Source organism: Delphinapterus leucas, chromosome 5, assembly GCF_059928025.1.
Source record: "Delphinapterus leucas isolate spDelLeu-1000000601 "Yukka" chromosome 5, BTC_Dleu_Yukka2, whole genome shotgun sequence".
Lineage (NCBI taxonomy): Eukaryota > Metazoa > Chordata > Mammalia > Artiodactyla > Monodontidae > Delphinapterus > Delphinapterus leucas.
In genome coordinates this window covers 25,069,496-25,213,674 of record NC_143133.1, presented here as the reverse complement: position 1 = coordinate 25,213,674, position 144,179 = coordinate 25,069,496, and positions in this window count along the sequence as shown.

The following is a 144,179-nucleotide window of genomic DNA, read 5'->3' as shown; positions in this document are numbered from 1 at the left end:
TGCTTTCTTAAACTGTAGTTCTCTAGCTATTATTTTACAGAGATCTTCTTGCCTTATAAATTTTCCAACCTAAATCTTCCTGAGTGATATAGAAATTATCATTGCTCCTGACTGGGTTCTACTTTTCTTATTCTAGTGAAAATTTAGTGAACTAAAATTCATCTAGCACAAAATGAATGTCACTTCCTACCCTGTTGATTATATATATATATATATATATAATTTTTTTTTTTTGCGGTACGCGGGCCTCTCACGGATGTGGCCTCTCCCGCTGCGGAGCACAGGCTCCGGACGCGCAGGCTCAGCGGCCATGGCTCACGGGCCCAGCCGCTCCGCGGCATGTGGGATCCCCCCGGACCGGGGCACGAACCCGTGTCCCCTGCAGAGGCAGGCAGACTCTCAACCACTGCGCCACCAGGGAAGCCCTTGATGATATATTTTTAAATGCAGTCGAAGCGTCTGTATTCTTGGCAACTACATCATGTTGTATCTTCTTTTAGCTCACTTTTGACCGGTCCACGTTAGTCCAGCCTTTTCTTAAAGCACCGAATCCCATTATACATCTCGACTTCTTTAGTATTTTTCATTTTTTAAGGGGTTTGTGAAAGTTAGGTACAATAGTGAAAGGCCTTACTTATATTGTTAAAGGTGTATTTTTAAAAGAATATTTATACCAAGCATTTTTTTTAGAGTTCACTTGAATAAACCTTATGACATCCAAAAATTAAGTAACAGAAATTACAGGAAAATACATAAATCAAAATTTAGAGTAGTGTGCATACCTCTGAGATGGAGACAGGCCATCATTTAGAAGCATATGAGAGATTTTCATGCTATTTGTAATGTTCTTATTTTTAAACTGAGTAATGGCTTAATAGGTGTTCATTATTTCTTTCAAAATTAACATAAATATTATATATATATTCTTTAATATCTACCTAATTTTGTTGCAGTATAATTTTCAAAAAAAGGTAAAATTGTGACCTTTATGCTAATATAAAATTTGAAAATGTGTCAAAAATTTTACTCAGCTCATTAATGAAGGAGAGACTCAGAAATATGTTCAGATCAATTCAAAGTATTTGAGAAGCTGTGTATTTAATAAAGGAATGTTATAATAAGATTTGCAGGGTAAGATGCATATTTAGTTAATGACATACAGGGGATTTACATATTATAAAGCATAATCCTTAGGTGGGCTTTTGTCCCATATGATATTGTAAAGATGTACCGCTCAAATTTTTGGCTTGTTTTCAAGTGTAGGGGTAGTTTTCCGTAACAGTTTTAAAAGTTTTTAAAAATAAGCTTAAAACTAATAAGTAGAAGCAACATAAAGTTTTATATTTATACAAAAAGATTTCGCTCCACTTAAAATTATCATTGAAATAACCTGAATAACTCACATTTGATTAGAGATTAAGCAAGATCTTTTCTTACAATATTGCCCTTTAAGTTGTTTTTATCTGTTTAAAACTGAAACAAAAATAAGGATATTAAAAGAAAAATTAGTTAAAACTATCCTTAGGATTTGTTTTCTTTTGCATGACGTTCATCTATTATACAGCTATTTATTGTGTTTTATAGTTGTGTGCCCTTGTACACACCACATGCCACTCTGAGATCTGAGGATACCAACAGAAATGTGACAAGCTAGTTCCTTTCTCTTGTTGCATTTACATTTTAGTGGCAGACAGTAAGTGACACTTAAGTAAAATATGTAACAGTACTTCAAACAGTGATAAGTGTTATGTAAAAATTACAATTAAATTAAAAATAAAATTAGGATAATGGGAAAGAAAATATCTGGGGATGGATAGGGGAGACCATTTTTTAAATTAATTAATTAATTAATTAATTTTCCTTTTAAAGGCTTTAATTTTGTTTTGCTTATGTAGTAGACAAAATTTCCTCCAAAGGAAAAATAGGTCAGTTGGAGAACATAGATTTTTATTGAAGCAATAATACATCATAGGAAAAAAACACTTCAGGGTTATGGGATCATTTTTCATTCTCAATTTTTTTTTAAACGTTTTTATTGGAGTAAAATTGCTTTACAATGGTGTGTTAGTTTCTGCTTTATAACAAAGTGAATTAGTTATACATATACATATATCCCCATATCTCTTCCCTCTTGCATCTCCCTCCCTCCCACCCTCCCTTTCCCACCCCTCTAGGTGGTCACAAAGCGCAAGCTGATCTCCCTGTGCTATGCAGCTGCTTCCCACTAGCTCTCTATTTTACATTTGGTAGTGTTTATATGTCCATGCCACTCTCTCACTTTGTCCCAGCTTACCCTTCCCCCTCCCCATGCCCTCAAGTCCATTCTCTAGTAGGTCTGCGTCTTTATTCCCGTCTTGCCCCTAGGTTCTTCACGACCATTTTTTTTTTTTTTTTTTTAGATTCCATATACATGTGCTAGCATACGGTATTTGTTTTTCTCTTTCTGACTTACTTCATTCACTCTGTATGACAGACTCTAGGTCCATCTACCTCACTACAAATAACTCAATTTCATTTCGTTTTATGGCTGAGTAATATTCCATTGTATATATGGGCCACATCTTCTTTATCCATTCATCTGTCAGTGGACACTTAGGTTGCTTCCATGTCCTGGCTATTGTAAATAGAGCTGTAATGAACACTGTGCCACATGACTCTTTTTGAATTATGGTTTTCTCAGGGTATATGCCCAGTAGTGGGATTACTGGGTCGTATGGTAGTTCTACTTTTAGTTTTTTAAGGGACCTCCATACTGTTCTCCACAGTGGCTGTATCAATTTACATTCCCACCAACAGTGCAAGAGGGTTCCCTTTTCTCCACACCCTCTCCAGCATTTATTGTTTGTAGATTTTTTGTTGATGGCCATTCTGACTGGTGTGAGATGATATCTCATTGTAGTTTTGATTTGCATTTCTCTAATGATTAATGATGTTGAGCATTCTTTCATGTGTTTGTTGGCAGTCTGTATATCTTCTTTGGAGAAATGTCTATTTAGGTCTTCTGCCCATTTTTGGATTGGGTTGTTTGTTTTTTTGATATTGAGCTGCATGAGCTGCTTGTGAATTTTGGAGATTAATCCTTTGTCAGTTGCTTCATTTGCAAATATTTGGGGAGACCATTTTAGATTAAGGAGACAGTTTAGGTCAGGAAAGCCTGTGTGATGATGAGAAAAGCCAACTGTGCTAAGATCATTTGAAAACTGTAAGTTGCCTTTGAACACATAATTCTGACTGGCATAAGTGATAAAAGTACCATGTTGCAACTTAAAAATTATGTTACAAATATATATCATGTCTGACAGATAAATTGAACTTATCTAATAACTGTTCAGTCAAATTTCCAAGTAGAAAAGGCTGATGCTTCTATCCTGGTGCTTCTGTTTCAAAGCCATTTGTCAAAATTTAAAACAAAATATAAACTATGACTTCAAAATATGAGTTGTGGGGATGCCACAGATTGTAATGTAAGATTTAGTTTAACAAGATTTTCGGATCAAGTTGCAAAGCAAACCACTTCAATGAGTAAAAAAATGCTGTTAAAATCTTAAGATTGTGTTTATCTTCAGATTATGTTATAATTACCACTAATCTTTAGTTGGTTAAATAGAATAATTTTTCATATTCTTTTTATAGTTATTGAAGAGATACATGTACATTTTAAATGTTTAAATTTTAAACCATCTAAGTGGGCATAATATGAAAAGTAAAATCTCCTTTTTTTTTTTTTTCCGGTACGCGGGCCTCTCACTGTTGTGGCCTCTCCCGTTGCGGAGCACATGCTCCGGACGCGCAGGCTCAGCGGCCATGGCTCACGGGCCCAGCCGCTCTGCGGCATGTGGGATCTTCCCGGACCAGGACATGAACCCGTGTACCCTGCATTGGCAGGCGGACTCTCAACCACTGCGCCACCAGGGAAGCTCTAAAATCTCCTTTTTTGCCATTGCCATAACTCCAGCTCACTTTTGTCCTTTTCTGTTTCTAGTTTGTCTGACAGTTCAATCCATAATTCTAAATAATATATTATGTGACTCTTTCAAAATGATTTATTAGGAATTGAATTGTGTCCCCTGCCCCAAATGCATATGTTGAAGTCCTAATCTGCAGTATTTTAGAATGTGACCTTACTTGGAAATAGAGTTGTTATTGATGTAATTAAAATGAGGTCATAGTGAAGGAAAATGGGCGCTTAATCCAACTGTGACTGGTGTTCTTATGCAAAGGAGAAATGTGGACACAGACACTTCTGAGGGAGAACATCATGTCAAGATCAGAGTTATGCTTCCACCAGCGAAACACTAGCAGAAGTAAGGAGAGGGGCCTGGAACAGATCCTTCTCTAGTTACTTCAGAGAAAGCATAGCCCTACCAACATCTTGATCTTGGACTTTTAGCTTCCAGAATTAATAAGACAACAATTTTCTGATGTTGTTACTTAGTCTGTGGTACTTTGTTACAACAGCCCTAGCAAGCTAATTCATGATTTGTCATATTTATTGATTTCTTATTATGTCCTGGGCACATCTAAATTCTTTAAATGTGTTATATCATTTAATACTCGCCACAGCCCTAATAGGTACCTATGACTATTAGCCCCATTGTGTAAAGAACAAAATACAAGGAGGAGAGAAGTACTCTTCCATAGATTACAGTCAGTATGCTGCCAGGGTTACTTGCTTAACCATGCCAACAGGACACTGATTTCTTGATTCTTAAGACTCAGCTAACTGTAATTAACTTTCCACTAAAAAGCTTGTAGAATTTGTTTGGTTAAAATAATCTCTCTTACCATAACCTGCAATATTTATTACTTAATTTTCAGTTTATATTTTTTATTGGTTAGCTTTTTAAAAAAATACTACATTTAGACCTCTATTTTGCAATCATTCAACTTTAGACATTGTTTCTTATTTACCCACTATATAAAATTAAGAAAATAGCATTTCTACACTTCCTTCTAACTTTCCTTTCTGTCCATCAATAGAGGAGTGGGTAAAGAAGATGTGGTACATTTATACAATGGAATGTTGCTCAGCCATAAAAAAGAATGAAATAATGCCATTTGCAGCAACATGGATGGACCTGGAGATTGTCATAGTGACTGAAGTAAGTCAGACACAGAAAGACAAATATCATATGATATTGCTTATATTTGGAATCTAAAAAAAGGCTACAAATGAACTTATCCACAAAACAGGAATAAAGTTACAGATATAGAAAATAAACTTATGGTTACCAGGGGGTAAAGGTTGGGGAGGGATAAATTGGAAGATTGGGGCTGACATATACCCACAACTGTATATAAAACAAATAACTAATAAGGACCTACTGTATAGCACAGGGAACTCTACTCAATGCTCTGTAGAGTTTGAGCTCCCAATGACCTATATGGGAAAAGACTCTAAAAAAGAGTGGGTATATGTATATGCATAATAGATTCACTTTGCTCTACACCTGAAACTAACACAACATTGTAAATCAACTATACCCCAATAAAATTTTTTTAAAAATTTAAATAATAAAATATAAGTTAAAAAATTAAAAAACAAACAAAAACCCAAGAAACTTTCCTTTCTCTTTTTATCCCTCAACTGTCTGCTCTCCTGTTACGCTTACATTGTCAAGGCAGTTAAATGTAGTAAACTGGTAAATCTGATTAAATCTTCCCAGTTTCAAATATTATTCCCTATTATATAAACATTTTCTCTAAATCCAGTAATATGATTTAATCATAGAGAAGGAAATATTATTGTATGTCACGAAGCATACTGTTTCAAATTTCAAAATCAGATGCAGTATATTTTCTTATACTTTTCCAACCAATCAAAATGTTTAATTTACCTTATTTAAAAATTTTCACTTTCTTGTATGTATTCTCTTCCAAGTCCCTCTTTCACCAGTTTCCTATGTATTTCCTATTATTTTGTTATTAAAAGAAAAAAATAATAAATCTCAAACATCTTTACTTGATAAAACAGATAAGTCTCTACTGACTTCCTTTTAAGTGGGTTATTTGGTTCTTTTCCTGGGATCTCTTTTTAATTCATATCTGGACTATTTTTAATTTCAATATTTTTTACTCCTTTTAGCTCTGCTTTTTTTTTCAATTATATTTCAGCACTTAAGAAATGTATCTGGGTCCTTGCATAGTGTTAGTTTTTTAAATTTTATCCTTATACCAATTGATGGGGCATAGCATTTTAGGTGGAAAACTATTTTTCCTGAGAACTCTGCTGGCCTTGTTTTTTTTTTTCTAAAATTACTAATGAAAAGCCTGATAAAAGTCTATAAGCTTTTTTTCTTAGTTTGGGTTTCCTCAATGCAGCCTTTCAGGCAATAATTTGATTCCAAATAGTCGATTTTAGAGGTGAACCTAAAAAACACTTGAAGGGTAGGGAGTAAGCTGTACAGAGAAGGAAAGGCAGCCAATAGAGGCTTTGTTATCAAGTGAGGTATCACTGTGGGTAACTGAAGCGTAATCCCACAGAGGATCCTTTGGATTCAGTGTAGACGATGTTGCTCAAAGTGATTCCATCTGAGGAGTGAAGGACTAGGGAGCTTATACCCCAGTTTTTGACAGGCATCAGATGTGGAATTCACTGGGTGTGGAATTGAATTTCCTGGAAGCTGGGCACGAGGCAATGTATGGCAGTGGTATGAGTGAGAACATAGTACATGGTCTCCAGCTATGTATGCTACACCTTACATGTGTACATACACTGTCAGCTTGTATCTGTTTCCCCACTCACTCTGGAAGATTTTATGATTTTATTTTTATTCTCTAAATACCCAAATTTCAAGAGAATGTGTCTATATATTTATTTAAAAGGCCCTAACATTTGACAGGGCCATTTAAATAAAGTACAAAGCTTTTCTTTAGCTTTGTGAAAATGTATTCTATTATTATTTTGATTATTTCCCTTATTTCACTATCATTCTTTTCTTTTTCAGAAACTTCTATTAGACAGATGTGGGTAGATTCCCTAGGCTTTATTTTCTCATAACATATTGATTTCTTTCTAGACAATTGTGTTTTTATTTTCCATGACCTCTTTCTTTCTTCCTGCTTCTTTTTCATAGCAACCTGTTAGGTTTTATGGATTCATTTTATTTTTTTTAATAGAAGGAATATATTCTGAGGATATTTTAGAGGTGTTTTCTTGCTCCCATCTTTGCCCATGTTCTCAAATTAGTCAAAGTATCACTGAAGAGACTCATTATTGTGACACTTCCTTCTAGAGAAATCTCTTTCTTACTCAAGATCTAGGGAGTAGTTTTCTAGCTCTCAGCAGCCACTCTGGTATTTAGTATAGATTTCAAGTACTTGTCAGGTATGCTTTATTGCATGGACTTTACAATTGTAAGTTTTTCTTTGCTTTGATGTAAATACTCATCCTCCCTTTTTCATGATTTGAGCATTGTGGTTGGATTCTAGGGAAGCATGTGGAGTAGTTCATAAATTTTTGCCCAGATTAATTCACTTTAAAGTTAATCCATAAAAAAATATAGACACATAAATAGACATTTTTTCTGTTAGTAGATTTCTAATATAACTGCTTCTTAGCAGTTATTAAAATTAGTACTTAGTTTCAAAAATATGTTTTCTAATTATAAAAGTGCTTTGTGTTCATCTTCAAAATATTTCAGAATACAGAAATATATAAAGAAAAGTGCAAGAATGTTAATTCCAACACCTTGGACATAACTGCTTTAATTTGATGTACTTTATATATATTTAGAATTTTATTAGCATATTCCTCTTAAAATATTTTAATGTATATTCTTTTTATTATTATAAACTGTGATGAATGATAAAGAGATTAACACATGCTAATTCCTAAATTTTTTCTGTACATCACCAACTATTTGTCTTGTTAATAAAAATCTCTGTTTTTAGTGCTAGAGTTTAAAATTAAAATATTGTTTCTAGCTTTATTTATTTACCCTTTGAAGTGCAATTTCTGATATTTGCATTGACTCTGGTCTCCATCTTTTCAATGATTTAGGAAATTCTAAATTTAACTGGTGTACTGATCACCACCAATATATTTAGCCAAGCAGTTCTTCATTTTGTAATTATGTATTTTGATTATTTCATTCTGTCGGTTGGATTACACCTTTAAGTAATTTTTTTTGAAGAACAATATATGAGTTGTATATTTTCAAATTATTTAAAACTCCCCTTTAGGTTTACAGGTAAAAGATGGCAGTGAAAATGATACACTAGGTCTAAACATTTTCAAAAATTTTTTTTCTAGCTTTTTCAATATCTGTACTGCAAAAAGGTGTGGTTCTACTTTTGTTCTCTTATTTTTCTTTAATTGGGTAACTTTCTTTGCTTCCTATATGTTTATAGATATCTTCTCTTTTTTTTTCTGGCAGCTCCAATTATTTGATAAATGTGTCTACACAGCCATCATTTTTAGTCATTTTTAGCTGGAATATTGTGTTTGTTGTAGAATTAATTCTGTCACTGTGACAAAACAATTAAAGACCATGGTTCCAAGCCTTGGGAATGTTTGTAGAAATATTGCAGAGAGACCAAATAACAGAGCAACTGATTGTAAAAAATCCAGGATTTAAGCTAAATGTGCAGATCATTTCTTCTGACTTTAAAAATCTGTACCAAAACTACTTATTTTCTGGAAAAAAATCAATGGCATTATATATAATTTGAAGTTTTCATTTATATTTTAATAAAGATCAATCAAATAGATTCAGCTGGAATGATGTAAAGGCCACTGCAATCTGTAAAGTATATATTAAGGGGTTATCATTTAGCTTAATTTATAATTTTAATATTTTCTACCAATGATTTCCCAAGACCTTAACATCCTTTCTAGTTTCTACTTTATTCTACTTCAAATTAAAATTCAGTCTGATATTTGGCACTAATATCATTATTCCTAATTCCTTAATAACTATTTCACAAATTATACTATTGTAGTGATGGTTATTATAAGAAGGAAAAGACAATGAAATAATCAAAGATATTTGAGGTTTGAATATTAATGTTAAACAGAAATAAAAGATTTTAAGATACCTCTAAGATAACAAATATGAAGAATGGAAATTATATTTCTTTTAAAAGAAATAGCTTATTAGGAAAGAACTGTTATCATTTTCACAGGCAGTTCAAGTGTAAAGAGAGAAAAAATGTTATTATTTATAAATATGTTCAATTTGAGATATTCTTCTTCTTTGTTTCTTTGTGATGGTGTGGGATTGTAGTTTAGATAAGGAGTTTGGATTGAATTTGTAGACACTGTGGCTTTTTTATATAAAGACTATGCAGTAGGGAATAATTAGAGTCTACAGAGGAAACAACGAAAAATTGTTCACACATGGGGACTGAGTGGAGATACAAAAGAGCATAGATCAGAATGTTAGAATGAGTTTGGGAAATATAAATGATATTCTTCAAAGAACTACCTTAAGGAGGCTGATAAGGAGTTTTCAGAGATGTAACAGAGAGCCAAGAGATTGTTTTGGTATGGAAACCAAAGAGGGGAAAATTTTAAAAGACATGCTAAAATATCAAATGTGACTGAGAGGAGAAAAAGGAGAATTGAATTTTAATAAATAATGATTTGAAGGTGTATTACAATCGCCTTAATTTTTAATGAAGTAACACAAGAGAAGCTACACTGCACATAGTCTAGAGAAAACTGTAGTAAGAAAATGCAGAAGCAATGGACACAATTTTCAGTGGAAAATGTGGGAAAACTAGAATAATATATGTATAAGAAGGAATCATAAAAAGGTTGGTGATCCTAGGCTTATCTCAATTCAAACCTGGAAAAAGTATTACATTAGCAGGAAAAAATAAATGACAAAATAATAATTCTTGATAGCTAATTTTTACACAAAATATTTCATAAATATTTTCACAGAAACTATGGCAATTTCATCATACTGTAGAATTTTTCAGATCACAATGTATGTAGGCTACGACTAATATACCAGTTGAATGCACACATGTAAGGATTAATAAGGTTTTATTATCATTCCAAAAGGATCTTGAAAATGGAAATGACTAATAAAGTTACATCACAGAGGGGCTTCCCTGGTGGTGCAATGGTTGAGAATCTGCCTGCCAATGCAGGGGACACGGGTTCGAGCCCTGGTCTGGGAAGATCCCACATGCCGCGGAGCAACTAGGCCCGTGAGCCACAATTACTGAGCCTGCGCATCTGGAGCCTGTGCTCCGCAACAAGAGAGGCCGCGACAGTGAGAGGCCCGCGCACCGTGATGAAGAGTGGCCCCCACTTGCCGCAACTAGAGAAAGCTCTCGCACAGAAACGAAGACCCAACATAGCCATAAATAAATAAATAAATAATTAAAAAAAAAAAGTTACATCACAGAAAAAAATTGTTTGAGTCATCTTAAATAGGATTAAAAACGAAATCCACAAGACTATAGCTAGCACAATTTATATATATTGGAAAATGATTTTCTGTCAACTTTTCTTAAATCTAACCTAAAGTTGTGGGTGCTATGTATAAAATCATCATTAATACTGCCTCAGTTTTAATAGCATCTTAGTTTTCTTGGAACCCAAGTTTGGAAGAGTTGATCAAACAGTATACAATTCTCATGAGATAGTAAACTAGACTTCTTCAAATATGCAATTTTTTCTTATATTTTATTTCATGTGCCATATACACTAACAAAATTGTGAAAGTAAAGAATTTGGGTCACAGTATATTTGCTTAGATGACCAACTGTCACTCTGAAAAATCTGACTAATTAGTCAGTGATTTCCAACTTCAGACAGCAGTAGACAGCAGTTCTCTGGCAGGCCTTTCAAATACATAAAGACAGCAGAATAAATTCCCAATTGTCCTATGAGGTCCAATATGGATTCTTACTTACCAGAGATTGAATGACAGGAAAACCACAAGGCTGTACTCCTGGCACATAGTGGGTGATAAGCTATTCTAACTCCTCATTATAACAATTTGGGTTTCTTTAAAAAACTATGAATTGAGCCTGCAAATTTCTCCCTCATCTGTAAGAGCAGAGCTGCTATGAGGTTACATAATAAAATAGGCAGCTGTTAGCTTGGCTGCAAGAGGAAATGTCTGAATCAGAATTACATTTAAGCAACTTACTATCAATGGAGCTACTACCAGCAAATATTTTTGAAGAACCTATATTTTATCCACTAAAAGTAGTTTCAACAAATCTTTTGACTCTCAAACATATTAGTAGGCCAGATAAGTGTTTTTCAACTTATTTTGAGTTAGTCTTTTCCATATGTATCTATAGGAAATGAGAAAGGAAAATTTTGTTAGCATGACTGAAATTCGTATACTATTCATTGTGAAGGGATAAAATGATTTCAGTAGATTCTTTCAGTAGCTGTTTTTGTGGATCATTCAAATTTTTAAAACACATGAAATGGGTCAGACTTTTAAAGTCCTTTTTATGAGAAACTTGTGAAAAATCATTGAATTATTCACATTTTTAACACATATACAAGGAACATGCTAGAGTAACATTAAGAAAGGATAAAATTATGTAGTTCACTGCATGCATAGTCATTTTTGAATTTGTGTGCTCTTGTATCCTATGTTTTGGAAGAATACATTTTATGGGTATGAAATATTATAACTAATTGCATTATGTTTGTCAAAAATTCCAAATGCAAAAAGTATACAATTTACCCACATGTCACTTTGTCAGTTGTGTTAGGTACTGATGGTTTAATATTACCATATATCAAAAATCAGAAGTCCATTCCAAAATCTGTCATTGCTAAATAAATGTAATGAATGAACTTAGAATATAAGACTTTTTCTGGCAATGTTTCCCAAAGCATGAACCAAACTTCTATATAGATAATTATCTGAATAGAAATTTAAAGGAGGAAAAGCATAATTCCATTGCATATATACATACAATATATATTTATACATATACATATATTTACACTGCACAATCAAATATATGCCCACTTAATATAAAGGAAGACAAAAATACAGTTTTAGAAGGAATTCAATTTTAGGACTACAAGAATAGATAGAAATTCTGAAAAAAAGGCAATTTTAGAAGAAGTAATTTATCTAGATTTACATCTTAATAATAAGACTGATGGGGCAGCCTGTGCTCCTCAATGGGAGAGGCCACAACAGTGAGAGGCCCGCATATCACAAAACAAAACAAACAAAAAAAAACAAACAAACAAAATAAGACTGATGGCTAATTATTCTATTCATTGGAACTGAATGAGGAGGAAAGGTCATTACTCTTTTTCACTCTTGGCACCTTAAAATGTTAATGCACACACACACACAGAGGCAGGATTCTTTGCTTCTAAAGGCTGGTTTGGATGTTTATTATCATTTTCTTCATCTGGTTTCTTCCAAAAGTGCTAACACCTACAGCTTGAAAATTACGGATTAAGTAAGGAATGGTTCTTTTTGTGACACTTTTAAATTAAAATTGGAAATCACAATTTTAATCTCCTTTTTTTTCTCTGATTCTTAAATGCAATAACTATTACTCATAAATGTCAGTTTCACATGGAACCAAATCTGCTTAAAAATATAGTACATTCAAAAGTGAATGTGTCTTCTTTGTTCTTTCCCACAACCTGAACAATGTTAGAACCTAAGGCATTTTGTTGTTCCTTTTAACAATATTAAACTTTAGTCTTCTTACATGTGTCATTGAATAAGCCTGCATTCAGTCTAAAATTCTCTTTAAAACATGCCTTTTCCTTCCTACTGTTCTTTTAATTTTGCACATTAAAAGCCTCATTCTCTAATCCACAGGTTTACACAGGGGGTGGGGAAAATTGCAATTTTCACCCCTGTGGGAGTAGTGACTTTTTCTGCAAGCTTGTTCTACCCGTCAAAACCCAGGGGATATTGCAAAAGTGGTGTGACAGAGTGATCAGCTCCAAGTCTGGGCTACATCACATCTCAGTGCGATATACAGATTGTGTATGTATGTGATTGTGTGCACATGTGATGTTGTGCCAGCAGACAATGGCTCAATAACTGATACCTCAACACAGGTGGAATTTATGGCTTGTAAGAGGGAACTAGAAATGGTTTTGATGTGGAAATAGGGTTTTTGCCCCCTGCAGTTAGTTGTGATGGCGCCCCATGGAGATGATAAGGGAAACAGGACAGTATATGGAGTATGAGCTATTTTGTGCAGTCTTATTAAGTTACATGGTCTTTCATTTAAGTCAATATAACATTAGGGCAAAATTAACTTGTCTTAAGCATTTCATTATATTGAAAACTTACCAAGAACACGGCTTAAAATATGAAAGAGCAGTGAAACCAAGTGCTCCAAATATATGTAAATTAAGAATGTATCTATAAAGTTTCTATACTGTAACTATAAATTATTTTAGTACACCATGTCTGCGATAAAGTTTTTTCCTAAAGTTAATTCTAGTGACTGGGCATTTATTAGACATATTGCACAAGAAAATGTGATAATAGTTAGTGCAGAAAGTCTTGAATTAGGACCTGAAGATTTTGAGAGAGACAAAATATAGGTGCTTCAATGATTAATCAAAAGAGAAGAAATAAAGGGAAAACAAAGATGTAAAATTATCAACTTTCTGTATGTTCTTTCACCAGGTAATGGGGATATGGAGAATAGTTAGATATTTTCCCTAAAATATTCTTATCTTTAGTTCAAACCTCCAAAAAATGGAGAGGGAAATAATTAGCTTCATTAATAAGAAAATACAAACACTTGATTAGTGTTTTTTAAATCATTTCCCTACAAATTGCACTCATTTGTGCTAGTGTGGTGCACACATTTGTGAAGTGTACAGACATCTGTGAAGTGCTATAATTGTTTTCAGTAATAGATTCTTCAGAGCTAACATCTGGTGCTCTGAAATCCCAGAATATCTGATGCTTCCGTCTGGATAAAGAACTCATATTCTAGTCCCATACCCCATTTTCCCCCATAACTATCATACTGAATCTTTTCGTTAGATCAGATAGATTTTCCATCTCTAAATTCCTTCAACTTTCTACCTACATCCAGTAACGTTGGTGGACGTGGATTCTCAAATTTCTAAGTACCTATACAATTCTTAGGCAAAGAATAGTTTCAAATCATAGGTCTATTATAATAAATTGATATGGAACACTTATGAAAATTGTGACATCATCTTCAGGCATAGTGGGCCACATATGTGGATGTCTAATATCAGAGAAGCAAAGGAGGGATTAGAAAGAAACTGGGTAAGTGCTTGACATTGCTGCTTTAAGCACTTTTCTCATTTTGTACTATCGTTGAAAAAGCACAGGTCCTGGGATGGGAAACACTTGATTCAGAATGCTTACCATTTTCTTAAAATGTGATTTTGATTCAGTTATTTAATTTCCACGAGCACCACTTTCTTGTAATGGGAATATTTTTTTATAAATGTAAAATCTGTGCCAATATTCACTAAGTGTCAGTTCCTTTACCTCCCTTCCTTCCCAGTTCCAGATGTAAGTACCAAAATATGAGAACAAAAATGCTGTATCTGTATAATTTTGACATCATCAATATATTAAAAAAATTGTAATACGACTTTATTGTCAGGAACATGTTAATATCTAGTATATAGAAAGATGTTAGTTTTTAATTTCGTTATTAAGAACTATAATATATAAGACATTGACGAAGGATGGACAAATGAACCACTACTGTATTTCCTTATGGAATTGCAGATTTTCTCACCTTGCAAAAAATATTTATATTTATGGCATTTTGTTTCTAATTACAGAATATTTTAATCATTGCAATTGTCACTAGCCAGATTTGTTAAAGGTAAAATAACATTAGGAAAACACTTTAAGCTCTTCTGAGATAAATTTGTATGGAAACAGCAACTACAATAATTATTAGAATTGTGCCAACTGCAGACATAAAAATACCAAAGAATTAATAGTTATTACTATTTGCTTCTCTACCACAAATTTGGTCATTTTGCATTCTTTCTTAAGCATGGGGTAGTTCTTAGGTGGAAAGGCAACATGTTTACTGTATTGAGAGCAGTGTGGCTTCATCACAACTTGTTTGAGAAAAATGGTGATTTAATCAACCTGAATTTGAACCCATTCTTCCATTCTGGTCAATTTAGTTTCAGTTCATTTTTACACTAGCTTGCATTCTTGACTAACTCCTCCTTATAAGAATTATGGGTATTTCAGATTCAAAATGTGGTTTTATAGGTTTACATTTTGATATTACAAACTCAACTTCTATCAATGATAGACATTAGAAATGCTCATTTGAAGAAGCTTTCTGTAGATTTCATAAAACTATTCTTGAGGACACTAAATTTTGTTTAATATATTTTACATAAAAATATGTAAATTCTACCATATGTGGGCTGTAAATCATCTAAAATATGTATTGAAGAATCCAAATTATAGATTAAAAATAAAATAAATTATATTTGCAAACAGGACCCTGTTAATAGTATTTCTGTTGCTTTCTGAATAAAAAAGGAAGGTTACTAAGTATAGCAATAGCTTCTAATTACTGCATGGGTGATCAAGGTGAAACATGGACAAAAAAGTGGAGTTTTTGAGACTTCACAACAAATTACTGAGGAGAGTTGGGAACTCTTTTTAGAGATTGTAGATGAAGTAGCAACACTCTGAAAGCCCTGCCTATTCACTGCAACAATTTTGGAAAATGTGGTTTAATAATGACACACACACTTTGGTCATTCTCTTGCAGAAAATGAAATGAGCACTGCCTTTCAGAGCAATATGACTATTGTAGTATTGCTAAAGCTTTACAGGTTTGACCATCTGTGTCTCTAAACTTGTCCTAACAATGTAAACAGCCTCTCTTGAAAAGTTCCAATACTTTTTTCCTTTACAAGTGCCTTGACGATGAATAAGGACTTTCATCCTTAGTGGATAGTGTTTGAAAGACTACATCTGAAACATAAATGATCTAAAACCAGAGGTTTCATAGAAGTGGTTTCTAGAAAATTTAAGAAATAGGACAAAATCTTTACTGTACTTTACATATGAAGAAATATCTAGAAGAAATTATTTAATAAAACATGTGTGAATGCATCATACTCTTAATGTAGAAATAGGATGAAGCTCTTCATTCTTTGAAAATTAACAGGAGACACTTTCTCCCTTTTTAACAACTTGATTTCTGTCAGGAGAGCATGACATTATTTTTCTCATCCTCCTTCAGGTAGCTATTTCATACCTTTCTTCAAAGATGCATGTCAGTGTGGCTTTTCCTAAAGCAGTTGGCTTATCCAACTGCTGGAGAAGCCACACATTTCTCAGAAATTATCTCATAAAATTACTGTTCTATCCTTTCACTATTTAATTTAGGCATTGAAATTAGATTGGTCTTTTACAAATACTCATTAGTGGGTCTAATTCTTTCTCTAGTAGTAGCCTTCACAGGAGACAGAACTGGCACAGTGCACACGTTCAAATTCTAAAAGGAACTGTTCATATTCTTTTGAGGAAATAAAAAATCATCTCCTCTTCTTCCTTAGCTTTAATTCATTTTCTCTTTTGGTTCATGAAGGGGGCACAATTAGGTAAGTTGTCATGAGGGAGAGGCCATGGAGACAAAGGGAAAGACAGTCTCATTAATTGAAATTGTTATTTCTTGCTTGTTAATTATCTGGATGCTGTGCTACCTGATTTGAGAAAAGTAGCTTTGGAAAATGTTGGGATTTCTTTGTAACATATTATTAACAAAGTTTAAATTTTAATTGAATTTTTGGTAAGTGACCTCTACTACTCCTGGCAGACACACCACATACAATAACTATAATAGATAATCCCACTGGAATCAAAGGGATTCCAAATGTCAAGATGGCAATGAAAATGGTACTCAGGCTTCTGATTTTCAGAATCAGAATAGCAAAACAAACCAGGCACAGTATACTCAGCAGGACAATGAAAATGAGTCTCCTACCCAACAACCCACCACTCATGCATATTTGAAGAAGTAATATAAGAATAAAATATCATCTTTTGTGCTTAAGTGCTGTAGTATAATGAAGAATCATAGGACCTACTGCTATACCTTTGAATTAAACTCTGATTAGATGTTCTTGGAGGTAAGGAAAAGTATTATATCTAATATAATTTATATAAAAATATATCATGTCCCAATTCTGCATGGCAACTAGGTTTGATATGATCCCTGACATCTGAATGTACTCTGAGACAATATTTGGCTATTGCAACTACCCCAAACTTGCAATAAGGAGGCACTGAATGAGAGTGTGATATCATGCAGAAAGACATACCTTTTTTACCTTCTCAGGAAAGAGGAAATACGACTGTGACAGAATGAATACTGTTTGGGGACTTTACTTTTTTCTTAAAAATGTCAATTTTCTCTTATCTTATTTAAGAAGTTGTCCATCTATATTTTAATTTGTATTTCTATTTTATGATTAGAGTACTGGAAAATTAATCATATGTTTTATAACTCATGGAAACAAATATTGTCAATATAATTGGTGGAGCCAGATGTATTGATCTATAGCATGGTAAAATGTTAGTGTGCAACCATAAGCATTGGCAAGAGAAAGGAAGTTGTCTATATTTAATTTCCTCAGGATAAATGTAGGGCAGATCAAAAAGTAAAAGTAGCAAGTCTTCCTAGTTTTTGCTTTCCAAATGTTTAAGCTCTTGGGGAGACTTAGTATATTTGAAAAATAAGTAAAAACAAAGAGCATGTATGCAGGCATCAAAATAGTCAGCTTCCAGCCTTGCCTTTAACCAAGATCTAATCCTTGATTGAAGAGAGACAAGCTGATAAGGAAGACAAATTTTTCTCAATTTCACTGCCAGTGGTGTGGAAACCAACATCAGGGCAGAGTATTCAACCTCATTATTTGGCCCAAGGATTAAAAACTCTAGGCTATATAGTAATATGTTTACAATATATTTTAACAAGAATGTTGTAGAGGAATAAGTCTGTTGTTCTGTTGATAAATATATTCAGTAGAGCCTTCCATTTTATGAGAGTAAATTCTACCCCAGAGGGGTCTTGGCTCTGAAGGCATTCTCTGATTAAGCTATGTGATCCATTGCTTTCTTCCTTTCACAATTAGAAACCCAAATCTGCATGCCATAAACTATTTTCCACTGCAATGACCATATTCTAGCAAATTATACCTATTTAGCTTGTAACCACTCCTTTGTATACAAACCCATCTCCATCAAAATATTTACTTTGCTTCAGCATTTCTCAAATAAAAGCTATGATTGGATTATATATTATTATAGCAAATGTGTTTATACCTATTGGGCTATGTATAAATCTATATTTAGAATATAATTATGCATACTTAAACATGAATACACATGTATTTCACATATGTACATTATGTATGACTAGGTAAACAAGCCACTAAAAAATCTTTAGAATGCACTCTATTTCCATTTTAAAATAGGAGACACTTACCAATTTCACTGATTATTGACTCAGATTTGAGGGACATTATTTTTAACTTACAGTAATTAAAGTTTCACCAGACATTTGTAAACTGCAAAAAGAATAAGCAATATCTTATTATCTATAAATTTTCTCTTTCATTCCATAATATACATATTCAAAGGGTTCTATCCTTGCTAAAATGACTAAATAATACACATTTTAGTCTTATTTCTTTTTCATTATGGTCTATAAAATATGCCAATTAGATACCATGCCTTTGATTCTTTTTAATTTTCTTGATTTTTTTTCCTCCTTAGTTTTAACTCAGAAGCCACTTGCGAACCTTCATTTGTGCTTCCTTTCTCTTGCCAGTGCTTATGGTTGCACACTAACATTTTACCATGCTATAGATCAATACATCTGGCTCCACCAATTATACTGACAATATTTGTTTCCATGAGTTATAAAACACATGATTAATTTTCCAGTACTCTAATCATAAAATAGAAATACAAATTAAAAATACACCAGATGAAAAGATCAAAACTGCAAGACATAAATAGGTGTTTACATTATATATTGATAGTTAAGGGCATAAGCATCTGATGAGTCAGAATGAAGATATACACTCCACATATTTACTCTTTTAGAATTAAGCCATGGGACATACACTTGCCAAGGATTTTTATCACTTAATTTTGATAATATCTAGTATGTCATTAAATCAATATTTAAAGTACTTGTACCTAATTTGAATTCCCAAACATTGTTGAGAATTGAGCTTATTGCAGCTGTTCCAGTTGTTAAGTATCTCAGTGACAAAGCTTGTGATTCATGTGATGGGAAGGAAAGGTGAGAAGTAATGCTAGTCCACTAAGCCATAAAGGGAATTATAAATTGGTCAGAAAATTCAAGGGTTCAGAGCCTATAAAAATCATTTCCAAGATCCAAAATTTGTAAATTCAGTGAGATAAAAAGATAAGAAACTTGGGCTTTAGTGAGAAACATCTGATTAAGATTTGTTAAGGTAAGGCCAGAGGAGTTCTTTGACGCAGGTTATGATATTCTTTCAAAAATTTTTGTTGGTTGTCATATTTTGTGTATAAGTGTTTTGAGTTTATAGAAACAGAGTTTGGGCAGATGTGTATAAGGTAGCTCAATATTTTTCAAATCCATTTATCATGAAGTCAGTGTTTCTACATGTGCTTTTATTTTCTTGGAACTAAATTTCAAGCATTTAAATTAATCTAGAGCATATGCATTCTACAAAAGAAGATGCAATTAACTTTGAAATAAGTATAAAAACTTTGCTTTGTCCAGTTATTAAAATACAAATACCTCTGTGTGTACGTATGTATGTATACATGTTTATATACATATGCACACACTTAGTATAGTATTTACATAGTGATTCCAGGGCCATGAATAGCAAGGCTTTCTTGAAGTAAAGGTGAGACTTTGTCTCATTTCCAATCCTAGAAGGAAGGTTTCAGCACTATACTATTAAGTGTGCTACTTGCTATTGTTTTTTTGTAGGTATCCTTTATCAGACTGGACACATTACAAGATAACAAGAATTATTATAAATTATAAAAATAAATAGTATGATAGTGGCAAAAGAATATGCAAATGCAATCTGTGCATATATAGACAATTAATTTATCAATACAGGTGAGTGGAGAAAATATGATCTTTTCAATAAGGAGTGCTGGGTCAATTGAATAGTCTTATGAAGGAGTAAATAAATCTTCACCTAATAACTCATACTGTATAAAAATATTAATTAGGTGGATTGTAGGTTTAAACGTAAATTGTAAAACAAAGCTTCAAGAAGTTAACATAAGATAATGTCCTCATAACCACTATATAAGCAAGGATTTGTTTATATGACATAAAAAGACCTAACAATAATAAAAAGATTTATAAATTCAATACATTAAGAATTACAAAGTTTTGTTCATCAAAAACCACCATTAAAAAAGTGAGAAAGCAAATATCAAGTGAGAGAATTTGTTTCAATATTTACACTAATTTACTGGTTCCCATAATATTCAAGAACTCAAACATGTTATTAAGTAAAAGAGAACTTAGAAAAAAGAGGCGTGAGAAAACATATAAGAGTACACCAATGACCACTAACTATATGAAAAATTGTTCAACCTCATTAGTAATCAGGGACATGCATATTAAAAGCACAGAGATAACAATACGAACCCCCAAGAATGGCAAAATGAAAACAAAACAAAATAAACCAACTGATATTATCAAGTGTTGCCAAAGATGTAGCAATGTTAACTCTCTTGCACAGATAAAGGAAATGTAAATGTGCAATTTATTCAACTATTACTGAAAACTTCTGAACTCAATTTACTTCATTTGAAAATATAAAAGCATTATGACTTAGCAATTCTGCCCCTGGGTAGACAACACATTTGTGTATATAGACGCCTACAAACAGGTACAAGAATGTTCATAGCAACATTATAAGGAAATCAATAAGGAACTATTGGTGAAAACCCAATTATTCATTATTACTGAAATTGATAGATAAAATTCGATAAATTTGTTCACTATAATATTAAAACACAATTAAAATGAAAAAATTACCTCAACACTTAACAACAGAGATGAATTTCATAAACATGATGTTGCATAAAAGCTAGATATTAGCTATATCTATATCTATGTATATGTATATTCTGTAGTTTATGTATAATTACACAAAAGTACTACACCAAATGTGTGTTTATATGTATGTATACATATAATAAATGCACTGTGTATATTTTATAGTCTGTATTATATAACATATAAATACGTATGTATATTATGTGTAAAGTAATGTTAAAATCAAGATAGTAATTACCTTTGGGAGAAGGAAAGAAATATTAATTTGTAGTTGAGAAGGGGCAAGATGGCAACTTTCTGGGTTTCTGGAGTTACTTTATTTCTAGAACTGAGTGGTGCTCAGTTTGTGATAATTTATTGTGCTGTGCATTTATACTTTTATCCTTTTCATCTCAAGTGAGACATCTTAAGTGAGTTTGTTCCCCGTGAATTTAAGGTTCTTTCTTCGTCACAAAAGAATTCGGAGATGAAGTGATAGGTAAGAATCAGATTTATGTAGAGAGAAACACACTCCACAGAGAGAGTGTGGGCGACATCAGAAGATGAGAGAGAGCCTGGGAGAAACACACTCCACAGACAGTGTGGGCCATCTTGGAAGGCAAGAGGCAAGAGTGTTCAAAATATGACATGGTTAATTTTTATGTGCTGGGTAATTTCATAGGCTAATGAGTGGGAGGATTATTCCAATTATTTTGGGGAAGGGGCATGGATTTCCAAGAATTGGGCCACTGCCCACCTTTTGGCCTTTTATGGTTAGCCTCAGAACTGTCCTGGCGCCTGTGGGTGTGTCATTTAGCATATGCAAATGTATTACTATGAGCATATAATGAGGCTCAAGGTCCATTGGAAGTCGAATCTTCTGCCATCTTTGACCTAGTTGCTTCTCACTAGTTTTCATCATGTACTATAGCTATGTCATTCTTTTAAAGGTTGTGCCCTGCCCCATTCCCTCCTGTTTCAAGTTTACAAAAAGCATTAATATTAAAGGGAAAGTTAGATTCATATAAACAAGGCCTGGAATGAGGGAATAAGGGAAGGGAGCAGGAAAGGAGTGAGCAAAAGGCCCCAACAACAGAAGAGGAGACTGGATCCCAGACTGGCAGACATGGTGGAGGGAATTGCTAGCAATGGCAAATGACCTTTAAACCTTCAGCTAGTGTGAACAATTGAAAGTATCCTTCTGATTCCTCTCTAAAATAATAAAAGTTGCTCATTGGTTCAATCAATAGCAACTGCAGTTCCTTAATTTGACTTTAAAAAAAGCTATACAAATTGAATCAGAAAAGTTCTTGCTCTCAAGGGGTCTTACAGGAGAGAGAGGTATAAACATGATTTTTAGCTAGAAGAGTCTCAGTGTTCTCTAGTCCTGGAGGTGGCCTGGGGTGCAGAAAGTTAGCCTTTCAGTGTCATTTAAATTATTGCAGGAAGGGTGTGGTTTCACATCTGAATGACATTTCAGAGCTAATGTATACCTATTGTAGTAGATTCAATAATATTTATAAATTTCATTATAACTACAATTAGTTATTATGGCTGCCATTTAAACATAACTTTGAATTAACCACTGCTGCTACTATAACCATCATTATTACAAAAATAACTCTAACTATAGCTAGCTGATATTTATTATTGAGAATTAATTCTTTCCCTCCTGAATCACACTATAAATAATAACAAGCTTTTACAGAACACTTACTGTGCACCCTGAACTGTTTTACGTGCTTTATGTGTATAAACTATTTTAAATTTTACTTTAATCTTCTAATTGTGGTAAAAGGTTAATGAAGCAGCTACATTTCGTTTTCTATTTTAGAGATTAAGGAGCTAAAAAACAGAGAAATACCTAAAACTAATATATTCCACAAATGTATCATTATAAATAATTTGCATTGAAAGTGGATTTCTAAAAATATATACTGCTCTTCAGAGCCTAGAATATTAAGTAGCAAATCATTTGAATAAAGAAACAAGCAATGCTTGCTATATATCTGTTGGGCAAAAGTTTATGTACTCTTGTATATATTGTGATACACAAGCATTCTAAACCTCAGCAGAAAGAAAGGTGAACTCTTAGGTACTGAATTTCCCAGTGGTGTGCTAGGAGTCCAACATTATGCTACCAGAAGGACTCAGTGAGGGGCACCTTACTTGAGTATGACATGAATATACCTTGGAATCTGTTTTCTGTTTCGATTGCCGATAATCTTATGACTACACACTAAATTAATTTTTCATCTTAAATATGTAACTTTTGGCAGGAAGGCACCTATATTGAAAAAGATTCTCCTATAAGGTAGTAATCTGCCTCCTATTATTTTACCTTCTGGAACTAGTCCATTGTCTATTCTTGCTTTTTGTTATTTTAATTATAAAAAATGATTTAACATTCTTGGAAGAAACCTACTGTATTCATCATGAAAATGTCTGGAAGAAAAGCTGCAGCCATCATATCATATTTCACCTCACAGTTCTAGAAGACAGAAACCATAATTGTGCTATCATCGTGCTCTGCTGTAGCATAGTTCCTAAATGATTCACTTTTTTTTTTTTTTTTTTTTTTTTTGCGGTACGCGGGCCTCTCACTGCTGTGGCCTCTCCCTTTGCGGAGCACAGGCTCCGGACGCGCAGGCTCAGCGGCCATGGCTCACGGGCCCATCCGCTCCGCGGCATGTGGGGTGTTCTCGGACCGGGGCACAAACCCGCGTCCCCTGCATCGGCAGGCGGACTCTCAACCACTGCGCCACCAGGGAAGCCCTAAATGATTCACTTTTATGAAAATATATTTTTTCAAGACTAGTAAGAAAATTTTAATAAGCATGACCTCATCTTCTTCCATTAAGCCTATAAGCCAATACAGAGAAGGGAAGTGTTCTTAAATAATGCTATTTCATTCCAAACTTGAATAGCACAGGGAAGATTAAAGAATAGAAAGCCAAAAGGCATAAGGTTAAAGCTCATTACTCACTACATAGTCCAAGATACAAATATGAGGGCTAGACATATTCCAAATAAAAATGCCATATAAAGTCAGTAATTCCATCTAACATGAACATAGAATCTAATAAATAAATACAAATACTGAAGGAAAATACTTTTTATAATCTCTTGCAATTTGTGATATTTGGATCTGAATTAAGTCATTCTATTTAACTTTCTACAGGCAAGGAAGAGTATTCTGCAAATCTATAAGATAAACAGAAACTTGCAAGAAAACCATCACTCGTAACCTACAGCCACAGCACAGGCATATTAAAGCCTGTTTCCAATACACTGGTGCAGATCTTGACTTGGGAACATTTTTCATTATCTAGACAGATGATACTACAAGTCAATTTAACACCTTGGCCATGAAAAATCTCACTCCTTGATCACACTGTGATAAAAATAAGAAGTACGGAGTTAACACTTCTGAAAACAGTGAAACTGTTCTGAAAAGAGAAGCTGCTTCATACAGAGATTTGTTTCCTGTTTTTGAATGTTTTCTATTTCCTTCACATCAACTTTCATGCTTTCTAAACAGAAAGAAACCAGATAACTATTATTTAAAAGAAAGAGCTCTGTGTATTTACTAACACAAATACATGAAAGTGACTTATCCAACTGGGTGATTATTTATGAATCTCTAACATAAATGTAATATTTATGTATTTTAGTTTTTATCACAAGTAAATGGAATATTCAATGCTCGCCCATCTTGGATTTTGTGAATAGTTATGGCACTTGAAAAAGTCATCCAATTGCTGTATAAATAGTTTATTCCAAAGTTTCTAAATATCTTTCCTAGTCATGAAGCTCAAGCCACGTCAAAAGTTATGTGAACTTTTTTATTTTTCCCTTTTATCTGTCAGCATAAATTAGTATTTGCCAAAATAATAATTGGGGCAGCTAATTTAAAAATTAAGGATAATAGTCAAAGTTTATAATAAAAGAATTCATATATTTAAATAACATTATACAAATACATTATCATTACTGTAAACCTTTTAATAACTCTTTAAGTAAAAGAAAGTCATTTCCTTTCCATTATCCATTAGATTGTTTCTCAGAACAACCCTCTGATGTAAATAGTGCTGGGATTTTCAAGCTTATGATAAATGAGTAACTAATGTGCACTGAAAGCAAAAATGATTTGCCCACTGTTGGAAACCAGTTCTCCACGGGTCTCTTGCATTACTGCTCATCTTCCGAGCAAAGCATTGGTGGGCTTTATTATAGACTCTTTTCAAGGATTTTGTATAGTAAGCAGCCTAGGATGAGATTTCACTACATTCTCACTGGAATGAATAAAATTGAAAACACTGAGAGTACCAAGTTTTGGATAAGATAGAGAGAAACTACAACCTGATTTTAGCATGGAAGACATACTGAGGCTGGGCATTTAGTCTGTTTCATGGTTCTATAATCCTTATAATCATAAATGATTTTTAGCATAATCTGACCTTTAACTGTGGATGATGTACGTCTCTATATATATATGTTGTCATAAAGACTTTCTGGCTTCCGAGATATGCCTTGAACTGATAGCTGATTGACCTGAATCTGTCACTCTTTTTTTTTTGAAGTAAACGAAGTGTAAGCAACTGCAAATATCTGTATAAACACCACTGCTCCATTAAATTGCAAGTGTTACAGTTATTGCTATGAGTCATAAACTCTTCCTTGTCTCCACCCGAACATTACTGTATCTTCTGCCAGTGCCCATAAAACTGTGGCAAGCTAACTTTTTAGCTAGCAAATAGGGTAAATCTCAGACCCTTTCCGGTCCTTGACAGCTTTGGTGATGAAGATTAGCTGCTGAAAGAGAAATGGCTTTCTCAAACGAAAATTATAATGGCCATTTGGGATAGGAGATATGAGAAAACTCCCTGGGATGTGGCGTGAAGGATCTTGCCCAAGTTGTTGACAAAAAGATTGGTATAGGGGCTCTCCAGTGTCCTACCTGCTAGTGAGTATTGAAACAAGAGGTGCTTTGGATATTACACATTCTCTTGGTAGGAGGAGGAAGGGTCAAGGAGTCCCTAAAGATGAAATAAATCCTATCAGCAATGAGGATGTGGATTGAAAAGTTTGCTTAGATAAGTCAAGGCAGACAATGCGCTGCTCAAAACAGAAAATAAATGTAAAATCTTGCTTGTGGAACAATCCCTCCTTCTGTACACCCTACTCTCTCTTTCCCTCCATTCCAACATCAGCTTCTTTATGAAAAAAGATGATTAAAAATGGGACATATATGCCTGTCCAAGTATGTGGAAGGACCTAAACTTGGATAGCCTTGCTGAATACAAGTACCCAACAGATCATCTTACTCAGCTTCATGGTGTGTAGGGCTTACTGGTTTCAACACAGTGAGTTTGTGCAGGGTTCACAGTATGGGAAGAACCAAACATGACATTGAGGGTTGAGCCCTTTAAGCTACTTCTATGTTCTCTTTTTGTTGCTTCTAGGTCTGAATATACAGTAGGAATTGATGTGTTATATGCTTTTACTTACTCATCCCATAAGTGAAAGAGGAAAGTATTCCTCCCAGGGAAGAGCTACAAGTATAGAGGTGTTAGTAAGACAAACTGCCCTTCCTATTGCCACCAGTGAGCGATGGGTCAGGATTCAGTGCAAACATTTCTACCTTGTGATTTCCAGAGTTTTCACTACATAGATGATATCCTATTGGTTGGTAAGTTAGAAGCCTCTGTCTCAAAGTTACTGACTGTGGTGTTATCACAGCTTTAGCAGAAAGGGTGCCTAAGTAACCCTGGAAAAGTTTAGGGGCCTTATTGCCATGTAGTTTCTTAGGAATATGTAGGTTGATTCACCACACTCTATCCTTCTAGCAGTGGTAGAAGTACTGCTGTCTCTTCAGCTCCAGCAACCACAAAGGAGACCCAACAGTGCATTGTACTACTTATACAAATCTCTGTGATGTTTTTGCAAACTGGAGACTCCATCGAAGTGGCCTCCCCATTTCAGCCCCATCCCTTGGTGTTTAGGACTTGTAGCCTCACTGACATGGCTATTCTTTTGAAAAGTAGCTATTAGCTTTCTACCGAGCTCTTGTTAAATCAAACACCAAAACCGTAGAGACCTCATGACTCTCTGGCCTGATATTTCCATATTGGGGTGAGTCAGCTTGTACTTAATGACTAAAAGAGGAGGAAGTGTCTCAAAAGTCTTGTTATATGTGGCAGTTATCAATTTATTGCCTCTCAGCTCTAAATCCATCCTTCAGTATATTTTTCTTTACAGAGTGTATCATGCTAAGTTTTCTGGCTAAATGGCACTGGAGGCACACTGAAGCTGTTTCCAGCTGCTGCTCAGTGGGCCAGGGTGGGAATGTGAGGACATCTGGTGGAGATCTCCCCCAGCGCCACATCCAGAATGTTCAGTCACTAGGCGACCTTGCCGTTATGGGCTAACCTAGCAACAACTTTCCTGTGACCCTCTCAAAATGGAAACCAGTATACCGAGAGCCTCTTGGATACAGTAGCACCACGATTCCCAATGCAGACCAAGGCCCAGAGGGTCATCACCAGGCCCCTACTGTTACCACTTTGCTACCACTCGCTGGCTTGCATCCTGAGGAGTTCCCAGTGAGCAGCCAATCCCTCTGCAGAATTGTGTGCATAACTTATTACACGAACCACCCTAATCTCTGCAGATCAGTATACATTCATGTGTGCCCCTATTCTCTCTGCACACCTACACTAACAGTTCCTCATCCCCTGACACCTTGTATGTACTCTGGAGGATTGCGTCCTGTTTGCCTAGCAACTGCTGACCAATTCTGATCTGAGAAATACAGTGAATTTCTCTGCTATCCAGTGGGTTGGACCAGGCCTTGGTCAAAATCCTAGCCTTAAAATCTTGTCCCAAGTTTGTCCTTCCTTGGTTTCTGACCCTCATTCCTAGGGTACCTGATAGAATTTCCTTATATCTTATCATCATTTGTTTGTCAGTATTTAATAATTCTTTATATTAAACATTGCATATTTAACCCACTGTGTGGAGTCTATTTCCTAATTGAACCCAGACTGAGACAGTATATTTAAGAATGCAGTTAGTCTGGTCCTGATGACACCGGTGCTTTACATGAAAAACTGCAACTCTCCTTCTGAGGAAAATGTATCCCCACCCTACCGTCTACAACAAAGCTACACAGAGTTTTAGTGAAACTGAATAGTCAGTTGGGCTGTTGCCAAAAGTCTAGGTGTTTGGTCTCCCACTGGGAAAACCACAGACTAATAGATTAAAGAACCCCTTCAGGGAGCCATAAACTGTGTAAAAAATTATGGCTAGTGATTGAACTGTCCGCATCACTCAGTAAAGGCCTGTTCTCTGATGAGATTGGAATCAAGTTACTGATGAAGCCTGACTCTATGTCTCTAATGCAGAGATTTCCACTGTATGCTTAACTTGTGGCTCTTTCCAAAAGTTGTCCTCCTTGTCTCCCAGTGTTGGGGGTGGGGTGCGGAAAGCCACACATCACATGAGCACTGCCCATTCACCTCCTAGCAGGCTGACCAATCGTACCTTGGACGTCCTCTGGGGTAATCAGTGGTGCAGCACCACTCTTGACTCTGTTCAGATAATTGACCAACTAACCCAAGTCACATCACTGTGATCCCTGAATCTAGTCTGTGTCATGTGTTTGACTTTCTGGATCACTTGCAATATGACAATGATGGCTCTTTTATCCCTAAAATGCCAAAGATCTGATAGTCTGACTCTACCACCCTAACCTTCTTCTGTCCACATACTCCTTAGAAAGGAATTTAGTCAATGAGTGTGTCTGCTCCCATAACAGGATTCTTTCCTCTTGGCTGCTTCATAAATAGTGATCACAACAAACAAGGGGGGGATTAGAGGGACTTTATAAAGCTATTTTGAACATTCAGGAGACTATCCTGACCATTTCTGGGCATAATGCATCTTTTCATCCACTATTGGCAAACTTGACGCATCAAGTAGGCACATGTCCCAGATGGTAGCCTTATCAAAAGTAGAACAGATAATTCAAACAGGTTTCTGGTTATGTTTTATAAAAGTTCCTGTGTCCCTCTTGAAGGTGACCCTTCCAGACAAAAGGTCTGGGCTCACATAAAGGATAATTGGAAAAATTATGAATTTACACCTGCTAGAATGGAATAGCAGATTTTGTGGAGGTGGAGGTAGAGCAAGAACCCTAAACCTACAGAGGGAACATCTTAGACCCTGGGAAATATGGGACAGGGAAGGCCATTAGTGTTATTTTGTCTTTGAGAACTGTCCCTGAGGAAGACAATCAACGCTTGTAAGAATGCAGTATCTAGCAGTTCTTGAGTTCCCAGGTTTATTTGCACTGTCATTACCATGTATGGCTGTGTGGATCCAATTACAGTGTAGCAGTTAGATTCTTTTTGTGTCTGAGGCTTGTGCACAGACTCTTCCCAGCTCCTGGACTTCATCAGAATGGTAATGGGATCTGTGATGAAAGGACCTTCTGAGCTGTTACACATCCTCTTAGGGACCTGTCATCTTGCTCACTTATCAACAGGGTTACAGAGTTGTGGAACAGGCACTGGGCTCTAGAGGATGAAAACATTGCCACCTACTATTTTGTGGATGGATGTGCTCCCAGAACCTCTCCTGGATGGGCCAGTCACACTGTATGGGGGACATTTTATTGCCTGAGAACTGTTGTGATAATTTATTAATAAATTCTATGGATGGAGAAAGAAATTCTGTGGATGGTGCAGCTTTTTCAAACTGGTACAAGTGCAGTAAATTTAATTGACTGCTATGTCTGCCATCCTGCCATACAATTCTGACCATAATTTGATTGCTATTCCCATTAATCTTAGCAGAAAAGACAAGAAACTGCAGAGATAGTCCAGCTTAAAGTACCTATGGAGGTCTTCTCCAACCATACCTTCCATCATTCCTTTGGGTGCACAAATGCCACCTGGCTGGTGGCATAGACAAACAGAACAGGTGGGCCTGAGTGACAGGTGGGTCTGACTGTCTAATTCTTCTTCCCCAACGGAAGAATTAGACTCACTATTCTAAAAGGAACTGAAGCTTTTAATGCATTTTAGCCAGTGGGTGACCACGTGACAAGTACTCTCAACCTATGCCCCCCCTTTGCAAGTCCTACCTGGGGAGCCCCAATAAGTGTGAACAGCACTTTCATTTCAAGGGTACTCTTTGCCTCCTTAGCACTCTCAGTGTGAAAATCAGGCATTAAATTGCCTCTCTTGATTTTCATCTTATGTGGATTAGAGATCTTTAAGTGTTCAAGGAAATATCACCTCAACCTTGGAAGGCACTTTTGCAGCCTCAACTCACTGGCCAAAGTTCTAATGGATGGTGGAATTGCCCTAGACTTCCTCCTTGAAGGTCAAGGTGCAATCTGTACAATCCTCAGAACAAGTGGAAATTTTCAGTACATTCATGTGGGTTTATATGGTGGATATTAAGGGTTTCACAAATTTGCTCAGCCAGGACTGAAGGGCATGGCTGAAGTCAATGCTGATGATCAGCCTCATCCTGCTGCTTGGAGCCCTACTGATTGCAACCTTAGTTCAATGTTGCCTGAGGCAAATTGATCAGATTTGATTTCAGCTCCTGTTTGACAGATGAATTAAAGTAGCTGAGAGAGTAGTGTGCTCATGGCAAAATTTACCTAAAGCCAAGATGGCGTAGAAACATGGGGTGGTTAATCTTGGAAGATAATTCTCCTTGAGTCTCTATCTTTGTGTTCTTCTTCTAAGCACAGGCTTCTTTCTGGACTATCTTTTCAAGGATCTTTGTATAGCAGACATTTTAGTAGGAGAGTGAATAGTGTTTCTCTCCAGACAGAGGACAGATTTGTTTCCTGATGAAACTAATAAAAACAATGTCTCCCTCCTGGGCACTGATTGGCATGTTTGCTAGCAGCCTGTCTATACAACTGGGTGGTTTTCTTAGCTGGAAGTCACTCAGCCGTGATGTAAACTCACTGCACGTACAGCCTCCACCTGGACAATTCCACATCATCCCCATGGAGCTTGGAAGTTAGGGCGACCAATGCCAACATGAAGCTCATGCTGTCTGGTGTTCTGAGCAAAAGTCTTTGTGAGACCAAAACATTTCATATTTTCTGCCAACATACATGAGACTGGGCAGCTATACTGTTAGTTTGCAAGTAGGCAAACCTCATACCCTTCACAGATCTTGATATCCACATTTACTCCTCTACCATCCAAAGGAAATAGGACTAGAACTCGGGTCTCCTATTTTCCAATAATGTGTTCTTTATGCACAGCCATGACTGTTACCCCTAAAGTGTCCAAGAAGAATATATACTCTACATGTATTTTCTGACAGAATAAAAAATATTTCATGCATCCTCATTTCTAACATGTATCTAAGAATAAATTTTTTTCAATGAAGAGCAACCTCCGGAGTTTCACTGAAATTGTGTTTTCCTGTAAGAAGAGTTCACCACACCAGTGTTGATCTTAAAATTGGGAAGCTTATTTTTCTATTCCAAATTTGAACTGAGAGATTAATCAGCAACAATAGGGCTGTAGGGGAAAACAGCATGCTGAAGTGAAAGTAGTTTTGGTTCTTTGAATTATAGGGATTTTACTTTGTTACAAGATTTATACACAACCTAAAGCAAATTAAAAATATATTTCCCAGGTGATTAATCTGCAGTCTTTGGAAAAAGCAATGCAGACTTGAAAGTTTTTGATAGAAACTTTGAAACACTGTGTTCTGCATTTATATGTTAGAATTCTAACAGAATTCAAGGTATAAACTTCTCATAAAATCTATAATAGGATTATCAATTCTTATAATTAGCAATACTATATATATAAGTATATTTAATGGTTAAAACATTATTGATTTTATGACATAAGATTATGGTATTATTACATGTTAATAATCATCATGTAAACAAAATAAATATCTACAGAGACTTTTTGGTGTATATTTATCACAATTCATGTATAAACTTGTTTCTTTAAAAAGTGTAAGTTAATTCTGAGGAAAATTGACTGAGGACAACTTTAATAAAACTAACCTGATAAAATACATTTTATTTATTTTGATGCAAAGCCAGTCTAAATCAGCTAAGTCTAAATTATAAAATAAGCTTAACAGAGCTACCAAACAACATATATATATGCATTAGCCAATCTAAATTAACCCAGCCAAGTATTGCTTTGAAGAGGCCCTTAGATACCTGGAGTTAATTTGAAAATGAAGAAGAAATTGCTTAAGAACATCACATAGCAGTTGCTGTTCAAGACAGAGATGTATTGGATTGGCCAAAAAGTTCATTCAGGTTTTCCATAAAATGTTCGCGAAAACCCAAACGAACTTTTTTGGCCAACCCAGTATGATGCCTGTGAACTCACCTCCTCCTAAGAGTCTATAGCTACACATGGAACAACTTCCTCTTATAAAAACCTAAAGGCTGACTGAGTAATAACTACACATTAGGCAAATGAGAAGAAAATCACATCAAAGTGGGTAGAAAGGCTAGGAAACCATCTCACCATATACCCTACCCCCGGCGCGGCGTCCCACAAGCAGGAGGGAACTCAAACCCTGGAGCCTCTCCCTGAGGACTGAAGGGTTCAAACTCACTCCTCAGGCATTCCAACTTTCAAGACATACACTGGAGAGATAAGCTCCCCAAATATCTAACTCTGAAAACCAACAGGGCTCATGTTCCTAGACCCACCAGACTCTTGTGATCTTAGAAGCTGCTCCTAAAGGGCTTCTGCTCTCAGGCTCACCAGGCCCAGGGCCCAGCTCGGAGGTAGCTGATTGCGCCCAGACTTTAAAGCGATGGATGTCCACCTGATTATATTACAGTGTCGGCCTGAGGAGCATGGAATCTAATTTAACACACACATCTAGGAACCTGCTGGAACCCTCTCAGGGACACAGACTGACAGGTAACTCTTCCAGGTGAATAAGCTTCTCTGTAAGAATTTTTACCTGTTCTCCCAGGTACCAAGCTGATCCTCTCACAATCAATTTACACTGAATCAGGCTTTTTCAAATGCCAATCTGATCATCTCATTCTTCAGCTGCAAATATTTCAATGACATCTTATTGTTCCCTGAAAAAAACAAAAAACAAAGTATGACTTGAAAAATATCATGATCAAACTCTACTTATTTTGCCACATCTTTTACCACTCACCCATGTTCAGAGACACCTGTGTCTTTCACAAGTTCCTCACGCTACCTGGAATAGCCTTCCAAACTTCAGACTTGGGCGTGGCTAATTTCGCTTTACTCACTTTGGATGTCCTCTCCTCTGTGAAGCTTTCATCTATCAAACAACTTAGTTAGGTACCCTTTTGATATGTTTTCATGGAATGTTGTAATTACTTCCATCATGCCACAGAATCTATTTCATAGATTATGAGCTCCTTAGGCTGCCACATAACAGGTGCTCAAAAAAATTTGATACATGAAAAAAATGTAACTGATAAAAAATCATAGGTACCTAATTCTTACCAGATTTATCCATCTATGCAGATATATTGAAACTTTAACTAAGTGTGGAAGAACCTTCTGATCTCCAAATCAATAGATATTTACTTTCCTTTATGATCTTACAGTTCTTACTAGTCATCAGTAAGGCCTGGTGTTTCACATCAAAATCACACCATCTCAGCCGATAGTGTCAATAATACCCACATTTTGCCAGGTGAATGGCTAGCACTTGGGTAGTGTTTCTTACTAAAATAAGAAAGTACCATATTTTTCACTAACACTTGTGGTTTTATTTTTTAAAAATTCCAAAATGCAACAAACTCTTGGCAGATATTTCTCTAACATAACAAAGAAAAATATCCTTAAAACAAATGCTTCAATGGTCATGAGAAATTTTTAATATAAGCTGAACAGCTGGGCATAAGGAAATTGTGGTGAATTATAAAAATATTTGGCATATTGTTGCAATGTTTTATTTGGTTAATGTGAATGTTTTATTTCTAAGGTGGTAATTAAACCAATACAAACATTGAGTTTATGTACCTGGCTCTTTGTAACATCATAAATGTATTTTCTAAAGTCTTAATCTTTTTTTTCAATCTCTCTATTGTAGAGCACATCAAGAAACCTTTAAAATCATTGTTTTAATTTTCTGATTGCCAATTATTGAAGAGTGGGTAGAAATTTATTATGATTTTCAAAATAGAGACTTTTTGTTGAAAGAATGCTTATAGTCTAAGGTTTCACCAAATCACTTTGATATTTACCTTTAAGACAAGACACACAGAACATCAAGACTGTAAAGAATATGAGCTAAGTAGGTATCTTATTGCTCTCATTCAGCTTTCAGTGAGGTAGAAGTGTCTGCATATACCCTTCCCTTCCAAATGCTTCTCTTCTTTCCCAGTTCTGGTTCAGTTTCATGTTAGTCATGTGTGACAGGGACTAAAAATATTAGCACAGGTGAGTTTAACACAGGACCATAATTTAGCATTTAAGGGCATGGCTTCTAGAGTTAGGCCTGAGGTAAGACTTGCTGCTTACTGTGGGTCCTCTACAAGTTATTTAACCTCTGTGAACTTGAGTTTCCTCACCTGCAAAATAGGAGTAATAATTAAACATACCTCACTGGATTGTTGTGAGATTAATGAGTTGATGAATGCAAAACATAAAGGCGAACACTGCTAGTGGTGAGTATATTTGATCACAACTTCTGTTTACCACCCCCCCATACTCAGGAGGATGGTATTGCTTTTCTACCTTTCAATTCTCCACAAACATCCCACCTCAAAATTTCAAATATAGATGGCATGTTTTACTTTTTCAGGGCCTCATCAGGTAGGTTGAAGTCATGAGTGAGAGGAGATCTAGATCAACTGAAAGCCTAGAGGAATTACATTGGAAAATGTAAAGGAAGGGAAAGGCAGAGGAAGAGTCCAGAGATTAGTCAGAGAAATTTCGACTATGGGTAAGGAAGAATTTTTGGAAGCAGCCACATTGTGTGCGAGAATTATTACCAGCATAGGAGACATGGAGAAAGGACAGGGAATAATTAAATAAATTTTACTGAATTGTGGAGACGTCCTCTTATTTAGATATTTCTTTTGAATTTCAAAAAATAAATTATTTTTTGTTGACCATACATTCTTGAATGAAATAGCCAACCAACATAAGAAGAAGTTATTCCAACTCTATGAAGGTTACATATACATATATGTAAGCTGTACATCAGTATTGCTGCTTGGAAATTTCCTAGTTCAAAGATAAACTAGAGGAAGTCTACAATTACAATGTAAGATTGTTTGAAGCAACCACAGTCTTTATCTGCTCCTCTAAATCTTAGCAATGCTGTAACATTGAGAACCCCCCCCTTTCTATCATAAATATCTGATAAAACCATTCTATTTTGCTGGACTAAGGGTGCTTTTACTCTGCATCTTCTTCTGTAGTGGGGCCAGCGCTTTAGGGACCACCTTGGATTTTTCATGGAAGAGAACACATGAATTCAACCTACTGAAAAATATTTTCCTACTGAACCAGACATCTTTATTATGCTTCTTCTCGGTGACATAAGCAAATATCTCCACTGGCTCCAGCACAAGTTTGATTATGCTTAAAAGCATTGTAGGGTTGTACCTACAATGACATGATTTGGAGTCTAAATGACCTAGTACTTATTCCTTTCCTTGTCATAGTTGCATGGTCTTATACAGAATTTTCTGTCTTCAACAGTGAAAACAGTACAAGATTCAGTAAGAAATGTTTTTGGATGTTACAGTTGCCATTCCAAAAGAGAGGGGTTAAAGAAACACATTGCTTAAGGAAGCAAATTTCTTGATTGTCTTCTCAATATATAGCACTGCAAGGCATTATTCGCAGGAAAAAGGAACAAAAGGGAACAAATTACATTTTGAAATTTATAGAATTCATACTTTGGCTCATTAGAAGCATACTGGCTTTTCAATTTTGACAGTGTTTTCAAATATAAGTATAAACAACATAAATAAACATCATTCCATCATTAAAAAGTCAGATTATTAAGTCTAAAGATGTGTATTCTTTCCTAGAGCTTTAAGACTAGAGGGAAACATTGCACACAATAAAATGGCTATTTAAAAATATATAATAGTAATTTCATGTAGATCAAGTAACACTAGGTTTGAAAATAGAGTTACGGAACTATCTCAGAATTCTTAGCATATTTTATGCTATATGCTAACAAATCAGATTCCTTTGTTATTGGAGATGGTACAGCCTTCATCTGTATAAGAATCTCTGCAAGTCTTACTGCTAATATTGCTAGGGGCTTAGGACGCAGAATACTAGCAATGGATATAGAAACCTGTATAAAATCCTCTAGTTGTAATGCTATGGTCAGTATATACGGTCTAGCTACTTTAAACACAGACACACGTGCACACACACACAAGGTTTAATTTGTCGTTTCTATTATGTTCTATTACCGGAATGATGGTCCTCAGCACTTAAATTAAGTATAGACATTTTATCACTGCAACTGAAGAGTAAGAAAATGGAGGCAATAACAATGAAATGTAGTTCAATTATAAAAATTCAATAGATTATAAAATATATGTGACAAAAAAAATTACTGAGGAGAATAATTTGAAAATTATAACTGAATGTTATACATATTATTTGGCATACTGCAATAAATATTACAATTATATAAATTCTCATATTAGCAAGAAATTAGCCAAATACTGCATATGTTATATATCATATATTAATTTATATTACAATATTTATCTTTACAATTGTTAGAAATCAAATTATTAAAAACATTTCTTTGAATAAACAGAGCCAGAGAAGTCTGACTTAGATAAAGCACATCTGAGTTTTTCTAGACAAGTTGAGATTGTAATTCACTTGGTATTGTTCATCATATTAAAAAAACGAAAAGCAGAAACAGACTATATTTGTGGTGGATTCCAAACATGACCACATGCTTTTCCTGCCATGTAATCTCCTTGCCTTATGATCTGCCCTGCCACTCTGAATCAGGGCCTGGCCTTGTGACTTGCTTGGAACAATGCTACGTTTGCAAACGTGATGGAAGCAGAGGGCTTACTAGTACTTGTACAGAGGGTTAGTCCTCTCTAACAGCTCCTGCTACAATGAAAATAAGCCCAGTTAGGCTACCAGATGATGAGAGACACATGACTGGTAACCCCATCAACCTGGCTGACAATCTGCAAACCATTCACATGAGTGAGGCCAAGCTGGAACATCCAACCACCAAACTATCAACCTGTCATGCAAGAGACAGCCCAGCAAAAATGAATTGAGCTAGCCCAATTCAGAATAATTGCTGAAGTAACCCATAAAATTTTGATCTAACCGAGTGGTTGCAGTTTTAAGCCACCTTGTTTTGAAGTGGTTTGTTACACAGCAAAAGCTACTCACAGAAAGAAGTACAAACTAATACTTTAGGGATTGTTTAACTGTACTATGCAACATGCTTAAAATGGAAGGTTATACAGCAACTTTAACAATCGCAGAGGCAGATTTATATATGGCAGGATGGATCATAGTAACAAAACTTAAGGACCATTATTTACTTTTTTCACTTACAGTGTATTTAATGCTGTTTCAGTTACTTTACACATATGAACACATAACATTCACATGTCAACCTCATAAAGTAGTATTATTTTTATCTCTCTCATTTTATTTTATTTAGAAATTTAATATCTGGGCTTTGTCACAGGTTAGGCTCTTTTTTTAAAAAAAATATTTATTTATTTATTTGGTTGCACCAGGTCTTAGTTGCAGCAGGCGGGCTCCTTAATTGCAGCTGGCAGGCTCCTTAGTCATGGCTTGCTGTCTCCTTAGTTGCAGCATGTGGGCTCCTTAGTTGCAGCAGGCAGGCTCCCTAGTTGTGGTTCACCAGCTCCTTAGTTGCAGCACGTGGGTTCCTTAGTTGTGGAATGCAAACTCTTAGTTGCGGCATGCATATGGGATCTAGTTCCCCGACCAGGGATCAAAGCTGGGTCCCCAGTATTGGGAGCACGGAGTCTTATCCACTGAGCCACCAGGGAAGTCTCTCTCTCATTTTATATAGGAAGAAATAGAGAACAAATCAGTTAAGTAAGACAGATGACTGATTTGAACTGAGGCAGTCTGGCTACAGAAGCTGTACTCTCATCCGTTATACTGCTTCTCACGACAGATATTCACAATATATTGTAGGGTGAATAAAACAGGAAACAAAATGTTATGTAAATTACAACCCAAATTTTTGTTTAAAAAAATTAATAGTCTGTACAGGCTAGACAAAGATAAGAAATGACATGTGTTTTAGTTTCCTGTTGCTACTGTTACAAATTATTATAAATCTAATGGCTTAAACAACACAAAGTTCTTCTCTTACAGTTCTCTAGGTCAGGAGTCCAGTATATGTCTCTTTTAGCAGACTAAAATCAAAGTACTGGTAGGCTGTGCTTCTTTGGGAGAATGTGGCTCCTGCCAGTTCATCATATTGGCAGAATTCAGTTCGTTGAGGTTGTTGGACTGATGTCCTTGTTTTCTTGCTGGCTGTAAACTGAAGATGGTTCCCAGCTCCGAGATGCAACTGCATTCTTTGTTTCCTAGTCTCTTTCCTCCATTTTCAAAACCTATGATGATGGGTTGACAGCTTCTCCTGCTACATCTCTCTGACCTGCTCTTCTTATGTTGTTTCCCGCTTTTAAGTATTCATGTGAGTAGATTGGGTCCACCTAGATAATCTAGGATAACTTCTTTATATCAAGGTACTTAACCTTAATCACATCTGCAAAATCCCTATTACTATGTAAGGTAACATAGTCACAGTTTCCAGGGCAGGACATGGGCTTCTTTGGGGGCTATGATTCTGTCAAACACATGTCATAAAGATATATGACCCAAAGCTAGCAATTGTTATTTCTGAATGACTTCAGTTTATAGGTAAGTTTTGTTTGCTTCTTTTGGTTTAACAGAATTCTCTGATATTTCCATAGGGAAACTTATTACAATACTTGTTTTAAAATATTTGTACTCATAGTGTATTTCCTGAAAAATATTTAGGGTATATTTTTCAGATACCCTGATTTCTGTATCCTTTAAATATAAATAATATTATTTAATTAACATTGCTTGTATCTCAGATTATTTTATTGCTATAGTCAAAATCATTGTGCCATATAGCATAAAATTGGACTTGTTTTCAAGCCTACAGTATTTACAGGTTATATTGCTTTTCCAGTAGTCATATCAAGAATTAATAGGTATTAAAGAATTAGGATTTAAGTTATTCTGACTTCTTTTATTAACCTATTATGGTATTACCATTTATAAACTTCTCATGAATAAAGTTAATAATCCTTCTTGAATATCTTTTTATTTCCTTCCACAAACAAATTCTGAGTTCAGTTAATTATCTATTCTGAAGTATTATAGAAGTTCTCAGAAAACTAGCATTTTCAAAAGTATTATTAAAATTTTGGTGTCCATTTATTAAAGTGGGATTGTGACACTGTTGACTTTTTAAGTTCTTATTAACTCGTATTCTCTATGTCTCTCCCCTCTTGCCTTCTCCTTGCTCTTTTCACCCCCATCTCCTGTCCTTAAAATGTATCTTTCCTTAATACCTCATCACTTGTAGATTCATATTTCTGACTCCATTTCCTTTTCTTGGTTTCTGTTATCTTTTGCGGCCTTAAATGACGCATTGTGAGTCTTAATGAACTCTCACAAAGTTGGCATTCTGTACACATGACAAATAATATATGCAATGGGATGACAAGGAACATTGGATATGCACATTGCACATATTTCTTTTGCTCACATGCATACTTCATTGTTCCATCATACATCGCTTACAAAACTCAAATTCAAAAATAAAATTATTAAGAGCTTCATGACGGTGACAGCAGTGCATGAAATTACAGGTGGCGTCCTTCTTATCATAGGCTCTATGTGAAAGCACAGCTTGTATACTCATAAAACCAGCCCTGTCTCTCCTCTCTCATATCATTTTTCCCATTTTCTCACTTGTGTTTCCTGTGATTACCTTCTGGGACAAATAAATTGCATCCCAAACCTTTACTTATTTTATTTTAAGGAAATCGTACCAAAATGGCAATAGTATTGGTGATCATAATGAAATGCTGGAATTAGAGAGCACCAAGAGCCCCACTGCTGGTGACAAATGGGGTCAAATTGCTAAATTGATCATGTATGCTAAACTGAAGCATCACAGTTACTTAGACTCTCATTTGCAAAGAATGAAATCAGGTGCAATTAGAAAGGAAGGTGTTTCATGCAATAGTTCAAGCACTTGAAACATATTGGAGCAATAGTAGTTATAAAGATATTAAACTTGGCTACATATTATTTACTGACCTGGAAAAAATAGAAAATGACAGATTCAGGCCAGTGGACTATCAACTTAAGGCACACTGAAAGTCAGAAATGCTTCATGGCAAAATTTAGAGACCCACATCTTTAGTAGCCAAAAGTCAGATTTTGCTAAAAATTAAACCCATGTTTTGATTTTAAGAGATGTAGAACCACCAAAAATATTAAATTCGCAACTCCAGAATGTATTCACTGAAAACCTTAAGCCCTTAATAGAGAAGGACTGAGACCTGGAGACTCAGGAAAAGACACTGGATAGGTTCACTTAACTTTGAACTTCGGATTTTTCTGAACCCTCTGAGCTGGTGGAAATGTGCCTTATCTCGTGCTCTAGAAGGGAAAAGTTCCACTGACTGAAGATCAAGGATGGTGTTACCTAAGATAGGTAGTACATTAATGATACTTTCCCTCATGATCTTTTACCTCCTGCTTTCATTGACTCTAAATTAATAACTAAGCTAAAATCTCAGCATGTATCAAATGGGAAGTATGGGCTATATTATGGGAACAAAAGGATTATCCATGCAAGGACATCATAAACTGGCCAACATCTAACAGCAGAAGAATAAATTCTGAAGATGTAATGTATAACATGGTGACTATGGTTAATAGACTATGGTTAAGTTTTATATTTTATATAAATTTATATTTATAATAATATGGTATTGTATATTTGAATGTAAGTGGCTGATAATAGATCTTAAGAGTTCTCACCACATAAAAAAGTATTATCTATGGGAGATGATGGGTGTGTTAGTTATTTTCATCTTGGTAATCATTCCACAATATATATGTGTATCATATCATCACATTATATACTTTAAATATATATAATTATGTTTGTCTATCATTCCTTAAAAAGTTGAAAAAAACAGCAGAAGCCCGGAGAATATATGTGGAAGTGAACTTTGAGTAAACTGCACAGAGGAAAGAAGGAAAGATATAAAGCAGGTTAGCAAGAGAGTATATTGTTATGGGAGTGATATCTGATTAATCAGGATTAAAAGACTGGCAGATTTGATGAAAATCCTGCAGCCATTCCTAATACACTGCGGAAGTAGTTCTGTATCAGTCTTCTATTGTCATAATAATACTGTAAAACAGATAACCACAAAATCCAATGACTTAAAAGAGTAACCATTTATTCAGGGTCTTTTGCTGTTGCTGTTCTAGATCAGGCTCAATTTATGGCAAGTGGATTATCTCAGGCATATAATTTTAGCAGACAGGTGGTCTGAATGTAGCTGTTCTAGTACCACCTTGAATCAGGCATCTCTTGGAGATTAACTTATACTTGTTTATACTTCATGAGGCAGAGATTCAAGAGTAAGAATTGAAGTATGTAAGGCTCTAGGCTAGATACATGTACATTGTTCCTTCCACTTCATTCTATTGGTCAGTGCAGGTTAAAGACCCAGTTGAGATTCAGAGAATAAGGAAACCGATTCTACCTCTTGAGCTGCAAAGTCATATTACAAAGAAATGGGTACTAGAAGGAGTAGATAATTGAGCCATTTTTCAAATATCTGATCTCTCTTAAAGCTTAGGAAAAGATATAATCATCACTGCCTTGACAGAAAATTGAAAAAAAGGAGTCAGAAGAGTCAGAGAGATAGGCGTTAGGATGGATTTATTATGTGAGAATGGGAAGCCTATCTGCATCTATTTGCCTCTTAGCATTTGATGTGCCGCTATTGATCTGGCAAATGTGCTTTTTCTGGTTCCACTCTTGTTCTGAGAACCACTCATATTTGGGAAGGAGGGATCAAAGGGCTACCTATTCTAAGTGAAGGCCAGAGCAAGAGATGAATCTGCAGCAGGTTCAGGTATCCATATGAGGAGTGTAGGCCAACTCCAAAAGGTGGGTTACAGTGCAGACCACTAGGATGCTGGAGCAAGATCATGCCTTCTGCAGTAAAGAATTATTAGTAACTAGTAAACAATAATTATGATTGCTCTCTGAAAGGTAGCCTCTAGCATTCTACTAGGCCCTAGAAGAGACTCAGTTACTGAAAATATTGCATCCAGAGACTGTGAAATTGACTCTGGTCTTCATAAGCTGGGTTGTCAGATATACCACTTAATAAGTTTAGATGGGCACAGCAGCAATCCATCACATGATGGAAATCATTCATGTGTGATGGAGTCACAATCATTGAGTAGGTAGAGATGGTACAAATGAGTTATATGAACAGAACCCAACATCAGCTACATTTATTGCACCAATATGGCTTCCTCAGCTAGGAACTGGTTTCATACAATAGCTGATGGAGGAGAAAACTACTGAAGACTAGTTCAAGGATGGGTCAGTGGAATATATATGTGAGCTGAAAAATAGACTGCTACCACATAACAAGTAGCAGTAAATATAATGTTGAAGGGAAATACCCTAGCAGAAAGAATTTCAAGCAGTATACGTGGTCATCAATTTTGCATGGAGGGAGAAATGTTGCAGATAAAGATATACATTAACTTGTAGGCAGTGGAAAATACATTTGACTAACTGGTCAGGAACACAGGAGGAGCATTTCTCAATTCCTTGGTGCAACTTCTTAAGCACAGTCCATGTACTTTCTCAGAATTACAGGCAGGATTAGTCCCTGTTGCCCATAGCAGTCACCTGTTCATCACCGTATAGTTAATCTCTCTCATTCACAGCTTACTCTCCTTACTCCCTCATTTGTAGTGTATTTCATGTGATCACCTCCCACAACTACCTGCAACAAGGCCTTGTCCTATGAGCTGATATTAAGAGAACTGAAATATTGACAATTAGTCATCATAATGTTCTTTCATCTTTCATTTTACTGTTTCTTATAAATCTGAGCTTCTCTCCATATATGTTAGTGTTAAGCATTTCCTTTTTTATGAATTTTTCTTCATTTAAAAAATTTTTTTTTTCTTGGTTTGTAAGGATTCCTTGCATATTCTAGGCATCGTTTTCTTGTCCCTTTTGGACATTGCAAATGTATTCTTCCAAGATATAATCAGTCTATTAGCTTCTTCAGTGGTGCCCTTCATTGTAATGAATCCTTATTTTGATGTAATCACATTCATCTTTTTTTTCATTTTTTATTTTATAACTATAGCTGAGCAATACCTCTTTATGTTTTTACTTATTTTTCCAGTTAGCAGCTTGGCTCACCTATTCATGGGGCTTTATTCCTTTATGTAAATTTTGGAGTAAACCTATCAAGTTTCTTAAAAAGTACCCACTTCAATTTTAGTAGAGTTTATACTGATATTTAATTTACTTGTGAATATTTTTTGTATAAGCACATGGGACATATCTGCATTTATTCAGATCACCTTTATATTCTTGATGACCATTTTATGTTCTAGGAAGAACATTTTTATTTTAATGCTTTAAAATATTGCAATACTTTAAAAACCTTAAATGTATTTAAATATATATAATTTCATATTCTATAAAATGTATATTTATATAAATTAAAATTATATTATATATAAATTAAATTATATTATTATATATAAATAAATTATATATATTTAATATATTATGTCTAATATATAATATATAAAATATTTATATATTATATATTATATCTATATATAATATACAAAATATATTTCATATAATATATAAAATATTTATATTTCATATAATATATAATTTATATTTCATATATCTTTATATAACATAAAATATCTATATTTCATACAATATATCTTTATATAATATATAAAATATTTATATTTCATATAGTTTTATTTTTATATAAATTTATATTTATAGAAAGTTTTATATTAAATATAAAACTTTATTAAATAAATTATATTTTATATTTTTTCTTTAAATATATTATGCTATCCACCACTGTTTTCTAACTGTCTTATATCCATTTAATGAGAGTGAGGTTTTTAAAAGATTATTTGCTTTTATAATTTTCTTTTTATACTTGATATTTCTAAATATAACTGCAAGTTGTCTAGGTGTGGGATTTTCTTGATCTCTCCGGTTTATCACTCCATGAAAACTTTTGCATTTTCTTCTTTCTCTAGATCTAAGAAATTTATTCCCATTATTTCTTCAACACTTTCTTCTCTTATTTGTATTTCTTTCCACTTGGGACTCCTAAATCCTGATGCTGACATGTTTGTATCTGTCATAGTGTTTTAGAGAGGGAAGCAGTGAATAGCACTCCTCAGCATTTCACGTTAAACTCTTTTGTAGAAGGTGGTAAAAGTTGATGAATGTCCTTATAGGTTTAAATACACTAGCCTCAGGAGTTCAGACAGGGAGGAAGTGGGAAAGTCAAAGAACCAGATGTTAGCACTGAGGACTCCGTCAGGGCCTTTAATGCTTTGATTTTACCCAAACTACTGCTAAGAGACAGTCAATATTTCCTAAAACAATCTGAAGAAAAGTCAAGGGCAGATATTAAACATTTTTTTCCACCTACTCTTTCACTGCTACATCAATCTGCCCCTGCCTTCAAGTTGCAGCCACTACCCAACACATATTCCACTTCAAGGCAGCCTTCAGTTTCTCCAAGATTTTTTCATAATAGCTTTGTTTGTTTCTATTATTCATATTTCCTGCTCTCTTTCAGTAATTTTCCACCATTTTTTCTAAAGCAGGGACCCAGCAGACTGTACTAGTTTACTACCTGGACAGGAACTGGGAAACATCCTTGGTAGTCTTTACCTCCTACCATTCTTTCTTTCCATTTCAAGTCTCTCCATAATTGTGTTTTAAAATCTAAAGCAATCTTTTTACAGTTGCATACATTGATCCAACATTCTTGTTCTTTACACACAACATTTTCTTAAATTTATTTTCTCTTTCATAAGCCCACAGCACCTGTTCTCTAAGCCATTTTATCCTTGTTCATTCACATATAGTATTCTTTACTATTCTGATTCAGGGCACTTAGCTTTCCTTTCTAATATCTTCTGTACAGATATTGATCACCTACCTCATTCTCTTTTTTTTTTTTTTGCAGTACACGGGACTCTCACAGTTGTGGCCTCTCCCGTTGCGGAGCACAGGCTCCGGACGCGCAGGCCCAGCAGCCATGGCTCACGGGCCCAGCCGCTCCGCGGCATGTGGGATCTTCCCGGACTGGGGCACGAACCCGTGTCCCCTGCATCGGCAGGCGGACTCTCAACCACTGCACCACCAGGGAAGCCCAATATTTTTAAATTTTATATATTGTCCTTTGCCTTTCTGTTACCTTCATGACATTTTAATATGATGAAATTTTAGTTAATAAATCTAACAATATTTTCTTTCATGGTCTTTTTCTTTGCTATTGCACCACAGATCACATATTCATTTAACATTTCACTTGTAAACAAAGATCAGATATTCACCTGTATTTTCTTATTATTTTTCCTTGAGAGTTATTCTAACTCTCCCAGTCCTTCTCGTTTCTGGTACCTCCTCTAGTCAGCTTTCCAAAATGAGACCAGAGTGATACACTCCTTTATAAATCTAATATCCTATAAAAATTTATAATATTTAGTTGCCTATCCCCCTTCCTCAGCCTAGAAGGCAGCCACCACACAAGACCTTTTCAACATTGAGTACCTGGCACCTAATTCAGTGCCTGGCAGAGAGTAGGAGATCAATTTAAATAGGTTTTGAATAAATGAATGAATTGACATTCATCCTGATTCAGTCACTTTCTTGAAAATAGTTCTTTAACAATTTAAAAAAATTCTACAACTGTTATTGATCTATTCATTCCCACTCATTTTTAAGTCTATTTTGTAAACTTTTTGTAAAAATGTATTTTTTTCATTTCAAAGTTGTTATCATAGAATTATGCATGTTATTTTCTTTTTGTTTATTTCTATGGCACAGTAAATTTTTAATTGGAATAACTTTGTGTCCAATTTCTTTATTGTTTGTGTTCTCTATATTTTGTCCTTGACTCCCCACTTAATTGGTTTCAAAGGCTCTACAGTTTCTGGTCATCAATATGGATAAAGACAGTATTAACTAAATGTTGATCTGATACTTATGTTGAATGATCCTTACTTTAGCATCTTAATTAATATAATTACCCAACATAGTTTCATCATCCCAACATGGGCAACAGATATTATTTTCTATTAAATTAAATTCAGCACAGGCTAGAAAGCATTTGAGTCAGTAGCAGATAGAGTACAAATACAGTTTTTCTTAGTGACACTGCATCAAGATTTCATATTCTTTTTTTACACTGGTTGTAAATATTATCATAAGAAAACGCATCAGTATTGGTCTCACACTGTCTTATCTGGGGAACGAAATGTTGATTTCCTCCAGGTAACTTCTGGCAAATTTTACCATGCATTTGACAGAGTGCTAGGTTCTCATTTTTCAAGTTCCTGATGCACTAGTTTTACTGCCTTGGGGCTGGTCGATAGTGTTAATTTGCATTTCAGCATCAATTGTACATTCGCCTTTCCATTCTTTTTTGCCAACTTTATTGATTCTCCTCTATACTGATTGAAGGTCTTATTTATTCTTTTGCCATTTTATAAGATTTGATTATAATAGAAGCCAATTTGATAGACTGCTCTTCTGTAAACTCTCTGCTCTCTGTTATGAATTCTACTGCAATATAGCAATTTTTAGTAGGTGTAAGTGTCCTGAATAAATTTGTAGATTTTGTATTTTTATTTATTTATTTATTTTTATAAATTTACTTATTTATTTTTGGTTGAATTGGGTCTTCATTGTTGCTCAGTGACTTTTCTCTAGTTGCGATGAGCGGGGGCTTTTTGTTGCGGTGCACGGGCTTCTCACTGTGGTGGCTTCTCTTGTTGTGGAGCACGGGCTCTAGACACACAGGTTTCAGTAGTTGTGGCACGTGGGCTCAGTAGTTGTGCCTCGCTGGCTCTACAGCGCAGGCTCAGTAGTTGTGGTGCACGGGCTTAGTTGCTCCACGGCATGTGGGATCTTCCCGGACCAGGGCTCAAACCTGTGTCCCCTGCATTGGCAGGCTGATTCTTAACCACTGTGCCACCAGGAAAGTCCTATTTTTATTTATTTTAATTATGAGTGCAACAGAATCAGAAATCAAAACTCAGTTGTTGCTCAGTAGCCTGACATACTTGGTAGTATCAAAGTATTTGGCTAGTTTTTATTGTATCAGAAATATTCACTTAAATTTTTTTGATGTGTAATCACAAGTACACACAAATAAATTCTTCCAGAAATTCTCAGAAGTGATGTAATAACCTATATTTCTTTGGGCATTCTCCATTAACATCAGCAACAGCATTTTTAATGTTACATGCCTGGGAAAAGGTCATTTTGCTTACTTAAGTCAGTGATATCACTTTGTCAATTGCTTCTATAACGGAAGGATTGCTTGTTTTTACCCTGGCTAAAGCAAAGGCTTAAAGTTCAATGGCTTGGATAACTGCCTAGCATTACACAGAATGTTGAATTTCCTCCTCTTGCCTTTTTATACCAGCAGGTTCCCCACTCTTTTGCCTTTAATGATCTTTTTGAGATCATATTTAAGCCCTCTCGTTTTCCTCAACTAATTAGAAATATTTCTGTATCGTAGGGAACCCCAAGATCACATAGTATTGATATAAAACCAGGGAAACTATTAATACTAGAGAAGGTTACTGTGAAACCTTGGAAAATGGCAGTACAAACCATTGCTACTAACTGTGCTCCCCAACTCTGTACCAAACACTAATGTCTCTATAATCAAATATCTCTTTGAAATATGAGAGGTAGGATAAAAAATATGGTCCAATAGAATGAAAATAGTTATAAGACGTTATTCCCTTAGATCAAATGATATCTGGGAGACCACAGGTAGAATATCCCAGGGCTGCACTCATGAATAGAGTCTCTGGAGAATCACTGCTTTGAGCAGATCTATGCAGTGTAGAAAGGAAAGGTGGCATTCTCCCTGAGTCTCAAGAGGTTGAAAATTAGTAAATCAGATAGACAGAAGCCTCTCTAACCTTAAAGCTAGGAAAGCTCTAAAGTTTCTATCCAACATTAGGAGGAGAAAAGTTTCCCCTTATTCCTGGACAAGGGAACTGACAACTTCTAAGCTGGTGTAGCTCTAGTCTACAGAGAGGGAGTTCTGATAATTCTCACCCCTCTTGAGGTCCACTTAAGTTAGTACCTGAAGCCACGCTCCAAGGAGTAGTCAAAACCTCTGACAACGTACCTAATGTGTTCTAGCAGACAGAAAAAAAGAAAACAAAAAAGAAAAACAAACTGAACATATCAAACAGATAAATCATAGTAAAGTGGAATTTCTGGAAGAGAGAGGCAGCAATTGGAACAACAATGAGAGGAAGAGAGAGACAGAGAGGGAGATTAATTTTAGGATGTAAAATAAAAACCAAAGCCAAACTTAGTAAAGAGAAACTTTACTTGAAAGGATATTGTAGGGACTTCCCTGGTGGCGCAGTGGTTAAGAATCTGCCTGCCAATGCAGGTGACATGGGTTTGAGCCCTGGTCCGGGAAGATCCCACATGTCGCGGAGCAACTAAGCCCGTGTGCCACAAGTACTGAGCCTGTGTGCAACAACTACTGAAGTCCGCATGCCTAGAGCCCATGCTCTGCAATGGGAGAAGCCACCACAATGAGAAGCCAGCACACCACAACGAAGAGTAGCGTCCACTTGCTTCAACTAGAGAAAGCCCGCACGCAGCAATGGAGACCCAACACAGCCAAAAATAAATACATAAGTAAACAGATTTACTAAAAAATATATAAGAAGTGGATAGAGAGTTAAAAAAAAAAAAAGGATATTGTAAGAAGAGGAAAGGTACTATTTCAACAAGGGTGAAGCACTATTGCAATAGGGAGAATATTCTGATCATAAGATCAGCAAGCACCTCAAGGATTTTTCTTTTATAGAGCAAACTGAACAAGGTTAGAAGACCAAGCATGGGCAAGTGGGATGAATGCAAGTGGCATGACTGGACAGAAGATCAGAGAATGTTTTACCTGAAGGCCAGCCTATTCTCAGGGGAAGCTGAGGGGGGCTGATAGTTGGTTCAGGCTGAAGGTGGGCCAAGTTCAGAGACCTCTGAGAAGCAGAGAAAATTAACCAGAGTTTGGTTAACAAGTGTTTTGTTCCAACGGATCAGCCAATCTTTTATGAGACAAAGAATGGGAATTTGAAGGAGCTATGTCTCGTCTAGTTATAAGTACACATGGAGATGTCCATGAGTTTTATCTGTCATATGGGGATGAGTGGTTCTTTGTAGTAAACCCTTTTTTACAACACAAAGTGTGAGGAGATTTCTTAACCTTCACTCTTTTCTAGGATTACAGGCCTCAAGTAAGGTTCTGTATTGTCAGGGAGTGTTTTTATAGCACAAAACAGTTTGTGGAACTTAAGAAATATATTTCCTGTAAGCAATCATGAGAAAAATTGAAAGAATTTTCACTAGTGGATAGATCAATTCTTACGTGGAAGATTACATGGAAGAAATATCATAAAACTTAAGGTAAAATTCCAGAAAGGTAAAAATCATGAAGAAAGAGACAAAATAATTAGAGCAGATAATGACAATTAATGTAAAAACATTTTTTTAAAAAGTTATGAATGATATTTTAAAAGAATCAAATTAAGGAGAGGCAAAGAATATAAATTCAAAAATCTTTTGAGGTGAAATTCTGCTGTTTTAAATTTTTTTTCAAGTTCAGGGTAAGACTGGAAAGAACACACACACAGTTGAAAATTTGCTAAAAATTTTCAACTCCATGAATAAACATAAAAGCTTACAAGCTTTCAATTAGAGAAAATAAATGATTTGTAAAAGTAGAAATAATAAGGCTGATACTAGGTTTCTTATCTGCAAAACTGGAAGCTAGAAGACTGAATAGCATCTACGTAATAATGTAAAAAATCTCAATATCAATATCCTTTATGCAACTAAGAAATATATCAATCAGGGTGATAAAAAGATACTTGCAAAGTTCAGGGATCCAGAGATTATATCACTTACGCCCTTATCTGAAGAAAATATTTTGTAAAAATGCATAAACAAAACAGTGCATTAAGCCAAACTAGAACTGGAGATAGGGGAAGATGAAGAAGGATTGTGGTGAGTAATCAGCATGTCTGTCCTCTCTCTCTCTCATCTCACTATGTATGTGTGTTTAAATCTAAGATAGTATTAATGAAATGTCTCAGCTTGTAATATTTATGCTGAAAAGGATTTTTAAAATCTAGTACACATATTACAAGGAAAAACAGAATAATAGAAACTGGGTCAAACATCAAAGCCCAGATGGGAGGAAGGTGAGGAGTGAAATCTTTTACAGATCATAGCAGGGCTGGTGAAAATTCAAAAGTTACATTAGTCTAAGTGTTCCTTCTGTGCAGCAGAACCACCAGATTAACTAGTGGGAAAGAGGGCAATTAATAGTAATATGCATCAAACTGGCCAAAATAAAAATCTCTTCAAAGAAGAGAATTAAAATGTGATAAAAAATAAATCTAATATATATATTAGATTAGTATAATCCATAGAATATCAGAGATTATCCTACTGGGTTAAAGTAAATAAAGAGCTCTACATTGCTTAAAATAACTTATAAACAAAGTACAAGATAAAAGTTAAAGAAATTTGCAGGTGCACAATAGATAACCACATAGAAATAAATATTAAGTGGCATTATTAACATCAAATTAGTGTTAATTCAAATGATAGGATTTTTAAATAGGTTAAAGATGGGTACAGTGTATTGATAAAAATCTCAATTTAGGAATTAGATATAACATTCATAAATTAACATACACCTCAAAATACCAATTACAGTATGTCTCCTACATACGAATCTTCAAGTTGTGAACTTTAAAAGAGGCAAACATTTGTTCTCGTGCCCAATCATGTAAGTTAGTTCACGTGTCTGGCATACATTGTCACCTGCGTGCATCCTCTACAAGTGGTTGTGCTTTTGTGTACTTTACTGCACAGTACTGTATAGAGTACAGCAGTACAGTATTTTTATTTCAAGCCATGATGTCTGGGAGCAAGCATAAAAGCAGCGGTGATGTAGCTGGTACTATAAGCGCAAAGTGATAAAGACGGAAACAAAAGTGAAGATAATTGAGAGAGTGGAGCAACAAGAGGAATAAGAAGTAACTGAAGAACAGAAGAGATTCACAACACAAGAAATAACAGGGAGATTTTCTTTATTTGAGGAGACACTGTTAGTTTTTGAGGCACAGGACCCGAATGTAGAACTGCACAAGAAGGTTGCAGCAGCCGTTCAGAATGCAATCCAGTGCTACTGTGTCATCTACGATGAGAAAAAAGAGCTACTACCCAGACATCACTGGATTGTTTTCTCAAGAGGGTAGACAGAATTGAATCCAGCAAGGAACCAGAACCTGTGCCATCAACGTCAGGTGTGAGTGAAATTGCAGCTTGCCCTCCGTCTCCTACTGCTGACGATCCCTCAGCTCTACCATCTCCCACCTCCTCTCTCTCCTCCAGTCAGTAACTCTTCTTGCCTGTTGACTCGATGCCAGCCCCTGTATGCCAGCTGTTGTACTCTACTACTGTACTTTTCCAGGTACTGTGCTGTAAGATTAAAAATGTTTTCTTTATTTTTCATGTTTGTTTTTTATGTATTATTTGTGTGAAAAGTATTATAAACCTATTACAGTACAGTACTACATAGCCGATTGTGTTAGTTGGGTATTAGGCTAACTTTGTTGAACTTATGAAGAAATTGGAATGGAACTCGTTCGTATGTAGGGGACTTACTGTAAATGTATGAAGTCAATACTATTAAAAATTCTATGTAAAAAAGGAAAATAAAGCTTTGAAAGGGAGATATTAGTACATATTATTTTATAACTGGACAGCTTAGACAGCCCAAAGTAACTCATTATATATTTAAAATATAATCAAATTTTAAATTGCATTAACATACAGAAATTCCTGTATTTATTTCTGAATGAGGAATATCTATTTTTTGTATGTCCATGGCACATTTCCACATATGCTTAGCAAAAGAAAAAAAAAAGGCTTAGCAAATTATCTGTGATCACTATACCCCAAAATAAAAATACATATTGAAAATATAACAAATATATTACCATTTTCAAATTAAGACTTAACTTCTGAATTACCCTAGATAGAAGAGATCAACCCTAAAATTCAATCTGCCTAAAAAGCAATGAAAAGGAGATCACATTTTGCACCAGCACTTAAGCCTGAGGAATTTTGAGGAACACTGTCACTGTAAACTGAATTAGGTGGTGATTCCAATTTTGGCTGAAGCGAATTAACAAAGTCCCTGAAACTTGGTATGAAGCAAATAGGCAAATGTATTTTTCTCCTTCTAATTGGCAAGGATGGTTAGAGAATGAAGAATGAGAGGAAGAGAGATATCAATTCCTCTGTGTTGCACCATATCTCTCAGCTGTTACATTTCCTCATGGCTCCACCTCTTGCCTGACTGGCCTACCGTGATTCTGGCTAACCTCTTTGTATTAGTTTGTTTGGGCTGCCAAAAAAATTAAACCAACAGGAATTTGTTTTCTCACAGTCCAAGATAAAGGTGTCCTCAGGTTTGGTTTCTCCTGAAGCCTCTCTCCATGTTTAACAGAAGGTCACTTTCTTGCTGTGTCCTCACATGATCTTTCCTCCGTGCATGTGCATCTCTAGTGTTTCTTTGTGTGTCCAAATTTCCTCCTCTTATAAGGACACCAGTCAGATTGGATTAGGGCACAACTTAATGGCCTCATTTTAACCTAATCAAATTTTAAAGACCCTATCTCCTAAACAATCACATTCTGAGACACTAGAGGTTAGGGCTTTAACATATGGATGCTAAAAGAACTCAATTCAGCCCACAACATTCTTCTATTTGGTTCAGCCTAGGAGAGTAATGGTATCTGGTGGCAGTTAATCACCAATCCTCTTCTGTTAGCTTTCCTGCTCTTTGATCAACTTTGCTGTTTATTTTTAGAAACATGTTAAAATTATACTTCACTTCATTAACAATTTTGACAGTTTAAGAATAAGTAACCTACACAGTACCTCACCTAATTTCTTACATAACCCTTACATCTGTTAATCACTAACATGTTTTGATTATTACCATTATGATGACCGAGCCCTCAGACCAGATACATGTGCTTTGTAGATGCCTCAGATGTAAATGATTTTTTTTCCTGTTTTAAAATTTGAATAGCATCATTTCACTGTTTTCTATGACATAACAACATGACCTACATGAAAACTAGAGTTAGAAACTAGCCTTGAAAGTAGCCAGTAGGCTGGCTACTCAGTGTCATTCTAAGCATAATTATACTTATCACAAAAACTTCCTAGTGACTTAATGACTATGGATCAAGAACTATTAAGAATGATTAAGATATATTAACACAACAAAATAAGCACTGAGGCTAGAGCGTTCTAGTCAAGATTCAATGGACTGGTTTTAATTGTTTGCAGGTCCTCTAATTCTTATAGTCTTTTCTTACTCTCGACAAAAGACTTCTATATTTTCACTGCGCATTAATAAAATAAAGACATAAAACAACGGTTGTAACAATAATGTTGTGTAACAAACCACTACAAAGCTCATTAGCTTAAAACAATAATCATTACTCTCACGTATCTGCGTTTCTGTTGAGAGTTGGCTGGTGTAAGCTGGACTTGCCTCCAACCTCCAGGTTGGGCCCAGATCTGCTATATGTGTCTTTTTTTTTTTTTTTTGATCATTGGCCAGACAAGGGTATGTTTTTTTATTACAAGATGGAAGAAGAAAAAGAAGCAATTTCACTGACACAAGTACATTTCAAGCCTCTGCTTGCATTAAGTCTGATATAACATCCTATTGGCCAAAGCAAGTCTTACGATGAGCCCAAAGTCAACAGGCAAGGAAGCTCTCTTTTCATCTGGGGACAAACTTCGAAGTCACATTATAAAATGAGTAAACAGAATGGGCGGGGGGGGATATTTAGGAATAATGGATATTTTGCAGATGTGACTAAGTATTAACAGGTTCTTAGATTTTATAGAGAGCGTTCAGTATTTAATTCAACCGTCAACATTATTCTCAAAATATTACAATTAGCTTCATATTATCAATGTGATGGCTGAAGCCCAAGGATCTAACTATTTACATATACCTGCTTGAATGTGCACATTGTAAATATCATGGTTTAACCATTCACAGAAGCCTCTCCCTGTCCTTTCTACCCTTCACATCTCTGCTTGACATTTTAAATAGAAAGAGAAGTCTGATCAGCCACTTCTTACTAATTATAAGATAAAGGATATTACAGAGGACGAATTAAAGCCTGATAGCTACTAAATTAATCTATTGCGTCGAGATGAAGTTTTTCTTTTATACAAAAGCAAACCTCAGTTCATACATTTTATTGCTTCAAAAGCTTAATTCTTTACAATCAAGTCTTAAATGATTCTTCAAAAATATTTATGAGAGGAAAAACAAATGGTTGATCACTGGAAATAAGCCTATGTCTTGGAGAATAGTTTTGAGCAGAATGCTCAAATTACATGAGTTTTAATATTCTATCCTTGAAGAGAGGACATATTTATGTACTCTTTGAAGCTTGATTAACTGAATTATACTAGGGATTTAAAAAAATTTGATTACTTGTTTAGTTTCATAGCACTAGTTGAAAGTGGATGTGCAGATGGAAAAAAAATTCTGTCAGGAAACAAAAAATAAAATACCTAGTGATAGCTTTGTAACATTCAGAAGAAACAGTCATGAGTTTTATTTTAGAGTCAATATTTCTAAAATATAGAATGTTGATTATGTAAAACATTGCTTAAAGTAAATTCAGATAAATTTATTATACTCAAATATAATATTTGTTGGCAAGAAAAGATTTTATTTGACACATAGTTTAATGTATATTACAAATAAATTATTATTCAAAGGGCAATGAGCAATAAGTCATGCTGAAGCATCATTGCTTTTTGTTTTGTTGGGGATTTGTTTTTCTGCAAAATTTGCCTTTGAGTGGCCATCACCCACAACGATGCCATAATATATTTGTTGAATAAATGCAAAAAGCATTCAAACTTTAAATATCCACTCTGACCATATGCTTATTCTCTTTTCTACTAAGAGTCTTCCTGTCTTCATTATGAACCCCAGCTTCTCAACTCTCCCTAGTCTGTAAATTTGTATCATCTTTGAGAGAATTCCCTTGCTTTCCCTTTGTGGCTGGGTAAACTTTCTTTAAACCTACTTAGTACTTACACTTTTGAGTCCTTACTTGAGTGTGGAGATCAGAATCAGTTTTCTCTTTTGCTAGTTCCATTATAAAGCAATTACTATCTACTGACTGCTCACTGCTCTTTACTAAGCCATTGATTCATTTTAAACACTCTGTCACATTTCCCCTAGCTGTTTTTCTAGATATTTCCATGCTACTAAAGTTTCCAACCTCCTGTCCATCACTACTGCTGAGCAGAATACCTGGTATAATATATGGCAGATGGTAAAGACCATGCAGTGTAACTTCCTTTCTCTTTCTCTGAAAAATATCTATTTCTTTTTTCATGTAATCACTGAGGAAAACAGTGTTCATTCTTACCATGAGTATTATCTCACCCTCCCATCCTGAATCTATCTTCTCCAACATCTTTTATGAGCCATACCTCTCACTTATCCTCTAATACTTATTTCCTCTTTCTCCTGGTACTATCTGCTGTCTACATACATTTTCAAGGAATCCTAAAAAGGAAACTTGTCCTTGATCTTGTTAGAACCTCGAGATATTATCCTGTCTTAAGCTTTGCAACAGACTTCTTCGTCCAGTAATGCTCATTTATGTGGGAAACAGATGGGAGTAAGGACGTTTAGCAAATCTGAGTTTTGCAAACCTCAGATCTGTGAAACTCAGATAAAGTCTTTTGTCTTTCAGAGTTTGCCATACCTTTTGTCTTTGTGCAGAAAATACTAAGGACTTAGGGTACTAAAGTGCATTGGGAAATACAGAAGGTTTAGTCTCTGGAAGGCTTGATGGCAGACTCATTTGCTATGGATGTCTCCAACAGGAATACTCTGAAATAGCCTTCATTTCCAAGTAAGATGGCTGTGGCTTGGATGAAAAACTAGGCTTGCTTAATCTGGGCATGTCTACAAAGATGTTAAGTCTACAGAGTTTGTCTCAACAGAAAACAGGATATCGTGGTCCATTATCAAAATTTCCTTAATTTGTTTCCTTAATTTCCTCCACTGCTGCAAATGGATACCTGGTTTTCCTGATGACTCAGTGTGAGGTTAGGTGTGTTTCTTCCTTGTTGGCAAGTGAGACTAAGATGTTGAAAGGAAAGAGATTGAGACAACACCATCTGTGAGCTAAATACTTACAGAGTAATTATTTTCCCCACAACACAAATATATATTCCTAGGACTTTAGAGTAATTTAATGTCACAAAAGTATGTGGTATTCATAAACTTGAAGATAAAAATGGAATGACAAAGAAAAAAAGAAACACAACAAACTGAGCATTACTCTTAGTATGATAGATTGCAAATATAATCCTTATTCATAACATGCTTGCAAAAGGGAATGCTAAATCATATACAAATGAGGACTGCTTTATATAGTGTGTAATTACTTTATGGGGTGCATTATCACACCATGCTCAATTGAATATATAACTAGATACCTAAAAGGTTTTACAGAATTTATTAATGATAGAACACAGGCATGTGAAAGCTGAAATGTCAAGTCAAAGTCAACAAGCCTCTGAGTTAAGGTTTGTCCACTTCAGCACTATCACTCTTTTGGGTAGGATAATTCCTTGTTACTGAATCTGCTCTGTACATTATAGGATGTTCAACAGTATGCCTCTCTCTACCCACTACGTCACTACATGCCAGTATCAATGCTCTACTCCAGTTACAACACCAAAAATATCACCAGACACTGCAAAATGTCTGTGGTGCCCATCTCATCACCAATTGACAACCATGGCTATAAGTTTAATGCTAATCTTAAAGGCTGATAACTACGCTGGTGCTTCCTCTGAATTGTGTATTAACAGGAGGGAACTGAACAACAATTTTTAAAATTCTTTTGTTCTTTCTCTAGGAGACTGTTAACTAAAGGAGAAATGATAGAAAAATATTTATTTATATTTATACATCTTCCTTGCTTTTGCATAGAGGCACAAGCATTAACATATATACAAATAACATCTAAAATTCTACCAACAAGCCTAAAATTATAGTGCATCAAGTTATGATTACTTTTAATGTCTTTATCCTTTCTGTTCATTAAAATTTAAGGATTATGGGCTTCCCTGGTGGCGCAGTGGTTGAGAGTCCACCTGCCGATGCAGGGGACATGGGTTCGTGCCCTGGTCCGGGAAGATCCCACATGCCGCGGGGCGGCTGGGCCCGTGAGCCATGGCCGCTGAGCCTGCGCGTCCGGAGCCTATGCTCCGCAACGGGAGAGGCCACAACAGTGAGAGCCCCGCGTAACGCAAAAAAAAAAAAAAAAAAAAAAATTTAAGGGTTATGGTAAACCTCTTAATTTAAATTGGTCGTGACTGATTATCAAGGGGTAAATTCAGTAAATCTTAAATTATCTTCCTCTGGCCACTCTCCATGCTTGTTGCCTGAGAATCCTCCTCTCCGCAAGGCCAAATCTTAACCTGAAACTTGGCATTTTTAACTTTATCTTGTCTCTAGACCAGGTTATTGTTTTTCTTGTTGCTGTTTCCCCCTCAGTATCTGGTCTCTTTTGCCAGTGTTTATATTTCTCAAATGGATGGCAATTTCAGAAATGACAGAGGTCCTGAGAAATCAACGGTTCTGCTCAGACAAAACCAAAACAATATTTTAATTTTAATATTTTTAATCTTCAGATTCACAATGTACAAATTCTAAAAATTTGAAGGAATATAAAAGTAGAATTTACACTTGCTCTTGAACAATGCCAAATAATTATTCTGCTATTTAAACTCTCTTTTATTCACTTATGAATCATTTTCTGAGTGCTCTACTGCATGTAATGTGTGATGTAACATGTTAAGAAATACATAAACATGGCAAAGACAGGCTCCTGACTTTGAGGAACTTGTCAAAGATCATGCCAGATATGATTTAAAGTGAAATCAAAAACTCTAAAGTGAAAACAGCAAGATTAAATGTAAATATAGGAGCTTTTATGTTTGGTTGAGGGGATCATGAACAAAACTTACTAAGAAGAAGAACCTTGAAGCAATTCAAGTATGAGTGATTGCTTTAGTAAATGCTTAAACATATTATAATCATACTAAAATTAGTCCTGCTTTTAATATTTCTCCATTCCATTCATTTTAGATACTGTAACCTTTTCACCCTTTCTAATTCTAATTCCTATCTTTCAATGTTTTTGCCCTCAAATTCTCCTAAAATATTCTCACTGCAGCAAAATGAAGAATTCATAAGTCTTTGTTTGACATTCTATAATCCCTTTCTACTTCTATTTCCAATTTAATATTCTTAGATTTCATAATGAAGATAATTTTTAATAAAGACAACAAAACCCATACATTTTAGACAACTAAGCAGTACTATTAAAGATTTGATAAAATACATGGTATTTTGTCTTGAGAGTATCTTTTAAAATCTTTATACCTACTAATTCTTTATATCTTTGTTTTAGAATATTAAATTTACTTTTGCTTTTTCTATTTATGTCTGTATGACTCGAATAAGTTTTCAGTTTTAATGGCAATGTTTAGTCTGAGGTACAACTATTAACAGTGCATTTAGGCTCAATGAACTGTGACATTATCAGTAGAATGTAAAGGCAAAATTGCCATCTTATCAAAGAAGTGACTCACAGCACTGAAATTTGTGTTAAAAAAAATAAGCTACATAAGAAGTTGAAAACACGGTAATCTCAAACAGGATGGAGCAAAATGCACTGAATTTACATTGTAATGATCAACTTTCAATTACTACATGTACACAGAATTACAACTTTGTACATGTGAAACATCATATAATAGATTATTAAGTTCTTCACCTGTATTAATTTTATAGAGAAAATTGCAGTGAAAATACTACTACAAAAGTAAATACTACCTTCGTAGGTATAAGGTTAGTATTGATAATATAGTAATAGTACTACATTAATAAAGGATATTAGTTTGCCAGGGCTGCTGTAACAAAATACCACAAACTGGTGGCTTCAGCAACAGAAATGTATGGTCTTAGATTTCTGGAGATTTCTGGAGGCTAGAAATCAGAACTCAGTGTCAGCAGGGTTGGCTCCTTCCAAGGGCTAAGGGAAAGATCTGTTCAGGCCTCTCTCTTTGGTTTGTAGATGGCTTCTTTCCGTCTCCTCACATTGCGTTTCTCTATACATGCCTGTCTCTCTGCAAAGTTTCCTTTTTCATTAGGACATCAGTCATATTGTATTAGAGCCTACCCTAATGACCTCACTTTAACTTAATTACCTCTCCTATTACCTCTAAAATGACCTTACTTTAACTAAATTAAAACATTTTAGTGACTCTAAAAAAGTCACTTCAGAGGTACTGGGGATTAGGACTCTGACAAACCTTAGTTTGGGGAAACAATTCAACCAAAATATAACATAGGGATATCTCAATTTTTAAAAAACGGAGTAACAAACTAACATGATTCTTATAGGAGTACTTTAAAAAATATTTTTCAAGGACTCAGGTTTTAAAATTAAAAAAAACTTTAAATTAAAAATTCAGAAATATTTAAAAAATAATAAGATGTAAAATAGTAATAAAAGGAAACCACTGTTTTTTTTTTTCCTTTTCTGTATTTTGTTGACTAACTGAAATTGAACACCACTGCTATTGTAGTTCAAGAAGAAAAATGTGCCTTAGGCTTTCTCCAACATTTACAGTTGAAATATGTTCTAAGTAATTTTTTACTACTTACAAGATGTATGGAAAATTCTTAACAGCACTTTGAAAAAAAAATAGTATCATTCAAAAACAATCTCTAAAAATGGGCAACTTTCTCATCATTCAGTTCACTAGCTTCCTTTTCTGAGTTGTTGGGATGCTTATCTAAATATATGTATTGATGGTAGAGTTTCAATTTATTTGTCCTAGTAGGATCAAACATGCTTTGAGGAAAATGACACTTTTGGTAAAAGCAAAACCCTGATATAATGAAGAGGTTGAATTTAAAAATTTCTAAGCATACATTTCCAAACTATCCTGACCATTAAAGATGTCACCCTTGAGTAGTATCACATCTTTAATCTGGACACTAGATAGTTTGAACTACATGGAATTGACAGTATTTTTGACCCATAAAAAGCAATGTCATTTGATTTAATCTGGCATTGATGAAAAATAGGGAAGTTAGTGGTTCACAATCCTCCCCTCCCTAAAAGGAGTCCAGCGGGGTAGGTGGGCCTGGCTGGATGATATACTAATCAAGGCCCTTTCTTACCCAATATCACCACCCCTTAAGAAAAGAGAAAAAACAAAACCAGGCACTAAGAGCATGCAAAGACCATCCAAAAAACATGGATTAGAATGCATCACTGTGTAGTGAAGAATTAACTTTACCCCAAGAGAAGTCTGGCCTTTGTCTCAGCTCCTAGGAGGTAACCTTTGAAATTTCACAATTGATAAGATTCTTTGTTATTCATGGTTAGTCCCTCAGATCATACCTGATAGTTTATGCTAATGAGGTGACTTACAGTGGGCCTCTGGGTAGTTTATTCTAACACAGTGACTAAGGGTGGGGGCTGGCCATATCAGAAAGGTCAAACATATTCAAGGGTTAGGGGTTCTGAGCCACGTGATATTTGTTCAACTTCTGGTGTGGGGATAGGGCTGTAGATGAATTCAACCAAATGGGCAAAAATTTAATCAATCATACCTAGGTAAAAGGAGAGCTTTTCTGGTTGGCAATATTCTGATAATCATCACACTTGGATGCTGGAAGGATCCAATATTCCTGAAGATGATGAAAGTTTCACATTTGGAACTCTCCAGTCTTTCCCTATGTTTCTTATTCTTTGGCTGATTGTAATTTGTATAATTTTGCTATAATAAAACTGTAATTGTAAGTAGTGGTATAGAGATTTTCTGAGTTCTGTGAGTCATTCTAGGGAGTTATCAAATCTGAAGCCCTCTCCGGAGACCCATACCTTTGCAGTCAACTGGTCTGAAGTGAGGGTAACCCTGGGGAATCTTAAACTTGTGACTGGTACCAGAAGTCTTGGACAGACTTTGCAGTCTGGAAGACTTTGACTTTAACCTCTAGATAGGCCTAACTCCATATAATCACAAATAAGTCAACCTTATTTGTGGGAAATTTTAGGAGTAGAAGTGCAGGGCAAAATAGGAATTATAGAAACAGAAAAACTGAAAAGTTAGAGTGAAGAAGTATTTTAACCAATAGAGGATTGTCAGAGTGGAGGATGATGTTTATAGTTGAGTTTTTATGAGATATTATTTTCATTTATTTGAATAGTCTGGCTCCTTCATTTTAAAGGAGTTAGGATGAATTGGATATCATTTAAAACTCCAAGCCTCTCTGTAACTTTGCCTTATTCAGTCTCAGCTGAATTATAAATGACAAATATATTTGTTGCATATTTTAAAAGGGAGGTGTTTCTTTATATTGATTATTCTAAACTATCTTTTTCATGGAACCTCATTGTCTCATACTACTCAGTGGAATGAAATCTAGTCCATTTCCTGAGATGTACTCAAGTTCTCTATCTGCAGCTGTTAGGGAAGTCTTTATGTCAAAAAAATTTCCATTTAGCAAGATGGTGGATTAGAAAGACCTTGAGCTCACCTCCTCTCATGGACACACTAAAATCAGAACTATTGGCAGAACAACCATCGATGAAAATGACTGGAACCTACTTGAAAAGATCTTCTACAACTAAAGACATAAAGAGGCAACCACGACAAGACAGGTAGGAGGGGTGGACTTGCAATATAGTCAAGTCTCATACCCCTGGTGGGCAACCCACAAACTGGAGAATAATTATACTGCAGAAGTTCTTCCAAAGGAGTGAACTGTGAACCCCATGTTGGCCTCCCCAGCCTGGGGGTCCTGTACTGGGAAGATGAGCCCTCAGAGCATTTGGCTTTGAAGGCCAGCAGGAATTATTCTTGGTAGTTCCAGAGGACTGGAGGAAATAGAGACCTCACTCTTGAAGTGTGTGCACACAATCTCACATGCTCTGGGACCCACAGCAGAAGCAGTAATTTGAAAGAAACCTGGGTCAGACCTATCTACTGACCTTGGAGAGTCTCCCAGAAAGGTAAGAGGCAACTGTGGCTCACCCTAGGGACATAGACACTGGCAGCAACCATTTTGGAGAGCTCCTTCTAATACATGGACACTGGGATGGCAAGAGTCATTGTAGAATCCTCCTTTTAGCTTATTAGCCCCAGGACTCAGCCCTGCCCTGGCCCAAGAACCTGTAGACACCTGTGCTGGGATGCCTCAGGTTAAGCAACTAACTGAGCAGGGACACAGCCCCACCTATCAGCAGACAGGGTATCTTAAGACCCCCTGAGCCAACAGCCACCTCTGGATAAGGCCCTGCCCACCAGAGGACACAGGTCCACCCACAAGCGTGCAGGCACCAGCCCCCAAATCCCCTGGGCCCTGGCCCAGCCTTCCAGGAAGCTTGTTCTAGCCTCTGAACCAGCTTCATCCACCAGGGGGCAGACACCAGATGCAAGAAAACCACAATCTGGCAGCCAGTGGATCCAACCAGCCCACTAGTGGGCCAGACCCTTCCCTGGGACCACCTGGGCCTTGGACCTGCCCAACAACAGGTTAGCACAAGCTTTAGGAAACCCTGGACGCTGTACCCAACTGTGTCAGGAACCACCCCTCACCTCACACACCCCCCCCCCCCCCACCAGTGATCCAACACAAGCTCTGGGATATCAGGGCGCTGCAACCAGACTCCAGGACACAGATCTACCCATCAGTAGACCAACACTAACCTCAGGACTTGGCTTCTCCCACCAGTGGGCAGACAACAGTCCTGGAGTCTTCTGGACCATGACTTCAGCCACCAGTGAGCCAGCACTAGCCCTGGGACCCTCCTGAGGTTTTGCAATCACCTGCTTTGTGAGCTGGTCCCAACAACCAGAGGCTGGGAGCCTCCACACAAGGCAGGGCTTGGCAACCAACTGGACTGGGAGCCAAACCAAGCCAACCAGACTGCCCACATAATTAGGCCTCCACAATAGAAGGACCCATGCAGTCCTCATAGAGGGAATCCTTAGAGCATAGAGCTTGGGTGACGAGACATGGTAGGATGCATAGGACTTCTAGAAAAGGCCACTCCTCCAAGGTCAGGAAATGTAACCAACCTTCCAGATACATAAAAATGCAAACAGCAACTTAGGCAAAATAAGGTACAGAGTAACGTGATCCAGAAGAAGGAACAAGATAAAACCCCAGAAGAAGAACTAAATGAAGTGGAGATAGAAGTCTACCCAAGAAAGAGTTCAGGGTAATGATTATAAAGATGATCAAAGAACTTGGGATAAAAATGGATGCACAGAGAAAGAAGTTAAAAGTTTTTAACAAAGAGTTAGAAAATAAAAAGAACAACCAAACAGAGATGAAGAATACAGTAACTGAAATGAAAAATACAATAGAAGAAATTGACAGTAGACTAAATGATACAGAGGAGCAGATCAGGGAGCTGGAAGACTGAGTAGTGGAAATCACTGATGCTGAAAAGAAGAAAGGAAAAAGAATGAAAAAAACTAAGGACAGTTTAAGAGACATCTGGGACAACAAAAAGCACATTAATTTTTACATTAAGGGGCCCCAGAAGGAGAAGATAGAGAGAAGGGGGCTGAGAACATACTTGGAGACAGCACTACTTTACAATAAATGTTAAACCAACTTTACAATAAATGTTAAAGAAACTTCTCTAGGTGAAAAAGAAAAGACCACAACTAGAAACAAGAAAATTATGAAATGAAAAAACTCACTGGTAAAGGCAAATGTACAATAAAGGTAGGAAACCATCTACATACAAGGCTAGTAGGGACATTAAAAGACAAAAGTAGTAAAATATCCATAAAACATACACATGAAGAGATGCTCAATATCACTAATCATCAGGGAAATGCAAATCAAAACAACAATGAGATATCTCCTCACACCTGTCAGAATGGCCATAATCAAAAAGAACATACATGACAATTGTTGGTAAGGATGTGGAGAAAAAGGAATCCTCCTACACTGTGGCTAGGAATGTAAATTGGTGTAGTCCCTGTGGAAAACAGTATGAGGTTTATCAAAAAACTAAAAATATAACTGCCATATGACCTAGCAATTCCACCCCTGAGTATATATCAAAAAACCCCCACAGAAACCCAAAAATACTAATTTGAAAAGATACATGAAACCCAGTTTTCATAGCATTATTTACAATTGCCAAAATGTGGAAGCAATCTAAGTGTCTATTGACAGAAGAATGGTAAAGAAGCTGTGGTGTATATATACATACACACATATATATATACACACATACTATATATGTATATATATGTGTGTGTGTATACACACACACACACACACACACACACACACACACACTGGAATACTACTCAGCCATAAAAAGAATGAAATTTTGCCATTTACAACAACATGGATGGACTTGTAGGGTATTATGCTAAGTGAAACAAGTCAGACAGGAAAGTCAAATACTGTATGACACACTTACATGTGGAATCTATAAAATAAAACTAGCAAATATAACAAAAAAAAACACACGTACAGATATAGAGAACAAACTAGTGGTTACTAGTCGGTAGAGGGAAGGAGGGAGGGGCAAGATAAGGGTAGGGGATTAAGAGGTACAAACTATTAAGTATGAATAAACTACAAGGACATGTACAACACAGGAAATATAGCATGTATTTTGTAATAACTATAATGGAATACAGCCTTTAGAAATTGTGAATCACTATGTTGTATACCTGTAACTTTTGTAATATTGTACATCAACTCTACTTGAATAAAAAAATGGAAAAATAATGCCATTTATTGTATAAGAAAATAGTGAAAACTGAGTGATAGATTATGGAAAGCTATTAGATCACTTATTTATCTAGTACACTGATATCATACTCAGAAATTTTATAAGACTTGACCCTTTAAAAAAGCTTCACTAAAGGAAGCAAGAGGTAAAATGTCTCCCAGCCAGAGGCTGGGTACCTTTACTTACTTGGTTCTTCAACATGTCAAAATGTGTTTTCTTTCTACAAGCATTCCCTTGAAAAGCACATCCAAGTACTTGTTTGAGAATGGTCTGTGGTCAACTGGGATGTAGGATCTGTGACACTGACGTGGGGTAAGAGAGTTGAGCACACTCAGGTAGGGGACGGGAAAGTGTATTTCTAAAGTTCACAATTTAAAAAAAGGTTTTTTGAAATAAGTGCTCTAAATAATGATATACTTAGAAAGGGTCACAGTATTTTACTTGTAAAATATTTAATTCACTTATAAGATATCACACTCTGCCATGGGAAGTAAGACATTCAAGGTTGCTGGAGTTGTTTTCAACAAACATTGCAGAAAATTTCTTTCTTGATAAACATTTTACAGGAGATTTCTTGATATACTGACATGTAGAATTGTCTTATTAGTGCAGAGCTTATTTGTCATTAGTGATGACCACGTGTCAGAGACATTTCAAGAGCATCTGTTGTTGATACTTCTCCTTATGGCTTACAGGGTCAGTACCAATGCTGTTCACGTGGAAATGGGTATCTTTGTCTCCCTGCTGGCATGCCTTTCCCATTCTTTCCATTTTTCTTGTTCAAATTAAAAGCAGCATAAACAATACTCAGCAAATTCATAAAATATATAAAAATATTTATACATAAGCAGAGAATAAAGATAGAAATAAGGTAATCTAAAAAAAACATATGTTTGGCACAAATAATATATTCTGAAAACTTCCCATTTAGTTTTCATCCAAACTATAAGAAAAAAGTTAGTGAAAATTCACTTTTCCTTCCAACATTTCCTTCCAGTACACATCCCATTGTTGAAAGTCTCTGTATTTGTCATTCACGAGGATTAGAAGAATGACCTAAGCTTATGTTGCTAGGAACATTTCTACTACTGTATTTTTATCATAATGATGCCCTGAGGAAAAATGTATTCTTATAAGTTGTTTTTTGCTTTTGCTCCAGATTTGTTTGGCTCTTGTAAATAATGAATACCCAATGGAAAAGAATTCTAGTTAGCAGGACTGGTTTTTATGCATAATGCTGCTAAATTTTTAAATATTTGAAATACATTGTTTTATTTGAAAATGTTATGAAATGTTTAAATAGCATTATTATTAATTCTAAGAGATAACAATGTTGAAAAGAAACTTATAATTTCCTTTTTTGCTTCATTAATTGTACTTTTAACATTTTGTCTTTAGATGTTGAAAAGACATCTTTTTTAATAACAAACATTTCCTTCCATACATTCCTCTAATGTATTAGTTAAAACGTTTTTCAGAACAGACATCTTGAAATAATTTTCTTTAGCAACAGTTTTCAAAACATATACAAAAACATTTATGTTTTCAGAACATGAGAGTACCAAACTCTTTTCTAATTTTGTTACGGTTAATGCAGATTTAAGTAATAATATAAAGAAAGAGTCCTGATGTTTCATTATTGAATTTAATGTCATTTTCTGCAATGTCAAAATATATTTTGATTCAAATTGCTTTTATGCCATAAAAACTCACACAAGGATTGAATTTAATACTAAGTTTATTCCAGTAACCGGAAGATCTTAATGACTATGTGTAGAGTTATTTAAGTTAAAGGTCTTTAGTCAAATAAGCTGAATTAAGTATATTTAAAGTTAACTATTTGGGATTAATTATACTGCTAATGAATATAAATTTGGTTTCATCAATTCCATTTCTTCTATTTATCAATTATTCTGATATTTTATGTGGAGATGTATTACCAATTTGCTAAAATACATTCATCATCATTGCTGTTATTATTATTAGTAGTATTATATTGTTTTGATAAATCCCATGACATCTCTTTTTCAAAGGGAATGTTACAAAGTTAAAACCATGTTAAAGGTAAAGTATCATCTAATTTGTTTTATTAATTCAAAATTCTGTACTTTATATACTAATGCAGGGCACATCAATTATACTCCTTTTCAAAGTGAATTTATTTCATGATTGTTTATACCTTAAATATTCCATACAGTTTTCCATAGGCATTTAAATGAAATCATTTTGGCTATCTGGAACCAAAATAACTACTTCTCACTTTAATTTTCTTTTCCACCTGGATTAAATCTACTTATCTAGTTGGCTCCATTTCAATTCTCCTACTTCCTATGTCCATATATATTTTGCTGACCATTTCTTCCGCTAGTCATTTTTCTTAAATCACTTCAACAAGACTTAATTTGGTCAGTTCTCATCATTATATCGTATACAACTCTAAGACATTCTTGAATCAATGACATCAAATCATCTTTACTTAATAAATGACATATAAAACTGATCCCCCATATATCTGAGTCAGTAATTATGATTTAAAAATGTTTCATTAGTAGAACACCTCTAATAAAGAAAATGGTTTTCCTGGAAATGTGTGATATAAGAGGGAGAAATAGAAATTAAAATTTTTGTCTCATTAAAATAGGGTATAAAAGAGAAATTATTTTTGATGTAAAACAATGCTTAATTTTAAACATAATGTTGAATGCAAAATTTAATCAACTATAAACAGGGGATAAACATTTAAACTATGCCCCAATGTCCTCTAGCTATACCATCTGGAACATGTAATCTTTTTTATCTCTCCAGCAAGAAATGAAAACACTAGATAGTTTTCACTGACAAATATTTTGGTCCTGAACTGATACCCATTACTTTTCTAAAACCAGACATGGTTCTGCCTAACTTCCAGGCGACAAAGAAGTATAATCCTCTAGCATTCCTGGAAAAGAAGGAGGACCAGATGTGGATAAACAATAAAACTTTCTACCAATAAAATTTCTACCATAAAGACCAAGAAAGATATGAATGCATGAATCATAGAATAAATTATGATTGAACACATCCATACGTTTAAGAGAATCCTAGTTGCCGTTTGAGAAGTCTACTCCATGACAAAATCCTATGGATAATATTTCAGGCTCCATCATTGGCAATCACAATTTGACTGACAGCCCTGTGCGGGGGAAGCTGCCTTCCTCACGCCAGATTTGGTGCACAGCAATGTCTTGTAGTTTTCTGCAGGGCATTAGAGTTGGGATTCAGTACCCTCCTCCATCCGCAGGCCAGCCATACTCAAGAACCTGGTCCTGGTGCCTCTATTCAGAGGCTTTACCAGGGGAAACGCCAAGGGATTTTTCCATACTCTGACTCACTACCTTTCTGCTCCTAGCCCGTCCCTGGCCCACAGGTCCATAAAGAGGCAATCACCCTTCTGGGGGCTCCTTGGCAATAAGAAGATACCTCATATCTGTGCTGCATCCACGTGACCCTTACCTGGTGCCATTCTATGGGGGGAAATGGAACAGTGGGCAGCTGGCCCCTTCCTTTTTTGCTTCTTGCTTACACTGCTGTAGTATGTGAATAAAGGCCTGATTATTACTTTCACATTGGCTCATTGCTCCAATTGACCAACTTGACACCTGGTTGTTTGGCATTTTGAATAGCAGAAAAAGTCTTGTGAATCTAGGAGAAAGAACTAGAGGTCTCTTTGGAGAATGACTGAGATCTCTGATCTGAAAAAGGAAAACAGAACTGCAGATGGGGCACCTTAGGAAGTAACACTCTAGGTGAAGTGCTGCTACTCTCCCAACTGTAAATATTATTTTTTAAAATGTGGAAAATAGAAAGTGGTTAGTTTGACTTTTAACATAAGTTAATATTATTATGTGTAGTTAATGCCCAGTGTTTGAGAAAAAGGTACTGGATCTGATACTGTTTTTGGAAATTTTCTCTTTGGATATTTTTCATTTTGAAAAAAATAGTTATTTCATTTTCCAAAACTTTAGTATTTACTCCAAAATCTGTGATAAACCTAAGTATGTGTGTGTTCCTCTGAATAGAAAGGAAGTTTGAAGTATTTCCATGTTCTGCAGCAGTTCATATGTTATGATGACCAAAGTTCTTCTAATGAATTTGAATATATACATTCCTTTAAAAATGAAACTATTTAAGTCTCAGGTAAAGGCTCTGTAAATTATTGTCAACTTTTTTCAATTGTGTATTTTCTTATCTCCCCAAAGTTAAACAATATCATAAGTATAAAATACTGATTTCTGAATTTAAAAATGTATATAAATATGAATTTCACATATTTTAAAATAAATACTAAAGAAGGAGATTGTATAAACCTATTTACTATAAGAATTACAAATTTTCAGAACCTGCAACATTTCTATTCCTGTTACGGTAAGATGGCTGGTAGCCTATCAAGATCCATTCTCTACCACTTTCCTGGTAAAAGAGTTGTAGTACAGATGGACTGACTGGCTGTGAATCTTCCAGCTCTCATGAAAGCTAAGTGTAGATATTTGATTTATTTCTTCCCAATATAAGATGAGATGTGTATATCTACACTTGGCCTAAAATAACCTCCAAAACCAAAAAACCCAACATTTTCAGGTTTGTTCTTTCCCCTATCCACAAGCTAGAACATGGAAATACCTGCAAAACAGTTTCAAACATGAAAATGAAACACTTAGAAGACGGTAACAAAAAAGATAGATGGGATCTTGATCCATAAATGACAATGTGAACCACAGCTACTTGCCATTTGAGATGTTACCTGTGAGAGAAATAAGCATTTATTTTTCATTAAGTCTCTTAATTATTATCTCTGATTGTTATAGTTGAACTGTAAAAAACCAGCACAAATACACCAATGACTAATATCATGTGATATAAATACAAAATAGGTTTTATTAGAAAAAAAAATGCAAAGAATTAGTAGAACACAAATGATGCCCTGAATTCTCATTATCCCACAAAAGGATATGTTAGTTTGTGCATAGCTGCACAATTGCTCAACAGCATCATCATTCTAGTGCTTAGTACTCAATTTTAAAAAATGTTTATATTTATTGATCATTCTCACTATTTGGTACATTCCCATGTATTCATCTTTTTTATTTTCTATGTGCTTATTAATTATTTTGTTTTATATTTCTGATTTATTAAGTTGAACTTATTTTATAAAATTTGCTATTATATTTTTAAATAAAACAGTTAAAAATCTGCACATATTTTAACAGTATATTATAAAATTTAAGAAGTATTCTTATTCTTACTATTTCTAGATAATATATAATTTGTTTTAGTTTTCCTGAAAATTATTCTTAAGTAGTCTTAAGTAGTCAAGAATCTGAGGTATCTTTTTATTATTTATATGTACCGTTATGTTATTGATGTATAATATGAAATTTGGCTTTTAGTCTCTACATATTTAGTGCAAAATTTAGATACAATTTCAAAGACATATGAAAAGCACCATGTTGGCTGAATATAAGGATAGAAGCATATCATTATTTTCTACTTCATTTTTTTCCTGCTGAACTTGTTTTCATCATATTTTGTTCTTAAAGGATTTTTTGCTTTCTGTATTTTACTGTTTCTATTTTACATAATCATTGTAATTTTATTTTTTCCTTACTTTATAACCCTTTTAGTCTTAACTTCTACTTTGATATTAATGTTTTCAGGCACAATTTGTTTATATCTTTTTATTATACTGGAATACATTTTATTTTATTGGAATACAAATAACATTATTTGACAGGATTTTCTTCTCATTTAACTTACTTTGACTCTGTCTATGGAAATGAAATTTACTAGTTCACCTTTAACAATACGCCGACACAATACCACCTTGTCTCTGCTGTAAATTCACTTCTGTTGAGATATCTTCTCTAGTTCAATAGTGTCAGAGTAGTTTTTCTGGTATTGACCTCAGACAAAATGCACAAGAGGTACAGTAACTCAGCCCTTGCATTCTGAAAATCGTATTCTCTGTTCCTGATAGATGAAAGTCATCATGGCTCTAAAAGTTCCTTTGATTTTCATTTTTTGTCACTTCTCTCTTGACTTATCCACCAGCCAGGATTTTACTGTATTTCAGTGTCAAATATGAGAAGTCTAATGCTGGTGTTACCATCTCTTCACTTATTATGTATGTTTGCTATTTCAATAAAAAAAGACACTCATTAGATAAAGAAAAATAATAGAGTCATTAGTTAGCTGAAGTACTGTTTTTGTTCCAGATTTCCACTTTGAAGAGGAGTTCTGGAATGTTTCTCATTTTAAGTGCCATTTGATCAAAAAGTTCATAATATCATCAGCATTCCTGCTTCATTTCCTAGCAGTAAACTCAATCTTGACTTTTGTAGTGTGCTTCAATTCTGAGTCATCTTTACTGGCAAGAACCAACATGTTATCTAATTTAGAGAAATATAGAATGTCCGTACTACATCTCCTATTAATGAGCAAAATCACATGTATTAATTACTAAGCCTTCTACAAAATTTTTGTTTCTTTAGCTCAAAATGTTTTACTCGTCCATCCCTAGAACAATCACTGGGAGTAGGGTGATGATATGTCCTATTAAAGACTTTGAGTCCTTCTGTGAATTTCTCTGAGTGACTGCTACAACACAATAAGGAGGGGGTAATTCTGCCAATGAAATAAGGATATTACTGATAGAAGAAAGGACGCAATAAGTGATGAAGGGCAGTCTCTACACATACACTATAGTAGGCAGAGAATAGGAGTAGTATATCTCCTCCTGCCTGTAAGATTTTTAAAATAATGGTTTATTCTTGGATATTGTTGATTATGTTTTATCCTTGAACTATTAGAATTTCATATGGGTCTATATATGTGCCTTTTTCAAAAGCAAAATAATGACAACTATTTAAAAGAAATATGATAATTTTAACAGGTATTTGAAGTATTTAAGAAAATATATTAGAGTACAGGAGAACATTAAGTGGTATCAAAATAGGAACACTTCTCTTTTCACAATTCCCTCCTTTTTCTACCATGTCTCTCCAATAAAAAGTTAAGATAAGCATTAAATTTAATGCTTAGTTTACCCAGAAGTATAAGAAAACAGAGAAACTTTGCAGTATGATATATCTGGATCACTTTTCTCCAGTTGCAATGTTTCACAGTGTCTTCCTCAGAGAAATCTTGTGCTTCACAGAGAATCAAGTTCTTATTTGATGTTTAGGACAAATTTCAGTTGGAATAATAATTTTCCTTGAAATAATATAACAAGTAATATTCTAAAATTTGGGTATTACATGAAAAATTTTTCAAAGAAACCAGAAATCTCATCTCTGGCATATTTTGTAATGTAATGCACTTATGAAGTTTCTGACTATACAGATCTGCTTATAAAACCTACAAAATATATCATAACAATGATAATGAAACATGATTATTTATCTTTTTAGAATGATTATATTATTAAACAGGACAGTAAACTATTTAAAATAAAGAAATATAAAGTTTTATCACTGATAATAGTTTACCAGTATTAACCCCCATGATCTTAATAATACTGTTACAGAATGCAAACATTATAAACTTTACTAAAATAGTCATACGTAGCAGGAGTTAGAATACAGGTATTCTGAAGAGTGTCTAGCACTCAAACTACTAGTATGTTTTAACAATTAATCTGATTAATTCAATGAATACAAATATTTTATCTTTTACTTTGTAATTTACTTGAACTTATATAATTTTAAATTGGTTAAGTAATGTTCACATATTATTTTAATTAAATAATTAGTGAATAATTTTTAGTATATTCACATTAGGTTTCAGTTGGAGTAAAAAGCTCTATACTGACTTATTATTCATTATATTTATTTTTTATTTTTATTTTTTTTAATTGAAGTATAGTTGATTTATAATATTGTGTTAGGTTCAGGTGTACAGTAAAGTGATTCAGAAATATATATGTATATGTATGTGTGCTTATATTTTATATATATATATATATCCTTTTCTCAGATTCTTTTCCATTATAGGTTATCATAAGATACTGAATATAGTTCCCTGTACCATACAGTAGGTCCTTGTTGGTTGTCCATTTTGTGTATAGTACTGTGTATTTGCTAATTTATCCCTCCTCCCACCTCCCTTTGGTAACCATAAGTTTGTTTTCTATGTCTGTGAGTCTATTTCTGTTTTGTCAATAAGTTCATTTGTATCATTTTCTGGATTCCACATATAAGTGATATCATATGATATTTTTCTCTCCTTGTCTGGCTTACTTTACTTGGAATGATAATCTCTAGGTCCATCCATGTTGCTGCAAATGACATTATTTCATTCTTTTATATGGCTGAGTAATATTCCATTGTGTGTATGTGTGTGTGTATATATATATAGACAGATAAATAGTTATAGATATAGATATATACACACCACATTCTCTTTATCCATTCACCTAAATGCCCATTGACAGATGAATGGATACTCATTAAATTTAAATCAGATATAATTATCATATAGTTATTTTATATGGAAGAAAGTGAATATTGAATTCACAGTTAAATAATAGATTGTTAATAAATATAGAAAAGTGTTTTATTTAATAATTTTTATCTCAAAAACTTATTGACTCTCTGAACATGTTTTCCTTTTTAGAAAAGAATGTGGTATTTCACTCAAAAATTTATAAAAGCCAAAGATACCATCAAAAATATAATAAACACATTTTCTAAGGCAAGACCTTTCAATTGATTCCATCCTGGTCAGATAAAAGAAATCATTTGTACAGAATTATGACCAACATTATTTAGTCTGCATTTTAACTGATGTTTTAAATCATTTGAGGATTATCAGGCAGGCAAAATATCAAAAACAATACATTGTTGAACTCTAGTGGACTATTAAATTTTTACATTTGAATATGATTTAAAGTATTTCTATATTAATTATCACATAGTCTAAGATATATTTTTTCCTTTTATTATAAATGAAAAAGTAATGCAAGGAAGTTATATAATTTGCTTAGAATGATATAGTCAGATGTAGAGTTCAGCTACACATTGAGTTTACAGCAAAGAAATAGGCTTATAGAGCAACAAAACTTCAGATATACACTTTATGGAAAATTCATTAGAAGAAGGAATATCATCAAAATATGGTATTAGGAAGACACTTACAAGCAATCGATATTTGACATTTATGAGAAACAGGAACATATGAATCAATAAGATTATAAAATTTGCATCACTTTGTATGTATTTCAGTATATACTTCCTCAAAGAGACTGTAGTGACAAATTTTCTTCTGAATACAAAATCATACTAGGTAACATTTCCTCATGTAAACTCAGTCTAGAAGTTTCATATATTATCCATGAATATCATTAATTTAAATATTGCATTAAGTCAGAAATCTGGCAGTAGTTCTTCCAAACCTGTTGTAGCTCATTGAGTGGTAAATGGGGCAAGGGCAGCTCTTAATTAAATTCATATGTGGTGGCTCTTTGCTAAATTAGCAACAAATGAGGAGACTCAAGATTTTCTCTTCATTTCTTAAAAGAAATTAACAATTTCTCTAAGTATTGTTTTTCTTATGAAAGTAATTTTAATATTTAAACTCTGTCTATATTATAGAGCACATTTGATAATGAAGTCCACAAAAATATACCTACTAGGGATCATGAAAGTACAAATTCCTCATAGTGGTTTACGCACTAAAGGACTCACGTAACCACAAGTACAATCTTTTCTCTTTACAGCAATGATTACGAAGTAATCTCGCCTACACAGCTTAATATTAAAATGAATAAGAGAACAGTCAAGTTTTAAAACTATTCAAGTATATTTTCCTTTAATTTACTTTATTCTGCAGAGAAGTACTGTTTTTTAATATTTTATATAAATTATGGCTTGTAAAAGAAAGCAGTAAAATACCTTGAGACTGAAAAATGAACTGTACATTTTACTTAGAAGCTGAATACGTTTCTCTACTTAGTTTTCCAAGTATATTTAAATTACTGCCAGAACAACTATTTTGTGTTCAAGTCTGTTTTCGATTTAGCCACATATGATGACAATAATTCAGAATAATTTTATATTTTTTATAGATGATATGATAATTGCTATCTTTATTTCTTCAGAAATGATCAATAATATAAACTCCATCAAAGAAAATCAGCCATTTGTTCCTTACTCTATACCCAGAGCTAAAAATGAAGACTTACATCTAATTGGTGTTTAATAATGTGTTTTCTGAATAAATGCACAAGGGATACTGCCATTCATTTATTTCTCCTTTGTGTTCTAGGGCTTGGGATACAGCAGTCAAAAAATTACATGGAATTTTCTTGTCATGGATTTTACATTTTTAAAGAGATAGAGAACAAAACAAATTTTATAGAGACTCTCATGTAATATATCACTAGGAGATTAACACTACAATAAAAATTAAAGCAGTGTAAAGGGATAGACAGTGAAAAGAGATGAATTTCCATAATATATAAAGTAATTTTTCACAAAATATTTTAATTAGACTGTACATCCCCAAGAGAAAAATATATAACGTAGCATTTCATCATGAATGTTTTGTATTTTTCCTTTGGAAGAACTTTTGTAACTGATGTTTCATAGAACACACATTAGATATGTCACCGAGGTCATCTTTATGCATTATACCTTGTGAGAAAAAAATCTCTTTCAAATAAATTGTCACAGTAGATTAGTGTTGCAATATTACTAAACTGACTTATTAATAAAATTATTGATTAAATAGCATGTCCATTCATTAAAGGCTTTACAAAAACTACAATTTTTCAGGCACTGTACTAAATACTAGTAATGCAGTATTAAATAGCATATACTCTCTTTCCTAAGAGTCCAGTGTCCCTACTAACATTTTATCAGAACTGAAAAATCAGTATGGTTGAGAAAGAAAGTAAAATCTCCATGTAGTCAAAACACAAAAACAAGCTTCCATTTGTACTAATGACTAAATTCCTACAGGACTGTTTCCTCTGCAGAAAACAACTGTACAATCTAGACATAAGGAATTACATGGAGGATCTAGAGAGTAAAATACAGACGGCAAATTCTTATTGAGCATACATACTTGGAGGAACAAAGTCTTATGTCGTGAGTTCTTGTTTCCACAGCTTTTAGCCTTTTGCAAACCACATTCTAGTGTGGCATCTGCGGTGTTGGTTCTGGTGGAAAATATGCAATTATTCTTGCCCGAGGAATCAGAAACCTAAATCCAGGGAAACTGCTGGATTAGTAGGTAGGGAATCTCAGGTAGAAAAAAGCCATAGAGAAAATCCCCAAATTCTCTCTACCCACATTTTGGCTAATATGAAGGAAGCATATGCTAAACAGAGTCAAAGCAGCTCAATTAAAAATATCTGATGAGAATGCAATATTTGATCCTGAAATAGGCTTTGGAGCATCATGTCAGCAAGATGGAGGAATAGGAAGCCCTACCTCTCATTCTTCCACAAACACAATGATCTAACAATGACACTGGTACCAACATAACTTGAAGAGAAATTCAGCATCCAGCTAAGAAGTAGAACTCTGGAGGAGCACAAACTGACAGCAGTCACATTTCAATGGGTAAGAAGAACTATTTCCCTTAACCCTTGACAGTCCCTTCCTCAAATCTGCTTTGTTCCAAGAGAGAATGTTGCTTGTAATTTCTCCTATGGAGAAAGTGAGATTTTGGAGTGTGCTCCTGGCCTCTCAAGGCATCCTGCATGGGGCCAGTTTCTATCTCACTTTATATGGAGTGCTGAGTGACCTGCAGAGCCTGCTACCTTGCGAGAAGTAGGAACAAAGGAAAGGGGAAAGCATTCCCCTACAGCCAAGCATGGCTCTGTGAGACTGGGAATAGGTACAGAACTAAGGTTATTTTTCTTTTATTAGAGCTAGAAGGAAGGGAAGAGGGCCTTATCCCCAGCATTTTAAAACACTCTCCATGGAGCCAATTTCTATCTTTCCTCATACCAAACGCTGAACAACCTACAGAACACAGTCCCCTGAAAGTTAGCAATAAAGAAAAGGTGCAGACATCCTCTTACACCCCACACTGTTCTGCATGGCTGGGAAGAAAGCACAGAGCTGATATTTTCCTCCAAAAGGAAAATCAAAAATTATCTTGAGATAGGTACATTAAAATTTACTCAACATCACTAATCATCATGGAAATGCAAACTAAAGCCACAATGAAATATCACCTTAACCTTTTAGAATGGCTATCATCAAAAATACAAAAGACAACAACTGTTGGTGAAGATGTGAAGAAAAGGGAACCCTTGGGTACTGTTGGTGGGGTTAGAAATTGGTATAGCCATTACGGAAAAAATTATGGAAGTTCCTCAAAAATCAACAATTAACAATACATACATACATATATGAAATAAAATCAGTATATCAGAGATATCCGCACTCCCAAGTTCATTACAGCATTATTTACATTAGCCAAGATACGGAAACATGCTTTCAAAGAAAGATTAGTAAATAAGAATCATTTTATTGCATTACTGTTTTCAGTAGTTAGAATTTAATGGAAGTCAAATGTCCATCACTGGTAAATTAAAAGATAGTGTTATATCCATACTAAGTTCTCATGCCTAGGAATCTACAAAGTAAAATATTGATGAAAAAAACATGGATAATCATCAAAAACATTGATAAGTGAAACATCAAAAGTACATACTGTATAATTTGATGCATATGAAATTTAGAAAAGGAAAATTAGTAGTTGAAACAGAGCTGTGGTTGCTAGAGCAGAAAGCTGAGGGTGGAGCTCAACTTGAAAAACACAGGAAGAAATTTAAGTTGATGTAAACGTTCTATATTTTGATTGTGATGGTGGTTACATGAATATACAACTGCCAAAATTCATTAAACCATATATTTAAAATAGGCGAATTTTATTTTATGCAAAGTATACATCAGTAAAACAGACAATTACAACCACCTGCTTCACCAGAATGTAAGCACAAAGAAGGCAAGAAATATATCTAATTTAAACCTGAATCCCTCACTGAACCTGGAACATAATTGATAATCAATAAACAATAGCTGAACAGTTATAAGTAGCCATGAGTTACATTCTTGCCTGTCTATATGAAACATACACATTTAATTTACTATTTGTACATATACTTTTATGAACATTTGAAGTCTGAATATATTTGAGGTCAAATAAGCTATTTCCCACAAAGAAAATATGTGAAATTCATTATGTAATTTGATAATAGGTTCTTATAGTTTGTCAATTTGACTTTTTGCATTGTGATTCTTCTAAGATTCATGGTTTACGGATTTGTAAATAAAAGAGTGAAAAAACATGTTCATTGCAATCGTGGTGGAAGCAGACTGCTGTTAACAGAACAACAACAATGAAAAGCACTTTTTTTTTTTACTGTGTTTACTTGTTTTCCCCCCTTGCTTTTTTCAGGACATATTCTTTCCCCAACCACAGTAAATCAAAAACAATGATTCAAAGAAAACACAAATCTTAGTGTAACAAAAAGTCTGACTTGTAAAAGCAATATTTCACATTTAAGTGCCAGAAAGGGAGAGGAAAGAAAGAAGCAATGTGCTGGGACATATTGTGGAAGAGAACTATTTAGTATAACGGAGACAGCTACCGCAGAGGGCCTTGGAGACAGGGAGGGTCTGTAGGGATAAAGTACCGGTGAGCGTGCATGCTCCTCTAGTTTTTACTTGTAGGCCGCCTACACTGTAACAGTGAAAGACATTTCTAATCATACCCTCTGCTCTGTTCCAAACCAATGGAAGCTAGGGGCTTTGCATACCCTGTCTGTGGTGGGAGCCTGAAGGGAAAACCTTATTCACTGACCCGGGAGGAAATCAACAGAACCAGAGGAGGAATTTCTCATGAACGTGAGCAATGCATGCCCTGTGCAACTGTTATTCTTCTTAGAGGAAAAAGGAAGAGCCCCTCCAGTCTAATCAGATCCACGTAATGTAGTTCTCCAGAAAGAATGAGATTCATGCCCAAAGAGGCCAGATGAAACAGCTGGTTTGACATCCAGATGCCTCATTACAATGAATCAACGCTAGTCATCTTGTGACTTTATCAGGAGAAAAGAAATCTCTTTCCCATTATATCCATATGTTACTCAGAAGTTTCTTGCCTGTCTAAAATTATTTTTGAACATTTCAGTTTCCCCAGCAATTATCTGGCAGGGTTAGCAACCTCTGCTAAGTCATTGCTGAAAAAGAGAAATTCATCTTTGCTGGGTTGGGCATCATTTTAGTTTGTTTGCCACTGTTATTTCTGTTTTCCACATCTGTGCCTTGGTGAATTCAGCTGTGTGTTGGTGCATCCTGATAGTATTTCTTTTGCCTTCATTTAGAATGAAAAATACCAGCTGTTCAGATGTCATGCTTTACATCTGTCTTCTCATCCTTCTCTGCTCTCTAAATTCACAATTCCATCAAGATCATCACTATTCTTTCCAATTACTCTGGGTCACGGTTTTCGCATTACTTTGATTCCTATTACCGCTTCACCTCTAATCAGATCACTAATCAATTTTTCTTTGTTAATGGTCGTGATTCATCTTTTCTATCTGTTTGGCTTGTCACAACAAGATTCTCCAATCTCTCTTTTTTTTGCATTTATCAGACAGGTAACTTTTATATTGTTTCCAGATTAACACTCTTCGAACACTGCTTTCAGCACTTTATTCCCTTGGTCAGAACCTTTTGCTCCTCTGAATTGTCTAGCGTATTGGATCCAAATGGCTCGATTTGGCACCTAAGACTTTCTATAACCTGAACTTCTCTTGCTGTCCTTTGCCCCCAGCTCTCACTTCCCATGCTTGCTTGTATTTCTAAATGTATAGTCATTTCTTGACTGTGAAGTCTTATCTAAGACTTATCTTCTCACCACATACATATTTAAGCCACTCATTTTTGTTTTCACAGTGTTTCACAGTCAATTCTCCTCATTTGTGGAAGTTGTGCTCTATGAAGTTGCTGTGAACACTGAACTACCGAATGTTGGAGTATTACACCCAGGAGAAATCGTGTATCTATGTCTGCACGTCTCAGGTGCCAGAGCTGGGATTACAAACTCCATCCCACTGGCCCCAGAGCAAGAGCTTCTTGTACTGCACTGTCCCCTGGTTATTTCTGTATGAAAGCTGAAACAAGAAGGCAAAGTGTTGCTTTGTTTGACCTCTCAGCTGGGAACATGAACTTAGGGTGACTCAAATGTTTTGCGACTCTGCATATATCTGCAATGTCCCTGAAAGCACTGTGAGCATTAATTTTAGTATTACAAATAAATTGTATGTAGTAGAAATTCACTAATAATGAGGATCAACTGTATATATCTCTTCTATGAGCTCCTTTAATATCTGCCAGAGCAAAAAAAAATATGCATTTTCTCTAATTCTGTTGTGTTTTTATCTCAACATATTATGTGGCAATTAATTCAAGATAAGAACCGTGTGTGTGTGTGTGTGTGTGCGCGCATTTCCAAGAGCTCCAGCCAATGGTGAGAACACAATAGGCATGTTTATTAAGCAGCCACTATATGGCCAGCTGTAGATTGCTGTAATAAGGTTTTTCAAAATGATAATTGGACTGACTTCAATATAAAATGTAACTATTTATCTTGTAGCCATAGAATTTAATATTTAGGATGGCTCTTGCAGAAGTTTTCATTTAAAACCTCTGCAGATGACCTTCATGACATTTGTGTTAGTAATGATAATGACTTCTAATGTGTATTGTATATCTACTATATGACAGGTATTATTCTCAGTACTTCATATACATTAGATTTTTAAAACTCACATCAATATGGCTTAAGTTCATTCATGTTTTCCATGGCAAACAACTTGGAAACGGAAGAGCAGGATTTTCCTGCAGGTTTTCCTGATGGTAGAAAACATTCTAAGCTCATGTATTTGTATATGGTATCTCCAAGTCCTCTGCTTATAATCTATATAAAACTTGAGAATATGTTTTTAACAAATGTCTTTTTACATGGGGAAGGTATTCTGAATACTTTTTAAGATTAAATTTTAATGTACTGATTGAACAAAACAAAATCAAACGTCTCAGAAGGGATACACAGTTTTAGCTTGTAGATATAGAGTGTTTGAAAGGGTGTTGCTCAACACAATAAGGAAAAAGATGCATAAACTTCCCCTGAAGTCATTAGATAACTGAAGTCACAGGACCAAAACAAACAAACAAAAAACCCAAAAGCAAAAAACAAACAAACAAACAAAAAAAACAAAACTAACTTTAAATTTGGAGAAATACAAGCACCTGCAGGGAGAAAAATGACTTAGAATTTGCCTACCTGGGACAGATTCTACTGGATGTTGTACATGTAAGATTCAGCTAGAAATGTTTTTAAAAACTGCTAAAGACTGATTGTGGGCTAGCTGAATATATGAAGCTCCTGGGAATCACAGAAATAGGGAAATGTGCACTATCTTAATAGCTTTTCTTCAAGAACCCCAAGGGATTCACAGGAAATATGGGTGAGAATCTTGAAAAAGTTTTCCTTGTGGTGCTGTGGAGAGAAATAAAAACCACTGCCAAAATAAGCCCATATCCATCTTCCTTCTTTCCCGTATAGAGCAGCAGATTTTGGTTATAGGGAGAAGGCCAAGGGAAAATGTAGCCTGGGACACTGGTGGATACCCAGTGGAGTTGGGGAGCAGAATAGCAGCCACCACTGAAAATATGTCTTTATCTATCTTCTCTACCCACCCTAGAGAACAAGAGCTTTATAGTGCAGGGAGAGTGGAAACAAAATAATAAGTTGGAACAAATATGTAAACCCTCTGCAGCAGGAGGGAGGGGAATAGAAAACAAACAAAAGAAAGAGAGAGAGAGAAAGAAGAAAGAAAGGAAGACAGGAAGGAAAGAAGAAAGGAAGGGAGGGAGGGAGGAAGGGAAGGAGGAAGGAAGGAAGGTAGGGAAGGAAGGAAAACATTACATTTGAACGGTCAGTTATACCCTCTAGGCCCAGTATTACTTCTGGAAAATGGATAGCAACACTTGTGAAGTCCAAAATTCAGTGTCTATTAGGACTCAGGTTTACTCCGAACATCAGAGAAATGACCTCCCAACCTCATACCTGTCATCGTGCTAACAGCATCAAGTAAAAATAAAAGCAGAATACATTTGGGAAAGCTGCAAGTGATCGAGTTTCTCTAGTAAGAAAGGAAAAATCTAGAATTAAGTCAGAAGATCTAAAGCCAATCAGGAAAAAACATTCAATCCCAGCTCAACTTCTGACTATATAAACACTAAACACCCCCACTAAAGGCTAAGTATGCCAGAAGGATGGCATACTCATCTTTATGCATAAAATAATATTTATCTCAATTTCTATCTATCCTATACAATATGGCTGACTTGGACCAAATTTATAAGACATACAAGAAAGAAAATCACAGTCAGAAAAGAAAAAGGAATAAAAAGACCCAGACTCAGACATGACAAGATATTAGAACTATCAGAGTTTAAAATAAGTAAATAAATATGTAAATGCTATAATGGACAAGGTAGACAACATGCAAAATCAGATAATTTCAGCATAGATAAAAATTATTAGAAATTATCAAACAGAAATGTTGGAAATCAGAGACATAGTGACAGAGGTTAATAATACCTTTGATGAGTCCATCAGTAGGTTCAAGACATCCAAGGAAAGAATGTATGCTGGAAAATAGGTTACTAGAAATTATTCAGTCTGAAACACAAAGAGAAAAAAAAGAGGGAAAAAGGTATAGAGCATCCAACAACTGTGTGGCCATAGCAAGAGGTCAACAGACACAACTGAAATCTCAGTAAGAGAAAAGAGAAAAATGGGAAGAATATATTTGAACGAATAATGGCTGACAGTTTTTTTTAGTGACAGACACCAATTTATAGAACCAAGAAGCTCAGAGAACATCAATCAGGATTTAAAAAAATGAAACAAAACAAAACAAAACCCCCCTAAACCAATGTGTATCATTCCAATTGATGTAAAATACATATTACCTAGAAAGGAATAAGTGTAACAACTACAGCAAACTTCTTATCAGAAACCATGTAAGCAAAAAGATGAGTGATGTCTTTACAGTACTAAAAAAAAAACAAAAACAAAACAACTGTTAACTGAGAATTCTATACCCAATGGAAATAGCCTCAAAAATGGAGTTTTGAAGACCTGTTCTACAAAAAATACTAAAATAATTTCTTCAGGCAGAAATAATACAATGTGGTCAGAAAGACAGATCTACTTAGAGAAATGAAGAGTATCAAATATGGAATAAATAAAGATGTTTATCTTTTTTCCCTTATTTTTTATTACTCTAAAAGATAGCTTACTGTTTAAAGCTATAAGAGAAACAATGTAATGTGTGTTTATAACATATATAAGAGTGAAATATATTAATACAATAGCACAAGGGATGGAAGGTAGGAATACCAATTTTTATAAACTTTTTCAGGAAATAGAATAGAGAATATTTTCAAGCTTATTTTATGAGGTCTGCGTTGTTCTAATATTGAAGCATTACCATAAAACAGAATTAGTGACCAATATTACTCATGAAAGTAAAAGCAAAAGCCCTTGACAAAATATTAGCAGTTTGAATCTGGCAATATATTAAGGAGATAATATAGCACAACCAAGTAGAGCTCATTCAAATTATACAAAGCTGACCCAGTATTTAAAAATCAGTTGATATTATTCACCATGTTACCAGGCTGAATATGAAACTCATAGTTGTATCAGCTAATATGGAAATAAGATTCAACAAAGTTCAAAATTCATTCATGATTAAAAATTCTCAGCAAATTAGGAATAGACGGTAAATCTTGTAACCTAGTAAAAGACATCTACAAGAAAACATAAAAAGACACAATAAAGAATGGTAAGAGACTGGATATTTTCTCCCTGAGATCAAAAACAAGGCAGGAATGCTCTCAGCACTTCAATTTTCATAATTTTCATAAATCAAGAAGAAGAACTAAAAGTAAAACTTCACAGAAGTCATGACTATGTAGGAAATCCCAAAGAATCTATAAACTTTAAGAAAAACATATATTTACATAGTCTTAAAGTATCATTTTTATAATATTTATTAATATTTGTGGTGGTTTTACCATAGGCTCACAGATATTCTATACTTTTCTCTCCAGAAGGCAGAGCTTAATTACCCTATCCTTGAATGTGTGCTGGATTTAGCAACTTGTTTTCAATGAATTGAATATGGAAAGTGTAATATAGTAACTTTTTCACAGCAGAGAAACCTGAAGGACACAACCTTACCCAAGAAATCAAGATTAACATCATCAGCAATAAGTTGTGTTGATATCATGTACCCTCTGCTATAATATAATAGAAAGGACACACCTCTCCTGGGGCATTTCAAATTGAATTTGAGGGATAGTCTACAAAATACCTAACTAACACTCTATAAAAGTTCCAACGTCAGGTGAAACAAGGAAAGATGGAAAAACTCTCACAGATTATGAAGACTATAGATATATGAGGACTGAAAGCAATGTAGGATCCTAGACTGAATTCTAGAACATAAAGAGGATACTTGTGAAAAGTCTGGTATAAGACAAAGTCTGTGGTTTGGTTAACAGTATTACAGAAATATTAACTCCTTAGTTCTATTACATATGAAATGGTTATGTATGATGTGAATATTAAGGGAAGCTGGAGGAAGGGTATATAGGAACACTGTGCTGTGCTTTAGTCTGTAAGTCTAAAATTATTTCCAAAAAGAAGTTTTTATTTATTTTTTAATTAATTAATTAATTTTTGGCTGTGTTGGGTATTCCCTGCTGCACCCGGCCTTTCTCTAGTTGTGGAGAGCGGGGGCTACTCTTCATTGCGGTGCACAGGCTTCTCATTGTGGTGGTTTCTCTTGCTGCGGAGCACGGGCCCTAGGTGCGTGGGCTTCAGTAGTTGTGGCACACGGGCTCAGCAGTTGTGGCTCGTGGGCTCTAGAGCACAGGCTCAGTAGTTGTGGCACATGGGCTTAGTTGCTCCGCGACATGTAGGATCTTCCCGGGCCAGGGCTCAAACCCGCGTCCCCTGCATTGGCAGGCGGATTCTTAACCACTGTGCCACCAGGGAGGTCCCCAAAAAGTTTGAAAAGTCATAGAAAAGGACACTATGCATTACGCCTTTACTAATAATCATAGCTAAATTCATGAACTCTCCATACCTGCTGCAGTTCAAGAACTCATTGGAAGCATTTAGTACACTGGTATTCTAACATTCAGATGCCTACAATGAACAAGTAAAGAGAATTTTGACTTTAAGGCACACAAATCAAGGTATGATTAGCTTGTGCCTTTTCAGAAGAGAGCAGAAATTTAGTTAAATAGCAAGAAAAATTAAATTGTAGTAGGAAAATCAGAAGACTATTACTGAGTCCTATGTAGTTTTGAGTTTTAAAAATCTTTTTTATATAAAATTTTTTGATGTCAATAGACCTAATCAACATTCACATTGTAATTTTAATATTGGAGTAATTTTGGAAATCACTTAAATGTCTTAATTATGACTAAAATCTGAGATTCTTCATGTCCTGAGAAATAGTCTTTTGATTCAAATAGTCTAAATTTTTCCCCCTTTTTTTTTAACAGTATGTCCCTTAGAGACAGCATTAGATAGTGATTCAGATCATAAACTGCTTCAGTTAAACAGACTAGTCTGTATATGGTGAGTAAATTTGTACATGTTTCTTAGCATCTTTTGATCATGTTTTTTCTGATTTATAAATGGAGATGATGATGATGAGATGAGATGACATCTAATGGAGTTAGAAGACTGGATGATAAGACCTATAAATCACTTAGAAGAATGTATGGCATATGGTGTTACATAAAGTTTAACTGCCATCATTAAGTAATATTCCTAAATGCTATGGACTGAATTGTGTCCTCCTAAAATTCATATGTTGAATTCCTGACTCCCACTGTGACTGTATTTGGCGATAGGGCTTAAAGGAGGTACTTAAGGTTAAAAAAAATTCATAAGGGTGGGGCTCTGATCTGATAGGAATAGTGTCCTTCTAAGAAGAGTCACAAGAATACTTGCTCACTTCCTCTCCACGCTATTAGGAAAAGCCATCAGAGGACATAGTGAGAAGGTGGCTGTCTATAGGCTAGGAATAGAAGCTTCACCAGGAACTGAACCCTGCTGGAACCTTGGTCTTGGACTTCCCAGCCTCCAGAACTCTGAGAAAATAGATTTCTTTTGTTTAAGCCACATAGTCTGTGGTCTTTTGTTAAGGCATTCCAACCCGACAAATACACTAAAGATAGTAATAAGTCTCTAAAGACTGCTTCTTGATTTTCCCACACTGTTTATGTTATATCTTTGATTTGATCCCATACTTTGTGATGAATGTATCTTTATAAAAAGTATAATGCCTAAGTGTGCTCATGGATAGCTCCCAACCCTATATTATCAATTTAAAAAAATATGGACTTTCTGTAGGCTACCTATTATAATTACATTATATTCTACGATTTCTGCAGTGATCATGGTAATTTTTATATCATTACATGTGTGCATAAAGAGTAAGTTCAATCATTTTTAATATTTGCAGCATTCTATATGTTACTTCACTACGATTTTCAAATTAACATACTATTTTTGTTTTGAATTCAGTATTCAGTATGGCTGAATACTGAATAAAATAACAATGTTAACCAACTAAAATTTCTTAGTTGAGCTTTTATGCAAGCTTAGCAGGATAAAACTATTCAGTGATAAAAACTACAACACATTTAGAAGTTGGGACAGTTTTGCTTGCTTTCTTTGGTACATAAATAATAGTTTGTTACAGTTTGAACTCATTTCAATTATATGTAATTTGAGATTGGGTACAAATAATTTTGTAAATTTCACAAATAGTTGAAAAATAAATATTGCCAATAATAAGTGATTGCTGTATAGTTGTAAATCTAAGTAAATAAAACTATTGTAATTAGCCATTTAAATTCAACTATGATTAAAAATAGAGCCATTCAACTTGTTCAATATGTTCTTTTCATTTTAATTTTCAATATGGTAACTGTTGATTAAAATGATTTTTTAATATTTAAAATGTCTTATTTTGAAAGTTTTTCTAAATATTTAGTGGTTTTGGCTTGGACTATTCCTCAGGTTCTGAATGTGGAAATTGGGAACATTGAAGACAACTGAGAATTATACATTTGAAGTTTCACTAACAGAAGACTGACTGTATTCTGCATACCTAAATACCTGATCATCTGTTCTCTGTAATTCTTCAAGAGAAAGTAGTTGTTTCTTTTAAAATATGTTTCTTTATTATGAGATTGGAGATAAAATTAGTAGTATATTAATAAGTGCAATATTAAATCTATGTCTTCTTTTATTATTTCTGCAGGTATTCTTAGAATGAATGTATCATCTCACACAGAAGTAATTTCCTTTTTAATAAAATCTGAACTTTGGGTCTGGAATATGATCTATATTGTCCTCATAAAAATGTCTGGTATAACCCATGTAGAATTGTAAACCAAACTTAATTTACTGGACATTTTGGTGAATTGACTCACTGAGAATCTGCATTATTCAGGCAATTCTGAAGAAAAAAAATTAGACAAGACATATCCACTTGTTCATTTTATCAAGTCTTTGTTGAGAGCTTTATATGCAATTTGCTGTTCTTGGTGATAGGGGCACAGCAGTAAACAAAGCAACGTTCTATCTTAATGGACAATACCTTCAGTAATTCAATGTTAATAAGGTTTAAATATATAGTCCTTGCTAAGGCTTTCCTGTATTATATGGAGGTATAATGCATTTATAAGGAAGATCATAGAAATTAACTTCTCGTGACTTGACTAAAGGTAAGATGATAATAAAAGTTTACAGAAAGACAAATTGAGAGAAAATCCTAAGCATCAGAGTGGAATGAAATCTATATGTAGCTCATGGTACATTCTGTTTTTGTTTCACTGCAACTGACTCACTAGAATTCTAAAAAAAGGGGGGCAATTAATTAGTGCTATTTAATATGCTTATTTGTAGTTCTCAACAGAAGCCCATTAAGGTTCTATTTTTCTTCTTTTTGCATCATTACCACTGACATTGCCATTATCATCTTCATCAGTATTTTTATTGTTTTCATTAAATGTTTATTAAATGCTTACTATGTTGTTAAGATATTAGGTGTTATAGGTACAGTAGGAAAAGTCCCACTCCACATTCATCTCAGTAAATAGCTTCACAATTCATCCTACTGATCAACGCAGCTTGAATATATTTAAGACTCATTATTATCATACCTTACATCAAATCCATCAGCAAATTCGGTCTCTTTTGTTACCAAAATAATACTGCATCTAACCGTAACCTATCCCACCCAAGTTCAAGTGCCCATCACTTCTCCCCTGAACTACCGAAACATCTACCCAACTGACTTCTCTGCTTCCATTTTTGTTCCCTACACATTATCCTCCATGGCAGCTGAATGCCTTTCTTAAAGTGTTAATCAGAAGAGGTCATGCTCTTCTCTGGACTCACCAGAGTCATCTTTATCATACTGTATTAGTTTTCTGCCATTGCCGTAAAAAATTACCATGCGCTTAGTAGCTTAAAACAGCATGGATTTATTATGTCAAGTTTGGGAGTTCAGGAGTCTGAAATGGGTTTCACTGGGCTAATATCAAGGCGTCAGCAGGTCTGTGCTCCTTGCAGAGGCTCTAGGGAAGAATCTGTTTCTTTGGCTTTTCCAGCTTCTAAAGGCTGCTCGTTTCCTTGGCTTATGTCCTCCTTGCATCTCCAAAGCCAGCAATGGCTGGTCAAGTTTTTTTCATGCGACATCACTCTGATCCGGACTCTTCTGCCTTCTTCTTCTTCCATATTTAAAGACCTTGTCATTACATTGGGTCCACTCAGAAAATTCAGGATAATCTTCTTATTTTAAGGTCATCTGATTAGCAAACTTAATCCCAGTTTAAATATTAATTCCCCTATATCATATAACAAAATATTCACAGATTCTGGGGATTAGGATGTGGACATCTTTGGGGGCTATTATTCCACCTACCATACATATTTATTGGAAATTCATATAATCTACCTTTGATGAACTTTCCACTTTCATTTCTTACCATTCTATGCCTCTGTTGATACAACTAAGACATTGTAATTTCCTTGTTGTTCTTTGAAAATGTGGATTTCAATAAAATGGCAGGGACCTTGTATCATCTTTTCCTTCTTCCTTGAAGAGAAATCTTCTCAAAGATGCATGCTTCAAATTCTCCTTTGTGTTATTTCATTTGCTCAAATGTCCTGTTTTCAAAAAGCCCTTCACTAACCAAGCTATGTAATATAATATTCTCTGTAACTATCATTTCCTTACCCTGCTTTATTTTCTTTGTAAAATATATGTACTTGTTTCTTTTATTATTGTCTGACTCCCTCATAAGAATTTAAGCACCATCAGGGCAGAGATTTAATATGTTTTGATTCACCTCACTGTCCTTAGCATCTAAAAAAGTGACAGAGAACAAGCACTCAAATATTTGTTATATAAATGGAGAGATGTACAAATGCATGCTTTTCCTGCTCAGATCTATGGTAGGTACTTCACATTTAATACATCATTCAATCTTTATGGCTTGTTGATGAAGCCATTTATCACTTATATTTTATAGCTCAGATAACCATGGTTCATAGAAATTATTTTATCTGAGACTCCACGGTAGCAAAACTGGGACACTTACTCATACATGTCTGATTCCATATTCCGTATTGTTCCACAGCCAAGTTTATACTGTTGCGCTACACTGTGCTACTTTATAGAGATGAATATGCTGATCCATGCCTTCAAAGTGACTACAATTTTATTGGAGATGTTAGATACTTCATTTAAATGACAGATATCAAGGCATAAAATTAGGGTATGGAAGAAATAGCAGGGTATCTCTTACATCGTATGTTTCCATAAAAATTCATTGAAAGCTTGTTGAAGAAAATAAAGTTCTTTAAGATTCCAGAGAAATTACAAAGTTGGAGTTATCTGTGACATCTTCAGAAAGGAGGCACATTTAAGCAGCATGAGAATGAAAAGTGCATGCACTTCTCATTTATGGATTCTCTGATGATGTAATTGGTAGGAATTTACCTATGTTGAGTATCCTGATACAGACCAGAGAGACCTTGGTTAGGGTTCATTTAGGATAGGTTATAGTACAGTGGTTCTCCACTCTGGCTCCACATTACAATCACCTGGAAAACTTTACAAATACTTCTCCAAAGTTAACTCCCCCAAATAAAGATTTAATTGGAACGAGAATCTTTAAAATTTCCTTAAGTATTAAGTGGTTCTAATATTTAGCAAAGGATGGGAACCACTGCCATAGTATATGTGTCCATGAGAATACTTAATAAAGCCCAGGGTCTGCATGCAGGCATAGAAATGCTTAGACTTAACAAGTTAATGGTTGCTTTAAACTATGATTTGTTGAAGAAAGAATATTTGATAAGAAACGTTGTACTGCATTCAATCTAATTTCTGTATGTAATAAATGAACACATAGTTTAATTTAAATATCCAATAATTGAGTCTTGAAAAACTTATATCTTCCCATTATTAATGAATATAAATTATGGGTTTTATATAACTAAAATTACCTTTTCATGCCCTCAAAATAATGTATGACTTCCTTTAAACTTTTCATTGGCATAAAATTCTCAGAAGTAATAATTCGTTTTGTTTTGTCTAGGTAGAAGTTTTAACATATGTTTCTCACAGAAGTAGTAATTTCATTTAAAATCACAGATGGGATACTGGTGTAGAAATCTGAACAACTGAGGGCAGAATTTACCTAAAATATCTTAGGTCATTTTGCTGGTTCCACTTATTTTCTTTGAGAGAGTGCTTCTTCTAAAATCTCTGTAAGTAAGGTATGAATTCAAGCTATTATCACTTTCTATCGCTTTTTAAAATAAGCATTCTCTTGTAAAGCCAGATACACTGAGTGACAGAATACAACTTAACTTTAGTAAAAAAATTATTATATCTTAATAATTGCAAACACTAATGTAATTATTATATCCCCAGCCAATCAATGAGGTACTTAGGTACCTTAATAAAAAAGAAGCAAAAAAAAAACAAACAAAAAAGATTGCTTAATTAAATAGAGTAGGCTAAGGCTATATAAAGAAAAGTAATCATAAACTCTTCATGGAACATCATTGAATATCTAAATCTGGTCAGCATTGATATTTATAACTGCTACATAAAATAGCAAATAGCTCTAAATTAGTATAAATTCCTGTGTTTCTGCTGTCTGGTAAAAATTAGAGTAAAACACTACTTAAATTTGTGATTTGCTTAATAAATATTTTCATTCTTTTCAATTTTTACATATTTGCCTTTCCTATTATATTAAGACTCCTCATTAGTCTGCATGTTCTGTCTCTATTCCTTGGATGAGCAATCATCAACATCAGTGAATGGGTCTCTGTTGAAGAGGAATCACAACTGAATCCATAATCAAAACCGATGAAGAAAAATTTCATTCAACATGAAGACAAAAGGGAGGCAGGGCAACAGCATGAGCGATTTCAAGGTTTTTAAAATCATAGGTTCTCTGTGAACTTTTCAATTTAATTTTCTGTAAATGTCTTACTTTAAGCAGCAGACTTTTACACATAACATCTTTTCTGAAAAAACAGAAATGAGAGTATGCTTGAAATTATCAGCTAAAAGTTGAAATCAAATGGCAATAGCCATGACTGAAAAGAAACAATGAGAAAAAAAGTAGAGCTGTAGATTTGGGTGTATGACTAACCAGTTATCAAGATAGTAAAATACTTCGTTGCTATAGCAAAGGGGCAGCAAAATGGACATTTTGAGATTAACTCAGCGGGTGCAGAAATCAGCCAATGCCTGCAAGCAGCTGCTCTGTACATGTCACTGGGAATTCATGTGGACTTTACAAACATACCTGAGAGAGGAGTCCAGCCAAGTGAATGAATATTCGGCCTCTTATTTATTCAGTTGTTTCTTTTCTCCCATCACTTCTTTAAGTGTAAGCAAACTACTTACAGAAGCATTTCAGCCTGCATTGTTTAATTCTCTATTACTCAGCTGTGGCCTCACCAGGTACTTGACTTACTTATGAATAATAATGACTGTGATATTGTTCTGTAAAGAAAAATGAAAAATATTCTGACATGGTCTTTCTTATTTGGATTTCATTTTCCAACAAGGAAAGTTGAGCTGCTGTTCACATAAAAACCTAGGAAATAATTTAATAGATTAATGAGAACTGAAATGGATATTTTCAATATACTTTTTCAAGTAAAGTTCATTTACTTGAAACTTCACAATATTTTCCTTTCTTTTTCTTCCTCTTTTCTTCTTTTTACTCTACTACTATTCTTCTCTCATTGCTTTTTTTTTTCTCTCTCTCTTCATCAATTCCTGCTCTCCCAAACATTTCAAGTCCTTTGTTTTCTCAAAGGACTTGGTGGTGGGGGTGATTGTGGTCACTGAAAACACTGCTGGGACTTAGATATGAGCTAGGGAATGGCCTGGGAAGTGAAAAATCAGTGATAGTTGCTTAGGCTGTCCTGTGCATATCCCCTCACAACTGGAAACATTAGATATGCTGAAAGTGCTATCTTGAATACTGTGTTTTAAGAGGAAGGTTAGTATTTATATTGAGAAAATTCTAATAAAATTGGAAAAGAGAGAAAATATATAAAGGCATTATGATAGTGAAAAATTTCATTAATAAGGTAAGTTTTATAAAAAGCCTGACACACCTAACTTAGCATACTAGTGCCAAATATATGCAGTTTAATTATGTTTCTTTGGTTCATTGCACCAATCTTAGATATGGACCATAAAAATATGAATATAAATAACATTATGCAATTTAAATAATTATACTCTATTTTAAAAGAAAATACATTCTTTTCATATTATTTCCTTGGTAACAACATTAAACCAAAATATTAAAGGCTATATTTAACATTTTCTTATAAGGGGCATAAGTGCAATTATTTTCCTAAAATTACTATTGATTATATAAAATCATTTTATAAAAGGCCATTTCAAATTGGTCATTCTCATTATTCAAAAGCCTATTATTCTGATTTGAATTGAAATGAACATGTCTTATTATGGCATATATAGAATGTTACATTATGTATTACTAAAATCAATATATTTGCATTCAAGAAATACTGAAAAAATTAATGAGTGAGTTTAAAAAGAATTTTTCAAATATGTTAATTAATCCAATCTTGCTTCCCAAAGTTTTCAAGTGATTTTTATCCATGGGCATTTGGAACTTTTTTTTTTTTTTTTTTTTTTTGCGGTACGCAGGCCTCTCACTGTTGTGGCCTCTCTCATTGCGTAGCACAGACTCCAGACGCGCAGGCTCAGCGGCCATGGCTCACGGGCCCAGCCACTCCGTGGCACGTGGGGTCTTCCCAGACCGGGGCACGAACCCATGTCCCCTGCACCGGCAGGCGGACTCTCAAGCACTGCGCCACCAGGGAAGCCCAGGGTAGGTTACTTTTTGATAAACATTTTAGTATTCTTCATTGTCCATCAAGAGTTTTCCCCCTAAAAGTTTTCTATGTTTCATTCTATCATGTTAGTTCCTAAGAAAAAAATAGATTTATACTTTGATAATTTTAAATGTTCTTTTTTAGGTTTAAGGGTACATATTTATAGGACAGACCATGGTGTTTATATGTTATACATACAGAAAAATATAAGAAATAAGAATAAAATAAGAAATTCTCATGTATTTGAGAACTATTACTCCAGGGAGATCCTTCTATTAAACTTCCTATTTTTGTTTGTCTTTGAGATTATCTTATCTTAAAGCTTAGAAAAGTAAGTTAATTTTTCTTCTATTCTTATTATGTATTACATGTTTCTCACATTAAAACCAATATGCATCAAAATATTCAGTTCAGATATCGTATTCAAATATATCTGGGTTGGAGAATATGACTTTCTAATTTAACCCATTCTTATTCATAAATCTCTTTGAATATTTTCAATTGTTCACTCTTATGACCAGTGATATCTTGGTTTATACACATTCAAAAATAAGAAAATAAGAAACTCCATTTCAGTCATGCATGACTAATCAAAGTTTCACCATATATATACATATATAGATAAAATAAGACTCTGCTGCTAAACACTTTCGTTTCCATTTCCACAGGGACTATTTGGAATGGTGCTTTCTTTGTGTCAGTAAGTTCTTTATCTCTAAACCCACTGCTTAATTATTTTTGCAACAGCCCACTACTCCAGCCTGTTAGGATAATTTCGGATTTTAATACTTCCATCAAAATAATTTATTTAGGAATAATTTATTCCTAGCTTCTTTAGTTCTGAAAATCTGTTTATGTGACTTCTGTGGTTTCATCAAAGTGTCATATATGAAAGTATAAAGTGTGCTAAGTTCTATTTAAACAGAATGCATTACTGTTACTAATAGGCTCAATTATTAAAAAATAAAAACAGCAAGATCACTGGGAACAAAGACCTGGCCAACAAAAAAAACTATCTAAATTAGAAATGGCTTATCAAGCAATGTCTCTAAAATATTATGAACTATGTAATAAATAAATAGGTATAAATAATGAAATTTTCTGCTCAGTCTTTTTGTTTCCCACCCTCTCCATCACACATAGTTTACATAATTTCCATGAATTTCTTCGTTGTTTTACTACCACATTTCTGTATCCCTAAACTAACACTAACTATACATATATACACATAGATACATACATACATGTATACATACATATGTACACACATATACATATATATAATTACTTTCCAAGTTTTAATAGTTGTATGTCTGACTGTAGTTTATATATTCTCCTGAAGCTGTCTTTTAAATTTTTTTCTATTAAAGTTATTTCCTACATGTAATGTGTAACAGCAATGATCTTCTTTCATCAAAGCTGATGGACTACTATTCATACTGAGCATCTGTCTTACCAGCAGCAAAGGCTATTGCCACGATCCTTAAGGAGACCTACCAATGTCTTTGTGGCAAGTTAATAACAGTGCGTCCCTTCCACCCTGGAAATAACCACATTTCATCCTAATTGTGTTCACATGTATTCAGTTATAAGTTTGCCTCTCCTGACAACAGACTTCACCCAGCGTCACTATCTGAGGTTCTCAGAAGTCTCAATTTACTAGAATGTGCTTCTGCTTAACATGCCTCATACTTAAGAGATCTACTTTGTGGAAAATGTGGTGTTGCAGTGGGTATACTACCATGAATACACTGGTCCCAGCAAATGGTGTATCTTCCAGAAGTTTCCATCCTGAAAGAGCAATGGGACAGCCTCTTGAAAATGTAGCAGAAACACCAGCTTGGAGATTATACCACATGAGGCTGGTGTATTATCTTTCATGGTGCAGAAAATTCCTTAAATCAATGGACACTGTATGATTCTATAATTCCAAGAGGTAAAATAAATGGGCCTGGGAGTAAGACATTGAAGTAGGAGTGGCCCTGTTCTCAAAGACTGAGTCATTCTCAGTGACCTACTCGGGAAAGTAAAGTTTTCACAGTCTTAGTCTTTATAAATCTAAAATCCTCCTTTCCAAAGAGTTGAGTGTTATAAGGCGGGCTTGAATGAAGACCAGGGACAAGAATCATATTCCAGACAGAGGGAATAGCAAGTACAAAGTCTTGGTCTGTCTCAAGCAGTGTGAGCCAGACAGAGTATCAGCGGTTCATGGCATTCTTCTCATAGGTTCACACCCAAAAAGAAAATTAAAAAATTTGATGTTTTTTCCTAGCTGCTATATAATTAATGTCTTTTTTCCCTTATTTCTTTCTAAGTCCCTGTTCTGTGATTGTGTTCTCTCAATCAACTTTCTATATTTACATTTTCTACAACCTTTAGCACAGTAAAAGGAGCAATGTGGTTAGGAAGAATTAGCCCTGGGCAGCTTTATTACTATACAACTTACCAACCTCACTGGTATGAGTTCTAGTTCTGTCTCTGCCAGGCATATTTACCACTGACAGAATGGTTTACCTTATCCAGATGCTGGTCTAAACGTGCACAATCTACTGAGTATTATGATCTTAAACTTTCCTATCCAAAGTGGCTGTTTTTCCCCACTGAACCATTTATCCTCTTGGAACTGGTTTTAAATATTTGTTGAATAAATACATTATTATCATCTATAGTATTCCTTTTTTTTTTAATCTCAGCCTGAAGTCTGTTCATATAACACTTATAAAGCATTGCCTTCTTCCTATTGTTCTCCTATGTACACAAATTTACACTGTTATTTAATTTATTAAATCTAATCATCTCTCCTGGCTTTCATGATCTGGCATAATATGATTTTGCTATACTTCAGCAATGATATTTTCCAGTATTTCTCAGGCAACTTAAGCAAGCTCCATTGTGGTACATTTTCACCAGTGGCGTTCCTAGGATTTTATTCATTCTATTCACAGTCTTTGTTTCTGAATGACCACCAAGGAGCTTCCTCTTCCACAGAGCCTTTTCCAGTTAAGGCCACGTATTTTCTCTCTCTGAAATATATAGCATTTTAAAACAATAATAAAATGATTTCAATTATTTTATGTCAATGTTTTATTATATCTAATTTCTTTTTAAGTCAATATTCACATATATGTGTATTTATGTGTATACTTCCTTCTCTTGCATCCCTCACAAATCCTAGAAATGCTGAGTGCAAAATAGATATTTAGACAAAGTGAATGCCTTATAGTTAATTGGTTAATTTGTCATTCTGGACTTCATTTCCTTATTTGAAAATCAGAGATAGAGATAGTTGGTTTTATTGTACTTCAGACCCATGTTAGGAAACAGTTGTGGCCAGATTATTTGTAATAATGGTCACATGATATGGACTGAGATAGCCTGATTTGGAATCCTTATTTTGTGGCTATTAACTGTGTAAACTTAAGCAAGTTACCCTCTCTGATTCTCTGTTATACCTCATCTTTATTGTACAACTCATAGATCTGTAGAGGGGAATAATAATGATCATCATCACCATCATCAATGCTAGAAATAATAATTGTATTCATAGGGCACTAACTGTATGCCAGAAACTGTCCTAAGAACACTCAAGATAAGGAGCTTATTAATGAATTTCAATAATGTTAGTAGCCAGTGGAAGTCTTGAGTATGGAATGATTTATTGAGAAATTATGTGGCTCCTCTTCTAGCTTACAAATGGTATTATATCAGAATTCTCAGCAAATCAAATAGACAAAAATGATATATAATATTCAGAGTCCATTCCTTGTCAAGAACTAGAGCAGTGGATCAGAATTAAAATATTTGTCAGTGAAAGTGGGTACTTTCATTGTATGAATCTAATAGTCTAGTATAGGCTATTGTAGAACATGAAAAATTCATATTTTTCAAAAGCTCACTATTTAGAAGGGAAAATAGGAACATAACTGCTTTCCCACTTTGACAAAACCCTTTCTTTATATTAACTATAATTCAGTAAATATATTTGTGCCATAGTTAATAGTTAGAAATCTTGATAGATAATAATTTTTGCCAGTAAGGATTTATAGAGTACACCTTTTTCAGGCTTTAAAGTGATTCCTGAAACAGTGTACAAATTTATTTGAGAATATAATACTTATAAAAAGTTAATTATAGGAATCTATTAACAAACTAAGACAAGAGGAAAGCATAAAACAGTTTGTTCACAATTCATTGTGAAATACATAGCATGCAATAGCAATTAACTCTGAATGAGAAGCTGAGTATCTTACTCAACTTGATGTGTTGTTGGTATCCATCGAGAGTACATTTTTTACTGCATCATGTTTTGTCTCCCATGCAACTGTTGGCACTCAGTTGAGACATGAAGAAAAGCACGAATATTTCCATAGATGTCTGAAGGTTTTTGACGGGAAAACATTTAGAAAATAATTTTAAGTAGATGCAACAAGTTAATGCTAAAATCAATAGCTGCATTTTTATTCTTAAATAGAGTTATCATGAATTGGTACAGTGTCATAGGCACTTATAAAATATTCTGAACAGCTAGGATCTCCAGCATTCCTAGGAAGAGTTTATTGGCTGTTGGCAAGCTATATCACAAGTGAGAGATTTATATTAAAAAATAATAATAATAATAATCAGTACCCAGCCTTGATTTAAGTATAAAATTAAGAAAAATGACGAAAGCAAAACAGTAACAACAATTGATGGAAAAGTGCTGAATAGGATATTAAAATGAAATTTAAAATAATAGATAAAAGTTCATAAATATCATAAGGGTTTATAGACTTGACTATAATAAAAATTAATTAAAAAAAGAAAAGACAGGCATCTAGATTGGAGGGAAAGAGTAAAACTTTCTGTATTCACATATGACAAGATCTTGTATGTAGAAAACCCTAAGCAATCTCCTAGTAAACTATTGTAACTAAAAAGTGAGTTCGGAAACGTTCAGGATACAAAATTAACACAAAAATCCACTGTGTTCCTATACTGGCAGTGAACAATTTGAAAATAAAATTAAGAAAACATTTACATTCACAAGAGTATCAAAAGAATAAAGTTCTTAGGAATAAATTTAACAAAAGAGGTGTAAAACATATACTCTGAAAACTACAAAAGATTGTTGAAAAAAATTAACAAAGATCTAAATAATGAAAAAAACATCCTGTGTTCATGGACTGGAAGACTTAACTGTTAAAATGGCAATACTCCCTTGGGATTCCCTGGTGGCGCAGTGGTTGAGAGTCCGCCTGCCGATGCAGCGGACATGGGTTCGTGCCCCGGTCGGGGAAGATCCCACATGCTGTGGAGCGGCTAGGCCCGTGAGCCATGGCCACTAAGCCTGCATGTCCGAAGCCTGTGCTCCGCAACGGGAGAGGCCACAAGAGTGAGCGGCCCGCATACCGCAAAAAAAAAAATAATAAATAAATAAAAAAGGCAACACTCCCCAAATTGATCTATAGATTCAACATAACCCCTAATAGAATCTCAACTACTTTCTAGAAATAGATGAGTTTGATCTAAAATTCATATGGAAATGCAAGGCAGCCAGAATAGCCAAAACAATAATTAAAAAGCACAAAGTAGAAGGACTCATATTTCCAGATTTCAAATCTTACAACAAAGCAAGAATAATCAAGACTGTGACACAAGGGTAGACATATAGATTGATACAAGGGTAGACATATAGATGGATGGAGTAGAACTGAGAGTCCAGAAATAAACCCATACATCCTCGGCCAACTGATTTTCCAAGGGTACAGAAACTATCCAATGGAGGGAAAATAGCATTTCGACAAATGGTGTTGGGACAGCTAAGTAATCACCTCACACCATCAAAATGCACTGAAGACCTAAATGTAAGAACTAAAATTATAAAATTCTTACAAGGAAACTTCTAAAAAACTCTTAATTTGAGCTGAGCAAATAAGTCACTTTAATATGCATTGAAAGCAAAAAAGAAACAAGAAAAAAGAAAGCATCTATATTATTAAAACAACTATTTAAGTCTGACTTACAACTAATTCTATTAGGTATTATGTCAAATTATCTAACTAAATGCCTCAAGGCACTTTTTCTCCCCACCCTCACTTCAGTTTTGCTTATAATATGTAGAGGAAGTATCTGTGACTATTTGAACCCCCATAGTAAATGGAGAACAGGATAGAGAACCAGTATTCTAATATATTCTTTATGCATCATATCCTTTCAAAAGAATCTATTTGGAAAAGAAGGTGGAGTAATGTCTTCCAGGTCAAGATATGATACTATGGTCTATGAACATATGTTTTGATATCAGACATTCTGCTCATAAATTCTTTATCTTAATAACTTTATGACCTTAAATCATTTACACTCTGTTTCAGGCTTTTTTCTGTCAAATGGGGTTAATTTCTAGATCATATAATAGTTGCACAGGTTGGCATCATTTTGATGCCTTATATAAAACTTGCTATGTCTCTGCACTGGTAAATGTTTAAGGATAGACTGTAATTTTTTACTAACATGGTATGTTGGCATTTTGTTTATACTAAATTAAAAACAAAACAAAAATAGAGCAAATGAATGTCCAACCAGCATCTCAGGAATCTACAACCCAAAACAAACATTACAAGTTTACCAGAAACGCAAGGCATAATTTGCTATGAAATGAGGTTTAATTCTCTTTCTTTATTTTTCAGTTTTATTGCTGTATTATGATTCATAAATAAATTTTTATATATCTAAAGTGTACAATGCAATGATTTAAATATCTTTGGTATATAATTACCACAATCAGATTAATTAGCCCATTTATCACCTTTCATACTTAAATTTGTGTGTGTGTATGCATGTGTGTGTGTTGACAGTACTCAAGGACTACTCTCCGAGCAAATTTCGAATACACAATACATTATTATTAATTGCAGTCATCATGCCATATATTAGATTCCTACAGTTTATTCATAGTATAACTGAAGGAAGACAGAGAATTTTAAAAGGTCAAAGAAGTTTAACTTTCAACAAAAACCTTGCAGCTCTCTTAAAAGTAAGGTATGAGTATGGCAGGCTGAAATGGCAGCTGTTGAAGTAAAATCCTGAGAAGTTTCATTGTATAGTGAAAAGTGGTGTTAAAGGAACAGAGGAAGGCTTGGTCAGTAGGACTTTTAATAGAAACTATGACAGATTAAAAAAAAAACTAGGACATAAAGATAAATATATATATATGAAAGTATATTCCAAACATTCATATGTACACATGTGCAAACTTCCCGTAATTAACAAGGAACATGGCAGATTAATGTGATTGTTTCGAGAAGATTTCAAAAGCCAGTTTGAACCAGGAATAGTTATTTGAGTTGACTCTGTATACCTCATGAGATCAGCCTAACACTAATTCAAGCCCTGTTGTCTTAATGATAAGAACAAACAGACTATAAGCTTGATTTATAAGTCATGTAATAATCAACTATGAACTTTGGTTTCCTATGCTATGGTAATAAAGGTGTCTTGAATTTAGAAGTTTCTAGTACAGACAGAAAGGTTGATGAGGTGATAATTTGCCAGGATTATAAATCATTATGTTCTTACTATAGAAATACTTCTTCAGTTCTTTGTTGTGATAGTGTATTTGGCTTCTATCTCTTGTTTATGTTTTTTTTTTATGATTAAGATTTGTTTTTATGGAGACAAAGCAGTTAAGTTTTTTTGAGGTTGACAGATTAGATTCTCTTTTAAAAAACTTTTAGATACTTCTATAGGCCTTTGCTTTGCACATATGTTTTACAAATAGTGATTAATTAAGTACACTTGTTATTTCATTGTATAAAGCACCTACAACTGTGCGAAATGGAATGGTTTTGTCTTTCCCTACAGCATATTTAACTAACATATTAGCTTCTGTTTTTGATGTTTATGCCTCTAAGATAAATGTGCTATGTATTTATAGCAGCCACACATCAGTTAAAACAATAAAATTCCTCACAAACATTACTTATCTTGTATATGAAACTCATTATTAAATAGTACTTCTTTTACCAAATTTGTTCTTTCTCTGACTAAATTAACTGTAGAATTTTTGATTTCTTAAGCATTCTCATTGCTTAAATTTTATTTCTTTCATATATATTTCTGTCAGGCTATCTTATAGAGAGGTAAGTGCTCAGGCATAAATGTTTTCAAAACGTTCTTTGTAGCAGTGGGTTAAAATATTTATATCTTTTTACTTGTGACAATTGGGGAAAAAGTAAAAAACCTACAAATTTTTCTGTGCTAAGAAGCTAATCAGATAATGTTTTCTTTTATGATTTCTAATCAAGGAGTTTTATTATTTATGAATTTAAGAATAAGTCACCTCTGGAGATTACTTTCAGAAGGGAAAACTTCTCTTTGAAATAGTATCATTGACACTTGATATTCGTTGCCTGCTTACAAGGTGTTGGGAATTGTCTAGGCACTTTAAGTGTGTATCTTATTTAAGTTCCATTGTACTTCTCTCAAAAAATAAGCTTTTAACAAATTAAATTGAGAGAGAGAGAGAGGGAAAGAGAGAGAGAGAATTTAAGTAAGTTCCACAAGACCACACAGCTACTAAATGGCAGAATAAGAATTCAAACTCATACATTTGGACAGCAGAGCTTGAGGTCCTGATCACTGACCTTAACTACCTCCCAAGAGAAAATCAAATGAAAATGAATAATATGTTATTGATAATACTGATGGAGCTTTGAAATTCTATTCCTTTAATGTGGCATTGAATATATCTTTAAAGGGATACAACTAGCTGAAATGGCTGAAGTTTCATAACAGAAAATTAAACCACATGATAGCAAAAAGATACTTCATTGAGAAGGAGATATGATACTTTCCCTTGGCATTTGGACTATTATTTGACGATTTTTAAGTAACTATTTTTAAAGAGTTCAGAAATACATATAGATTTGTAAGAATGAGCATACACTGTTAGATTTCTGCAGTGCCATATATGAAGTCCAAATAGACTGTTTCTTTCCAGTGTTACACACAACTTTAAAATGTATGTAGGACCTTTATTATTTTAATCCACATTTGCATTACTATTTGCCTGCACTTAGAAATCCAAATATAGAATAATCTCGTGAATTTATTAATAAAGAGATTTTGAAGTTGAGTCTTTTGGTGCCACCTTCTGGCATGAATTATTGTGTAAAATATTCCAACAAAGCTTCTAATGGTTAAACAAGTTAAATTAGATGGTTTTATGTCTGTTCAGTACATAAATTTCTACTTCAAGGTGAATTTACTTGCACTGAGGTCAATATAGAGAAGAAACGTGTGAAAGGGACTTGAACTGTACCAAGGCAATATTCAGGCTCCAATATAATGCTTATCATGTACATAGGGAGAAAAAAAACTAACAGGAAAAGTAGTGACATTAAAAAACACTACTAAAAAAAAAAACAAAAAAACCCCACTACTTTATGGATTATTTTATTAACTTTATTAACTAATTGCCAGTGAATTTATTTAAAATGTTATTTTTTTCTGAACAACTAAATACAGAACTCAATACCTTTAATTGTTCTTTGAATTAACTGCATTTGATCCAGTACTTTTTTTTTTAACATCTTTATTGGAATATAATTGCTTTTACAATGTTGTGTTAGTTTATCCTGTATAACAAAGTGAATCAGCCATACATATACATATATATCCCCATATCTCCTCCCTCTTGCATCTCATTGGCATGACCCAAATGTGCATTTATTGGGGTCCACTGAATTTGTTTTTAAATTCTAGTTGTAATAGCATTAGATGCTAATGGTTTCCTGGAAAAATAGGTCATCACCATTAGACAAAACTTTCTTACCTTACCTTTCCCTCCTAACTTTTACAAACTACTTTATAACACTCTACTCAGGTTATTTCTGTTGCATTAGTATATCATTTATTTAAAAGTCCTAACTTTTACAAACTACTTTATAACACTCTACTCAGGTTATTTCTGTTGCATTAGTATGTCATTTATTGCACAAAGCTTAATATTATGCTTTCTTTATTTACCACACACTCCTATGATAAAAACAGAAAAATAATTTCTGGAGGGAAAGGTAAGGTAAGAAAGTTTTGTCTAATGGTGATGACCTATTTTTCCAGGAAACCATTAGCATCTAATGCTATTACAGCTAGAATTTAAAAACAAATTCAGTGGACCCCAATAAATGCACTTTTGGGTCATGCCAATCTTATTATTATGCACATTTTACACTGAATTTAACCATTCACTAGGAAACCAAAGTGGAAACTTCTGAGTACAAGCAATTTTTTAGCTTTTCCTTATTACTAACTCATCATTATTGTTATTATTAATATTAGTACACCTTTTCAAATACACCAATTTTATAAATTTGAAAAAAAAGCCTTTTAGTTTTCTCTTTAAAAATTTGGAACACCATCTACCCCAATTTCCTACATATGCTTTTTTAAAAAATTTTGCCAGTTATTTTGCCCTATTGAGATTTTATTTATTTACTTCATATTTAGTTTTGTTAAGATTATAATTAACAATTCCTTCCTTCCTTTTTCTCTTCCTTTTCTCTTTTTTTTTTGGTTTAATGTTTTAACTTTTGTATATATGCATAAATTTACTTTCATTTTCTTAGAAAGCATAGTCCAAGAAATTTAGCCCAATAATCCCAATATAGAATTCAACTATCTATCTATATGTATCTATGTGCCTATGTATTATTCTATCTATTGTCTATCTGCCCTTGACATTACGATATATTTAAATTGATCAAATAATTTCAGTACATGGTTCTTTAGTCAATATTTTGTCAATAATGTGTTTTTAAGATTTACATAATTAGATAGCTAAGTCATAAAAGTACCTAAATCATAGTACCCTAGGAGATAATGCATCTAAAATATTTAACACAATGCTTAAATAACTTAAAAAATAAGTTAGTTACTATCATTAATAATACTTCATGTGTGTAGGGAATTTTAAGTATTTCTACATATATTAGCTTAGATTATTTTTATAATTAACTTGAAATTTGTTTATATCAACTTCAAATTTATTATCAAAATGGCTCAACTTCATTTGAACATATGTTTTGTACTTCAATATTATGTAGTCACCATTTTTCTTTCTTTTTAAATTTAGTTTAGATGTTGTTGTTGAACTTTAGTCAATATCAAAACAGGCCTTTCCAGCTAAAAAATATGGAATGTGTAATTTATAAATAATTTATTAAGACACAAAGGAAAATTTTGAGTACCAAGGTTGAATACGGAAATTTTTAATAGTGGACTAAATATTTAACTGAATATATGCAAGTGGCAAACTTTTTTTCAAGATACTGTCAAATATCTTTAAATAAAACATGCCACTATGGTATAGCCACTATGGAAACCAGTATGGAGGAATCTCAAAAAATTAAAAATAAAACTACCATATGATCAAGAAATTCCACTTCTGGGAATATATATTAAGAAACAAAAATGTTAACTCAAAAGATATCTGCACTCCCATGTTCATAGCAGTATTGTTTACAATAGCCAAGCCATGGAAACAACTTAAATGTCCACCAATAGACAGATGGACAAAGAAGTTGTGATATATATAATACAATAGAATAATATTCCATTGTATGTGTGTGTGTGTATACACTGATAAGATGTTAGAGAAGATGGATGTTAGATAAAACTCTTGTAACCTCTTCACAATATATGTAAATCAAACCATCATGCTGTACACCTTAAAATTATACAGTAATGTATGTCAATTATTTCTCAATAAAACTGGGGGAAAAAAATCTCTACTACCTAGACATTTTCCATTTATAATAATTCTACAGAAAAGTCCCATGGAATTAATTTGTTAACTCTTTGCTCTCCTTAAGATTGGCTCACTTATATTACACTCAGTATATTTATCTCTTAAAAATGACAACCACGTGCCGTTAAAGCCAAAAATGATAACCAGCCACAGTTTCCAGGTTGCCAGGTGTGATATGAATGTTGTTGAAATGTTAATGTCTTTTATGCAGATGGAAGAGAAGTGAAATGTGGACTTTGTTCTCCTTCACTTTAAAGCTAATAAAACAAATGAGCAAATGTAGCAAGAACTAATCTAAATTTCTGTGAATTATTTTTGAATTTAGCCTTCATAAATTCAATGAGCCCTGGAAATGAATTTGGAAATGCCACATATAATAGCATAGAATTTTTTCAATAACCAGCTATTTAAATCCTGAAGCTCTTTTTCCTATTATTAAGACTTCATTCTAGTTTAACTTCCCTTAATAACTTAAATATTTAATTACATAAAATACTGACAAGTTGTTTTGAATAATTTATTTAACAATATGCTGTAGACATAAATGAATGAATGAATATAAGAAATGCATTTCACTGAGACAAAGTTTCTGGAACTAACTTCTTGTGTGACCTTGAAAAGTCTTTTAACTTCTCCAAGGCTTTGTTTCTTCATGTGTGAAATAAGGGGTTTGGAGTCAATAGCCCTTTCAATCTTATCAGCTCTGAAATTCTCTGAGCATATGCTCTGCCAACTAAAGGAATATGAATGTAATTGGACACTTTATTGTATGAATTTACTTAGTTCTGGTGGCTGGAGGAAAATCTCAGAATAAATAAATAAGTAGGACAGACAAACATTTGTGTATTGTACAGTCCTCCTTTGTCTCACGGTTATACTAGTGAATTCTGTGTTTCAGACTCTCAAAGAGAAGTTAAGAACATCCTGTAGATTATTCTCATCCAAGCTTTTACCAATCTTGACCCATTGATAGAAATTCATCAGAGTATAGCGGAGGAGGAGGCACATGTTGATATTTTGTTTGATGAAGTCCCCCAAGATGATGAGATTCAAGAGTGTGAGTGGGTTCTGTGATTAGCAGGAACCTCTTAAATTGTAGGATCTGTGGCAAGTTAGTGGAGAGTGTGTGTATGTGTGTTAAAATGTTTACTAATGAGAATCCATGGAAAACACAAAACTCCTCCTGCCCAATGCTGGTACAAAGAAGTGGAGCTGCTTGCTTTTTAAATGCTCATAGATTATGGCCATTCAGAATAGCAGGAGTAGCAACCATAATAGTTTGCCACAGAAGAAGTCAGAGTCCATTTGTTACATTTATTTATTTATTTATTTATTTATTTATTTATTTATTATTTTTGGCTGTGCTGGGTCTTTGTTGCTGCACGTGGGTAAGGCCTCTAATATTATTGTAATCCTACAGAAAAAGGAAATATCTTTCATAAGGATTGTTATGAATTATATTCCTCTAAAATTCATATTTTGAAGCTTTAAACTGCATGAAACCAAACTTAGAGATAGGGACTTTAAGGAAGTAAAGTTAAATGAGATCATAAGGGTGGGGCCTCAATCCCACAGGATTGGTGTCCTCATAAGAAGAAGAGACACCAGAGAGCGTGGTCTCTTCACATGTGCACAGAGGAAAGATTATATCAGGGCACAGTGACAGGAGGCCATCTGCAAACCAGGAAGAGAGGGCTCCCTTGAAGTCAACCCTACTGGCACCTTGATCTTGGACTTCGAGCCTCCAGAGCTGTGAGAAAATAAATGTTTGTTGTTGAAGCCTCCCATTCTTACTATGATATCTTGTATGGCAGCCTGGGCTGACTAATATAAAGACTTCTTTTTAATTCAATCAGAATAGTCATTGGGGGCTCAGAGTCAAACTTAAATTTCATTAAGAAACCCCACATTTGTCCTTGGAGTAAGAATATTTCAATTCATTTCACTAACGGGTACTTTGAACAGTGTTTGACCTTCAACAGTGTTTGAAGAACAGTGACAGTTTCTTTTCTTCCTCTATAGGTAAAGAATTTTATTTTTCCTTTGGCTTATTTTAAGATTTTTTTTTTTTGCTTTTGTTTTCTACAGTTTAAATATTATATGCCTAGCTAAGAGTCTCTGGCATTTTTCCTGCTTGGTGTGTTGTCTGAGCTTCCAGATCCGTGGTTTGGTGCCTGTAATTAATTGTGGAAAATTCTCAGCTACTATTTCCTTTTTATTTTAAATTCCTGCTCCTTTCTTTTCTTCTCTTTCCTTCCCTCCTTCCTTCCTTCCTTCCTTCTTTCCTTTCTTTCTTCCTTCCTTGCTTCCTTCCTTTGCTTCTGATATTCCAATTACACATAAGTTACACATTTGTAATTCTTACACAGATATTGGATATTCTGTCTTTTCATTCCTTTTTCTCTCTGCATTTCAATTTAGGGAGTTTTATTGGTGTATTTTCAAGTTCAGCAATTCTTTCCTCAGCCTTGTCATGCTGACTGGTAAGCACCTCAAAGTTAATCTTAATTTCTGTTACAGTGCTTTTGATAGTTCTGATTCTTTCTTAGAGTTTCCATATTTCTGCTTATATTGCTCATCTGTTCTTGCATGTTATCTAATTTTTCCACTTGTGCCCTTAACATGAGTCATAGTTATTTAAATATCCTGTGTGTTAATTACAACATCAGTGTTATATATGAGTTCGGTTCTGATATTTTATTTGTGTCTTGAATGTATGTTCCTGCTTTTTGGTATGCCTTGAAATCTGTTGTTGAAAGCCTGGGATATTATAATGGATAATAGGAATTGAGGCAAATAGGCCTCTGGTGTAAGTATTCATGTTTATCTGGCTAGAATTTAGTGTTTAATGTTTGTTTTAGACAGAGGTACCAGAGGCTTCAAATTTCTTAGTGGTCTGTTTTTGTCTCCCTTCTTGACTTTAGGCTTTCCTAAGGACTCATTTTATTTAAAAAAAAAAATGAAGTAGATTTTTTTCCTTTTATATGCAATGATTTGTGAATGACCTTTTGCAAAATAAAGGCCATGATAGTAATATGTGTAATAACATCTTATTAAAAGGGCTTCCTAAATGAGTTATAAAACAGATGTAGTTTTGAAAATGCTCAGAGCCAGTTTTGGTTAAGAAATATCTTATTAAATATCTGATTTAATTACTGGAATTTAGATCCAGAATAATATTTCACCTTCTCAAATCTGATTACTTGAGAATTTCTTATTAAAAGTACCTTGCTAAAGAAACTAGGCTGCTTTCTGAAATTTTTCATTGCATTTCAAGTCAGAGAAAGCAACTCCCTCAAAGAGAGAAGAAGTCCTGCAAGTAAGATGATTAAAAAAAATACTCTGCTAAGATGCCATTCATTCAGTGACCATCATTTACCAGATTTTACTCAAATTTCATTTACTATCTATATACAGATGGGGGAAAATTTGAGGAAAAAAGATCAAGCACCATTCTAGGTAAGTGATTTCATGCCAAACCACAGGTCATGAGTGCATATATGCAGAATAAAGTATCAAAGAACATAAGAATTGCCTCGGTCCTTAAATGCTATAGGTTCACTGCTTCCAACAATTTTGATGTTGGAATGCTATTCTCTTGAAATCTGAGAAATACAGAATTCGTGTTCGAATATGTTTGGAAAATATTTTGAGCCATATCTACCTCACTCATTTGCTCAGTCAAGGTTCCAACATGTCTCACACTAACTTGTTTTAAATCATGCATTACCGATGAGAGTTATATCACCCCCCCCCAAGGAATGAATATTGGCTCTTGGGGGCTGAAAAATTCTTAGATAATACAATAGTTTGTGGCCCTCCCAAGCTAAACTCTACTGGACAACACAGACAGATATTTGTTTGTGGTATTAAAATTCCATGGGTGGGAAGGGGGATTAAAAAGTATCTAAAAGTCTCTTTGGAGATAAAGAAAATTAGATTGTGAAATGCTATTTCGAAAGCATTTTCCCCTAAATTTTTAATTTATGGCACTTCTATAAAAATTAATAGCATAAAAATTATATACAATTTCCCTAACATATATTAAGGAAAATATCATTAACAGTAGTATTCATTTAGATAGCCATTGGAAATTTAGGTGATCTTTGGGGAAAAAATGAAGTATACTCAATTCACATCATAAATCATGCAATTCCAGAAGGTTTAAAAGAATAAATGTTTACATATTAGTAGGCTTACTTTTCAGGCAAGTGGGTAAGTGGAGAACAGACAAAAGCCAAAACAAAGATGTTTACTTTGACTTCAAAATCTATTCTGGCGTACTGAATTTTCTCCAAGAATTTGATTCTACCTCTTTAAAAGAGAAGTACTGAAGGCTTTTCCCTCCTTACCTAAAATACTGGGCTTTCTGCACAGAAATAAAATTTTAAAAAAAGACCTGAAGCATTTTAAGAAAGTTTTCACTATCTCCCTTTATTCAGCCTCCCTTCTCCTCCTGTGATCTTGCCTGCTGTTTAGAGACAAACCCTCTGGTTTCCACAGGTACCCACTGCACTGTGCTCCACACCATAGCCTAGGCTGCAACTTCCTCCCTTGGTTTCTTCTACTGGTGTTCATTCTTTTACATGTTGTCTTCTACAAACTTATTGAATTATGTTCAGTGATGAACATACTCTTCTTCCACTTACTATAATTAATTCCTTTTTTTCACTTTTTTTCACTATTCTAACTTTACTAATATTTCAAAGGAGAAGAAAACAAAATGTTTTTCTCAGTCCTCCACCCTAAACCTCTCATGAACTGTTGTTAAAAAATAACTAAAATTTTGATTTCATTCAAGCAATCTGTATTTATACCAATAGTCACCCTATCCAAGCAAGCCTTAATTCCCCTGTGGAGAGAGAGATTTCACTGCTGGCTCCTCTGAATGAAGAAAACATGGGGCAGAAGTGGTGCAATGCTGTTGATATGTTTTAGCCACAAAATCCACAAAAATTAGCCTTAGATTGTCCTTTTTCATAATTTTATACAGTTTTACTAAATCAGGAACACATGATAATTTATTTTATAAAACACATGCACCTCTAAAGCAGTGGTTGAAGACTTTTTAGAAATTTCAAAATATTCAATTAAAACGAAGACATTAGCATACTAAGATATTATCTTTACTTAGAATTCATAATAAGAATATCAAATTTGAAAGAAACTTAGGATCTTATAAAATAAATGGGAATATATTTATATACAAATATATACAAGTTTTAGTAAAAGTGTTTTAAATTAAAGATAATATTTTTGGTGGAGTAAAATGAGTGTGTGTATATATATATATGTAGTGAATGTGCATATATAATTGAAAATATATACATATATATTTATATTTTTTTATATTTTATATATTATTTAGTATGAGGTGTTTAATCTTGCAGATATTAACAAGAATGTTTCATATAAACAAAACCTGTGAGTGGATGTAAAGTATGACACTTTTAACATTCAATACCATAAAAACAAATTCAGTATAAGAACAAATTATGCAGTAAACAGATTGTTTTTGTTTTTAAGCAAAGTCTTTGAAATGTGCTGTTACTGTATGATAACTTTAGAATAAATTATGAGTGTTTTGATATCACTTATGTGTTATTGAAAATAGTAAGGAAAAACAATGTTTTCAACACCTCATTTGCATTGATGCCTCTTTGATCACTTCATTAAAAATGTGTTAATTGAACGGAATGTATATTCATTGAGAAAGCTGACTCCATTCTAGTATATATGGTTCATACTATTTACATGTGAATTTAAACAAACAGCTAAAAAATATCTGCTGCTTAAATGATATGGGAGAAATTAGCTAACATTTTTCTGGATGCTACTACCATGAAAGCATGGGTTACTACAATTTTAACAAAGGTAATTAATTTTTAACATTTTATTATTTACTGGAAAGATATATATTTTCAGTGGCACCCAAACATATAAATAAATACATTTTTATTACCCTTCATGTAACAGAAGTAAGACATTATAAAGACTCTATAACACTAATGAGAATTATAGTGCCACAGTATTCCATATACAGCTGATAAGTGTTGGACTCCATCTAAGAAGATTGGATCAAAAAGGCCTGTAGCACACCTTGGTCATAGGCCAGTTTCACCTATGACAAAATCATAAAACATTCAACACATGACAGCATTTTAGCAAAGAAAAATAGAAGTTAGTTTTTAAAGTAGAGGAGGCACTTCTTTTTTGGTAGTGTAATTTTGTGGAATTTTTCTATATAAAGTCTCTCAAAATAATTTTCAAACCAAAAAAACAGTGTTTCTCATTTTAACTTGAAAAATGTCCCCAGCTACAAACAAAGCATTTTTTGGACTTGTTCTGTTTTCTACACTCACTTTCTTCACAAGAGTTTATCATGAGGCTTCAAAGAACATCTGAAACTTGCAACTCCTACATGTTGTCTTCAGCCTAGACTTTTTCCATAAACTTTGGACCATAAATCTAATTCTATATTTCACACTTCCACTTCGTTACCCAACAAGCAACTCAAGCTTAAAATGTTGAATTTGCTCTATCCCAAGACTTTCTCTTCTCAGTTATTGCCAACCTCTACCTTTTGATTGCTCAAGTCAAAAATATTGGAAACATCCTTGACATTTATCTTCCTTTTAGACCATTTGATCCATCACGAAATCCTATTGCTTCTACAATTTGCCACCATCTCCACTGCTCTGTCACCCTCGTCCAAACTACTGTCATCTATAGACTATGTTATTATATGTGTCTGCTTCTACTCTTGTCCCCTGTAGATTACCGAATACACCTAGATAGAGATCCTCTGTGATGCTGTGAATTATATCACGTGTCCTCTCAAAACCAATCAAATTGCAAATTACATCAAATCACTTGTCTCTAGCATCAAATAGCTTACCTTTCTGACCTCATTTCCTTCTATTCTTCTCTTTTATTACTTTGCTCCAGCTACCTCCTTGCTTTTCTCATTCATATAAAAACTGTCTACATCTTAGGACTTTTGCATTTGCTTTTTCCTCTCATGGAATATTTTTCTCCCATATCTCTAAATGCCTAGCTGCCTGAAATCCATCTTTTCTTTTCTTTTTTTCACTAAAATGTCATCCCTTCCTAGATACTTTTCATTTACCGTCTAAATGAACTTGCAAATCACCATCCTCCTCCATGAACTCCTTAACCCCTGTTCTGATCTGTTTATCATCTGTTTCACCTCACTAGATTGTGAGGTTCATAAGATCATTATTTCCCTCCTATCCCTAATGTATCAAAAAAGTTTGACATGTAGAAGGTGCTAAATATTGTATATATCATTGAATGAATGAAAAAATGAATTCATATTAAAATTTAAAATTTGACATTTAAAATAGTGGAATAAAAATATATAATTGGAATATTCAAGAGATCATTATGTTATTAATATGACTATAGCAATAAGAAATAAAGTCATTACTTTCAAAAAACACTTTGGCCATATAAAGTGATAAGACTACATGGAATAAAATATTTAGAGTAAAATTGTTATGTCAGTCAGTTTAGCAGAAAGATGGATTATCTTGATGACATCACCTTAAAATATTTATGTTTAGTGTGCTTTTAGATTACTCTAAGATATTCTTGGGTGTTAAAGTTGGTAATTTTAGTTGATTAAAATTTTTCTATGTCATTACCAATATGTCTCTGACTCAAGTCAGAGAAGTATCTCCACCTAGGCATGGAACAACTTGATTCCCTTACCCTCTTAATTGAATTTGAATTACAAAAATAGTTTGGGTAATTCTTGGTTGCTTAAGTGAGATGAAACTAGAAAAAAAAATCATCCAGACTAAACAGACTATTTAACTGAAAGAAATACTTCTATAGGTCTGCAGGTGGTAACCACACATAGTTTCTCTCCTGTAAGTTAGTGATGTGATTAATATGTGAGCCTATATAAATCTTAGTTACCCAGAGAAGGGAAAAAGCCTGAGGATTCAAGCCCTTCTTACTGTGCAAAAAGGAAGGTCTTCAAAATCACTCTATTTCCAGTATGAAGGGTTAATTCCCCAGGTGTCTTCAATCTCATTAGGAGTGGTCAGCATTTTAACAGTAAGCTTATTCTTCTTCCAATAAGGGTCCAATTAACTTCTGACCTGGGTCTAAAGTCCATGATTTATTTGGGCCTTACATCTTCTTCTTCAGGAATAAAGTTGAGCCTGAGCCCTTGGTGTAATACCTGGAACTTCAAAAGTCTGGACCCAGCCAAAATGTTCAATTCAGGCCCAGAAACCAGGTATAGACTCACTTCTCCCTTAACGGATATGAAGGTGAATTTACACCCTGGGTTGAAGGCATACCTCCTCTAGGATTTATTATTGTCATCATATGCCAGAGGGGTTCTCATTGTGGAATTAAATCACATTCTTCCCCAAACTCCTTGGCTCCATTGATACCTCAACTTTTACAACCATTGCCTATCTTGAACTATATTTATTCTATCTCTTCTATGTTTTGGTTATTCACCATGAGAAAGCCTCAAACTCCCAGGTCATCCTTTACTACTATAAGCTTCAAAAAGCTCTGCACAGCCACTAAATAGCATCTACTGCCTTTTCAATTCTACTATTAAGGGATTTGAGGCTGTTTCCAGGTTTTGATTTTTAATATTACTAGTAATGCTAGAAACACTGTTGTACATGTCTCCTTGCGTGCATGTGCATGCACTTCTGTGGAGTATATGCCAGATAAAATACAAGTACAGCCATATATCCCCTCCCTCTTGGACCTCCCCGCATACCATATAGGTCATCACAGAACCCTGAGCTGAGCTCCCTGAACTATACAGCAGATTCCCACTAGCTATCTGTTTTACACATGGTAGTGTATTTATGTTAAACCTAATCTCCCAATTCATCCCATTTTCTCCTTCCCCCTCTGTGTCCATATGTCCGTTCTCTACATCTGCATCCCTACTCCTGCCCTGGAAATAGGTTCATCTGTACTATTTTTCTAGATGCCACATACATGCATTAATATATGATATTTGTTTTTCTCTTCCTGACTTACTTCACTCTGTATGACAGACTCTAGTTCCATCCACATCTCTACAAATGACCCAATTTCACTAACACAACATTGTAAAGTAATTATACTCCATTAAAAAAAATTAAACTACTCTATACTTTAAAAAGAAAAAAATACATCCAGTTAAATTTGAATTTTAGATAAACAACAAATATTTTTATTATAAATATTCCCAAATGTCCTCCCAACCCTACTCTCTTGAATTCACAGTCCATGATTGGCAAAATCACTTACATCATCTATCTTTTTTTTGTAGCTCATCTGAAGACACCACAGTAACAGAAGTCTTTTCAAGTAATGACTATTTATTTCTCCCTGAGTCTTTACATCCCTGTGACTGGAGGCTGGTATGCATGTTCCTTGTTCTTTATTGTTAATTTCAAATCATTCTCTCACCTTCCTCCTTTAAACCCCTCAGTTTTTTTCTTTTCTTTTATTTATTTATTTTTTTGCAGTACGCGGGCCTCTCACTGCTGTGGCCTCTCCCCTTGCGGAGCACAGGCTCCGGACACGCAGGCTCAGCGGCCATGGCTCACGGTTCCAGCCGCTCCGCGGCATGTCGGATCTTCCAGGACCGGGGCACGAACCTGCGTCCCCTACATCGACAGGCAGACTCTCAACCACTGCGCCACCAGGGAAGCCCAAGACCCCTCAGTTTTGAAACACATGTTATCCGGTTATATTATCCAGTACTACTCATTAAAAGTCTAATCAAGCAACCCTTTAGCATACTCCCCCTAATTTCTTTGACAGTTTAACTCCTGGCTCTTTATGATTTTCTCCAACAGTAATCACATTTTAATGTCTGGAGATTTCAATAATTATATGGTTAATATCTTCAACATTCTGGCTCCTCTAATCCTTGAAGTCTTCTCCTCCAATAATCTCAGCTACCCATTTCTATGATCACACCCTAGATCTGTTTATTACTAACACGGGAGCTCTCCTGGTTTTCATCTTGTCTTTTGGATGATTACGTCTCAGATTCTTTTTCTGGATCCTTCTGGTTCCTTTTCTTCTCCAAGACATGAGTGTTGGGATGCTCAGTCCTTGGCAACTTTCTTTGACATGGTGCCCTCTCTTTGGAATGCTGCCAGTCTCATAGCTTTAATTAGCATCCATATTTTGATTAAAATCTACATTTATATTATTTATATATTCAGCTCAGATATCAGTTCTAGTCTTAAATCATATATTCTCCTGAATAACTACGGACATTTCAAGCTGTACATGTTTAAAACTGATCTCTTCATATTCACCCCAACCTGCTCTACTTGTAGCCTTCCTCTTCATAATTTAAAAGAACTGCTTTCATGCAATTACTAAGGCAAAAACTTATGAGTAATCTTTGATTTTTCTTTCTTTCACAACCCATATCTATTTTAGAAGGAAGTCCTCTTATTTCTATCGTCAAACTAGATTTAGAATCTGATCATTTCTCATCATCTCAGCTGCTGGAGCCCTGGTTCAATTTGCCATTCTTTCTCACTCAGATTATAGCAATAGCCTACCAACAGGTTTTCTTAATTCTACCTTTGCCCAGTTAGTTGAAAGTCTGTCTCCTACACCCCAGCTAGAGACATAACAATTAAGACATATTTCAGACTATGCTAATTTTCTCCTTAAAATTCTTAAATGGCTCCCATTTCACTCAGGCTAAAAGCAGATTCTTTAAAATAACCCTGTAATTCCTTAGACTTTCAGCCCCCCGTTTATCTCTCTGACTTCATTTCCATTTTCCATTCCCTCACTTTTCTCTGGCCACATTGTCCTCTTTGCCAGGCCATAAATGCACCAGGCGGATGCCTACCTTAGGCCTTTGCAACAGATCTTCCTTTGGCCTGACGCACTCTTTCCCAACTTATAGGCAGACCAGTTTTCTCATATTCTTTGTCTATTCTCAATTATCTTATTCTCAGTGACTGACCACACTGTATAAACTGCACAAATCTCCTCTTATTACTGCAAATTTTCCACACTCTGCTCTAATATATTAATATTAATATATTAAAATTATATATATCATAGTTTATTACACTGTTATTTAACTATGTCCTCCCTTTGGAATATAAGACTGAAGAGACATAAGCTACCTGGCCCACCAGTGGATGCTCCATACGTATTTGCTGTATTAATAAAATAAATATTCCATTGAGTAAACTAAGTATCTTTTTAAAGTGCACCAGTAATGCAAGTGTTTGCTTTCTCTAGGCAATCCTAATCTTGTCAATAGTTACCAAACATCATTTTCTTATGATAACTAAATATTGTTATTTGTATTCACTGACATGTAGAGACAGCTTGGCTGAGAGTAGTACTCATAACTTCAAGTTCTGAAACTAACTGATTGCAAAACATTTTATCTAGAGCTGGAGCATTTCTCTTGTCCCTTCCCATTCCCTCTTCACTGAGCTAATTGTACTTCAACTTTAGCATTCCTTCATAAGAAAAGGTGTCCCTGTACCCCGTTACCAGATAAAGTTACCATTATAAACTCTTTATTATACTTTACTTCACTCTGATAATACTTTTTATAATAGTAATTAAATAATTGTTTCATTCCCTATTTGTCTCTTCCCAATAAATATAAGTTCCATGAAAACCAGGATTAGCCATATTATATTTCTTAAATGTCCACTTATAACTTGTCAAGTTATCCCTAGTAACTACTGAATTACTTTAAAATATACCCAATAATTATTTGTTGAATTAATTTTTTTATAGAAAAAGATCAATGACTTTTTAATAAGCACTACTTTATTTTCTGACATATAATCAATTATTATTATTTTTTTGCTGATGACAATTACAAAGCATTCTCAATAATGTTGATTACTAAGAATAATATCCCATATCATCTAATCACCTAAATTTTAACTTGACAAGACTTGTAATATATTATGTATTTGTGTATATGTATATAAACATGAAACATTACATTTCTTAAGTGTTCAATAAATGGAATATTCCAACTTGTTAAATGATCTGTTTAATATAATATGAATATTAAAATTGTCTATTCTAGTTTTACTTATGAAGTATTAATGGTGAGATCTAACTAGACACTGAAACTGAGGGGCATGGAGAAGTCATGTGTCTTTCAGAATTTACTCCAATCGTATTTATTCGTTCAATTTCATAAAATATGTTTAGCCTTATACTATCACTTACGCTGATGTTTTTATGAAGTTTGTAATTTTTGATATATGGTATATTATATTTTAGTAGAAATTGCATACTACTAATTCATAATACTGTCATTCAAAATAAGTTATTTTCTTAGATTACACATGGAAAAAAATTCCCCGGGGGTTCCCAAACACAATCTCTAAATTTTAAAAAAATATATAATTAGACTTATCAATTAATTTCTGAAAAAGCACTAAAATACATGGTCTTATCACCTCAAGAAAGAATAAAAATATACATCAAAGCCACACTATTACTGCAATTGATACACTCAGTCATCTACTGTAGAGTATGGCACTTATCTCTATAGGAATACTTATTTTTATCAATCAAGAATACCGAACAGGAATGACTTTTCATCAATCTCACCAGGGCAGTCACGCCTTTCTAGTTTGAAACCTGCTATAAAATATGTCTTTGGCTATCAAACCTCCATGCTAAGCAGAGCTCAAAATACTAGCTCAAATTAGTTTGGGAGAGGGCAAATAGCTCTATTTGGTCTTGACTGAGTTTTAAAAGACTTACTTCAGTTAGAAAATTGGGTAAAAGCTTACTGTGTCTAAATTCTACATTTAATAATCTTCTGAAATTTTATGGTGAAAAAAACATGTTCTACACATTTCATCCAAGGCTTAATCAGTGGTAAGTATAAAGTGAGAATGTATAAATATTAATTGTAGAATAAATATTATTCCAGAATAAGTAAGTACAACTATAAAACAACTTAAAAAAATTAAGCCTAATATATAGACTATTCCTGAACAGGTAAAAAATCTAAAATTTAATTTAAAATTATCCTTTTCATGGAATATTATTTTAATTAAGTTTTACATTCTTTCCTTATATCATTATGATTTATGATATTTAATATTTTTAATTTCTCTTTTTATAAAAAATGTAGCAAACATAGGTCACCAGAAGAGAAATAATACATTTTGTAATCTGCATTAAGGAAACATATTAGTATCTTTTGATGTTGGAAGAATCCTATTAGAAAATTTGATTTACTGGTGGCCTTTTCGCACTGACTAAAGAACATGATTTAACATACATACAAAAATATGAAACAGTGCCTGTCATTCAGGATCCAGATTTGCTATATGGATTTCACATTATGAATTAGAGTTTTCATAAATTTACTATCACTTTCATTTGATTTTTAAGCTTCTATATCAATTTACATCTTGAAGCAAAGATTCCAATTTTTATTAACTTAGTTTTGAATTCAGTCTCCACAAAGGACCGGGAAGTTTTAACAAACTTAAAATGTACAAAGATAAACAATGAAATGATCTATTGAAATATTAATAAGGTCTAGAGACTGAGTATTTCTAGAATATACAGGAAAATTTTACACAATACTTTTCCCTATTTACATATTCATAGACAGGTCTGAGGAAATGATGTGGTCCAATTCCTGAACAGAAGATAAATATAAACACTAGAAAAACTAAATGATTGGTCTTAGATCATATGAGCCAGATGGCAGCAATAATGGACCAGGGCCATGTTGCCTAACATCCAATGTTCTACATGTACAACTTAATTAGTTTTACATCATAAAAATAATATATACTAATTACAAAGAATATGAATTAGTAAAACATTAGGAAATCCTCCTGTAATCCAATTAACCATTACTGGCCTCCTGGCCATTCCTCAAACACACTAAGCAGGCTGCTGGCCTAGGCTATAGTTCTAATATCCATTATACTCTGAACACTCTCCTTCAAGAGAGTTACATGATTCACTCCCACACTTCCAATCACACTGGCTCAATTACCCTTTAACACATAGTTCTTCCTCACTACTTGATATTAAAGTGGAAACTCTCTCATGCCCCCCTCACTATATCTATACTATGCTTTTTTCTTTTATATTGCTTTTTTCATCACTTGATATATTTACATATTTATTTTACTTACTTTTATGCCTCCTCTCACTATATTTCAATCTCCATAAGACTTTGTCCAGTTGATTCACCACTGTATCTCAATCCTTGACAATTCCTGGCAAGTGTTAGTTCTTAACCCCTCCCCCCTGCAAAAATTGAACTTTAAATGTTTCTTCCACTCATGATCTGGGCAACATAAATTAAGACCATAAACAGCTTTAGACTTGAAAGAGCAAGAGGAGAGAGCAATTTCTAGAACCAGAAACAGAGTGGACTGTATGGGGAGAACAACTCGACTGGAGATGAAACTTTAGTCTGAGGGTGCCTCTAGGAACATACAATGAACCATGTAATGAACAATAAATGAATTATCCATGTAAGAAGAGCACATAAGGAGCAGTTACAGATACTGACATGAAAACTACAGAAGAGACAGAAATATGCATTCTTTAAAAATATTTAAGAATAATTTATCAAAAAGAGCTCAAATAAAAATTTGGTAGAATGTCACATTTTACCACTGAATTAAAAAATATAGTTAAAAAGGATGTTTTCTTACAGAAAACACAACTGACAAAATAGAAGCAAAAGACCAGAGAAACTGAAGGAACAGTCTAATACTTTTGCCCAAAAACAAAATCCAACCAAAAAATGTAAAATATTTTAGGCTCATGTTGGACCAAATCTTTCTAAAGCAGATATTCACTATATTATGTAATTTTTCTAAAGCAGAGGGATTGGGTACTGCCAACTGCCAGAAAGGTCCATTCCAATTCCCTATTCATGGATAGGGAAAAAGACCACTGTGTAGTAATTCTGAATTCCAATGGGCCCACTAGGAGGTGAACTTAAGACAAAAATCCATTAATACCTGACCCAAATATGCCCTGACTCTAAGTATAGTCAAGATGATGTATAAGGTCTTTGAATATTAATATCATCACAGAATTTGAGTGATTTGAACATTTCCCTTTCCCTGGTATAAGTTACATAAGTAAAAGGTCATAATTCTCTTTGAGAGCAGGGTAGGTTAATTCTTACCAAACAGTCTTGATTTTTGAGGCCTGGCCTCTCTTTCAGTCAGTGGGTTATGGGTCAATGTGTCCTGGGTATAAATACTGGTTTAGATCTGGCAACTAGCGAGGAATCAAGATTTTTTACTGGAGTGGCCACTCCAGCCATCTGATTATTCATCTTCAATTACTTTTGATCTTAAACATTTACCAACACCTTGTTGGATGCCTATCTGTCTTGTCCATACAGTCCCCATCTTATGCTATCATTGCCATGGTTCCTAAGTACTCCTGGCCACCGCTCTGATATTTCTGTTCACTACAATAACTTTGTCCAACTGGCTTCTGAAAGTTAAGCATCCAGATCTTAATCAAATCCAGGTTTGATTAATTAAGGGTCATTTTATGTGGATTGTTCTTAGGGTGGCAAATTCTCTAACAGTATCTCCCTACTGACAGCTTTGACCTGAAGAGGACAGCCACCACTGAGCTTTTCCAAGCTGATGGCTCTCCTCTCAACAGAACATTACTTACTGCTTTGTTAAATGGAATGTTTGCTAGATCCTCTAGTGGCATAACAACCTTTGGTGGGTTTTCCATCTATGGTGTATATGTCATGGTATGCAAACCATCTAAGCCTTTTGTTCCCTTCCTCCACAATGTGCCACAGCTACTGTGGTTATTTTACTTCAACTAGTATTTTTCTCAGAGTCCAAAAATCAGCCTCATAGTGTGTCAGTTGTCAAGGTTTTAAATCCTATGGAACAGGGATACATTCCCATATCAATACACTCTCCTTTATACAATCGTTTTTTCTTATCCTCTTGAATTTAGTTTCATACAGACTCTCCAGCTCCCACTGGTAGGTTCTATAGCTTCTTGGGGTATAGACCTTTTTCTCCATGAAAAGACTCTGATTCCCTAGTGAAGTTATGTAATGATTTAGTCCTAGTTATTGGTTTACTGACATGAGGGGAATTTTGGTCGTATCCTCAGGGGGATATGTGTTGACTTGCAAGGCAGAGGCTTCTGCGTCATCATCATCAAGCAAGAGGGTGGAAAACACTACTCTTTAATAATATGAAGTGCTACTTATGCAGACTAAAAATGTTCTGGGGAATCTGGGTTGATTCAAAGCAGATGTCATCATCACACATTTCAGAGTCCCATGACCCTGGCATGGTGGACCTGCTATGGCTAAAATTTCAACATTCTCTCAACATCTGCCACTGTAACGTAGTAAGTCCTGAGCCCAACCCTCATTCTTCTGCCCTGAGCTTGTTCTACAGGATATAAGATATATATCTTGGGATTGATATATACTATAAATTGACACTACTATATATGAAATAGATAACTAATGACCTACTGTATAGCACAGGGAACTCTACTCAATACTCTGTAATGGCCTATGTGGGAAAAGAATCTAAAAAAGACTGGATATGTGTATATGTATGATTAATTCACTTTGCTGCACACCTGAAACTAACACAACATTGTAAATCAACTATACGCCAATAAAAATTTTAAAAAGAAGAATCTCTTTATATGTTGTCAAAGAGGCTCTCTGGCTTTAGCACTTAGATTTCGGTTGGTTATTAATCACACTCACACTTTCTTCCTATTTCTCCAACCATATCATCTGCTCCCAGAAGCAGCCATCTGATATCATTGTCCTTGTAATTACTATTTCTCCCACATTTCTCAAACTCCTGATACATTGCATTAATAAATACATTCCCTTTCAGGATTATCTCATCCATGTCATCACTAATTAAAGTTTAACAATTGAATTCTAATTTCATGCCCAGATCTTTCTGAGCTCTACCAATTCACCAGTGATGGGGCTCTAAATGTCTCGTGCTGATACAACTGTACAATCCCATACTAAAATCTGTTTTTTTCAGACATTATGGTATGCCTTTGGTTTCAATACCTACAGGTTAAGAAGAAGACAGTCTTAGTAGATGGGGAAGTTCATTTGCAATACACTACAATAGAAAATTCAGCTAATCCAAAGGGAGCTCTGGAGTTTGAAGGACCCTTCAGAGTTGTCCCACACTGGGAGAACATGGCTAGGCTCTTTACACCAATATTGACCAGTAATTCTGCCCTAGAAAGAGGACATTACTTTGAGAGGTCATCTTTGGCCAAGAGCAATCACCAAAAGATAGCTCAGATGCAAGCTTTTAGTCACCAACACTCTCAATATCTGGAGGAAGGAGTGCTTTATTACTGTTTTTATTATATATACTTTAAATATTTAATTGATGCCTTTATCATATATGCTTTAAAATATTTATTCTGACACATTTTTCATTCTTATGGTTTATATGTCTAAGACACATTCTTTTCTTTTCCTTAAATAACATGAACAAATAATATGCTAAATTTCTTTTCCTTTGAATATCTTTTAGCATGATACAAGTTTTTCTTTTTTAAGCTCTAAGGTGTATGGGGTTAATAAACACACAGGCAGATAGCTGTTATGTTACCACTCATTAAGTCATTATTATTCATTTTCTTATCATAGTCGTATTCTGATGAAATGGTTTTTAAGTATTTTGTGTTGTTCACTGATGTTTAAAAATATATTTTTGTATCTCTCATTAGATAAGAGCAATAGTTAACACACTCAACAGTCATCATTTCATTTCTAAAATGCCTTAAATGTTCTCAGTAGAATGCTTTAAATAATGCATTTTATTAAATAATATATTCATATCTTCTTTGAAAAATATTTTGTTTTATCTTTTCCCCTCAAGATTAAAAGTTTTATGTCAGGAGTTTTAAACACTAAATTAACTGGGAAAGGATTCATTTAAGTCCAGTATTGGCTTTCTGGTTTAGATATATTAGATATGACCTCTTCACCAGTTTAATTAAATAGGGTAACTTTTTAAATATTAGTCAAAATCATTTTCTGATCTTGTTGGAATTTTTAAAAACGGGTGCATACCATTTTATTCAGTGACATTAAAGAAGCCAATTAATATAATAGAGGCTCATTTTAAGTTTGTAAATTTAATCACTGTATTCTGACAATAGTTTAACATTAGTTCGTTGAGTAGTAAAAGGATGATATCTTCCAACCACCTAATCTATCCCTTTATAGGAGTCATGTACTGATTGGTTACTATATGGAAATCATGAAGGGCTTTAGCCCCTGACTGCCTTATTTTATCACCATCTCAGATACTGCCATCATTCTATGAGACTTCAGTAGACTAGACTAAACCATTACAAATGCTGATATACTAAGAATTATACTCAGTTCATGACTTCCTAATCTCCAATGAATTTTTCTTCCTCACCTGCTAAAATATGGTCACACTCCATAAATCAGAAATTTTCCATATGCCAAAGCACTAACACAAGAATCTCATCCTTAACCATAAACTCCCTTTCTTTATAGTACAATTTCTAAACTCATTATAACTTTAAATCTACTGATGTTGATAATCTATCACTTTATTTAATTTCTTCAATTTCTATCATCTATCATTATTCTTATCTTTTTGCAGGCACCATGAATTCACCTTCATCCTTTCTTTCTCTTTTTCTCATCCCACCTGCCTGGCAAGACCTCATCCTTCAATGAAACTTATGTATACTATTTCAGTGGCCACACTGTCAATCTAAGCATAATTGGAGGAAATCAAGTACCCAAGATGACTGAGGTAACTATATCTTAAAGATCACCAAACTCAATGGCTCTTCATACTGATGATTTCATAATTAAATCTCTCTTCTCAAACTTCTCACTTCTCCATACGTCCAAGTTGCTATTCTAGTTATTGACCAGCTACTCTGTTTTATTTTAAAAAATAGAACACAGACTGTATCTTTCTATTCACTGAATGTACACACATGTAGGCTTTTGCAACTGTTTTCGCTCCTCATAACAATAAAGAATCCTTCCTTTCAAAATCCAATAGTTCATCATTTGATACCCTATTTCTATTTTACTACTTAACATCTCTTCCCATCAGTTTAGTCACTCAATCATTCCTATGCCATACAAATATAATTTAGGTATTCCCATTAAAATACACAAGTGCACGTGCGCATACACACACACACACACACACACACACACACAAGCAAACAAATGAACTACATCTATTGGCCCTATTACTCCTTAAATCTTAAATCCTTAAATCCTTAAATCTGCTGGCCGCTACACACCAGCGGCTGCTATTCAAGAAGTGATGCAAATATTATGGGTCAATTTCTTATCTTCCGTTCATTTTTCACCTTACTACAATGTGCTCTCCTCTTCTACCAAGCTACTAAAACTGCATTATAAATTCACCCATACACATTGCAAAATACAGTAGGTCCCTTTCAGTCTTTAACCCCTAATATCTCTCATTAGCAATTAACTTATTTGATAACTGCTTTACTTTATACATATTCTATTACATTCTATGCATTACAAGCTTTATTTTTTTCCTACTTTCTTGGCCATCGTTTCTCATATCTTTTTCCAGGCTTGCTCTTTTTCACAGTGCATTATGTGTAGAAGAGATCCATGTTAGTTCAAAGTAAAACAAAATTTAAAACTATAATAAGACAAAAAACTCATAATAAATTAATAAAATAAAAATAAGGGGCTTCCCTGGTGGCACAGTGGTTGAGAGTCCGCCTGCCGATGCAGGGGACACGGGTTTGTGCCCCAGTCCAGGAAGATCCCACATGCCGCAGAGCAGCTAGGCCTGTGAGCCATGGCTGCTGAGCCTGCGCGTCTGGAGCCTGTGCTCCGCAACGGGGGAGGCCCGAACAGTGAGAGGCCCGCGTACCGCAAAAAAAAAAAAAAAAAAAAAAAAGCCAAAATACAGCAAAATAATAACGGTGATAAATGCTTATCAAGCACTTATTTTGTGCAAGGCAGCTTGCAAAGTTACTTTATATGGATTATCTTATTCACAACAACTCTCTTATATAGATACTTCTGTCACCTAAATTTGGAGATGATGAAACTAAGGACAGAGTGTGACTGGGTCAAGATATGATGCAGCTCCTCTCTTTCTTCTCATTCAATGTTCTTTCCCTGTGATCTCGAACAAATCTATAGCGTTAAATGGCATCTCCAGGTCATGACTCCCAAAACTTACATCTCCTGTTCAAACTTCTCTATTAGATTTAACACATACATACATTCAGGTACCTCTTTTATAGTTACACTCAGATGCTTTTTAGTCATCTCTTTTCTTTTTGAACACATTTTATTTATTTATTTATTTATTTATTGCTGTGTTGGGTCTTTGTTGCTGCACATGGGCTTTCTTTAGTTGTGGCGAGTGGGGTCTCCTCTGTTGCGGTGTGCAGGCTTCTCATTGCAGTGGCTTCTCTTGTTGCGGAGCATGGGCTCTAGGCATGTGGGCCTCAGTAGTTGTGGCACACAGGCTCAGTAGTTGTGGCACACGGGCCTAGTTGCTCCGTGGCATGTGGGATCTTCCCAGACCAGGGCTCAAACCTGTGTCGCCTGAATTGGCAGGCGGATTCTTAACCACCGCGCCACCAGGGAAGCCCCAGGCATCTCTTAATAAACATTCCAAATCTAAACTACTGTTTATTCCCTTTCTCAAGAGTGTATACTTAGAATATCAAAGTGGATATGTAAATGCTCTAAACAGATATGTACATTTACTCAAGCCTAAAATACTAAGTTTTATTCAGAGTTAAGGCCCCTCAAGTTTATAGGTACAAACCTGACTCCCTTGCATCACTGACTCAGAGAGGAGATCCATACAGGTTTTCCAGGGAGGCGAGGGGCTGCCTGTTCAGGGGATTCTGCAGTTGAGGTCCTTAAGCATGTCCAGAAGTGGGGACACAGGCACTCTTGGGGATTCCTCGCTACTATTATAGTAATTCCACTGAGAATTGAGAAACTGACCTGGAGCAGGTCTACAAAAGATGCATAAGAGGGAGGGATGCAGTTACACGACTTTATCTTCCAGGATGCCACCAATCCAAGCCTGAGCTGGTTTGTGAAAGTCTGTTATTTGGGCCTTATCGTATTCCTTCCAGACCAGGAGTATATGTGCTAGTGCAGTCTGAGTACTAACCATAGCATGTGTGTGGGGTAGTCCCTGAGCAATCTGATTTAATTCCCTGCTTCATATATGAGGAAACTAGGGCCAAAAAATAAAAACAAAAACAACAACAGCAACAAACCAAACAAACAAAACAACAAAAAAAGAAAAAACAAACAAACAAATCAAGGGACTTACTTGTCCAGGACAAGTTTTCCTTAGATTTATAGATATAATCATCTATGCCATGGTTGTACTAGATTTAGCTGTCAAAGTGATAAGTATCTTGCAGGATTTACTTATTTTTAATAGAAGGAGACACTGAGCCATAAGGACTTTGGCTCATTTTTAATTTCAAAAAGAATGAAGTCAACTGATAGTAATTACATTATGTAAAAATTTAGTATTAAAATATTTCCTTGTTATGATAAAAATTAAACATTTTTTTAATTTTATTTTTTATAAAAATAATTTTCCAGAAAAAATCTTATTGCTAACAGAGTAACACTGAATATGGGAGATAATAAATAGATAGATATAAATATACTACACCAAGTTATTAGCAGTAGGGACCAAGTATCCTTCAGTTTCATCACTATGAAGGCTTTGTTGTTGTTTCTTTAATTCAGAGAAGCATTAATTTTGTCAATATTGCTCAAAAAAACTTAAAATAATATGAAATGAAAAGTTATAAATTATCACTCTCCAAAATATCTTTCTCAATAATCTCTCAGACTAATCCTGTGATTTGTATATATAGAAAAATAGCTTTAGTTAAAATTTCTATGTTTAAAAATACTTAAAATAGAGACCATAATGATTTTTCATATGGTCAACTGCCATTCCCTGATGTTTTACAGGGCTCAGACCTAATTCCTTATAAATTTTATTTTTTAAAGTTACGTTTTTAGTATTTTGATGCAAGTGTTCCAAGATGATATAATTCAAAAATAAATTCCTAGCCAAAAGTAATACTGCCGGAGTAAATATATTTTATAGGTATATTATTCACATATGCCATTAATCATCATGTTCTGATAACTAGAAAAATACTTAGATTCTTTTATGAAAATAATATTAAAATGGAATTTTAACTATAAACTGAACACATTTTTAGAACATATTTTATATTTTCTAGGCGTACTCTGGGCTATGTCTTTGTTGTGACCTATTAAATCTCAGACTGCATGAGTCAGAGCGCTGGGAAATCCATGAGTATGTTTTGGTGTTAGCATAACCAAAAAAGGGTCCTTCTCTTATTGAAAGAGATAAAACCCCAAATTCCCAGAGTTATTCATCATTTTGGGGTCTGATTTTACAAAAAAAAAAAAAAAAGAGCTATTCTTATTCCATGAAAAGCAACTTCCTCTCACTATCTGTGTTGTAGGAAGGAGAAGCTGTTGAAAGCCAAACTGATGAACGTGTCCTGCCTAAAGCTGGTATTCAAGTCCTTGGGAACTCAAAGCTGGTATTCACAGTACTGTGTCAGCAAGAAAATACCTCAAGTGTAGAGGCAAGACTGTAGATGTTGACTTCACTTAATGGTATGTCTTCAAACATCTGTATGACTTTGTGATTTTTGTCCCTAACATACAAAAGTACAATAAACATATTATTTTTTACTTAAACTTTGATATAAATAAAATCCCTTGGGCTTCCCTGGCGGCACAGTGGTTAAGAATCTGCCTGCAAATGCAGGGGATGCAGGTTCAAGCCCCGGTCCGGGAAGATCTCACGTGCCGCAGAGCGGCTGGGCCCATAAGCCATGGCCGCTGAGCCTGCGCGTCCGGAGCCTGTGCTCCGCAACGGGAGAGGCCACAACAGTGAGAGGCCCGCGTACTGCAAAAAAATAAAAATAAAAATAAAATAAAATCCCTTTGTGACAGTAAACCAGATTATTATAGCCTTAGGATCTAATGAAATATTTAAACTTTACAAAATGTTTTCTTGAAAATAAAAGGTGATAGCATTTAATAGTACCTTACTGGGTTAACTTGGGAAAACAACACGGGCAACAGCAACAAAAACACTGGACAAAAGAGATAAGTCCACTTTTTCCACTAAAGCTATTGCTATCTAAAATATAAAGATAAACTAGCATAAGGTTAAATCACAGAAGAGAAATGAAAGAATAAGTAAAATGGACAGCTCCCCGTTGTCCTATTTTAAAGGTTATTTTCCTTTTGACATAATCATTTCTTTTATGTCACCTTGATTCAATTGACTTTATGCAGTCCAAATATCATTTGAGACTCTTTTTTTCACAAATATTTGCAGAAAAGTCTTCTTTTGAGAAAAAATGAGTAATCATTATATGCCTGACATCAATTACAAGTCAATTCATAATTTTTATTAAAACTAACAATCTCAAGCAATTATTACTTAAAATTTCTTGATCAATAATTAGAAAATATGTAATAAAGTTTAAACAGATTATTAGCTGTCTTCTATGAATAGCTTTTAACACTTCCTCCTAAAGGAAAGTTTAATCATATGCAAGCCCTGTCAGCAAACTGACATATAATTCCAGCTAAAATACATTTCTTCAAAAACTGGTCAAAGACCAAATCCCATGGTTACTGAGAAAATCTGGCAAATCAACAATAATCATATTTTTAACATGGAATTCTTACTTCTTGTACCATAATCATAACAATTCAAAATGAATTTAATGTGCTCTCATTCATGCATTTTGTAAAATATTACATGAGTATAAAGAGGGAGAAAAAAGAATAGAAGGTATGTTTGGCAGGAAGTCGTGATTTATATATTTAGTCCTAATCCAGCCCTCTTTGAACAGCCTTTTTAACCTTTTTTAAAAAATTAATTAATTAATTTTTGGCCACGCTGGGTCTTTGTTGCTGTGCGTGGGCTTTCTCTAGTTGTGGTGAGCAGGGGCTACTCTTTGTTGTGGTGTGCAGGCTTCTCTTTGCGGTGGCTTCTCTTGTTGCAGAGCACGGGCTCTAGGCACACAGGCTTCAGTAGTTGTGGCACATGGGCTCAGTAGTTGTGGTTCTTGGGCTCTAGAGCCAAGTAGTTGTGGTGCACAGGCTTACTTGCTCTGCAGCATGTAGGAACTTCCCAGACCAGTGCTGGAACCCTTCTCCCTTGCATTGGGAGGCAGATTCTTAACCACTGCGCCACCAGGGAAGTCCCTCTTCTTAATCTTTTGAACCACATTTTACTAATCTCTAAAAGGTGTGTGCATGTGTTTAACCTGTAAGGAATCTTCAAGCTCTAATTTTATGTTTCTAAGAGAAGCCTGATATATGACAGCTTATTAATAAAATATAAAACAAGAAAACAAAATAATTCATCAAACCATAGAAACATTATTATTTGTATTTTAAAAGTTTTCCAAAACTAAATATGTTTAAACTGAATTGAATTAATTCAAATGAGACTAGGAGAGCTTTGTCCTGCTTTGATATCTAAATCATCAACTCTAATGCATGTTACCATGGCATCCCAAGGACTTCCAATGCACTTGCCCAGTAAAGTTTCTTTTTAATTACAATAACCATTGACTTTATTTTTAATTTCCACTAGTGATTTTTTAAAAAAAATAAATATGTAATTTTTTGCTAAGCGTTGTATTTTGTGTGCTATTTGTATACTGTTTCACTTATCCATGTTTGTTTTTGTTTAATAGCCACTTTTTTTGCTTTAATTTTTTTATGTCATTCAGTTTTAACTATTTCCTGAGTAATTACTAGTACCAAACAAGCACTGAGGTTTATTTCTTACCCTGAAGCTAGATTTTTAAATGTCCTCCTTTAAAAGTAAGCATATCTTTCTCAGTTTAGTGTCATAAGTATTACATTTGGTTTTATCATTTATTTTGTGATTTCTTTTTTAGTTCTCTTTTATTTCTATATTTTATCATCTTGCTGAACTATATAAACTATTTAGGCCCCTATTACCTATACGGTGATATTCTTAGATACACAGCTTTCTTTAAAGTAGATTAAAATTTACCTTAATATTTTAAGCCAGACATTAACCAGAGACATTCTTAAAAACATATTCAACCTACAATTGAAATCCTATCAGTCACAATTTTTGTTTCTTTCTTTTGGAACATATTTTATGTTCCCAATTCATCTACTTTTGCAAATATCTCCATTTAAAAACTCTGATTTCTCTTATAAATAAACAATTATGCCATCTAAAAATGTGCCAAGGGGTGGGGTACACCTGTACTCTATATGCAGATGACACCAAAATGTTAGACAGAACTAGTTAAAGTTTTGATGGTTTCACTGCTTCATTAGCCAGTATATCTCCTCAACAAACATATATTAGTTTTATAGCACCTCTCCAGAAATTATGGCTATAAAATTAAGATGAATAAAAAAAACTGAGTATGAGCCTTTTTAATCTTAATTTTTTTCTAGAACCACCTCCACTGTTTTCACTTGGCTTACTACTATTGCCACAGTGAGAATATCTGTGCCTTTTCTTGATAAAAATGTCGAGTAAAGCTTATCCTGACATATTTAAATTCAGCTTCAAAACAAATAATAGAGGTTTTGCTCCCCCAATTTTGCTAATATAGTTAAAATATATAAAATCAGAGCTTAAAGGAAAATTAAAATTATTATAAAATAATGTTAAATATTTATGAATGTTTATATATTCTCAGATTTTTATATAATTTGGGGTTACAATTGACAAACTAATTTCAAAATATCGAACATCACAATGGAGCCTACTGTACATGGTAAGTACACAGTTTAAGTTTGACAGGACCAATGGATATATAACTTTTTCTGAGATAAGCCCGTTGATAACGTGCTTGCATGTAGCAGCCGTGTCAAAGTTCTATAAAATTCTCTAAGATTTTTTTTCTCAGTTTCTCAATTTATCTATTCCTGGACTGGTAATTAGTAGTTTGGCGACCAGCACTGATGTGCAGGCTACACTTTTAGTAATAGTGTTTTAATCAGCACCTTGGTATGTCAAAAACATAGCCTTCATCCAAGGAATTAATATGAACACCGAAAAGTGGGGCTATCAGTTCATATTCAAGAAATCACTGGTCTTAATGTGCTCCATCACCCAGAAGCAGCTCACCTGGTAAAACTGTAAAACGGCCTATTGCAGAATCATTTATCATGCCAGAAGGCAAAGAGAGTTCCCTGCAAGCACAGGGTGCTGTTCTATAGCATGCACTATGTGCCTTTAATAGGGTGATCATATAACTTATCGTGGAAACCAAGATGTTTTCAGAGGGAAAAGGGAACTATTCAATATGATAATAAGACAAAAGATGTGCCTGCAGTACATAGGAAACTATAGTCACTATGGGCCAATATTCAGCATTCATCTCTCCCACAGAAAGGAAGCAAAGGCCTAGGATCCATGGTTGGGGGTGGTTAAGAGTGCCCCCCTTCACTATTATATCTAATAATCCACTTACAACATTTTTGCATTCAATTTCTGTGATTCTTGGGATCATATATTTAGATGCCCTAGTACCTAAGAAGAAACGCTTTCACCAGGAAACATAGTTATGAGTTTGTTACATTGAAACCTAAGAAGGTCCACTTCTTATTTGAAGCTTCTGCTACTGAACTAACAGGGAGGAGTTAATGTACTGGCCAAAGTGACTGATGCTTATTACTAAGGAAAAATTAAGTTGTTGCTCCAAACTAGTGTCAAGAACAACTGTATCATTCTATCATAAAGCGAGGGGGTTCTCTTAAGTGCCTCCTATTCCCCCATGCTCAGTAATAGTGGTCACCCTGGTAAAGACAGGAGCATGGAGAACTTGTGCCCCAGGGGAATGAAGATTTATGTCAAATTAACCCTCCACATAAAAAATCTCCAACCAGTTGATATACCTATGGAGGGTAAGGAAACATGCAATAAATGATATAAGAAGGGATACTAATCAGCTACATAAAAGCAACCATGTTTTATATTTATTCATCATTTCCATTGCTCTGCTAAGTTACCTGAGTCATCCAAACAAAACACCTGAGTTGATATTAAGGGGAAAAGGGGAAAAAGAGGTAGATTGTACAAGTTATTCTCCATTTGTCCCTCCAGGTCCACTCCTCCATCTACTCTATCTTGCTACAAACACTGAACACATGGCTTCTAAGGGCTAACAACTCACAAAACTGTTATTCCCATCTTCCAGGAGAGTTATCCAACAGACAGCACTGGAAGGGGTTCAAGGACAACTGGAGAGAAAAGTCAGGATATTTATTACCTTGGTTCACTTCAATTTCTGTTTGGCTGCACTGTGGCTGTGGTTGCTCACCACTCTTTTTTTTTTTTTTTTTTTTTAATAGCTACAGCCATCAGATGTGATAACCACGAGCTCCCGATTCCCTACCAGCCTAGGGGTGATAAGAGATGACCGCTATTGCTAGTCCTGTGGCGATTCACCATCCCTTATTAGTTTTCCTTAACCTTGTCTTTACCTCTGTAGAGGCTGTTTCATGAAACCCTCTTCATTTATACTTTTTGAGATCACCATATGTTTCATGTGAGAATTCTGACCAAATGGACATTTTATACTGTTAAGATTGCTGAAAACCTTTTAAAAATACATATTTATCTGCACTAATTATAGTTTGTGATATAAAGAGGATAATTATTGCTAGTAAAGGTAAAAGAAGTTGGAAGTTAAATTTTAAAATAAAAGAGAAGAACTTTGATACAAAAGAAATGAAAAATTATTTTCTACTCTATATTTGTATCTAGATTAAAGCTATGAACACCCACATATATATACATATGCACATAAATTCATATGTATATACCTGGAACTTTTTTGATTCATGAAAATGAACATAACCTGCCTAGGAGCAGACCTAAGGATATAGTTTAGCAAAAAGTGAAGAGAGAAGAAAGGACAAAGATGAATTGCTCTGCACATGACACAGTGTTTTTAAAGTAGGGATAAACAGAGAAGAGAGAATATAGGATTTCCCTGGCGGTCCAGCAGTTAAGACTCCGTGCTTCCAATGCAGGGGGCACAGGTTTGATCCTCGGTTAGGGAAATAAGATCTCACATGCCACACAGTGTGGCCAAAACAAAACAAAACAAAAGGAGGTGAGAGAGATTAGGCAATGATGCAGAAATCTAGAGATTATAAAAATTCCTTAAGATGGGTTGTCAGCTAACTTTTCACTAATATCAGAGATATGTTATATTCACTTTGGATTGTTTGTCCTATTGCATAATAAAACTGAACCACCTCCTCAAATATTGAGTAAAATCTGATATGCACAGGAAAGCCTCAAACGATGGTATTGGGAGTAAAAATAGCACAAAGTAGTGACTTCCAATATTCACACCTCTGCTTAAGTTACAATGGGGAGACCAGCACTAAGAAGGGTAATAAATTCTAGAGATGCTTCCTGCCATGATAGGGAGTAGAGTGAATGCAGTAAATGAGAATGGTACATAGAAGCAGCTACATCTTAGAGTAGCCCTAGGAAATGATTAAGACTAATTCTCTTTTGCCCAAATACTCTAGGGAAAAGGGGAAACTGACAGTCAGGTAATTTAATTTTTTTAAATTAAAGTCTATAATATAAAGTTGTGTAAATCAGGAAACATACATGTTTGATGGCTGAAGTAAACAGGCATCATAAATGTATAATGAATGTTTATTTTGAATAAACTAGACTCCACAAGAGTCCATAAAGTAGTACAGTATTAACATATATATGTTTAAAGTATTTTGAATAGACTCTATAAGAGTATACATTTTAAGTTTATTCATCGTCTCTTCAAACTCTCCCCCTGGATAAAATCGCATACACAAGTGTTTGTTCTCTCACTTCCTTGCTCCACATCCCAATTCTTATTTGCTATTTTAGCCCTTTAAGTATGACAGGGGCAGTTGCAGGACAGCAATGAAGACATAGCAAAGGTTTAACACATACACACACACACACACACACACACACACACACACACACGGTAGATTCAAAATTTCTGGCTATTTCCTCTGGGTGGTACTTATGTGGGTTCCCTAAAGAATTCCATTGTGGGGCATCTCTCATGGGTAGTTCACTCTGTCAAGTGAGTAATGTTGCCTCTGATTGGGCATTCTTCCTACAGCCCTAGGATGGTACCACTGTCTGTGTATCCTAACTCCTGCAGGCATTTCTACCAGACAGAGATGGCCCTGTCTGACTCCTTACACAATTTCAGAGGAGAATTAAATGCAGTCCATTACCCAGTCCATTCTGGGACAGCCAGCTATCCACGCTCTGCTGCTAAAGAGTAGCAACTCTAGTAATCACTGTTCACCTTAGAGTTGACCACATGGAGTCAGATGTCCCCTGGACTCCAGTGAACTTATGGAAAGCTCTCCCAATGATTATCTTGAAGCCTTTCAATTGTCTTGATGTAGATAGAAGCACTTTCTCTCATCCCCCCTTGACTTGAGTTTGACGAGGGAGAGAAAATACAAAACACACAAACAGCTCTCTTTACAATTAAAACCTTCCACACCCACACAAATAATTCATATATTGATATATCTCTTATCTATAGAAACAACCTTGCTTTATCTCCTCAGGCTTATCTTTATTTTTCCTTATAAAGCATGGAGGTGGTAGGTAATATGTTGTTTCTGAGAGTACCCTTTAATTTCCATTTAGTGTATTCTGCAAAGGTGAATCTAAAAGGAGCAGGATTTTGCACTGCAAATATGTTTTTAATTTTTTCAGTGATATTAACTCATGTTCTTTATTTTTTTTTACATCTTACTTTTCACACCTTCCTCTCCAATTCTCATTCACTTAGGACTTTTCACGCTCATTTTCCCAGGGCAGGGATGTAACCAAAAACAATTTTTAAAAATAAAAAGTTTGTTTTAATGCTTTGGTTTCCAAGAACTCAAGCAATTTTGAAAGACTCTATTCATAAGCAAAACATTTGATAGATATTCAGAGGTTATATAATAAGGAATTTGTGAAATATGCAGACTTTTTCTGAAGACTAGAAAATATTCTCCTTGGTAAGGCAAAAGAAGGGCAAATAATAGAACAGTCTGTTCCAAAGTGGTCTGTATCCTGTGATTTGAAAGAAAGACAAGCCATGTGCCCTCTTTTCTATAGGTGTTCAGTAAGAGTTAAAAAAAATAGCAATAATGAACCTAGTCACTTTGGGCTGTAAAGAGCTTCTCAGAGATTTTCTTATCCCAGTGTGATGGAGAAATAGCAAAGTGAATCTTAGCTATAGCATGAGATGACTGGAGAGAACTGCTGGATGCAAGAGTCATTAGAGACAGTAGTAAAGAACATTCTCACAACATTTACAAATTGGAAACAAATGAATGGAGTGATGCCTCTCAATGGATCAGTTGATATGTATATAGACAGATGATACAAGGACTACATATGCTTCCTACTACTTAGTAGTATAAAATCCTCCCAGAATTTTTACTCAACCCTGAAAAAAGGAGATAAGTAGCAAATTAACTAAGATTAACATTCTTCTATCTTGATTGAAAGATAATTCAAAATGAAAATTAACCTGAGTTACAGAAAAATAAAGACGAACAATAATGAATATCAGATTTAAGTCTGCAAGTTGGAGTGTGCATATCTGTGTGTGAAAGAATGAGTATTAAATAAATACAACTATTTGGAAAATAATATTCATATATCACAAAATTTACTTGGTTATATAATCAGGATTAGTGACAAATAAATTGACAGTTCATGTAGGATAATGAAATAGCAAAGTTAACATTTCATAAATAATTTAAATCTAATCTATAATATAGAAACTATCTATCTGTGTTCTTTCATAGAATAGAGCATTTTCTAAAACCTGCAAAGGGTAGGGTGATGTTTTTAATTACCACTTTGAGTTGAAGTTCACTTCATGCAATGCCTTAGGTATTATAAATTACTCAATTCTGCAAACATTATTTATGTCACCAGATGCTTCTTTTCATAAAAATCAATTTCCCATAATTTCTGGAATGATTAAATTATAAGTACAATATTGTGAAAACACATACAGAAGAAGCTAACCTCAGAGATATTTATGTCTAATTATTTTCAAGTCTGTTCCTTATGGGAGAAATAAAATGAATGATAGAGAAGTTAAGTGAGAGAATATTAAACAATTCTTCTTAAAACACTGGTTAATTTGCCTTTGCATATAATTTGTACAATGTGCACATCTCCTAAAACCAACAGATCATCCACCCAATCCTCTCTAATTGCAAAACTGTCAGGCTCCTTACCTTGGCAAGCAGTGCCCTGTTATGATGGCTGTTCAAAAAATCAGTGCTGATGAGAAGACTTGTGCCAGAAACTGTAAGCAATTAATTTCTACATTGATCTCTGGAATTCAGCCAAACTTTTCAAAACTGAAAAGAGCCTTGCCATACTGTCAACTCAGTGAATGTATTTCCAACTAGGCTGTCTGATAACTTTGCTGTGAAGAGGTGAGATTAACTGAGTTTAATATTAAATTATGTGGCTCTTATTTTAATGTATAATGTGTAATGCATATTTTCATTAGTGAAAGATATTTATTAAAAACAAACAAATGAACAAAGCTAGTATGCATTAAAGCATATACTGGACCAGAAAAACAATCTTAATTTCAACACGGACAAAAATGAAATATGGCAATGGGCAAAAACCTTGGGATTATCCTTCCTCAAAGGTTTAATTTATCTCACATCCCATATTCACTTTGTCAGGAAATCCTAATGGCTCTAATTTCCTAATATATATTAGGACCTAAATACCTCCTGCCATTTCCTACACCTCTTTAGCCCATTTCACCAACATCTCACTTCTGTACTACCTCTAAACCTATTTTCCTAATAAATATGTTTTCCACATATTAGCCAGAGTCATTATATTAGTTGCCAGGGCTGCCATAACAAAATATCTTATAAAACTGAAATTTAGGGGGAGACCTTCAAGATGGAAGAAGAGTAAGATGCGGAGATCACCTTCCTCCCCACAGATACCTCAGAAATACATCTACACGTGGAACAACTCCTACAGAACACCTACTGAACGCTGGCAGAAGACCTCAGACCTCCCAAAAGGCAAGAAACTCCCCACGTACCTGGGTAGGGCAAAAGAAAAAAGAATAAACAGAGACAAAAGGATAGGGACAGGACCTGCACCAGTGGGAGGGAGCTGTTAAGGAGGAAAGGTTTCCACACACTAGGAAGCCCCTCCACAGGCGGAGACTGCAGGTGGCAGAGGGGGAAAGCTTCGAAGCCGCGGAGGAGAGCACAGCAACAGGGGTGCGGAGGGCAAAGCGGAGAGATTCCCGCACAGAGGACCGGTGCCGACCCGCACTCACCAGCCTGAGAGGCTTGTCTGCTCACCCGCCGGGGTGGGCGGGGGCTGGGGGCTGGGGCTGAAGTTTGGGCTTTGGAGATCGGATCCCAGGGAGAGGACTGGGGTTGGTTGCGTGAACACAGCCTGAAGGGGGCTAGTGCGCCACAGCTACCCGGGAGGGAGTCCAGGAAAATGTCTGGAACTGCCAAAGAGGCAAGAGACCACTGTTTCAGGTGCACAAGGAGAGGGGATTCAGAGCACTGCCTAAACAAGCTCCAGAGATGGGCGCGAGCCGTGGCTACTGGCGTGGACCCCAGAGACAAGCATGAGATGCTAAGGCTGCTGCTGCAGCCACCAAGAAGCCAGTGTGCAAGCACACATCACTATCCATACCTCCCCTCCCGGGAGCCTGTGCAGCCCTCCACTGCTAGGGTCCCGTGATGCAGCGACTACTTGCCCAGGAGAACACACGGTGCCTCAGGCTGGTGCAACATCATGCTGGCCTCTGCTGCCGCAGGCTCGTCCTGTATTCCGTACCCCTCCCTCCCCCCAGCCTGAGTCAGCCAGAGCCCCCGAATCAGCTGCTTCTTTAACCCATCCGGCCTGAGCAAAGAACAGACGCCCTCAGGCGACCTACACGCAGAGGCAGGGCCAAATCCAAAGCTGAGGCCCTGGGAGGTGTGAGAACAAAGAAGAGAAAGGGAAATCTCTCCCAGCAGCCTCAGAAGCAGTCGGTTAAATCTCCACAATCAACTTGATGTACCTTGCATCTCTGTAATACCTGAATATACAATGAATCAACCCAAAATTGAGGCAGTGGACTTTGGGAGCAACTATAGACTTGGGGTTTGCTTTTTGCAAATGATTTATTTCTGGTTTTATGTTTATCTTAGTTTAGTATTTAGAGTTTACTATCATTGGTAGACTTGTTTCTTGATTTGGTTGCACTCTTCCTTTTTTTAAAATATATATATTTTTTTTCCTTTTTCTCTTTTTGTGAGTGTGTATATGTGCTTCTTTGTGTGAGTTTGTCTGTATAGCTTTACTTTTACCATTTGTCCTAGGGTTCTGTCTTTCAGGTTTTTTTTTGTTTTTTTTGGGTTTTTTTGGTATAGTTTTTAGCACTCGTTATCATTGGTGGATTTGTTTATTGCTTTGGTTGCTCTCTTCTTTTTTCTTTTTAAATTTTTTTTATTTTTAATACTTTTTTAATTTTTATTTTAATAACTTTATTTTATTTTATTTATTTTTTCTCCCTTTTCTTCTGAGCCATGTGGCTGACAGGGTCTTAGTGCTCCGGCCGGGTGTCAGGCCTGTGACTCTGAGGTGGGAGAGCCGAGTTCAGGACATTGGTCCACCAGAGACCTCCCAGCTCCACATAATATCAAATGGTGAAAACTATCGCAGAGATCTCCATCTCAACACTAAGACCCAGCTCCACTCAATGACCAGCAAGCTACAGTGCTAGACATCCTATGTCAAACAACTAGCAAGATAGGAACACAACTCCACCCATCAGGAGAGGGCTGCCTAAAATCATAATCAGTTCACAGACACCCCAAAACACACCACCAGACGCGGTACTGCATATCAGAAAGACAAGATCCAGCCTCATCCACCAGAACACAGGCACTAGTCCCCTCCACTAGGAAGGCTACACAACCCACTGAAACAACCTTAGCCACTGGAGGCTGACACCAAAAACGTCGGGAACTAAGAACCTGCAGCCTGCAAAAAGGAGATCCCAAACACAGTACGTTAAGCAAAATGAGAAGACAGAGAAACACACAGCAGATGAAGGAACAAGGTGAAAACCCACCAGACCAAACATATGACGAGGAAATAGGCAGTCTACAGTAAAACAATTCAGAGTAATGATTGTAAAGATGATCAAAATCTTGGAAATAGAATGGAGAAAACACAAGAAACGTTTAACAAGGACACAGAAGAACTAAAGAGCAAACAATGATGAACAGCACAATAAATGAAATTAAAAATTCTCTAGAGGGAATCAATAGCAGAATAAATGAGGCAGAAGAACGGATAAGTGACCTGGAAGTTAAGATAGTGGAAATAACTACTGCAGAGCAGAATAAAGAAAAAAGAATAAAAAGAATAGAGGACAGTCTCCGAGACCTCTGGGACAACATTAAACACACCAACATTCAAATTATAGAGATCCCGGAAGAAGAAGAGGAAAAGAAGAGGAATGAGAAAATCTTTGAAGACATTATAGCTGAAAACTTCCCTAATATGGGAAAGGAAATAGTCAATCAAGTCCAGGAAGCACAGACAGTCCCATACAGGATAAATCCAAGGAGAAACACACCAATACACATATTAATCAAACTATCAAAAATTAAATAGAAAGAAAAAATATTAAAATTAGCAAGGGAAAATCAACAAATAACATATAGGGAATCCCCATAAGGTTAACAGGTTATCTTTCAGCAGACACTCTGCAAGCCAGAAGGGAGTGGCAGGACATATTTGAAATGATGAAAGGGAAAAGCCTACAACCAAGATTACACTACCCAGCAAGGATCTCATTCAGATTCGACGGAGAAATTAAAATCTTTATAGACAAGGAAAGTTAAGAGAATTCAGCACCACCAAACCAGCTTTACAACAAATGCTAAAGGAACTTCTCTAGGCAGGAAACACAAGAGAAGGAAAAGACCTACAATAACAAACCCAAACAATTGAGAAAATGGTAATACGTACATACACATTGATAACAACCTTAAATGTAAATGGATTAAATGCTCCAACCAAAAGACATAGTCTGGCTGAATGGATACAAAAACAAGACCCATATATATGCTGTCTACAAGTGACCCACTTCAGACCTATGAACACATACAGACTGAAAGTGAAGGGATGGAAAAAGATATTCCATGCAAATGGAAATCAAAAGACAGTTGGAGTAGCAATTCTCATATAAGAGAAAATAGATTTTAAAATAAAGATTATTACAAGAGACAAAGAAGGACACTACATAATGATCAAGGGATCAATCCAAGAAGAAGATATAACAATGGTAAATATTTATGCAACCAACATAGGAGCACCTCAAAACATAAGGGAAATGCTAACAGCCATAAAAGGGGAAATTGACAGTAACACAATAATAGTAGGGGACTTTAACACCCCACTTTCACCAATGGACAGATCATCCAAAATGAAAATAAATAAGGAAACACAAGCTTTAAATGATACGTTAAACAAGATGGACTTAATTGATATTTATAGGACATTCCATCCAAAAACAACAGAATACACTTTCTTATCAAGTGCTCATGGAACATTCTCCAGGATAGATCATATCTTGGATCACAAATCAAGCCTTGGTAAATTTAAGAAAATTGAAATCGTATCAAGTTTCTTTTCTGACTACAACCTGAGACTAGATACCAATTACAGGAAAAAATTCTGTAAAAATTACAAACACATAGAGGATAAACAATACACTACTAAATAACCAAGAGATCACTGAAGAAATCAAAGAGGAAATCAAAAAATACCTAGAAACAAATGACAATGAATACAAGGTGACCCACAATCTATAGGATGCAGCAAAAGCTGTTCTAGGAGGGAAGTTTATAGCAATACAGTCCTACCTCAAGAAACAAGAAACAGCTCAAATAAACAGCCTAACCTTACACCTAAAGCAATTAGAGAAAGAAGAAGAAAAACCCAAAGTTAGCAAAAGGAAAGAAATCATAAAGATAACAACAGAAATAAAAAAGAAATGAAGGAAACAATAGCAAAGATGAATAAAACTAAAAGTTGGCTCTTTGAGAAGATAAAAAAAAATTGATAAACCATTAGCCAGACTCATCAAGAAAAAAAGGGAGAAGACTCAAATCAATAGAATTAGAAATGAAAAAGGAGAAGTAACAACTAACACTGCAGAAATACAAAGGATCATGAGAGTTTACTACAAGCAGCTATACGCCAATAAAATGTACAACCTGGAAGAAATGGACAAATTCTCAAAAAAGCACAACCTTCCGAGGCTGAACCAGGAAGAAATAGAAAATATAAACAGACCAATCACAAGCACTGAAATTAAGACTGTGATTAAAAATCTTCCAACAAACAAAAGCCCAGGACCAGATGGCTTCACAGGCGAATTCTATCAAACATTTAGAGAAGAGCTAACACCTATCCTTCTCAAACTCTTCCAAAATATAGCAGAGGGAGGAACACTCCCAAACTCATTCTACGAGCCCAACATCACCGTGACACCAAAACCAAACAAAGATGTCACAAAGAAAGAAAATTACAGGCCAAAATCACTGACGAACATAGACCCAAAAATCCTCAACAAAGTAGTAGCAAACAGAATCCAACAGCATATTTAACAGATACACTATGACCAAGTGGAGTTTATCCCAGTAATGCAAGGATTCTTCAATACATGCACATCAATCAATGCAATACACCATATTAACAAATTGAAGGAAAAAAGCCATATGATCATCTCAATAGATGCAGAAAAAACTTTCGACAAAATTCAACACCCATTTATGAAACAATCCATCCAGAAAGTACACAAAGAAGGAACTTACCTCAACGTAATGTAGGCCATATATGACAAATCCACAGCCAACATCGTTCTCAATGGTGAAAAACTGAAACCATTTCCTCTAAGATCAGGAACAAGACAAGGTTGCCCACTCTCACCACTATTATACAACATAGCTTTGGAAGTTTTAGCCACAGCAATCAGAGAAGAAAAAGAAATAAAGGCAATCCAATTTGGAAAAGAAGAAGTAAAGCTGTCACTGTTTGCAGATGACATGATACTATTCATAGAGAATCCAAAGATGCTACCAGCAAACTACTAGAGCTAATCAATGAATTTGGTAGAGTAGCAGGATACAAAATTAATGCACAGAAATCTCTTGCATTCGTATACACTAATGATGAAAAAATCTGAAAGAGAAATTAGGGAAACACTCCCATTTACCACTGCAACAAAAAGAATAAAATACCTAGGAATAAACCTACCTAAGGAGACAAGAGACATGAATGCAGAAAACTATAAGACACTGATGAAAGAAATTAAAAGCGATACAAACAGATGGAGAGATATACCATGTTCTTGGATTTGGAAATGTCAACATTGCGGAAATGACTATACTACCCAAAACAATCTACAGATTCAGTGCAATCCCTATCAAACTACCAATGGTATTTTTCACAGAACTAGAACAAAAAAATTCACAATTTGTATGGAAACACAAAAGACCCTGAATAGCCAAAGCAATCTTGAGAAAGAAAAATGCAACTGGAGGAATCAGGCTCCCAGACTTCAGACTATATTACAAAGCTACAGTAATCAATACAGCATGGAATGGCACAAAAGCAGAACTATAGATCAATGGAAAAAGACAGAAAGCCCAGAGATAAACCCATGCACATATGGTCACCTTATCTTTCATAAAGGAGGCAAGAATATAAAATGTAGAAAAGACAGCTTCTTCAATAAATGGTGCTGGGAAAACTGGACAGCTACATGTAAAGGAATGAAATTAAAACACTCCTTAACACCATACATAAAATAAAAAAAAACACTCCCTAACACCATACATGTAAAAGAATGAAATTAGAACACTCCCTAACACCATACACAAAAATAAACTCAAAATGGATTAAAAACCTAAATGTAAGGCCAGACACCATCAAACTCTTGGAGGAAAACATAGGCAGAACACTCTATGACATAAATCATAGCAAGATCCTTTTTAACCTCCTAGAGAAATGGAAATAAAAACAAAAATAAACAAATGGGACCTAATGAAACTTCAAAGCTTTTGCACAGAAAAGGAAACCATAAACAAGACAAAAAGACAACTCTCAGAATGGGAGAAAATATTTGCAAACGAAGCAACTGACAAAGGACTAATCTCCAAAGTTTCAAGCAGCTCATGCAGCTCAATATCA